Source organism: Leopardus geoffroyi, chromosome C2, assembly GCF_018350155.1.
Source record: "Leopardus geoffroyi isolate Oge1 chromosome C2, O.geoffroyi_Oge1_pat1.0, whole genome shotgun sequence".
NCBI lineage: Eukaryota > Metazoa > Chordata > Mammalia > Carnivora > Felidae > Leopardus > Leopardus geoffroyi.
Genome location: NC_059333.1, coordinates 148,018,915 through 148,143,750, shown reverse-complemented (window position 1 = coordinate 148,143,750; position 124,836 = coordinate 148,018,915). Strand labels below are relative to the sequence as shown.

General features: G+C 45.4%; 1 protein-coding gene and 2 long non-coding RNA genes across 4 annotated transcripts; 2 read left to right on the top strand and 1 right to left on the bottom strand.

Annotated features, from left to right (window-relative positions):
• Positions 1–22,548: 22,548 nt before the first annotated feature.
• Positions 22,549–80,656, bottom strand: GPD1L (glycerol-3-phosphate dehydrogenase 1 like). The gene is made up of 8 exons (XM_045436422.1): positions 80,310–80,656; positions 66,721–66,898; positions 58,609–58,749; positions 56,936–57,074; positions 43,643–43,755; positions 33,634–33,867; positions 33,240–33,346; positions 22,549–25,443 (listed from the first exon to the last, which is right to left on the bottom strand). Exons 1-8 carry the CDS (start codon positions 80,354–80,356, stop codon positions 25,347–25,349), a joined length of 1,056 nt encoding a protein of 351 aa, XP_045292378.1. The 5' UTR covers positions 80,357–80,656; the 3' UTR covers positions 22,549–25,346.
• LOC123575747 lies at positions 80,656–119,184 on the top strand. 2 transcript variants are annotated; one of them, XR_006700974.1, is made up of 4 exons: positions 80,656–82,085; positions 93,777–93,878; positions 99,356–99,393; positions 119,142–119,184. It is a non-coding gene; the product is annotated as an uncharacterized LOC123575747 (long non-coding RNA). The 2 variants fall into 2 exon arrangements; XR_006700973.1 differs by lacking the exon at positions 119,142–119,184 and having other exon boundaries at positions 99,356–99,494.
• A 46-nt stretch (positions 119,185–119,230) lies between these two features.
• Positions 119,231–120,967, top strand: LOC123575749. Its single transcript, XR_006700975.1, has 2 exons — positions 119,231–119,854; positions 120,079–120,967. It is a non-coding gene; the product is annotated as an uncharacterized LOC123575749 (long non-coding RNA).
• The last annotated feature ends 3,869 nt before the right edge of the window (positions 120,968–124,836 follow it).

The window sequence follows — 124,836 nt, the reverse complement described above, 5'->3', positions numbered from 1 at the left end:
AACTGGGGTTATTCTAGGGAAAGTAGGACATATGGTCACCCTTGTTCTGAAGGACTTTTGTGACTTCCTGGCCAATGGCCACGTTGCTCCCAGCCACACCTCATGGGTTACATTCATGGTGAGGCGTTTTCTGAGCCTCCCCCACTCTGCCCCCATTCCACCTTGCAGAGATGTCCATCAGAGACTGGTAACACTTAAGCATACTTCTGACTCTGCCCCTCAGACTGAGGGCTCCTTGAAAGCAAGGAACTCATCATTTCATCTTTATTTCCTAGGACCTTACTTGGAGCTGATACAAGAGAGACACTACCTAGCTGAATTCACACTGGCTTTCTCTGAACCTTGCCTTTCTCACCTTATGCAAAGATAATGAACTTTACTGAGTTGTTCTTAAGTATCTACTGTAATGAGATTTTTTTTTTTAATTTATTTATTTTGAGACAGAGAGAGAGAGAGAGAATGATCTGGGGAGGGGCAGAGAGAGAGGGGGGCAGAAGATCTGAAGCCGGCTCTGTGCTGACAGCAGTAAGCCTGATGTGGGGCTCAAATTCACAAACTATGAGATCATGACCTGAGCCAAAGTTGGACGCTAAACTGACTGAGCCACCCAGACACCCCTGTAATGAGATTTTATAAGTAAAAGCACTTGGTAACTGGGAAAGTGCTGGAGAAGTCCAAGGCATTGCTGTGAGTAGCTCAGAAAGGCCCAGACACCGATGGGCACAGCTGGGTCTCCTCTCAAAACCTGGTAGGGAGCAACCCAAATTTAGATCTGAAATCTGCTTGTCCACTCCTATTCCTGAGGGTCGTTCCTGTGGCTGTCTTCTTTGTCTCAGTAGTCTCAGGACCCAGGACAGAGCACAACCAAACGTGCTCAATAAGTGTTCGAAAAGAACACCTGCTTGAGTGAGTGAATTTAGCCCCGTTCTGTCTTCTTCGTGTTCAATCCTCCCAAAAGAAATTTAAGAACTGACACTCTATATGATACAGTATTGTGTAACCATTTGGAAAGAATGTTCATGAAGAGACCTATAACAAGTAAAGAGAATGAATTAGTAATTAAAAAAAAAAAAAAAAAAAACTACCCAGAAAATAGGCCCCACACCCAAATGGCTTCACTGGTAAATTCCACCAAACATTTGAAGAATGATTGCCAAATCTTCACAAACTTTTCCTAAAAAGGAAACACTAGGAGGGAACGCTTCCCAACTCATTCTGTGATGCAAGTTTTACCAAAACTAGACAAAGACATCATAAGAAAACTACAGGTCAATATCTCTTATGAATATAGATTTTTAAATCCTCAGCAAATTACTAGTATGTACAATCCAGCAATAAGAAGAATTGTACATCATGACCAAGTGGATTCCATCCCAGGAATGCGAAGTTGGCCACATATGAAAATTGATCTATGTAATGTACCACATTAATAGAATAAAAGGGAAAAAGCCACATGATCATCTCAACAGACACAGAAAAGAAATTTGAAAAAACCCTGTACCGTTCATGATAAAAGCACTCAATAAACTGAGAATAGAAAGGAATCTCCTAAACCTAATAAAAACAAAATAAAACAAACCTACAGCTAACATCATATGTAATGGTGGAAGACAAAATGATTTCTTCCTAAAATCAAGAACAAGATAAGAATGTCTGCTCTCGGGGCACCTGGGCAGCTCAATTGGTTAAGCGTCTGACTTCCGCTCAGGTCATGATCTCATGGTTCATGAGTTCGAGCCCTGCATCGGGCTCTGTGCTGACAGCTCAGAACCTGGAGTCTGCTTCGCACTTGATTTTAGTCAAAGGGCTGAGAAGCGATTGGAGTCTGCTTTGGCTTCTGTAGCTCCCTCTCTGCGCCTCCCCCACTAGAACTCTGTCTCTGTCTCTCTCTCTCCAAAATAAATAAACCTTAAAAAAAAATTTAAAAAAAGAATATCTGCTCTCACCACTTCTACTCAACATTCAACTAATCAATAAGCTATTTAGTCAAGAAACTGAAATAAAAGGCATCCAAATTGAAAAGGAAGATGTAAAACTATATGTCACCTATTTGCAGATGACATGATCATATCATTATATATATATATATAATTATAGAAGTTCCACTAAAAATTATTAAACATGGTTAAGCCTGGTACTCTTGATTGTACATCATGACCAAGTGGAATTCAGGTCATGATCTCATGGCTCATGGGTTTGAGCTTCACGTCGGGCTCTGCACTCACAGCACGGAGCCTGCTTGCAATTCTCCCTCTCTATCTCTAAATAATAAACAAACTTCAAAAAAATCACAGATGTTCAAAGGACCCAAAATAACTAAAACAATCAAAAAGGAAGAACTAAGCAAGAGGATTTCTCTATTTGAAAACTTTCTCTAAAGCTACAGTAATCGAGACAGTGTGGTATGGATATAAGGATCCATGAAATAGAATTGAGAGTCTAGAGGTGCCTGGCTCGTTCAGTTGGTACAGCATATGACTTTTTTTTTTAAGTTTATTTATTTTTTGAGACAGAGAGAGAGAGAGAGAGAGAGAGAGATAGTGAGAGACAGAAAAAGAGAGCACGGCAGAGGGGTAGAGAGACAGGGAGAGAGAGAATCCCAAGCAGGCCCCTCCCTGTCAGCTCAGAGCCCAACATAGGGCTCATACTCACAAGCCTCAAGACCATGGCCTGAGCAGAAATCGAGTTGGATGCCCAACCGACTGAGCCACCTAGGTGCCCCAAGCATCCCAGGGTCATGAGTTTGAGCCCCATGTTGGGTGTGGAGCCTATTAAAAAAAAAAATTAAGTAAAAACAAACAAATAAATAAATTAAATAATTGAAAGTGTAGGAAGAAACCCATTTATCTATGGCCAGTTTGTTTTTGACAAAGGTATTAAGACCATTCAATGGAGCAAGAAGTCTCTTTAATTAATGGTGCTGGGACAACTGGATAGCCACATGCAAAAGAATGGAGTTGACCCTTGCCTCATGCTATCGCCATATACAAAACCTAGCTCAAAATGAATCAAAGACCTAAATGCAAAACTACAAAACTTTTGTAAGGACACATAGGCTTAAATCTTCATGACTCTGGATTAGGCAATGGTTTCTTCGATATGACACCAAAAGCACAAGCAAGAAGAGAAAAAGTAGGTAAATAGGACTTAATCAGAATTTAGAATTTTGTGCTGCAAGGACACAATCAAGAAAATGAAAAGAAAATCCACTGAATGGCAGAAAATATTTGCAAATCATGTCTGACAGGGAACTTGCAACTAGACTATATAAGGAATTCTTACAACTCAGTGTGAAAAAGACAAATAATTCAACTTAAAAATGAACGTAGGATCTGATTACACATGTCTCTAAGAAGATATACAAATGGCTGATAAGTATATGAAGAAATGTTTAACATCATTAGTCATCAGGAAGTGCAAATCAAAACCATAATCAGATACCACTCATATACACTAGGATGGCTGTAATTAAAAAGACAGATAATGACAGGTGTTGGTAAGTATATGGAAAACTTGGAACATTTGTGCACTGTTGGTGGGAATGCAAAATAGCATAGCTGCTGTGGAAAACAATGTGACAGTTCCTCAAAATGTTAAATATAGAGTTACCATATGACCCAGCAATTCCAGTCCTAGGAGCAAACCCAAGAGAATTAAAAAAAAAAAAAAAGTCCACACAAAAACCTGTACATGAATATTCATAGCAGCATTTTTCATAATAACTAAAAAGTGGAAATGACCCCCCCCCATGAACTGATGAATGTGGTATAGCCATGCCATGGAATATTATTCAGCTCTAAAAAGAAATGAGGTACTGATTCATGCTACAACATGAACCTTAAAAACACCATGGTAAATGAAATAAGCCAGATACAACAGACCACATATTATAGGATTCCATTTGTATAAAATGTCCAGAGCAGGCAAATCCATACAGACAGAAAGTAGATATAAGTGGATGCCAGCAGCTGAGGGCAGGGGACAATGGGGAGTGACTGCTAATGGGTATAGAGTTTCCATATAGAGTGACCAACCTTCTCGGTTTGCCTGGGACTGAGAGATTTCCTTGGGGACGTGGTAGGATTTTCCACTATTAAAGCTGGGACAGTCTCAAGCAAACCAGGATGAACTGGTCACCCTATTCCATATCTGCAAATGAATATGTCATATTTGGTTGTCTCGGGGTTGCTTTTTAGCTCACAAATTCTTTGAGATTGTATTTCTGGGGGGAAAAAAAAAGCACAACAACACGTGCTCAAAGAGAGAAACAAGAAAAGCCTGTTTTTCTTTCCCTGTATGGTACATGATACTCCCTGGGCAAGCTTGTGTTCACACCTTAGACCTTCCCAGGGTATCACAGCCACCAGTACCAGTGTTCCCTGATTGTGGGAGAAGCGTGGGTAGCATGCACCTAAAAAATACCCCTGCTCAGTTTCTAACCCCAGACTAATTAAATCAGAACATCTAGGGATGGGACTTAAGCCATGAGTTTTGTTTTTTTTTTTTTTCAAAGCTGCCCTGGTGATTCAAATGGACAGCCAGGTGTGAGAACCAATGGTGATGTGATCTGACAGTTGCCCAGCCCCCTTGCCCCTTACTTCCAGCTGGCACCAGCCCCTCTCATGATTGGATCACCAGATGCTGAGGAATATGAGCTGAGCCAATCAGAGTCTCTCTCAGGAATTTGAACTAAGACCTTTTGGGGGAAACTTGAGAAAGGTTGGAGGGGCCATGGTAGGTCACAGGTGGAGAATTGGGGAGGGTTGGGGGAAGCATGGGGGCCAAAAGAAATTGAGGAAGACCAAGGAAAAGACAGGGGGACCCAAGCAGAAGGTCACAGACCAGCTGTGCTAGTCCTGCCCTGCTTCCATTCCAGGGTTTTCCTCATTTTAGTCCATTGTGTTTTTATAACCAATTCTCATTTCCTGGGGCACCTGGATGGCTCAGGTGGTTAAACGTCCTACTCTTGATTTCAGCTCAGGTCATGATCTCACGGTTCATGAGATCAAGCCCCGCTTTAGGGTCTGGGCTGAGAGCAGGGAACTTGGGATTCTCTGTCTCGTACTCCTCTCCCTCTCTCTCCCAAAAATAAATAAATAAACTTTTTTTTTTTAAATACTCATTTTCTTAGCAGTAGAGTGTATTGTATTGTCTATAGACAGCTACAACAATATCTCCATCCCACATGCTCTCCTCAGGGTGACCTCGCCATTCCCTCATTGGGAGATGGCTTTTAATTCCTCTCTCCTTGACTATATGCTGTAGCCAATGGAATGCAAGTAACATATGTGACTTTCAGGGCTAGGTCAGAAAAGCCATATAGCTTCCAACCTGTTTTCTTGGAATCTTCACTCAGGGAGCCCTGAGCCACCATGTAAGCAATCTGATAACTCCGAGACAGCCATTTGCATAGGTCATGTGTAAGCGGTCCACTTGACAGTCCCAGCTGAGACTTAGTCACCCAATCATCCCTACCAAAGCACCAGATAGGACCCAGACCAACCCATCCACCAGCCGAGAACCACTGAGTGACCTCCGTCAACCCCGTGAGAACGGCTCAGCCTGAGCCCTGCCTGCATTGCAGACTCACTTAATCCACGAGATAATAAAATAGTTGTGGCTTAATCAATAAGGTTGGTGTAATTTATTACCCAGCAACAGTACCTGGAACAGGTAGCCTAAGAAAATCTATATGCCTTGTCACCAAAAGAGCATGACGAACCCACGCAACTCTATCTCTCCGGGTCTGTCCCCGTTCCTCACTCACCTTCACTTAGTTTTCACCAGGCCTCAGCCACCCACCTCCCACTGGCAGCAGGTGACCTTGAATTATGGATAGGAATTGTTGATGATTTTCAGTCAGAATCGTTCCTAGTAACCCACAGCACAATTATAAACCCACAGCACTATTAAAAGTATTATGAGAAAATTTGAGCGATGTATTTTTTTAATTGTGGTAAAATGTACACAACATAAAACTTAACCATTTTAAGCATACGTTTCACTGCCATTATGTGCATTCCTGTTATACAGCCCCATCGCCACCCTCCATCTCCAGAACTTTTTCATTTCGCTACCCTGAAACCCTGTATCCATTAGACAACTCCCCATCTTCCCCGCCTCAGCCCCAGGCAACCACCATTCTCCCTTCTGTCTCTGATTTGTATTGCTCTAGGCACCTCAAGTAAGTGAAAACATACAGTATTTGCCCGTTTACGTGGGGCTCATTTCACTTAGCATAATGTCTTTAAGGTTCATCCATGTTATGGATGTGTCATGATCGCCTGACTTTCTAAGGCTGAAGAATATTCCATTGTATGCATAAACCACATTTTGTGTATCCAGCCGCCCATTGACGGATGCTTAGGTTGCTCCCACCTTTTCACTGTTGTGAATAATGCCGCTATGAACGTGGGTGTGCAAATATCTGTTTGGGTCCTTGATTTCAATTTTCTTGGGAGGTGGAATTGTTGGATCCTGTGGTAACTCTATTTTTGCCAAGGAATCACTGTATTATACAGTTTTCAAAGGCAGTTGCACTGTTTTACATTCTCAGTAGCAATGCACAAGGCCTCCAATTTCTGTACATCATCACTAACATTTGTTGTTTTCTTCTTTCTCTCTTTCTTTCTTTTTCTTTCTTTCTTTCTTTCTTCTTTCTTTCTTTCTTTCTTTCTTTCTTTCTTTCTTTCTTCTTTCTCTCTTTCTTTCTTCCTTTCTTCCATAGCCATCCTAATGGATAGAAGGTGGTATTGTGGTTTGGATTGCATTTCCCTAATGATTAGTGATGTTGAGGATCTTTTCAATAAATGTGCTTATTGACCGTTTGTATCTTTTCTTTGGAGAAGGGTCTATTCAAGTCCTTTGGCCACTTTTTAATCAGGTTGTTCGTTTTTCTGTTGTTAGTTGAAGGAGTTCTTTATACATTCTGAATATTAGCCCCTTATCAGGTACATGATTTGAAAATATTTTCTCCCGTTCTGTGGGATGTCTATAAGCAATATTAAAAGAGCTGGGGAAGGCTTTCGAAGCATGGTACCAAAACAGAATTATCAAGAAAAGAGTTGATGGATGTGACTACTTAGAAATATAAGTGCTGGCTGTAATAGAAATACCATAGAGGCGCCTGGGTGGCTCAGTAGGTTAAGCGTCCAACTTCAGTTCAGGTCATGATCTCATAGTTCATGAGTTTGAGTCAGTCATGTCAGTCTCTGTGCTGACAGCTCAGAGTCTGGACCCTGCTTCAGATTCTGTCTCCCTCTCTCTCTACCCCTCCCCCACTCACGCTCCGTCTCTGTCTCTCTCTCTCAAAAATAAATAAACATTAAGAAAACAAAATTAAAAAAAAATAATACCATAAGCCAAGTCAAAAGTCAAATGATACAAGAAATGTTGAGGGGCAATATCCGGCAATGGATTTTTAACATATACCAAATAAAACTCAATAAGCAAACAATGCACCTCAATAAAACCAGGGGTGCCTGGGTGACTCAGTTAAGCATCCGACTCTCAATTTCAGCTCAGGTCATGATCCTGGTTCTGGAATCAAGCCCTGTGTCAGCCTCTGCACTGATAGTGGGGAGCCTACTTGGGATTTTCTCTCTCTCTGTCTCTCTGCCCCTCCCCCACTTTCTCTCTAAATAAACAAACATTTTTTAAAAATGAAATAGGGCAGGGGCGCCTGGGTGGCGCAGTCGGTTAAGCGTCCGACTTCAGCCAGGTCACGATCTCGCGGTCCGTGAGTTCGAGCCCCGCGTCGGGCTCTGGGCTGATGGCTCAGAGCCTGGAGCCTGTTTCCGATTCTGTGTCTCCCTCTCTCTCTGCCCCTCCACCGTTCGTGCTCTGTCTCTCTCTGTCCCAAAAATAAATAAACGTTGAAAAAAAAAAAAAATTTTTTTTAAAAAAAAAAAAAAAAAATGAAATAGGGCAAAAGACACAAATATGCAGTTACAAAAGAAGATACACATAATCTTTTCTGCACATCCATTATACACATAGAGCCTCCATGAAGTCCCATGGTTAAGGGTCAATAAATACTTCAACCTTCTCTAATTTCAGCCTTCCAAATACATGAACATGCCTGAGCATTTCCTGTAAGTTGCTGACTGCTTAATGCAGACAACTTTATCCCTGACTTTTGCAATGCTGCTGTCTGAAGACTGGCCACAATTTTTGCAGAAATGATAGCCCCGTAAGAAAAATTGCTGCTTTTCAGTCATGAACATACCAACTGTAAATTCCATTACATTGGTAATTTCGCAGTGTTTGGCTTTAATGACCTGTTGTGTTTTCTATTTGATGAGCAGGTCCTTCTGAGTGTCTCAGATTTCTTGCAAGTAAACTTCTTTCCTTTTCTAAATGCTATTATCTCTGAGTCTTGAATTTACTGGTAATCAATGAAATGCAAATTAAAATACCAAGATGCCATTCTCACTTATTAAATGGACGGATTTGTGTTTTCAAAGATATTCTTCAGTGCCAACTAGGTGGTCCCACCTGTGTGGCAATTGGTTATATTTATTGAGAGCTTTTAAAATATACCCTTTAAACCCTATAATTCCAGTACCAGCAATCAACCAATGGATGTAATTAAGTTGTATATCCTAAAATGAAAAAAAAAAAAAAAGTAAAATATGCCATCAACTTACAAATAGGTAAATATGCTTTTAATGCCGCGGGAAAATGCTCTTGATTTAATATAAATGAGAGAAGTGGGATCCTATAGGGTGATTCAGATTTTGACAATAAAACCATATACATGGCATTAAAAAGTTTGAGGAAAAAAGAAAGCATTTTAGTTACTTCTTCTTTAATGGAAAAAAAAGAGAAGTTACTCTTTTTTGCTGCCATTTAGCAACAGAACACTAAAACTTACAAGGTTCAGTTAATTTGGAATTATATGTAATGCTCTGTATTAGGGTCAGTTAAGGCGAGTGGGACTAGATGTGGTGGTTAGAAATGAAGAAAAGAAGCAAGAGCGAGAGAGATCACACAATGTAGGGGAGGCAGGGGGAGAGACAGAAAAACCTGGAAATGTAGGCAGAATGAACAAATGAAGCACTATTGTGTGTTCTCTCTGTGTCTGTCTGTCTGTCTCTGTGTCTGTCTCTCTCTCTTTCACACACACACACACACACACACACACTGTTCAGGCTGTTGTTTGAGAAGGTTCTGTAGCAGGAACCAACAAAGAAGTCAGCCCTCTGAACTGACAAGAACACAGACTCTCCCACAGATACAAGCACCACAGTGGAAGAAAAATGGTGTTCACATCAAATCCTTGTCAGTAGAGCGCGTGCAGGCTGGAGATTGCAAAGGACATCAGAGACTTATCAGAAGTCGTGGTGGGTTGTTCTGGAAGGAAAACAAACCTTGTTCAAATTGCTCAACACCCCTCTGTGGAAATCACCAGTAAACATCGTGTACGTGCTCCCACCTCCAGGAAGCAGGAACGTCGGGCTCAGGCTACTGAATTATTTACTGGAGTTCTAATTTTAAAGAATGAAACCAGTTTTGGGGCCCCTGGGTGGCTCAGTTGGTTAAGCATTGACTTTTTTTTTTTAAGTTTATTTTCTTTTTTTAAGTTTATTTTAAGAGAGAGAGAAAGCATGGGAGGGGCAGAGAGAGACAGAGACAGAACTTCAAGCGGGCTCCACACTCAGCGCAGAGCCCCATGAGGGGCTCGACCTTACGAACCGTGACATCATGACCTGAGCCGAAATCTAGAGCACAGGCTGTTATGTACAAAGGACGTGTGCGTGCGGACACGCACGGGGCCGGCCTGTAAGGTAGTCAGAGAGGCAGCGTACCAGCAAATGCAGCAAAAGTCCTTAGCAGATTTCAAAACAGGAGTAATTGCCGATGGCAGGCAGATGCCACACCTCTGGGCCGGTTTTGCTGGCTTCCGCGGATGCAGAACTGGCCCCGTGGAAAGAGCTTTCACCTGCCGGGTCCCATAAGGTCTGTCCTCTCTCAAACCGAGCCTCGTACCTTGAATTGCCCAGGCTGGAGACCTCTCTACTGGGTGCAACCCCCCACCCCCACCCCACCCCCAAGGAGTCTGCTCTCAGTAACAGGGACTGTCCCGGAGCTGGAATCAGGAAACGCCGACAGACTCGGGAGATCTGGCACTTGGTAGCCGGAAGACAGAGCGGGGCTCCCCGGCCCAGTGTGAGAGAATGGACGAGACAAAGAGCTCAGCAGTTCAGCAACCCGTGCAGAGAACCCGGGAGGCTATTTGACGCCTGTCCGTGCTTGGCGTGGATTGCAGGAGCCTCGGGGGGGGCCTTTGATTCTCGCAGTCGCTCCGCTCGGTAAGTCAAGGTGGCACGAACGCGGAGGTGGCTGAAAAAGAGCAGAGACAGGAGATTCAGAGGTCCTCCCACGGGTGTCTGTGACTTGGACAGTGGCAGGATGTACAGGACAAACATGCCTTCCCTCCCCTCCCTCCTGTTTCCTTTAACTGGGAGAGGTGGCCTCGGCCACAGGGCTGGGGCATGGCCGTGACACGACGCGACACGGAGGTGGGGCAGGATTGTGAGCGGCCGGGAGACGCGGACAAAGCCCCAGCCGAATGGTAAAACCCTCCGTGGACGCCGGAGGTGGGGCCGCAGTGCCCGCCGTGGCCTGTGAGACGGCTGTTGTATTGTAGCTACTGCCAGGAGACCCCGATGGGTCGGCAGGGGCCAGAGACACACGTTAGGAAGCCAGTGGCGGGAGGAAAATCCCTGGGGAGGTCGGGAGAGCGGAGGCAGCTGGGTCTGCTTATTGCTTCTGGCTGCCACGGCTTCCTTTGCGAAGATAATAACATCAGGATTGGGTTTGTTCAAAAAGAGATACATCCTGGTGTCTCCCCAAGATGTTTGTTCTTTCTGTATTTGATCTGTCGGCAGGAGCAAGGGAGATGCCCTTATTGGGTAAACGCTGCCAGAAGTAGTAGCCATTCCTTGCAGAGCAAGTTCGTAAACTGAATGCTGAAAACGAGCCACGAGAAAGGCAGCGCATCGTTGGCCGCGTGCCCTTCGCAGGGGCTTCAGCTGTGCCCTGAAACAGAGCATCTTTGTCAACAGAGCTTTGAACATCCACTCAGGGAGGGAGGTCAGAGAGCAGAAGGTGGAACTGGCCGTCACGCTCCAATTCCTTAGAAAAGGGTCATGTGAACCCTTCTCAGAGAGCCGTCCAGTCAGTTTTGGTAAACAGAATTGCAGTCTTTTTCTTTTTTTAGAGAGAGAGAGAAAGAGCATGAGCAGGGGAAGGGCAGGGAGGGGGACAGAGAGAGAGAGAGAGAGAGTCCCAAGCAGGCTCCATGCTCAGGGCAGAGCTTGAAGCGGGGCTCAATCCCACAAACGTGAGATCATGACCTGAGCCGAAATCAAGAGTCAAACGCTTAACCGACTGAGCCACCCAGGCGCCCCCAGAATTGCGATCTGGATGGCTTGAAGCTTATAGAATAAATATTCCTAAATTAAAGTGGTTTACAGAAACAAGCTGGGGTTGCTCCTAAGGGGTATGTGTGGTCAGGGCTTCTCAGACCTGGCTTCTCAGTGGAATGACCCCGGGAGTCGGGACCCACTCTAGACCAGTGAAATCTGAACCTCTGCAAAGCGGGTAGGTCATTGGCATTGCTTCAGCCGCCTTCCAGGTGGTTTCCACACGGACCCAGGGGAAGAAATGGTGGTGTAGAGCAACACTTTTCAGACTTGAATGGGCAAATGAATCACCTGGGGATCCCCTTAAACCTCAGAGTTTCATTCAGGCATGTCCGGGAAGGTCTGGAGAGGACGCATTCCTACAGAGTTTCCCGCGAGGCGGTGCTGTCCGTCCAGGGGCCACACTTAGGACAACAAGGGTTCCTAGAAACTGCTTCTCGGGGCGCCTGGGTGGCGCAGTCGGTTAAGCGTCCGACTTCAGCCAGGTCACGATCTCGCGGTCTGTGAGTTCGAGCCCCGCGTCGAGCTCTGGGCTGATGGCTCGGAGCCTGGAGCCTGTTTCCGATTCTGTGTCTCCCTCTCTCTCTGCCCCTCCCCCATTCATGCTCTGTCTCTCTCTGTCCCAAAAATAAATAAACGTTGAAAAAAAAAATTTAAAAAAAGAAACTGCTTCTCTAACTAGGGGGATTGGACCAAGGATTTTCACCGATAAAGCACAGTTCAAAGTCAGTATTTTCATCGTTTTGGTCAAAAAAACTTTCCTTTGTCGTGTGTGTGAGGAGGACAGAGGAAAGCAATCAGATCAGATAAGCCGAAATCAGAAGAACAATTTGCATATTTGGTTACATTTTTCAGTAAGTGGTACTTCAGCTGAAAGATCAGTAAACAAAAGATCGTATGTTTTGGAATATTATTCGGTCATAAAAAGGAACGAAGTTCTGATATATTCTACAACATGGATCTCGAAAATATGCTAACTGAAAGAAATTAGTTATAAAAGGCCACATATTCTATATTCCGTTTACATGAAATGTCCAGAATTGGCATTTTTACAGAGACAGAAAGTAACTCTTCGGCTTACGGCTGGAGAGATGTGGAAATAAGGGGCTTAATAGCTAAAGGGCATGGGGTTCTTCCTGAGGTCATAAAAATGTCCCCAAATTGACTACTGGAAAACCATTGGATGATACACTTTAAATGCGTGAATTGTATGATATGTGAACTATATCTTATTCAAGTTGTTAAATAATTACTGAAATAAGGGGCGCCTGGTTGGCTCAGTTGGTTAAGCGTCCGACTCTTGACTTCAGCTCAAGTCATGATCTCACGGTTTGTGAGTTTGGCCCTGCATTGGGCTCTGTGCTGACAGCGCAGAGCCTGCCTGGGATTTTCTCTCTCCCCTCCTCTTTGCCCCTCCCCTGCTCACACACACACTCTCTCAAAATAAATAGATAAACTTAAAAAAAAGTTACTGAAATAAGATCTTTGCAGTTCATAAAATCAACCAAACATATAAGAATATGTCATATTCTTTACATATTACATATACAACACACATTATATTCTTTATATGCCATCTTTATATTATATAGATATATTTATGTATATTTATATGTATAACATACAAAATCATATACAAATAGACTCCTACTACTCCATCTACAAATAGACTTGTAGGAGCAAGTCTATTAAAAAAAAAAAAGGCAAACAACCCCACAGGAAAACAGAGGATATGCATAGATAACTCACAAAAGAGGAAACAGGAGAGGCCAATATACACATGGAGAGAGGCCCAGCCTCTTTGGAAATCAGGGAAACTCACATTAACATTTCAACCAGATAGGGGCACCTGACTGGCTAAGTCAGTGGAGTGTGTGACTCTTGATCTCGGGGTTGTGAGTCTGAGTCCCAGGTTGGATGTAGAGATTACTTAAAAATAAAATCTTTAAAAAAATATATCGATAAGATACCATTTCAGCCCCATCAGATTGGCAAAGAAATTACAAAAATCAGTATGACAACACTGATGCTAAATGCGGAGAAGTGAGAATTCTCCGGTATTGTAGCTGGTTGGAGAATAGATTGGTTCAAAATATTTGGAAAACGATTTAGTGATGCTTCAGCAAATTTGAAGCGTGTATACCCCGTGACTTACTAGCATATACATTTGAGAAAGTCTCACCCATGTATACAGGAGGCATGCATAGGAACATTGTCCCATTTTTTCTGTATTAGTAAAAAACTCCAAGTGACCCACATACCATCAGTAGGGAAATGGATAACTCTATTGGGGTTTATGTTTTTGTATATGGAGAATTAGACTGCAGTTGAAAATACATGAATTTGAGCTCTTCTGTGTAACAAAAATATTTAAAATATGATTCATATTGTCCCATAGAAATGAGACTAAATAGAGCAAAGGTACAGGAGAAAGTCAGGTTTACAAATACGTATATTGCTTGGGTCCGACACACCACCATTCTGCCACATTGTACTGGTGAAGCAGGTCACAAGCCCAAGCACTGATTCGGGGAGCGGGAAATAGAATCCACGTGTAAAGCCTCACGGCTGAGGGCGTGGACGCAGGGAGGGCTGCAGAACCGGAGCCATGATGGAAATCTACACATCACCGCGTGTTTATGTGACGCGTCAACATTATTGTGAGGCAGAAACCAACGGGAACAGAGCGCCCCCTAGACATCAGCTCTGGACTGCACGCCGAGGTATCCACAGCGCCTTCTGGCTCAGGGAGATAGAGTCTAGTCGGGAAGACAGAAAGCATGCGCAAAAAGATCAGTAACATTCAACCTAAGGAGAGAATTGACCTATGCACTGAAGAAAAAGTAAGACTCAGTGGCCAGTGGAGTAAGGGACACTCTGGGAAGGAGAGGAGGCTGGAAAAAAGGAGGTTCGTGGTAGCCGTGCCTCTCTGCCTTTAAACGGATCTAATGCCACGTCCCCTGAAATGACGTAAGTTATGGGAAAGTGGTTGGAACACAGTAGCTTCTGAATAAATGTTAACAGAATCTAGAAGTTTAGCTCCAACCCTGATGTCCCTCTATATCCCGCTCACTGTCTCAGCTGCTACCACACTATCCCTTTGTCTCTTACTCACTAGGCTCTCTGCCATCCCAGGGCCTTAGCACATGCTGTTTCTTTACTTAGAACACTTCTCCCTCCCCTATTTAATTGTACAGCATCCTGATACAAGTTTAAGGGTCACCTCCTTAGGGAAGCCTTCCCTGACTTCCCAGACTCAGCCAGTGCCGTCCTTACAAGCTCCCTTAGCACATTATATGCCCTCAGTTAGTGTCCCCTTGATTCAGTGATGGTTGAATAACCCTTGTGCAGGACTGCCCTCAAGTGATTACTCCGGGCATTTGCCACAACTGATTTTTAAACGGGCTCCCAATGGCTTTCAAAAAAAAAGATAAAAATAGAACTACCATATGATCCTGCAATCCCTCTTCTTGGTATATATCTGAAAGGAAATGTAATCAGTATCTTGAAGCGATATCCCAACCCCCATGTTCATTGTAGCATTATCCACAATACTGAGACGTGGAAACAACCTAATTGTCTGCCAGTGAATGGATGGACGGATGAAGAAGATGTGGTATATATACAATGGAGTATTACTCAGCCATAAAAAGAAGGAAGTCTTGCCATTGGCAGCAACATGGATGAACCGGGAAGACATTATGCCAAGTGGATTCAGCCCACAGAAAGGCAAATACTGTATGATCTCACTTATATGTGGAATCTGAAAAAGGCGAGGTCATGGAAGCAGACTGTGGAATGGTGGTTGTCAGGGCCTGAGGGGAGGGGCAAATGGGGAGATGTTGGTCAAAGTGTACAGACCTTCTGGGGCGCCTGAGTGACTCAGTTCAGCGTCTGACTTCGGCTCAGGTCACGATCTCAGGGTTTGTGAGTTCGAGCCCCGCATCAGGCTCTGCTCGGAGCCTGGAGCCTGCTTTCGATTCTGTGTCTCCCTCTCTCTCTCTCTGCCCTTCCCCCGCTCACACTCTGTGTGTGTGTGTCTCTCTCTCTCTCTCTCAAAAATAAAGAAGCATTTTTAAAAAGTGTACAGACTTTCAGTGGCAAAACGATTAAGTTCTGGGGATCAGCGGCAGGTGACTACAGTTGCTAATACTCTATTATGTAGGTGAAATTTGCTAAGAGAGTAGATCTTAGGGTCTTTCATCACCATTACTACAATAAAAAGGTAACAGCTATATGAAATCCTGAATAAGTTAACTAGCTTGATTGTGGTAATCATTTCACAATGTATTCGTACAGAGAATCACCCCATTCACACCTAAATACACACAACCATTGTTTGTCAATTATACCTCAATAAAGCTAAAAAGAAAATGAGGACGGGCCCCTGAATGAGTAAACCCTGAGTAATGGGGTGTGAGATTTGTAAATTCCTCAAAGAAATAAAGTGTGAACTTCTGTGCAGTCTTATGTTATTTAGCTATTTCTGGGCCTTGGGCCTCCCCTTCCTTCCATATCTCACAGATACCTCCTTAATCCGCTCTGACTTCATGAGTGCCTCGCCCAAACAGCACCTCTGCTCCTCATTCCCTTTTGATCCATAGTCCAGAATGTTCTCTTGCCCCCAGGCATCTCTCCACAGAAGGCCCTAAGCAATTCAAACCAAATACGGATTTGTCTTTTTCTCCCCAGATTCTTTTCCTCTTAAAGTTCTTTAATGTGCTCAGGGAACTGTGAAAAGCAAAGTACATGTGTTCTGACTTCTCCAGAGACCTGACATTATTCATAGATAAGAAAATTGAAGGCAAGGGAGGTGAAGCAACTTGTCCAAAGTCACACAGGTCCAGAAATTGAATCCCCACCTGACTCCAAAGTCTTGATATGGGAGGTGGACCCATTTTATGGGGCCAGAAGCTTTCACAACTTGGGGGGCAAGAGGTGATCTCTTTTTAGGAAGAAGCATACAGGGGCGCCTCGTGACTCGGCTAAACGTCTGACTCTTGATTTTGGCTCAGGTCATGATCTCTCGATTCATGAGTTTGAGCCCCATATCAGGCTCTGTACTGATGGGTTGGGATTCTCTCTTTTTCCTTCTCTCTCTGCCCCTTCAGCTCTCTCTCTCTCTCTCTCTCTGTCTGTCTCTCTCAAAGTAAGTAAATAAACTTAAAAAAAAAAAAGAAAGAAAAAAGAATACAAATTTAAGAAACCAAAGGCACAGGGCCATAGAAAGAACCTGTTGTACAAGTACGGGTTCTTGGTGCTTCAATTTCACTAGCTTCCTGAAAAAAATGGCCTCTAAATGAAAATTATGCCATCTCCAAAGATAACAGACAGGCAAACCAGAGGGAAGATCAGGACGCAAAGAGGTTTTTTTTCTTTATATACCGCCCTCCTTGCTGAAACTTCTTTAAAGCATGGAAGATGCATTTTTTAGAAATATTTCCCCAAGAATGTTCTTGGGGTCTTTCCTGAAAACAAAAAGCAGGAAGCAGATATTTTTGCTTTTGTCAGAATGTGGGTATCAGAACGTGAGGGAGAAGAAGACGGGAATTTTAAAAGACAGACATAAATGGGTATCCAACATCCTGGAAGGGAAAGAGATCCAGAAGCAAAAAAATCTAATCAGATGTGTAAGTGGATACAAGGCCAGGGTGTAGACAAAACTGCTGTGCATAAAAATTTGTGGTCGGTTTTGAGTTAAAAGTCGGAATGAAACATAGACACTGGACAACTGCCTAGCACAGACTCGGCTTAGTTCATAAGAAATGCATGGCCTTGGGGCACCTGGGTGGCTCAGTCAGTTAAGCGTCTGACTTAGGTCAAGATCTCACAGTTTGTGAGTTCGAGTCCCGCATCAGGCTCTGTGCTGACGGCTCAGAGCCTGGAGCCTGCTTCACATTTTGTGTCTCCCTCTCTGTCTGCCCCTTCCCTGCTCATGCTGTGTCTCTCTCTGTCTCAAAAATAAACATTAAAAAAAAAATTAAAAAAAAAAAAAAAGAAACGCATGGCCTTCCAAACACTTGACCAAAAGTCCCAAGAACAATGAACGAGGCCATTTTTTTTGGCAGGCTGCCAAATGCCTAGGAAAAGTCCTTCCCAAAGAGTGGCCTCTAGTGGACAGGAGGGTCATAGCTCCCTGGAACCCGGAATTTCCTCAGACAAGCGTCTTAACCCCTTTCAGCTTGTTTTTTCACAAGAGCGTTCCGGAGTTTAGCTTAAACAGTGAATGTGTGGTGTTTAAAAACTGTATTAATATTTCTTCTTTCAACATTGCTTGTAAATGGCTAACTTAATGGCCCATCCTGTGCCTGTATCAACCTTTGGTACCACCAACTACCACAACTGTTAGTTAAGATGGCTACTTTAATAAAATCGCTGTTTTGAACACCAAATTTTACCTTCTACAGTGAAACCGGTAGGAAGGACTTCTGAATTCTTGATAAATACAAAATTTCATGTTTTTTGGATTTATGGGTTCGCTTTAGGCCTCTATTATAAGGGAATCCCTAATGGAGGGATCTAATGGAGGTTAGAGGAGTAATTAGGAAAAGAAAGTGAGATCAGAAGCATGAACTGAAGTCACCCTTTTGAAGGTTAATTTGGCAGTGCTCGTTAAAACATAAAACACACATACCTCTGAGCCAGCAGTTCCGGTTTTAGGGCTTTATCCTTTAGATTTTACTCATATAAGTGAGCTGAGATTCATGTGTGAGGCTGTTTAGAGCAGCAATTATTGTAATAAGAGAAATAGAGGAAACCACTTAAATGTTCATTGTAATAAATTATGAAATAGTCATAAATAAAGTAGGATGCAGATATTTAAAGGATATGGGAGAGTCATATTCTTCAATATTAAGACTATAAAAGAAAGTTTTAGGGGCGCCTGCCTGGCTCAGTTGGTAGAGTGTATGACTCCTGATCTCGTACGTTTGAGCCCCACGTTGGGGTGAAGAGATTACTTAAAAATAAAATCTAAAAAAAACGTTTTAGAACAGTGTTGCGTTTTAAACTCTCATACGTGCATGAACACAGGACGTGTACGCAAGTTTGCAGAAAGACTTTTTGATTTTGCCTATGAACAGCCATTGCTCAAAAGGGGTGATGTAGGGTGTTAGGAACACAAACTCTTAAGCCAAGCTGCCTGAATTCAAATCCTGCCTTTGTCAGTGATGATCTCTGTGATTTTGCCAAGTCCTTTAGCCTCTTTGTATCTCAGTTTCCCCCTCTGTATAGGGGGATGATAAATTTCCAGGATTCAATAAACTCATATATATGAAACACTAGAAGAGTGCTAAATGTGCTTTGCTACTATTACTTTAATTTACAGTTTTCGAAACTACGTGTTGATATATTTAGGGAAATTAGGTGAAGGGGACATGGAGTCTCTCTGTACTACCTTTGCAACTTCCTGTGGATCTATAATTATTTCAAAATAAAATGTTTTTAATTTTTTAATGCTTATTTTATTTTTGAGAGAGAGAGCGCGAGAGACAGAACTTGAGTGGGGGAGGGGCAGAGAGAAAGGGAGACAGAATCCGACATGGGCTCCAGGCTCTGAGCTGTCAGCACAGAGCCTGACGCGGGGCTCGAACCCACGAACTACAAGATCATGACCTGAGCCTAAGTCGGACACTTAACCGACTGAGCCACCCAGGCCCCCCAAAATAAAAAGTTTTTTAAAACACAGTTTAAAATAAGCAACTGATGTGAAAGACTGTGAAGACAGAATGTTATACGAAAAAAGCAAGATGCAGAACAAGGTGTTTAGTAAGCCCTATTTTGCGTAGAAAAATGGAGAAGGGAATAAGAATATAGATTTGCCTATGTAAAATGAAATTCTAGAAGGGCATATTAGAAACTAGTAACAGTGGCTACTTGGGAAATGGGCAATAGACTTTATTTTTGAACTAAGTGGCTGTGATACCAATTCAAAAATATTTAAAAATAAATAAGGGCAGTAGGACCCTCTAGTGTTAAAGACGAGCATGTTGTAAATCCTGGACCGTGCTGGCATTGATTCTGGAGAAGGAGGGATGATTATGTACACCAAGTCTTGGACTGAGCTAGTTTAGTTCTGTGGAGGAGAGGAACAGACACACCCACAGGCTTACCCACCCACATTCCTGCACAGCATCTTGTGTCCAAACAAAAGATGCCCAAATGGATACTAACCATGATGCTGTAATGACCAATGGATAAATTCTCCCAAATTTCTTGATATTTCTGCAAGCTCTGGCTCTTACCTCCTCAAACGTCTTTTTAGCGACATCTTAGGGTAAGTTATGCTAGCTGCTATTAACAAATAGCTCCTAAATCTCAGGGGTGTAATACAGCAGTGAGTTTTTATCTTTATACCTGTTATAATACCATGTGGACCAACGGTGGGGGAACATTCTCCATGTAAGGATCCAGGATGAAAGACACCCTATCATCTTCCACATATAGCTTCCAAGTCATCCTGGAAATTGATAACCAATCAGCACACAAGAAGAACAAAGAATCGAACAACATAACCAACCCCCAAAAGTGGCATTTTTTTTCTTTCCTCTTGCCAGTGGCCAGAACTCAATCACCTAAAACTGTTGGGTTGCTGAGAAATATATTTTAACCGTGTACGTCACAAAATAATTAATTTAGTGAACATGTGGAATTATCTCTGTCGCAAGCAACTATTGATAGGATCATACGATTCTTCTCCTTTAATGCTAACGACTTCCTGCTTTTCGCTGACTTTTACAAGGGATCCTGAACTAGACTGCGTACATATCATTCCCACTTGCTCCAGCACCACTGGACCTTCCGTCCAAACCAAAGGTGACATGGCTCACTTCAGAAACTCGAATCACTTATAACTTCAGTAAACTGGTAGAATATTATGCTTAGGGTCTCCTAATCTAACTTATTTCCTCAAAAAAAAAAAAATAAGTTCACCATCAACTTACTTTATATACCGTCACAAAAATTTACAAAGATTATGTGGTAAAATTATAATGGCAATGCATTACGGAAAATTACACACACTTGAGGGCATACAATTAATTCTGGACACATTTCAGCCTTTATTTCTTCAAACACTGTGCCGTTCTCTTGTGAACTATCACACGTGTGCTGGGTCTTCTTATCCTCTACTTATCTCCTAAGTTCCTGAATATTTGCTTTGCTGCTCTCCGTTCACATCTTTAGGTTTGTTTTTACAGTTTGCTAATTCCGTCTCTAGTTCCTACCAAATCTACTCTTTAATCTGTCCAGTGATGCCATTTAAATTACATTCATCTCTACACATTCTAATAGGTTTGTTTTCAAGTCTGCTTAGTGGAGTTATTTTTTCCTGTAGTAATTTGTCCTTAATATTTCATTTCTCTTTTTATGTTTTTACTTTCAAAATTACCGTTCAGAGCGTCTACCATATTGCTCAATTATCTGAAACCTTGAGCATCTAATTCTTCTGTTTAAGAAAATCTATTGAATTTCACTCATAATGAGATATTTTGTAACTCTTTAAGTGCAGTCGCCATCTGTCACCAATGTTATTATAGTATTATTGACCATATTCCCTATGCTGTACTTTTAATCTTGGGGTCTTATTTTATAACTGGAAGTCTGTACATCTCAGTCCTCATCACCTATTTTGCCCACCCGCCCACCCCTCCCTCTGGCAACCAACAGTTTGTTCTCTGTGTTTAGAAGTCTGGTTTTGTTTTTTAGTCTCCATATATAACAGAAATTACATGGTACTTGTCTCTTCTTAGCATAATAACCTGTGGGTCCATCCATATACATACACATTTCTTTATCCATTCATCTACCAATGGACCTCTAGGTTGCTTCCCTATCTTGGCTCTTGTAAACAAGGCTGTAATAAACATAGGAGTGCGTGTATCTTTTCAAATTAGTGTTTTCATTTTTGGAGGGTGAATACCCAGTAGTGGAATTATTGGAACAGGTGGTGACTCTTATTTTTAATTTTTTGAGGAACCGCCATGGTTCTTCAAAAGCCCTACACCGTGGCTGCACCAATTTACCTTCCCACCAACAGTGCGTGAGGGTTCCCTTTTCTCTCCACCCAGGCCAACAGTTGTTATTATTATTTTTTTAATGTTTGTTTTTGAGAGAGAGAGAGAGAGAGAACAAGTGGGGCAGGGGCAGAGAGAGACAGAGACACCGAACTCATAGCAGGCTGACAGCACAGAGCCCGATGCAGGGCTCGAACCCATGAACTGTGAGATCACGACCTGCGTTGAAGTCAGATGCTCAACGAACTGAGCCATCCAGGCGCCCCTTGTTTTATAATTTTTAAAGTGCATATGCAGTGAGACTGATTTATGCGAAGCCTATGCGGCTGGGACCCAGAGTGGGTGTTTGTGCTGGTTTTGTATTCGGTTCTGCCACTTACCTACTGGCATTACTGGGCCCATGTTCCAATTGTTTTTCTTTTTGCTTGTGGTTTCCTGGGTATCAGAATTCAGACCCCAAACCCGTTTGTGGTGTTGGGCTCACGGTTACAAGCTTTCAGCAGAGACCTTTTCCTCCACGTGCAACACCTTCCTTGTTTGTGCCTACGCACGGGTTTTCTTAGCCAGTTTCTTCCCCTGACAGTGTAGCCCATGGAAGGCTGTAGTTCTAGCATTAAGCTTTACAACCCTAACCCTTCGATACCGGAGAGCACCCCCCCTCCTTCCCCTGGAAGCCAGAGAGCCACCTTACTGCTCTAGCTGTCCGTCCCTAATTATTTCAGCCTCCTGGGGATTTCCCTTACATTCTAGTGAGATCAGCCCTGCGTATAAAAGGGACGCTGGTTATATATTCCTAGCTTTTGTAGGTATTTGAGGTGGTGGTGGTGGGATTTCAAATTTATTAGTCCACTGCACGGCTAGAACTAGAAGGCCTCCACCCTACAATGATGATTATACAAAAATATCACCAAGCAATGGGAAGGAACAAAGGCAAATGGAAATAGATGTGTTTGAGGAGTGGGATTAGAGATGAGAACTTCGTTTTAGAAATTACCCTTTTATTATTGTTAATGCAACACAATTCAGGAAAAAAAAAAGAGCTGACCTAAATAAATAAAACTCTTAACTAAGCCAATTGTTAAAAAAAGGGCCGGCAGCACAGGTTGGGTCATTAAATGGTTTATTAAATCAAGCTTTTAAATTATATCCACCTACAGTCTGTAAACAGATACAGTACGCATGTAAGTAAAAGGCTCTTGGATTAGAAGTGGTGGAAAAACGAAAGATCCCTTTGTACTCGGGCGCCTCATCCCTCCGCGGGCCGATGCCATGGGGCCAGGTTTTAGTTACGAGCTGAATGATAAACCAGTTTAGCTGAACTCCACCTGCTAGGATGGATTTCAAGACAGATATTTGTTCCACATGATAGTAGGCTGGATTATAGCAAGGCAACAGTGTAGTTTTTACATTCACAGATTGGCTGAACAAATTAAGCTTTTCTTCTAGATGTCTCCCTCCCTACTACCATAATTAGTAAGAAATGAGAATTAAAATAAATGATGGACCACAGGTGGTTACAAAAATAGATAACTCGTAGAGTAATAAATATCTACAGTTAGCAGAGCACAAACTTATAAAATTTGTCTTTTTCCATAATGTGCAGAATATTGTAAGTATGTTCAAGAGATACAGTCAGCAGACTTCAGATCAGTGAGAGAACGTTCGTAAAGAAAAACACCATCAAGTACAAAACCCAGATTAGGAAGCCGAATGCAGATGAGAATATACGTAAGACGAAATCCTAACTCCTCACATCTAATTATCCTACTTAATAGACACCACGATTAGCTTACAGCCCTTTACGTATCTTAAAAAGTAACTCTTTGTTACCTGTGTACAAATTTTAAAAAGGAGTAATCATGAGACAAGCAATAATTGATTAACAGTGGCACTAAAATCAATAAAATTTGTAGATTTTGTGTGCTTTCATATACTTCTGTGTATAGGGATTTAAAATGCCCCCCAAAATGTTTTGGATTGAGTTTTTAAAATTCCCACAAAAATCTATCCTACGGTCATTTCAGGTATAGAAGGGAAAAAGTCCCAAACTGAAAGAAAAAGAAAAAAAAGTCAAAATCCTACAAAGTGACTGAAAATCCATGAATATGTAAGTGACATTCATATGCTCCCTTAACACTTACCAAGTGCTATGTAAGGTAACTATAATGCTATCCTGAAATCAGTCTCATTTGAGAAGATACAGTGATTCCCATTCTAATTCTAGAATTAAAAGCACTTATTTGACATAATGTGCGTTTCAGCGAGGTTGACATCTACCTGTGGTACTGACAGTGTCACCTTAAATAAAGCTTCATCCAAGAGTCACGGCAGGCCTGAACTGTAAAAGCTCGGGGCTAACACCACCACAGGTAGGTGGCTATTCATCCTAACTTTTGCAGGGAGTGAAGGGTATACTGGAGCTGTCCTCAGGTCACCCCAGCCTCGAACAGCGTTCCCTTGAAAACTCGGCAAGTTTCTTTGCCAAAAACACCTCCATAGTCTCGAATGTGTTCGAGACCTGCCGGGTTAGAGAAGTTCCGCTGACACACTGACATGCATTCTCCACCTTCAAGAGGGATGTGCACGGGCAGCTTTCCCCAAGCACACTTGACCTTGCCAGGGAACACCTGAACAACCCGCGATCCCAGGACGCTCATTTCCCGTGGAGCATGGTTTGAGAAGTGCCGATCTGGGTAGGATTTCTCAAGTAGTGGTTCTCAAATTGTAGTGAGCATCAGAAACACATGGGAGGCAGACTGAAGCATAGATACCTTACCCTGCTTCAGTGCCTGGGGTGGGGCCTGGGAACCTGCATTTCTAAGAGGCTCCAAGTGAAGCTGATGGAATGAGGACCGTGCTTTGAGTGGCATGCATCTAGACAATGCCCCACGCAAATGTCAGCGGCATTGTGCAAAGGCTTCACATGGCATCTGCCACAACCAATTAGCTGGAGGTCTTCCAGCCCGGTGATGCCTGAGGTCTGGGCACCTTGCTGGGGTGGGCGGGGGGGGGACGCTGGACTTGACTCCCAGCTCGGCCCCCACTCGCCAGGTGACCAGGGCACAGGACTGCAACTCAAAAGACGAATAACAGAAGCCCCCTCTCAGTGGATCTGTGAGGCTTAGAGGAAATGTTTGCACAAAGGTCTGCCTAACAAAAAGCATCAAACAAGGGTCATTAATCAGAAGAACGTGTCAGTCACAGCAGGAAAATCCCCGATGCATTTTCTGCCTTCCGCCATTGCTAAGCCTTTATGAAAGGAAGCACATTCTGGCAGCCAGTGAAGAGAAAAGGGGCTAAAAATGCAGAGAACTGCAGCAAGGGGGAGGTACATTAAGTGGGATCACCTCATGAGAAGTATCTAATTGTCAAAAGAAAATCAACCCACAATCGAAGTAGTTAACTATGCTGGCTTTGAGCTAGAGTTTGAGTTACAGTATGTTGATCTTTGAACACGCTCACTCCTCCATTCTACCATGTTAATGCTGGTTCGGTCTTAACATCAAGATGATGAGGAAAAAAAAAATCCCTTCACTCAAATGCATATGGATACAATGTAAAAAAATTTAGCTGAGATAGTTCCCATCTGCAAAGCTACCACGGTGGGAAATTTTCAAAAGTAATTTTTAAAAAGGACCTTTAATTTTGGTTCATAGAAACATCCGCGGCATGAGAAATGAACACAGACACGCACATTCACACATGTGTCTAGTTGTTGCCCAACACATCTTAGCCGGCGAACTGCTTCTGGCAATTAAAACACCAACCGGTAAAAATTCATACACACACTCATGATGGGATTAGGGTCAAGCGAACGTCGTATTGCCAAGTCCCAGTTTCCATTTGAACGAAAAAGACTGATCAAGAAAGGCAGCACGGTCCCCAGCACACCGCACGAGCCACTTTATACGTGCTCTGGATGGCTCTGGAGACAAGACAACATCTCTTGCACGGGTTTGCCTTCGTAGCAGATCTGATACACGGCTGTAAACAACGGGAACCTGGTTGGGAAAAAAGAATGTGAAAAGACAAATTAGGCCATCTGGTTTACCCCCCTGAACAAAGTCGTCTTCCTCTCCTGCCTAACGGATCGCAGGCAGGCGTGCTTCTCTGGACAACACAGGGAACGCCTTCCACATTCGTTACTTGGTCGGCAGAGAGCCTCTGCACTGCGGCTCTCGTCGGCACGACCCAGACCACCCTCTGCCGACTTGTTTGGAATGCACGGTCTACAGAGGAGTCATGGTCATCCTCGCAAGGGCCATGTGTGGTCATTTACATGCAGCTCAGGCTCTTGGTCAAGTCTGGAGCGAGTCCAAGTTTCTGTCACTGTGTTAGAAGGCGGGAGAATAAATTTTAACTTGCAAGGAGGTACCGCTCTCCCTTCTCCAAAGGGGATCACCCAAGGACAGAGATGAGGCAGCCCACATGTTACCAGAAATAGTTGAGGCCTGGAACACTCCTGCAAAAATCAATGTGGGCACCCACAATTAGCAAAGCACTGATCTCAAGTTGGAAGCCGCGCTGTGAACACAAATATAAAGGCAGGTTTGAAATGGCCGAGGGTATAAAGGTTTGTGCTAATAAACCACTGTGAGAAAAGACAGCATTGTCCCCAGGGTACAGCTGGCTCAGCAAGTATTTTTTAATTTATTTTTTTAATGTTTATTTTTTTATTTTTGAAAGAGAGAGAGAGAGGGAGAGAGGAATCCCAAGCAGGCTCCACACTGTCAGAGCAGAGCCCAACGCAGGACTCAATCCCACAAACCAGGAGATCATGACCTGAGCCGAAATCAAGAGTCGGATGCTTAACTGACTAAGCCACCCAGGCATACCAGTATTTTTTTTTTAAGTTTATTTATTTAAGTAATCTTTACACCCAACATGGGGCTTGAAGAGATCAACCCCGAAATCAAGAGTCGGATGCTCTTCCAACTGAGCCAGCCAGGAGCCCCTCAGCAAGGATTTTTTTTAACGGCAGATATCACTAAGGAAGTAACAGTTAATTTCAGTCAGGCTTGAAACAGTTAATTTCAATCTCACACACACACACACACACACACACGCACACACACACACGCTCACAGCCCAAAGTGAGTTTGACAGAATCAATAGAGTCTTAAAGGCCATTCTGAAAATGATCTAGCTGGAATCCTTTAATGACAACTTAATTTAAGAAGAGCAAACAGCTCTGATAGGTCATACGTCTATCACTGGCACAGAATGTTTTGTTATTTTTTTTGGAGTCAAATCTGACTCCATAGCCTATGAGCTCTAGGCAAGTTTCACAACCCCTCTCGCCCTGTTTGCAATGTAACATGGGGCCGGACCTGTTGTCTTACGGGACTTCTATTTAGTGTGTACAGTGTGCACGGTGGGTATGCAGTAAGTGACAGCTTCTACACACAGTCACAAGATGGCCACTGCGTCCTAGCAAGCTCCCAGAGGACAGAGCCCCGGTCTCTTTTGTTCATCTCTGCATCCTCAGTGCATGGTTGGTGGGGAGGGGCTACTCAGGTGCTCAGCGAGTGTTTATTGAAAGAACTGCGAACGGGAGTTAGAGCCTGCAGACTTTTGCCCCTTTTCTCTTTCCATGGCTTAGTCTTCCCGTCCCTATGATGAGAAACTGTGCGTCCCCAAAGCACGGGGGCAGGTGACGAGTGGCCACCCAAAGCCATTCCCAACCCCCTTCTCTCTTTACCAACGTTGCCAATAGCCTAGCGCTCACTTTCCCAGCCTTTCCTTCTAGAATTAGTCAATGAAGCAAGTTCTAGCGAGCAAGACACAACACGTCTGCGAAGGGCTTCTGGGGAAGGCACTCCTCTCCTCGAGAGGCACTGGAGGGAAACTCTGCTCCCCAGGACTGCATCTGCCCTGGGTCTCTGAGTGCAGCTGTGTGAGTGTGTGAGGTATGGAACTGCTGCCGCCATCTTGAGCTTTTGAGGGAAAGCCAATGGAATCACTGAGATTCTAATCTTTTTTCATTTAAATCCAAGTTAGTTAACATATAGTGTAATAATGGTTTCAGGAGTAGAACCCAGTGACTCATCCCCTACATATAACACCCAGTGAGTGCTCATCCCAACAAGTGCCCTCCTGATGCTCATCACCCATCTAGCCCATCCCCCCACCCCCATCCACCCTCAGTGTGTTCTCTGTAGTTAAGAGTCTCTCATGGTTTGTCTCCCTGTTTTTATCTTATTTTTTCCCTCCTCTCCCCTGTGTTCATCTGTTTACTGAGATTCTAATCTTAAGGCACTGTGCCAACACCAGTAACGTCCACCTCCAAAATCCTTGTTCTATGAGAAAAATAGACCTATTGTTTGAGCATTTAAAAAAAAAATTTTATGCTTGAGAGAGAGAAAGTGTGTGTGTGTGTGTGTGTGTGTGTGTGAGCAGGGGAGGGGCAGGGAGAGAGGGAGACCAGAATCCCAAGCAGGCTCCAGGCTCTGAGTTCTCAGCACAGAGCCTGATGCGAGGCTCAAACTCATGGACCGTGAGATCATGACCTGAACCAAAGACACTTAATCGCCTGTGCCACCCAGGTGCCCCATGTTCGAGGCGTTTTTAACTGGGCATTGCTCTTGCAGCCAAAAGTACCCCTGAGTTTCACAACCAGCACCTTCCAAAATGGATTATGTAGATGGGATGTTAACAAGATACATGGAGTACGGGGGAAAGAATTTCTATGGGCAAGTAACTTCTTTAATTCTCACAACCACCTTGTGAGGTGGATAATAACATTATCCCCATTCCATAGACAAGGAAACTGAGGCACAGTTTCTGACTCTGGAGCCAACATTCAACCCCTTGGCCATACTGACCATCTAAATGCTATTTTCTATAACATAAAACGCTACAAGGCCAACTAGATCCACTTGGGGAACTCTCTAAATGAGGTTAGAGGTGAAAGGAGGGCAAAAGACAATATTTCACAGAAAAATATCGACATAAGCCGATCAATCAGCCATCCCACTAATGGATACTGAGGACTTACAAAGTGTCAGGCTTCAGCCAGGTGCAGGCTGTAAGGTGTTATAAATCAGGCCCCGGGGCGCCTGGCTGGCTCCTGATCTCAGGGTCATTGAGTTCAAACCCCACACTGGGTGTAGAGATCACTTAAATAAATAAAACTTAAAATTAAGAAAAAAAAAAAAAGATGCCTAGGTGGCTGGTCGGTTAAGTGTCTAACTTCGGCTCAGGTCATGATCTCACGGTTCGCAATGTTGAGCCCCTCATCGGGCTCTCTGCTGTCAGCATGGAGCCTGCATCAGATCCTCTGTTCCTTTCTCTCTCTGCCCCTGCCCCACTTGTATTCTCTCTCTCTCAAAAATAAATAAAACATTAAAAAAATAATAATAATAAATAAGGCCCCAGCCATCAAGGAGCTTACAACACTGTTCTGGCCTGAATTGTGCTTACAGTCCCCAAGTTCATCCAACGAAGCCCCAATCCCCAGTACCTATATTTGGAGAGAGGGCCCATGAGAAGGTAATTAAGGGGTTCATAAGTGTGGGCCCTAAACCAGTATGGCTGGTGTCCTTACGAAAAAAGGAGATTAGGACTCACACATGGACAGAGGGGAGACCATGTGAAGACACAGGGGGAAGATGGCCATTTACAAGCCAAGAAGAGAGGCCTCCGAGGAAGGCAGCTGCAGACACCTTGATATTATACCTCCAGAACTGTGAGAAAACAAATTTCTGCTGTGTAAGCCTCATGGTCTGTGGGATTTTGTAACGGCAGCCCTCACAAATGAATACAAACATGTTACACTCACACATGCTCACAAAGATGCACGCACAGGAAATTTAATAAAGCCAAGCTGACAGCAAAAGAAAAACCCAGACAACTTTACTCTGTATCCAGGGGAGACTGGTTAAATAAACCGTGGTTCTCCCACACAGTGGGATGTTCTGCAGCCATTAAATGAGATGTATAGGTGTGGATGGGGCACGATCTTCAAATCATATCCTAATATGAAGAAAAGCAAGGAACAGAGCCGAACGAGGAGCACAGCACCCATTACAGAAACGGAAGCAGATACTAAAAACTCAGAGAGTGCCTGCAGCTAAGGTGGGGATCAAGAGCCATTTTTCACTGTGTGCCTTGTTCCAGAATTTGACTTTCTTTAAGTTTTATTTGAAAGAAAGAGAGAGAGAGAGAGAGAGAGAGAGAGAGAGAGAGAGCCTGCAGGGGAGGTGCAGAGGGAGAGGGAGAGAGAGAATTCTAAGCAGGCTCCAGGCTCAGCGCAGAGTTCAGTCCCACAACCCTGGGATCATGACCTGAGCTGAAATTAAGAGTCAGATGCTGTATTATGCACAGTGAAATAAGCCAGTCAGAGAAGGACAGATACCATATGTTTTCACTCATATGTGGATCTTGAGAAACTGAACAGAAGACCATGGGGGAAGGGAAAAAAATAGTTACCAACAGAGAGGGAGGGAGGCAAGTCATAGGAGACTCTTAAATACAGAGAACAAACTCAGGGTGGACAGGGGGTGGGGGAGAGGGGAAAGTGGGTGATGGGCATTGAGGAGGGCACTTGTTGGGATGAGCGCTGGGTGCTGCATGTAAGCGATGACCTACAGGAATCTACCCCAAAAACCAAGAGCACACTTTACATACTGTATGTTGGCCAATTTGACTGTGAATTATATTAAAAAAAAAAAAAAAAAAAAAAGAATTAAATCCAATGAAATAAAAAAAAAGAAAACGAGAAAAAAAAAAAGAGTCAGGTGCTTGGGGAGCCTGGGTGACTCAGTAAGTGTCTGACTCTTGGTTTCCACTCAGGTCATGACCTCACGGGGTCAGGCCCTGCATCGGCTTCCGTGCTGAGAGCGGGGAGCCTGCTTGGGATTCTGTCTCTCCCTCTCTCTCCGGCCCTCCCCGACTTGTGTGTGCACATTCTCTCTCTCCCTCTCTAAATAAATTTTTTTTTAAAAAGCATCAAATTTCTTTTTTTTAACAAGAGCATGTGCTCCCTGCCCCCCCTCCAAATCAGAAGAAAGAAAGTGAAACTGTACATTTATGTAATAAGCCCACAGCACACGAGCAGAGGTACGGTCTACACCTGGGGCCCGCGAGCCACAGCCTGAGAAGCCAGTCTGCTCTGTGGCCTGTTTTGTACTGCCCGCAAGCTAAGTACGATTCTTACATGTTTCAAAGGCCGTAAAAGGAAAAAAAAAGGATATATGACAGAGAGCTATATGCAAGCTGCAAAGACTAAATATTTATTATGTGGTTCTTTCCACAACAAGTTTGCTGGCCGCCTGTGTAAACAATATGTTCAAAGCGGGGAAAGTTATTTGTGTCTGGAGGATATGGATGAAGGCTTCTCCGAGGACAGACCCGGGCCACCCCGAGGATGGTCAGGGCTGACGTGGACGTCGAGGAGGGCCGTCCAGGCAGACCAGACAGCAGGAGGACAGACGCACACAGAAGTCCGAGAAGGAGGTGTCTGGGGCCAAGGGAGGTCTGCTTCAAGTGAAGAAGGGGGCGTAGGGTTAACAGGACGGTTAGAAAGTACAGCTGGAACACGACTGAGAGGCTGCCCCAGATGCCAACCTAAAGGACTCGCTCTGGATGTGCAGGAAGCTTGTGAATGTGAATGCTCCAGGGAGAAGGCACCATGGCAATCACAGGTCCACCAGTTCCATTCGGTGGATAATGAAAACTGGGGCACAGGACAGATAAAAATATGACCTACCCAAGACCACCTGGCTAGTAAGCCACAAGGGGGGCCTTAAATGCTGCCCTCTGGCTCACTGCTGTTTCTGTAGCCACGGAGAAGAGAAGGGAGAGGAGAAGGAAAGGGAGGAAGACCCAGGTAGTGATGGCTGGGATGAAAAAGGGAAAAAATCAAGGTAAGAGGTGATGTCGAGGGCAGAGAGCAGAAGGGAGGCTCGGCCTGAGCGGCTCTGGGAGGCGGTGTAGGGGAAGGGAGGGCCCCACAGGATCTGCACTGCGGCCTGGGGGGAGCGTGCTGTGCCCTAGAACCCGGCAGCGACCTCATTAAGCCCAGGCTCAGGCCTGTTCAGTTTCTAATCAGAAGAACGAAAATGGGACAGGACAGAGGAGGGGCATCCGCTCAGAGGTGAGTGTCGCCTGCTTGATTACACCTGCTTTTTCAAACAGGCAGGTCCTGATCCCAGAATGCCAGGTCCATTCCGCGGCCTCCCCGAGTTCCACGATGACTACGTAACCCCGGCCAACTCGTCCAATGATAGGATCCTATCGAATACACCCCATGGTAGCACACAGGTGCCACTTTAAAACCGTGACTGGGAGATAATCATCATCCACCAACAGCCAAGTATTTTCCTAAGACTTAAAAAAATTCCTGATAAATACTTAACGGTCATCAAAGTGGACCCGCCACAAACACACTACTGTGTGCAGTTAAGTACGTAAGGAAAACCCGGGCACATCAGAGGAGGGATCTTCCTTTTAGTCGCGATTTAAAGGTAATTCTCCACCTCCGGAGGCCTGTTTGTGACTTCCATCTCTGCCGGGCCGCTCTGAAAAGCCATTTCAGAGAACTAAAATGCAAATTAAAGAAGGAAGACCAATGCCCTGCCCTCCTTCATTTCCACTGGTTCGTGGGGAGCGCGAAGGCTGCTCAGTTTGCACTGGTCCAGAGAGGACAGCTGGGCGTAGGGGAGGGAACGGTGTGTGGTCGGGAACAGCAGATATCCGGACTGGATGGAGAGGATGAAGGAAACACACCAGCACGCACGTCCGTAACCACCACCGGCTCAGCGAGAAGCGTGTGCTCCAGATTGGCCACAACTGGTAGCTTCTCCACCGTTGCCCGGCCCCCTCCTCTTCCGGGCGACCAGGCCTCCCCCCTCCCTCCCGAAGAGTTCAGGATACACAGAATATGCGCATACATACGTCCATGTGCGCATTTATTAGATGGTGTCTAATATCAGCTGGCATCCTGGTTAGGGATGAAGGTTCAGCCAACCAGCAAGATAAAGGGCCGTGTGGCAGGTAGGCCACAGGGCGGCCACGGAGAGGGTGGCAGCTTTTGTGGTGCTATAGGGTTTACTCCCTCGATCGAGTGGCAAATGGAGCCGGCCCAAGCCCACCTTGAATAGTTTCGCAGCTCAGAAGGGTCACAGAGGACTCAGCGACTGCAAAGCTGCTCACTAGACCTTAACACAGGGCCCTTCTAGGGGTAGAATTCCGGAGTAACCTCCACTTTCTTCTCTTCTCAATTGTTTGACATTTTATTAACAACACTGTATCTTTTTTTTTTTTTTTAATCTTATTTATTCATTCCGAGAGAGAGAGAGGGAGGAAGAGCAGAGAGAAACGAGAATCCCAAGCAGGCTCTACACTGTGAGCACAGAGCCCAACGCGGGGCTCAGACTCACAGACCCGTAAGACCATGACCTGAGCCAACGTCAAGAGCCGGATGCTCAATGGACTGAGCCCCCCCCGGGCGCCCCTCAAGACTACAACTTTTTATAACATTTTCTTTTTAATTTAAAACCTAGGACACGGGGCTCTTGGCAAACATCCTGCAGGAATACGCAGAACCTCAAACTTCATGTTTTGTAACGAGCTTCACGGAATTGAGTTCTGCTCCCTGAGGTGGGGCCCGGGTCTGTGTCAGCGCTCCTTTCCAGGGCAGGAAGAAGTTCGCGTCACGCTAAGGACGCACTAATCCAGGGGAGTTCTGCACGCACCTGTCAAGCAGCTGTGCCCGTGCGCACCGGCCGGGCTGGTGGTCAGGAGGGAAGCAGGGGGTGGCCCCCCTCTGGTCGCAGGGACATTGCGGGGTACTTACTTGTCGATCAGCCCCTTCTGTTTCAGGATCCGGTACACTTCAGCAGAAGTCTGAGGTCCCTGGAGCTTCTGTCCGTTCAGCATGTCTTTCTCCAACTCTTCAATGGTCTTAAAAACAAGGATGCGAACGCTATGGTAAAGACTAGAGAATCCCTTCTTTCAAGAGGTGAGCTGGGGAAGGGAGCTGCGATCCCCCCCTACGAGCCAAGGAAAGAGAGACCTACAAGCTACAGGGCTAAGGCCTCAGTACTCTTAAGGGAAAGGAGACAGGCATGGGCAGGACACGCCCAGCAAACGACAAATGCTGGGCTCTATCTCCGCTGCACTGTGGCTCGCCCCAGCCCAAGAGTCTCAAGTGAGGGAGGAGGGGTGGGCGAGGGCAGGCCAGGGGCTACCTTCCCGGTTCTGGCAAATGCCTCGGCCACCCTGCGGTTCCGGCCTCCGTAGCAGGTGGTGATCAGGTCGGCCACGCCGCAGCTCTCCAGGAAGGTGGCCGTGGACACCTGGCCCTTGCAGAAGATCTTGGCGAAAGCGATCATCTCCATGAGCCCCAGGCGGATGACGGCAGCTTTGGTGTTGTCTCCGCTGTGGAGGCCATCGCAGAACCCGGCGCCCACGGCTACAATGTTCTGGAAGGAATCGGGGAAGCCCGGGCATGCCCGTCACACACCCGCCGCAGACAAGGGGGCTGGGAAGGTGGGGGAGGAGGTGGAGGCAGGGACCCCCCCGCCCGCAGTCGGAACGCTCCGCCCCAGCGTCCCCAGCATCGGCTCCTGTGCCCTGACTGTCGAAGACGAAAGGAGGGACCAGCCTTCTGTGCTCCCGTTCGCAGGACCAAGAGCCCGGGTCTGGGGTTAGTAGGAGACAGCAGCTGAGGAACATGGGCCAGAGAGCTAGAATGGTTGCTCGCAGTTTCTGGCTAAACACTGTTTGCACAAACTGACTTTTTGTCTTTTTTGTTTCCAAATGCCTTATTCAGCTTGAACGGTCATACGGGAAGGTATGCAGGTCACAAGCCCACGGCTCGATGATATGCTCCCAAACCAAACACCGCCTTGTAACCGGAACTCTGATCCAGAAACAGAACGGAACCAGTGCCCCAGAATGCCACCCTCACACCCTCTTCCAGTCGGCACCCCCAAAAGGTAGCCAGTCTCCTGGCTTCTACCAGCATAGATTTGCTTTACCTGTCTTGAAATTTTATGTGAAAAGAGGCGCACAGTATGTAACCATTTGTGTCTGTGTCTCAGTTGGACATCACGTTTGTGAGATTTAGCTGTATTTTTACCTACAGCACACTGATTTTCATTGCCGTACTGCACTCCACCGTGTGAATACAGTGCAGTTTGTTTTAAAATTTTTTAAATGTTTATTCATTTTTGAGAGAGAGAGACGGAGCATGAGTAGGGGAGGGGCAGGGAGAGAGGGAGACACAGAATCCGAAGCAGGCTCCAGGCTCCGAGCCGTCAGCACAGAGCCCGACGCGGGGCTCGAACTCACGGACGGCGAGATCATGACCTGAGCCGAAGTCAGATGCTTAACCGCCTGAGCCACCCTTGGCACTGGAGTAGTTCCCAGTTTGGGGCCACGGCAAATGGTGCTGCTGTGGCCACAACTGGCCCATATCCCTTGGTGACCACAAGCGGGCATTTCGGTTGGGTGTGTACCCAGCAGTGGAGTTGCTGGGTCTGTAGGTCTACGTATGTGCCGGTCAAGTTTCAGCCTTTTGCCTCATGCAATTATCCCTATGCAAGCGCTCGTGGGGCCCCCGCTCTTGCATGAACTGGCCACACACAAGGCAGATGAGACACAGACCTGCCTCTCCAGAAGCGGATAATCTGGTTGAGGGGTCAGTAAACGAAGGGCCATCTGCATGTTTGTGTAAATAATGTCCTACTGGAAGCCAGGCACCCTGCTTATTTGTGTACCATCTGTGGTTGCCCTGGCGCCGTTAACAACAGATTTGAGTAGTTGCGACACAGACCATAGGGGCCACAAAGCCCACAACATTTCCTGTGTGGCCCTTACAGAAAAGGTTTGCCTACCTCTGGCCTAATGGGACAACAAAATGTGCGATAATTACAACCTGGGCAGAAGGTGGTGTTCTGCAAGAGGCACTGAAAATCTGATTTTCCTTTCAACCCATGTGTATTAAGCATGCTGTGTGGGGGTGGGCCCTGGTGGCAGAGGACGTGGGGGCTGAGGGCGCCCCCAGGGAGGAGCTGCAAAGACAGAATGCGGCCCAAAGCTTGTCCTCAAAGAGTTGACGATAGGGGCACTGGCTGGCTCAGTCAGTTAAGCGTCCGACTTTGGCTCAGGTCATGATCTTGCGGCTCATCAGATCGAGCCCCTCATTGGGGTCTGTGCTGGCAGCACAGAGCCTGCTTCGGATCCTCTGTCCCCGTCTCTCTCTCAAAAATAAATAAACATTTTTTTTAAAAAGTTGACACAGGGCGCTTGGGTGGCTCAGTCCGTTAAGCGACTGACTTCAGCTTGGGTCATGATCTCACAGCCCATGAGTTCGAGCCCCATGTCAGACTCTGTGCTGACAGCTCAGAGCCTGGAACCTGCTTCAGATTCTGTGTCTCCCTCTCTCTGCCCCTCCCCTGCTCGCACTCTCTCTCTCTCTCTCTCTCTCTCTCTCTCTCTCTCAAAAATAAACAATAAAAAAAATGTTATAAAAAGATCAGAGACCCGACATGAACACGTGCAGGTTTTGGATGAATTCGCACTTTCTGTGTTCTCCCCGGGAGGTTATGAGCTGTTGGGACAGAGCAACCAAGCAGCTTCCAGGGGGGTCAGTCTCGCCCTACAGAGGCCCGACTCCATTTAGACCCTGCTTCCTACAGCTGCAGGGAGAGCTGACAAGGAATCGGGTCTTCTGCAGAGCGCTTAGGTTTTCAAAAGCTCCCGACTTCTGTCCGGACCCTGCAAAAGCCTCCCAACCCCTTCCGGCCACACAGGCAACGTGAACCGCAGGCTTCGCGAGGCCCCGACGGCGGCCATCTCTCCCCAAGTACCCACTGTGTGCGCTCACTGACGCAGGCAGTGGGCGGTTCCTGGCGTGGCACACTCTAGGGTCTGGCAGCATCCGGAAGAGAGGAGGGGACAGGCAGTGTGAGAGGAGCCCTGAGGTGCGGAGGGGCAAAACAACACCCTGACCTTTTACGTGGGGCGCTGTGCAAAGACGAGCCGGGGATGGTAAGAACACCCAGGGCTGGGTCCAGACAGACCCAGACACCCCTCCTGGCAGAGGAGCCGGACTAAGCAAGCCATGGGGAGGCACCAAAAGCACACGCACAGATACCCAGATGGTCTCTGGTTCTGACTGTGCTGTGTGACCTTGGGAAAATTACTCCACCTCTCTGAGCCTTCTTGGCCTCAGTATTAAAATTCGGGGCTTAGAGAAGATCTTTCAAGGCCTTTCTAAGGTGGTGACATCCCTCCAGGAAAGCTGGTACAGCTGTGGCCTGCCCTGGGGCTGCAGATAAGTGGGACAGTGCTGAGGCAACGAAGAGACACCTGGGGACCTGTAGGAGGACTGACCACCAGGCCGTGAGGCCAACTGCTGGGTGAGCCTGCCAAATGGTTTTATTGAAGTTACCATGGCAACATGTCAAGGATCCAGACGGTTAGACTGTTAAAATGGCTCTCCGACGCTCCCTCGACTGTCTCCTGTGCCCCCTTTGCCACGATGGGACCCATTCTGGGGGTTACTTGACAGACCAACCACAATACGAGGCTATATATCGAAGGAGAAAAAACAGCTTCCTTCCACCAGGGGGCTCCTAGACACAGAGGAGAGAGGGATTATTTACGAAGTGCCCCCCCCGTGAGGCCCCTGTGCACAGTCTCACCGGCACTCTCCGGAGAGCCCTCACACGTGTGTACCCAGCCCCCTGGCGGGCTCAGGGAGGTTCAGCGGCTTCCCAGGAAGACAGGCCCTACGTCCGGCCCCTCAGGCCCACTCTCTTCCCTGGGCCTTACTGCTTCCAGGGCGTGGCTAACGTGGCCCAGCCACTCCCACTCCACCTAGGGTCAGAGACCTTCCTGAACCCTCTGCAGCCAGTCAGGTGTCAAAGGGGAGTGCCTCTCTGGCCTTCAGGAAGGCTTAGGAAGTAAACAGGGTAGGCTTAGGAGAAGAAAAGATTTATGGAAGGAAATAACAAAAACAACACTTAATCTTATCGAACCTCTAAGTGCTTCCTGTAGTATTAACTGGTTTAATGGTCACAACATTCCTACTAGGCGGGTCCCATTATCATGCAAAGAGGAGGTGAGGAAACCCACACACAGGGGAAGGAGTTCCCCCAAGGTCACACAGTGGGTACCTGCCCGACCAGGCAGCCTGGCCCCAGAGTTCTCTCCAGGGGGTAGATCGCACTGGGCCGCTGGGGATCAGTGAATGAAAGGCACAGAGGGGCCACCTCCGATTCAAGATAAGAACTTTCTAACAGGAAGAGCTGACCTCACTAAATCTAAAAGACTTGGAGGTAAAGGAGTGAGCCCTCGGTCACTGGAAGCATCCAAGCAGGAGCTGTACTGGATGAGCCCTGAGCTCCAGAGCAATGCTTCTGACCTTTCGTGTCACTGCTCCCAGAGAAAAAGCAAATGAGGGTGTCCAAGGCCTGGGACTGCAGCCGGCCTCTTGGCCCTTCTGTGACCCCCTTCCCCGCAGGGCACACAGGTCAGGATCACCTCAGTTTCCCCCAGATGGCTGACCTCCCCACTTTAGAAGGTGGGGGAAGAGGAGCAGGAGACCACGGCAGGGTAAACTCCTCCCTTCTAAGGGGACCCTGGGGGCCGATCCAGTTTAATCGCCTTATGATGGATCTTGAAACCCTCACTCTCTCCCCTCCACCACTTATCACTGTCAAAAGAAAAATAAACACACTGAGCCAGTCAGATCGTGTTTGAATAGCATCCGAGCAGATGTCCTCTGAGATCACTCAGCTGTGAAAGTTATCATTATCCACTGTGCATTTAAATCTGCTTTAAACTATTCTGGAGCTAAAAATACCATGATTTTCAGAAGACAGGCGCGCGTAAGCCCTTCCCCATTTCCTGGGTTGTGGCAACGCTCAGAGGCAATCATTCGCCCTGAAGTGCCATCTTTGCAATTCTGAGCCAGGGCGGGTTGGATGGGACTCGATTCCTTCCACTCCTAGCCTCCCACAGAAAGAACATAAAAGTGGAGAAGCCGGCCGAGGCCGCCCGCAGGCTATGCAAACACGCTCCCCACCTAGGACGCAGGGCACCGGTGAAACGCAGGCAGCGGTCACTGTTTCCTGTACCCCCAACACTCCACCCGATTCTGCCTGAGGCCAGGTACCGGAGCTTTGGGCCTAAGGGAGAACTCTGACTGCACAGTGTGGGCCTACCCCCAGCAAGGCTGGCAGGTTAGGCTCTGCGTAGGGCAGCCTGGCTGAGGTGTCAACCCTGCACGCACGTAGCCCACCAGGCTGGGCACCCCGATGAGACACGGCCTTAGAAATTTCTGCAGTGATGTAAATGCCTTACATCTGCTCGCCCCACCGGGTAGCCACGAGCCACTGGGACTCACCAAAGACTCGTGTGGGGCCGGAGTCTTTGAAACTGAACCGTTAATTTTTTTTTTTTTTTTTAAGTTTTAACGAATTTGAATGTAAATGCAAGTGGCCACACGTGGCTAGCGGGATCCAGCAGTGGCCCCGGCACTAGGCACGAGGTGGTGCAACACAGCATGGCTTATCACAGCCAAAGCCCTGGAAGGAACCTGCACGCCCAGCAGTAGGGCTGTGTCAGGTGGCTGTGGCACAGATTATGGGTTTATCTCCCCACCTACTCTCCTCCTCCAGAGTCACAGAGTCCCTGACTTTGATGCAAATACGTGGCTAACCAGGGGACCTGACGTCCCTTGCAGCTAGGTGTAGTCACACGATGAGGTACTGCTCATTCACATGAAACCATCTGCCTCCTGCAGATGTGATGGCTAGAGCTCTGGTCACCTTGTTTGTTGTTGTTTTTTTTTAATGTTTATTTATTTTGAGAGACAGAGAGAGAACGCAAGCCGAGGAGGGGCAGAGAGAGAGAGGGAGAGAACCCCAAGCAGGCTCCACGCTGTCAGCACAGAGAGCACAGAGCCTGACACGGCGCTGGATCCCACAAACCACTAGATGATGACCTGGGCCGAAACCAAGAGTTGGACGCTTAACTGACAGAGCCACCCAGGCACCCCTCTGGTTACCATTTTAAAACATGAAGACAAGCTGGGGCGCCTGGGTGGCTCAGTGGGTTGAGCGTCCGACTTCGGCTCAGGTCATGATCTTGCGGTTTGTGGGTTCGAGCCCCACGTCGGGCTCTGTGCTGACAGCTCGGGGCCTGGAGCCTGCTTCGGATTCTGTCTCCCCCTTCCTGTCCATCCCACCCCTGCTTGTGCTCTGTCTCTGTCTTTCAAAAATGAATAAACATTAAAAAAAAATTTAAACAAAACAAAACAAAACACGAAGACAAGGGCCAATCCTTGTGAGCTGTTAGGAGCCTGGCTCCCTGAGGATTGTGTGGAAAGGAGCTTTCCTTCGGATTGAGGATGTTTACATAAGAAAGAAATTCACTTCGGGGCGCCTGGGTGGCGCAGTCGGTTAAGCGTCCGACTTCAGCCAGGTCACGATCTCGCGGTCTGTGAGTTCGAGCCCCGCGTCAGGCTCTGGGCTGATGGCTTGGAGCCTGGAGCCTGTTTCCGATTCTGTGTCTCCCTCTCTCTCTGCCCCTCCCCCGTTCATGCTGTGTCTCTCTCTGTCCCAAAAATAAATAAAACGTTGAAAAAAAAAAAAAAATTTAAAAAAGAAAGAAATTCACTTCTATGGCGTTCAGCCGCTATTATTTTGGTTCTCTGCTAATGAAACCCAATCCTGATAAAGCATCCCTGACGCCACACACAGAAGAGTAGATAACTGTACGACTCCATTATAAAAGTTCTAGAAAACATAAACAGTAATGAACAAAAGCAGAACAGCCTGGCTGGGGTGGGGACTGAAACGGCACACAGAGAATCCCTTGGGGATGATGGAAATGTTCCCTATCGTGATTTTCAGGGTTATGCACACACCTGTTAAAACCCACTGTCTTAGGAACTTAAATGGATGCAGTTTAATGTACATGAATTATGCTTAAATAAAGCTGATATTTAAAAAAGAATATCGCCTTACTGGAGATTAATATAGGTCAGAGGCAAAGGACATTCTGAAGGCAGTAAAATGTACTGCTCTAATATGATTTTGCAGAAAACCGTTACATTTTCTTTTTGGTTTTATCCTTGTAGTGAGTTGTTTTCAATTTTTATTTTTGTAGCTCAAACGTCATGTTTTTGAGCACAAAAAAGGGACAGTGTACATTTCTTTGATTGCTAGTATAGAGACTACTAAAGATTGTTAATTTAATGTGAAAGAGGCAAACGTGATACTGTTTGAACAGTAAGACCCAGTTTTTGTTTTTAAAAGCAGCCCTAGGCCTATGCTCACTAAAAAGACTGGAAGGGTATACAAAGCATCAACAGTGCGTATCTCAGGACGTAGGGGCTATCGGTGACTTTTACTTTCTTTACATCCATCTGTTGTGTGAAACAGTGAACGTGCACTACTTTTATAATCAGGAAAAAACAACAGACTATTAATGGATGTGGGGGAAAAAAAGGCAAGGGAAAAAATTAAATTTCCTGACAACCTACAGGCCACTGACAGGCCTTTGAGACAGGAAGAGTGACCTTCCTCTAGGGACTCAGCTGCCTGGATGTTGATACTTTGCTAAGGGCAAAAGGCACATCTTAGCTTAACAACATCCCGACCTCCAGGATCCTACGTCTCCTTTAACATATAAAAATGCCTTTGGGAACTTCCTTTATCTCTATCCCCCAAATATATGTTAGCAATCATCCTCCAAGCATATGGCCCCTGATACACATCTAAAGGGTCTCACGACTAAAGTTTTAGTAGGCAGGAGTAAATGACATTTTCCTAACAACAGCTGGCCCCCTCAAGGTCCTGGAAACCTTGCTTCCAAAATTCCTTGGAGACTTTCCCTATCCCTGACCCCTCCCAACTTGAAAGTAGACAGTCAGTCACCCCTCACAGCCCCAGTGCAGCTCTTTCTGCCCAGGGGTTCTGTTCCTGTGCTTTAGTGAAACCACCTTTTTGCACCGAAGAAGTCTCAAGAATTCTCTCTTGACCGTTTGCTCTGAACCCCAACATTTCCACATCATCAATTATGTAATAAAAGAAACATATGTCCATCTGTCCTGGCTTTGGCAGCCTCTGACAAGGGAGGGATTCATTCTATTCAACTGGACACAAACCAGAAAAGTCAGGCTGTACATCGTAACCAAAGAACACCAGAGTAGATTCTTGGAACCCGCTTCCACACTCCGACTGTGCCAATATTCGCTACGTTTGAGTGATTTACTCTCTCTGGATCGCCATCTCCTTATCCGTGTGACCAAATGGTTAGCCTCAATTACTGCCAAAGTGCCTGTTTCTCGGTTTTCAAAAATCCCAGCTCTGATGCAACCCGACGGGAATGATGGTAACTGATCCTGTTTCAAAGGATAGCCAGAGGAAGCATGATGAATGGTCCTCAACCCCATCTGTCTCTGCCCCCCACGAACCACTCTCTGTCCTGGTAGCAGGCACAGATCTGCTTACAGGCTTCCTGCCAACAAAAATGAAAAGCCAGTCTAAGCTCAGACACAAGACCAGCATGAGGTCCCATTAGCAGAAGCTTTTCCAGAACCCTCAATCTAGAATCTTTCTTCTCCCCCCACCCCCAAACACCCTTTGTCCCGGGCAGGATCTCACAGCTTCTCCATCCACCACCAGAAACATCCAGTCGCTTAAAAACAATTTTGGAGCAACACAGGCTGGGGCTGAGCAATTAGGCGTTCACGAGGCCCCTGTTGTCAACTGGTCATTAGTTTAATGAAGGACTATTAAAAACACATAAAAATCTCAACCAACAAAAATAAACCAAGCAGCCAAAGCCAGGGTCTTCACTGTGTAACAGGGCCCGCCAGTCGCGGGAGGGACATCCAGAAGTATGGGAGCCCCAGGCTTTATCTGGCTTTCGTTCCTAAAATCCTCACGGTGTAAGGACCTGTGACCACACACACACACACACACACACACACACACACGCGATATTAATTCTAGAAAGTGGTGTTAAATTCTAATGAGACAAAAAGGAGGTACGTTCGATCTAGAGAAAGGGCAGGAAGGCAGTCTTTGGTTTCTTGTCTCTTCAGTGTTCTTTCAGTCTTTGCCATTTTTACCTGCCTAAAGGAGGCGGATGAATGCCAGACTGCGTGACTTCCTTCCCGAGGTGCTCAAATTCCTGAAAAGTGGCTTTTGTTACAAAAGAAATGGCTCAAAAGGGACTCAGAGGGGGGGTATTCATTCACATTGAGGTCTTTTTTTTTTTTTTTTTTTTGAGAAGGCAGCTCTAGCAGCTGATTCCAGGGGGAGAAGGATCAGAAAGGCCAGCCAGCTCCTCACTGGCTGTTTCCCAGAGGCAGGCGAGAGAGGGACCCATGACCGAGACTTTTATAGGCAGAGCGGAACAAGTCAGGAGCCCCTGTGGAAACCCTTCCCTTTACCCTCCCAGGCCACTGGCCAGTAGAAGCTGCTTACGTAATTGGACCATTTCCCTTTCCGGACAAAGATAAAACCATGCTTGTGGCGCCTGGGTGGCTCAGTCGGTTACGCATCCGACTCTGGCTCAGAGCATGATCTCACGGTTCGTGGGTTCGAGCCCCGCGTCGGGCTCTGTGCTGACAGCTCAGAGCCTGGAGCCTGCTTGGGATTCTGTGTCTCCCTCTCTCTCTCCTCCTTCCCCCGCTCATGCTCTGTGTCTCTTTCTCTCTTAAAAATAAATAAACATTTAAAAAAAATCTTTTTAAACCATTCTTGGAAAAACCTTTGTCAGCAGCAGACTATTTTTCCATTAAAAAGAACAACCAACCAAACTATCAAAGCAACCGAGTAGCATAATTCAGAGGCAAGAAGTCCCTTTCCGGCTCAAGACAACATAGGAGAGAAATATACGAATTAATGGAATGCTTTGGTCTCTGGTAAAATTCTACGATCAAGAGACTTTCCACGCTTTTTAAATAGTAATGCTGCCAGTTTCCCAAAGAATAAAACACCACACTTTCCCCAGATTTCCAAGCAAAAGCAAACCCCAGTGGGAGAGGAACTTCCCACCACCCAGGAAAGGCTGGGGCAAAGCCGGAAGTGAAACACAAGGCTCTCAATTCACTATTCTTCGCTGAAGCACAGGCATGAACACAGAGCCCACTCTTCAGGCTCAGATTCAACACCGCTAACAGTGGCCGGCCGCAATCAGCTCCTCGAGCAGAAATAACGAGGCTGACTTTACCTTCAGAGCACCACAAAGTTCGACGGTGTCTGCATCATCAACCACAGTAATTCGAAAATTCGGAGTCTGCAGAAGTTCTTTGAAGAGAAGGCCATTCTCCATTATCTTGCTGCCTATGGAAAGGTTACCAAAAAAAGGCAATTGAGAGGAATGCGGAATCTCAGCTTCCCCATCTAACCCGGTTTAAAATGTTTTTCTTACTACGATATGGGTATGTATCACAGAAAATGTAGCAAATTCAGAGGAATAGAACTTGAAAATAAAAATATTCCGTAATTCTACCGCAGATGATCATTAACAATTTGGCACACATCTTTAAGTTCCTGAAATATGAATAGACATAGTTCTTCTCCGAATTGGCAACATAATATATATGTGGTTTCATAATCTGCTCTCTCCATTTTATGGCATGAATAACTTTCACTGACATAGTTTCTACATCATCTTAAATAGCAGCTTTCTCTTTTCCTGGGGAAGTGTATTCTATTTTATCTAAGTATCTTTCAATGTTTAATACCTAGCAACTTTCTGCTACCACAAACACCTATGGACCAACGTCTACGTTTACATCTGTAACAGATTTGTGTTCAAACCACCCACCCTGTCCTTTCCGCGGGGAAGAGTGCATTCCTTTCCACTAATGTTAGGCTTGACCACACGAAGTGCCTGGACTCAAAGCAAGTGGGACATATTTCCGCACCTCTTAACTTTGGGCTCGGTCATGTGATTTGCTGCGGTCAACAGGACACTAGCCGACGTGACGCAGGAGGTCTTGCAGTCGGCTTGTGCAGAAGTGGGGCTGGTTTCCTTGTACCGCTGCCTTCACTGTGAGAACATTCCCTGGCTAGCCCCTTGGGCCGAGCAGGAAGATGACGGACACACAGAGCGGAGAAACGCCCAGCTGAGAGCAGCCGACCCCAAGGGGACCCACGGGTGTCAGCTGTGCTCTAGGCCACCGAGATGCTGCGATCTTAGCATCAGGATGGCGAGAGAGAACCCATACAGACGCCAACAACTGTGTTCATGGACTAAATAGTGGAAGATGCAAATGTATTCAAAAGAGTACTTGCTTTCCCTACCGCCATGTCCGTGCCTGGAATGGGAGGGACGCTTTCTCATGTTTTGTTTAGGAACTCAGGATTAAGACTCAAACAAAACTTTACACATAAAGCCTGGTGTGAAATCTGCTCTGATGGGCGAGGGTGCGGCGTGGGGCTCAGCTCTGGGAAGGCTCTGGAAATCAGATCATAGAACTTCCCAGCCAAGTCCTGGCTCTCAAGTCACACACAGACGGCGGAAAGCTCACTGAGCACTATCCGATTTGGGCTCCGCCCGCCTCTAGGTCCACAAGCTCGTTCCCACTCGGGTCTCTGCACATTACCATCACCTGGGGACCTTTAACTGCACCGAAGCCCAGGCCGCATCCCAGGCCAATTAAATCAGTCTCCAGGGCAGGAGGCATCAGTAACTTGTGAAGCGCCCCAGGTGACTCCTGCAGACAAGTTTGCAAACTCCTGATTTAACCTCCTGCAGGCTCAACTCCCTCATGAGTGAACTGTAGGGCACTCTCAGGACTGCTGTGGGCTTAAATAAGAAGCGGGTGTGAAAACAGCCTATTAGAGCACACAGAGGTCCTATATAATGACGATGGGGATAGCTGACACATGCTTATGGCTGATTCTCCCCGCTTACAGACAGGGGGCCCAGAGAGGTTCACCAACTTGCCCAGGATCACACAGCTCAGAGGAGACAGAGCCCAATTCTACCCCAGGTGCTCTGAGTCTTTATGCTATGCTTCCTGAGTGTGGCCGGGGGTGGGGGGGGGGGGGGTGCGGGGAGGAAGACAGACCAGAAAAAAACAAAACAAACAAAAAAAAATCACAGAGCTGTATTTTTCCAATGCAGAAAAGAAGTGATTGTCAGCAATTACGAGTACATCCATAATTAATATGTGAAAAGAATCCGGGGGGAGTGGAAGGTGAGGGGCGCCTACATGGGGTTCATGACCACGTTCTGCCTCCTTCCGTTTGTTTTGTTTAAATAAATTTCCCACAATGAAATGTTTAAAATGTCTACACCCAATACTCAAAAACACATTTTCTATTCCACAAGCATTGCTATTATCTATGATTTAGCGGAGTTCTCCAAATATTAGAACTGTGTCAGTTTGAGCAAACGGTCGTCTTCCTTTTTCAAACAGTCTAGCAGACCACGCGGGTGATTCTGTGCAATCCTGTTTCATCACCTGGGTTGGGTAAACTCGCCCCCCCCCGCCCCCCCCCCCCCGCCTCCACATCATGACATCATCAGTCTTTCTCCTGTGTCCCTCACCGTGGGCCACGGCTCAGAGCCTCCAGCATGAAGGACGATCGTAAGCATCACAGACAAGCCCTTCGCTCAAGTCACTACAATCCAGCTGTCTGCAGCTGGAAGCGAGGTGCTGTTGTGAGCAATGTGACAGACAAGACAGGCAGGGAGGAAGGGTGCTCTCCACGTGCCACTGATGCAGATGGGGTCTGTCGGTTCCTCTGTGGCTGCAAATTACATACAGTGTCCCTTAGAGAAGTGGGCTTGGTTTACAGCAATCCCACCTTTTCTCAGATGTAACTCCAAGAAAATTATTATAAGTCCCAGACGGGAAAGCACTAACTATGTTATTACCAGTCCTAAGTAGTGATAAGGCAAGCAGGGACCCAGACCAGAACGGGTAATCCCAACAGCCAAGGAGAAGGGCTGCCCCAAACTCAGTAGGAACCAAAAGACAGGGATATCTCCCTTCTCTTTCATGCCGAGTTTTAGAGATAATCAGCCTGTTGATAAAGTCTCCTTCAAAACCCTCTTGCAGTCTGTGATTCCATATTTGTTTGTGTATTTGGAAGCTCCAGAAGGAGCTTATGAATCCTTGACACTTAGCAGATACTGGATACATAATAGGTTTCGAAAAATATTTGTGAGGTGACGGTAAGTCTCTAGTTTTGTGAAGCCAGTCCCAAGAATGAAGGGAACTCTCACCGCAAGGGGGCACCACAGTTCAGCGTGCTGGTTAGTATTTTTACAAGATCCTGAAAACAAGGCTGTTTTTTCCATCTTCCCCCACAGAAGATTCAAGGGGGCTAAAACTCCTGAATCTACCATAACTAAGAATGAGTTGGTTGCTAATATTATCAAGAAAGGAGATCTGGATTAACCACCTTCCTGCATCCAATGCAGGAAGTTAATGTTGATACAATTATCTAACATGCAACTCCTCTATTCCAATCTCGCCAATTACTGCAAGGTTGGCAGCCATGACATCTTTCCCCTCCCCCAACCCAGGATCCCACTGCATTTGGTAGTCACATCTCTTGAGTCACCGTTAATCCAGGACCACTCCTTAGCCTTTCATTCTTTCATGACACTGGCATTTTTGAAGAATGCAAACGAACTGTTTTGTAACACATCCTTTACTTTGGGCTTGTCTGGTTATTTCCTCGTGGTTAATTCAGGTTATATAAGATAATTTAGGCATTATCACCTTTATGTTCTCTGTTCCTTTCAGTGTTTTACTTAATTTAATTCAAGTCACTCTTGCCAACCATTATCCAATCCAGAGAGAAGGCAGAGGGCACACTGGATAAATAGAAGCCAGAGGGAAAGAGACACAACCTTGTGTGCATTTGTCTGTTTTTACAAACCAAAAGAGCCTAATGTACCCAACTAGAAGCTTTGCTACAATGACTAGGGCTTAGAGGTATGTAAAAATTCTAGCTAAAATCTATAGGTAGACACAGGTTTCAATCAAGGACCGGAGAGGACATCTCAGCCTTACAGAAGAATTATGGCGACTAGCCATTTGCAACCAACTTAATGTGGGGGACAAAGGCAAAAGAAAAAATGAACTTTCCTTACAACTTGCAGCCCATTGACAAGTCCTTGAGAGGGGCAGAGTGACCTTCCTCTAGGGACTCAGCTGCCTTGATGTTGATACTTTGCTAAGGGCAAAAGGCGATCTTAGCTTAACAGTATCCTGACTTCCAGGATCCTGTAAGTCTACTTTAACATATAAAAATTCCTTTGGGAGGCCCCTGGGTGGCTCAATTGGTTGAGTGTCTGACTCTTGGTTTTGGCTCACGTCATGATCTCGCGGTTTGTGGGTTCCAGCCCCACATCGGGCTCCGTGTGGGCAGTGCAGAGCCTGCTTGGGATTCTCTGTCTCCCTCTCTCTTCTGCTCCCCTGCTCAAGCTCTCTCTCTCTCTCTCAAAATAAATAAACACAAAAAGAAAATTTCTTTGGAAACTTCCTTTATCTCTATCCCCCCAAGATATATGTTACTAATCATCCTTCAAGCATATGGCCCAGTGCTACACATCTAAAGGGTCTCATGACTAACATTTTATTAGACAGCAGTACTAAATGATCTTTTCCATTTTTAAAAATGTTTTAAATGTTTATTTACTTTAAGAAAACCACCTATTTGCACCAAAGATGTCTCAAGAATTCTTACTTGACTGCTCCTGAACCCCAACATTTCCACATCAAACTGATTGCCAAAACTGATTGCCGATTTATTATTAGCAAACAGGACTGAGTTGGAACAAACAACTGTTTTTAAATAAAAGGAATGACATAATTTCACAGGCTACACCAAAATCACAGATGGATAAAAGAATTAATACTGAAAGAATAAAACCTACATATTGACTAATTTTTTTTTTTTTTTTTTTTCATGGAAGGATACTTAGAAACTGCTAACAGGGATTCCCTTTGGGAAGAAGGAGGAAAATCACAATTTTTTTTTTGTTTGTTTAATAGGTGCTATTGCTACCACGTTTTCAGTCTGGCAAATGCATGTGGAAATTTCATGTTTTTCCTTTTTTCATATGAACAATTCCTGTGACAAGACAGATTACCTTATTCCCTAATTTCTTACCGTTCAGTGTTGGCACAGAAAATAGGTTACATAAGTTTAATGCTTCTTGTGATAAATGTGAGGGGTTGGCCATTTGGTGATTAAGGCTGCAGGATGTTTGCACGGCAGACCTATCCTTGGCTACCTCATACTGTGTCAGACTGTATTTGATTAAAAGCGATCAATCTCGCGATTTTATATAAATGCTTCCAATCTGTTAAACTATTTGCTAAATAAATTAGATCAACCAGCAAAGTTCACAGTATCTTCCAGTAGGGCAGTGTTAGGTGGACAGCAGATTCGAGACTATTCCTTTCTGCCCAGGTGATCTTGTGTAAGTAACTCACTCTTCATCTACGAAGCATGGAATGGACTGAAGGACTCCAGAAGCTCCTTCCTGTGCTGCTAGCCTGTAACTGCCGGAGTCCCTGTGGATCTGTCTGTGAAGAGAACTGGCCCCCTTCCGTGCAGAGGAGCTCCAGAGGTGGGCCCAGAGATTAGATGAACCCTTGTATCTTCCTTCCCAGGAATGATCCTGAGTTACTGGCGAGTTAGGAACCCACTATAAAGGACACTGTTACATGTATCTAAAGAGAACGAGCTTGGAGTCAGACAGTCCCGATCCAAATCTTGGCTCAACCGATGACTAACTGTATAATCTTGGGTAAGTCGCTATAAGTCCTTAAGATTCGCTGAATGTTATTGTTTTTAACTCTCTTAAAGTTTTATTTTAATTCCAGATAGTTAACACACCGTGTTATATTAGTTTCAGGTGTACGATATAGTGATTCAGCACTTCCATACCTCACCCGGTGCTCATCACAAATGCACTCCTTAATCCCCATCACCTATATAATCCATCCCCCCACCCCTCTGGTAACCATCATCAGTTCTCTATAATTAAGAGTGTTTCTTGATCTGTCTTTCTCATTTTTTCCCTTTGCTTGTTTTCTCTTAAATTCCACATATGAGTGAAATCATATGGCATTTATCTTTCTCTGACATATTTTGCTTAGCATTATACTCTCTATATATTGTTGCAAATGGCAAGATTTCATTCTTTTTCGTGGCTGAGTAATACTGCGTTCCATTATAGATATAGATATATAGATATCTCACATCTTTGCCCACTCATCAACCAATGGACACTTGGGCTGCTTCCATATCTTGCCTACTGTAAATAATACTGCAATAAACATATGTTCTTGTATTTTTTTGGGTAAATACTTAGTAGTTGAGATTGCTGGGTCATAGGGTAGTTCTATTTTTGACTTTTTGAGGAAACTTCATACTGTTTTCCACAGTGGCTGCACCAGTTTGCATTCCCACCAATGGTGCAAGAGGGTTCCCTTCTCCACATCCTCACCAACACCTGTTGTTTCTTGTGTTGTTGATTTTAGCCATTCTAAATGTGGCTGAGGTATGAGGTGTGGCTCACTATAGTTTTGATTTGCATTTCCCTGATGATTAGTCACGTTGAGTGTCTTTTCATGTCTGTTGGCCATCTGGATGTCTTCTTTGGAGAAATGTCTGTTCAGGTCTTCTGCCCATTTTTTAATTGGATTATTTGTGTTGGAGGGGTTGAGATGTAGAAGTTCTTTACATATTTTGGATACTAACCCTTTACCAGATATGTCATTTGCAAGTATCTTCTCCCATTCAGTCGGGTGCCTTTTAGTTTTGTTGATTACTTCCTTCATCGTGCAGAAGCTTTTAATTTCGATGTAGTCCCAGTAGTTTATTTTCCCTTTTGTTTCCCTTGCCTCAGACAACATATTTAGAAAGAAGTTGCTATGGCTGATGTCAAAGAAATTACTGCCTGTGCTCTCTTCTAGGAATTCTATGGTTTTAGGTCTCACATTAAGGCTGTAATCCATTTTGAATTTATTTTTGCACCTGGTGTAAGAAAGTGGTCTAGTTTCATTCTTTTGCAGATAACTGTCCAGTTTTCCCAGCACCAGTTGTTAAAGAGACTGTCGTTTTCCCCTTGTATATTCTTTCCTCCTTTGTCAAAGACTGACCATACAATTGTGAACTTATCTCTGGGATTTCTATTCTGTTCCATTGATCTATGTGTCTATTTTTGTGCCAGTACCATAGAATTTTGGTTACTACTGCTTTGTAATAAAACTTGAAGTCTGGAAATGTGATGCCTCCAACTTTGCTTTCCTTTTCCAAGGCTGCTTTGGTTATTCAGGGTCTTTTGTGGCACTATACAAATTTTAGGGTACTTTGTTCTAGTTCTGTGAAAAATGTTGTTGGTATTTTGACAGGGATTTCATTAAATGTGTAGATTGCTCTAGGTAGGATAGACATTTTAACAATACTGTTCTTCTAATTCATGAGCATGGAATGTCTTTCTATTCGTGTCATCTTCAGTCTCTTTCATCAATGGTTTCTAGTTTCCAGAGTACAGATCTTTTACCTCTTTGGTTAGGTTTACTCCTAGGTATCTTATTTTTGATGCAATGGGATTCAATGGGATTGCTCTCTTAATTTCTCTTTCTACTACTTTATTATTGTGTACAGAAATGCAACAGATTTCTGTACATTGATTTTGTACCCTGTGACTTTAGTGAGTTCATGTGAGCTCATGGTGGAGGTTTTTGGTGGAGTATCATGTCATCTGCAAATAGTCCAAGTTTTACTTCTTCCTTACAGATCTATCTGGATTCCTTTTCTTTTTGTTGTCTGACAGCTGTGGCCAGGACTAGCAGTACTATGCTGAATAAAAGTTGTGAGAGTAGACATCCTTATCCTCGTCTTCTTCCTGACCATAGGGGAGAAGCTCTGTTTTTCCCTATTAAGGATGATGTTAGCTGCGAGTTTTTCACATATGGCCTTTATTATGTTGAGGTATGTTCCCTCTAAATTTACTTTCTTGAGGTTTCTATCATGAATGGATGTTGTACTTTGTCAAGTGCTTTTCTGTACCTGTTGAAATGGCCGTGTGGTCTTATCCTTTCTCTTACTTATGTGAAGTATCACATTGGCTGATTTGCAAATATTGACCCACCCTGGCAACCCAGGAATAAATCCCACATGATCGTGGTGAACAATCTGTTTAATGTATTGTTGAATTTGGTTTGCTAGTATTTTCTTAAGAATTTTTACATCTATGTTCATCAGGGATACTGGTCTGTAGTTCTCTCTTTTTTCAATTTTTTAAAATCGTTATTTATTTTTAAAAGAGTGAGTGCAAGCAGGGGAGGAACAGAGAGAGAGAGAGACACACACACACACACAGAATCAAAAGCAGGCTCCAGACTCCGAGTGGTCGGCACAGAGCCTGACATAGGGCTCGAACTCATGAACTGCGAGATCATGACCTGAGCTGAAGTCAGATGCTTAACTGACTGAGCCACCCAGGGACCCCTGTAATTCTTTTTTAGTGGTGTCTTTATCTGGTTTTGGTATCATGGTACTGCTTGCCTCATAGAATAAATCTGGAAGTTTTCCTTCCATTTCTATTTTTTTTTTTTTTTTTGAATAGTTTAAGAAGAACAGATATCAACTCTTCTTTAAATATTTGGTAGAATTCGCCTGAAGCCAACTGGCTTTTGTTTGTTGGGAGGTGGGTTTTGTTTTTAAATGTTTATTTACTAATTTAGAGAGAGAGAGAGAGAGAGAGAGAGGGAGAGGGCACGCACGGGGGTAGGGACAGAGAGAGAGGGAAGGAATCCCAAGTAGGGTCCATGCTGTCAGTGTGGAGCCCAACGCAGGGCCTTATCTTGTGATTGTGAGATTATGATCTGGGCAGAAATCAAGAGTCGGAGGCTTAATTGACTAAGCCACCCAAGGTGCCCCACGGGAGTTTTTTGATTACTGATTCAATTTCTTGTCTGGTTATTGGTCTGTTCAAGTTTTCTACTTATTTCTGTTTCAGTTTTGATAGTTTATAAGCATCTAGGAATTGACCCATTTCTTCCAGTTTGTCCAATTTGTCGGCATATAGTTTTTCATACTATTCTCTTCTAATTGCTTATATTTCTGTGGTGTTGACTATTATTTCTCCCCTCTCATTTGTGATTTTGTTTGTGTTCTTTCTCTTTTTGTCTTGATAAATCTGGCTAGAGGTTTATAAATTTTATTGATTTTTTCAAAGAACCAGCTCCTGGTTTCATTGATCTGTCCTACTGATTTTTTTTTAGTTTCTATATAATTTATTTCTGCTCTAATCTTTATTATCTCCTTCCTTCTGCTGGTTTTAGGTTTTGTTTACTGTTCTTCTAGCTCCTTTAGGTGTAAGTTTAGGTTGTTTGAGATTTTTCTTGCTTCCTGAGGTAGACCTATATTGCTATAAACTTCCTTCTTAGAACTGCTTTTGCTGCATTGCAGAGGTTTTGGACCTTTGTGTTTTCATTTTCATTTGCTTTCACATACTTTTTCATTTCCTGATTTCCTGGTTAACCCATTCCTTGTTTAGTACTATGTTATTTAACCTCCATGTATCTGTGGTCTTTCCAGATTTTTTTCTTCTGGTTGACTTCTAGTTTCATAGTGTTGTGGGCAGAAAAGGTACACGGTATAATATCAACCTTCTTGTATTTGCTGAGGCCCGTTTTGTGGGCTAATATGTGATCTATTCTGGAGAATGTCCTATGTGCACTTGAGAAGAATGTGTATTTTGCTCTTTTAGGATGGAATGTTCTGAATACATCTGTTAAATCAATCTGTTTCAGTGTGTCATTCAAAGCCTTGTTTCCTTGCTGATTTTCTGTTTAGATGATCTGTCCATTGATGTAAGTGGACTGATACAGCCCCCTAGTATTACTGTATTATTATCAATTAGTTGCTTCATGTTTGTTATTAGCTGTTTTATATACATGGATACTCCCATGTTGGGTACAAAAATATTTACAATTGTTATATCTTCTTGTTAGACTGTCCCCTTTATGACACATAGTGTCCTTCTTTGTGTCCTATTACAGTGTGTGTGGGTTTTTTTTGTTTTTTAATGTTTATTTAGTTTTGAGAGACAGAGAAAGACAAAGCATGAGCGGTGGAGGGGCAGAGAGAGAGGGAGACACAAAATTTGAAGCAGGCTCCAGGCTCTGAGCTGTCAGCAGAGAGCCTGACGCAGGGCTCAAACTCTGAATGGCGAGATCATGACCTGAGCCAAAGTCGGATGCTTAACCAACTGAGCCACCCAGGCGCCCCTACAGTGATTTTTTTTTAATGTTTATTTTTTGAGAGAGACAACGCAAGTGGGGGAGGGGCAGAGAGACAGGGGGACACAGGATCCAAAGCTGACTCTGCACTGACAGCAGTGAGTCTGATGCAGGGTTTGAACTCCCAAGTAGTGAGATCATGACCTGAGCTGAAGTCAGATGCTCAACTAACTGAGCCACCCAGGTACCCCTTACAGTGTTTGGTTTAAATGTTTTTTTAAATGTTTATTTATTTTTGAGAGAGAGAGAGAGAGAGAGAGAGCGCCCGCATATGCACACATGCAAGGAGGGGCAGGGCAGAGAGAGAGAGAGGGAAACACAGAATCCGAAGCAGGCTCCAGGCTCTGAGCTGTCAGCACAGAGTCTGATGCGGGGCTCAAACTCACAAACTGCAAGACCATGACCTGAGCCGAAGTCTGAAGTTCAACCAACTGAGGCACCCAGGTGCTCCTACGGGTGTTTGTTCTAAAGTCTATTTCGTCCAGTATAAGATTGCTATTTCAGCTTTCTTTTGACATCCATTTGCATGATAGATGGTTCTCCATCCCCTTATTTTGGTCTGCAGGTGTCTTTAGGTCTGCATATCGATGTAGGCAACATATATGGGTTTTGTTTTTTTATCCGTTCTGACACCCTATGTCTTTTGACTGCAGCATTTAGTCCATTTACATTCAAAGTAATTATTGATAGTTATGTATTTATTGCCATTTTATTACTTGTTTTGTGGTTGTTCCTGAAGATTTTCTCTGATCCTTTCTTGTTTTTCTCCCTTTCATGTTTTGCTAATTTTGTTTAGTAATATATTTGGATTTCTTTCTCTTTATTCTTTGCATATTTATTCGTGGGTTTTTTTTTTTTTTAATTTTTTTTTTGTCAGCGTTTATTTATTTTTGGGACAGAGAGAGACAGAGCATGAACGGGGGAGGGGCAGAGAGAGAGGGAGACACAGAATCGGAAACAGGCTCCAGGCTCTGAGCCATCAGCCCAGAGCCCGACGCGGGGCTCGAACTCGCGGAACGCGAAATCGTGACCTGGCTGAAGTCGGACGCTTAACCGACTGCGCCACCCAGGCGCCCCTATTCGTGGTTTTGATATATGGTTACCATTAGGTTTGTATATAGCATCTGCATATGGCAGTCTATATTAAGTTTATGGTCATTTAAGTTTGAACCCATTCTTCTCTCCTCTCCTCCCTGTTTTAGGTATATGTTATTATATTTCATATCCTTTTTTTGTGAGTTCTTTGTCTGATTATCCCTATTTTCCACAATGTCTATGCACTTAAAAAGAAAAAGGAAAAGAAGTAACAATGTCCTAAGTTGCAGACATCTATAAAAATCTGGTTCCAAAGGCAAGGGAATTAAAAGCAAAAACGAACTATTGGGACCTCATGAAGAGAAAAAGCTTCTGCACTGCAAAGGAAACAAATCAACAAAACTAAAAGGCAACCGACGGAATGGGAAAAGATATTTGCAAATGACACATCAGACAAAGGGCTAGTATCCAAAATCTATAAAGAGCTCACCAAACTCCACACCCCAAAAACAAATAATCCAATGAAGAAGTGGGCAGAAAACATGAATAGACACTTCTCTAAAGAAGACATCCAGATGGCCGACAGGCACATGAGAAGATGCTCAACATCACTCCTCATCAGGGAAATACAAATCAAAACCACACTCACACACCACCTCACGCCGGTCAGAGTGGCTAAAAGGAACAAATCAGGAGACTATAGATGCTGGAGGGGCTGTGGAGAAACGGGAACCCTCTTGCACTGTTGGTGGGAATGCAAACTGGTGCAGCTGCTCTGGAAAACAGTGTGGAGGTTCCTCAAAAAATTAAAAATAGATCTACCTTATAACCCAGCAATAGCACTGCTAGGAATTTACCCAAGGGATACAGGAGTGCTGATGCATAGGGGCACTTGTACCCCAATGTTTACAGCAGCACTTTCAACAGTAGCCAAATTATGGAAAGAGCCTAAATGTCCATCAACAGATGAATAGATAAAGAAATTGTGGTTTATATACACAATGGAATACTACTTGGCAATGAGAAAGAATGAAATATGGCCTTTTGTAGCAACGTGGATGGAACTGGAGAGTGTTATGCTAAGTGAAATAAGTCATACAGAGAAAGACAGATACCATATGTTTTCACTCTTATGTGGATCCTGAGAAACTTAACAGAAGACCATGGGGAAGGGGAAGGAAAAGGAAAAAAAAAAAAAAAAGTTAGAGAGGGAGAAAGCCAAACCATAAGAGACTCTTAAAAACTGAGAATAAGTTGAGGGTTGATGGGGGATGGGAGGTGGGGGGGTGATCGGCATTGAGGAGGGCACCTGTTGGGACGAGCACTGGGTGTCGTGTGGAAACCAATTTGACAATAAATTTCATATTAAAAAAAAAAGAATCTGGAGCTATCTTTTCCCATGCCTGATCTCTCTCAGAGCTTCCTTTTACAAAGCTGCACGGAGAAATCATTCACATTGCTGGTATGTCTGACAAGGGTTGAATTAAGTTCTGGAGTGGTAGATAAGCTTAAACTTGCGCAAGGCATCTGCAAATCCGGTGCTGTTACTTTTCTACGAGTCCTTTAACATGGTACGTGGGCACCTGAGAATTCCAAAGCCCTTTTTAAAAGAAGTGAAAATCTTCACAACCCCAATGCTGTAGAAGAGTAGAAAGAGCTTTCTATTTTAGGAAACAGGACGGCCAAATTCATGCCTGGGTTCTCTACTGGTTATGTGACCATGGGGCAGGTAACTTATTCACTGAGCTTTGGACTATTCACCTGAAAACAGGGATTCTCCCCACCAATTTTTATCATTCCAATTTTTGGTATATGGGTTGTCGAACTGAGCACTGGAATCCAATGAGGATCCAGATACTGGCATTTGTGAATTTTAAAAATCTGGGTTTTCTAATGCCAGGACAGCCCCACCATGGATGTAATCACCTGTTTGTCTGTGTAAGCAACTTTGCATTTTTGGATCATGGCAGGTCAGAATGGTCTCCTGGCTTTCCTTCATTCTGGAGGCTGGTGAAACATTTTTGTACCCCAGAATGGCCTCCCTGTATAAAACCCCCACCCCACTGAATATTCACTCCAGGAATGTTATGGGGGCAAGGAAGAGTCCGCTACAAAAAATAACGGAAATCGAAAATGTATGTTTTAAAACACCGAATGTCTGGGCTCCCAGCCCCTCCCCGCCCTGCAGCCAACCTCACCGATGGTGGTCTCACAGAACTTCTCTGCAGCCACCTCGCTGGCAATGTTGGCTCCCATGAGCACGCTGACGTCAATGCCCATCTTCTCCCGGATGATGTCGGAGATGAGCTTCAGCCCCTCAGGACCTTCGTCTATGCCCTGTAAGGATGCCAACAAGTTAGGGGAAAACAAATGACCGAATGAAAGAGGCATGACACAGTCACTTTTGTAAGTAACAGATTCAGGCAACCAATGGCGTATGCGATGTGAAAAAAAAAACAACGCTTACGAGAGTAACATACACACCATGTATACAGTGTTAAAAGAGTAACAATAAAACGCAAAGAAAATAAACACACGTAACCACCCGGAACATGACCTACACCACTGAAGCCTTGTGTGTCCCTTCCCAAGTTCATCCTCCTTCTCACTACTGGTCCTCACCCCTACTATCCTGAAGGCTGTGAACTCTGCTCCCTTCTGTTCTTGACCATTCTGCCACATAAAGCTATCCCTAAATATGTGAGGCCATTATGCCTGCTTTTTAAAGGCTGTAAGTGCAATTGTACCTTTGGTCTGTGATGTGCTCTTTGGTGCTACATTATTAGTTTAGAGATTCATCCATGTGGTTACATGAATGCTCTGGTTTGTTCCCATTTACCACCACGTAGTATTACCGCTATTCATTTATCCATTCTGTTGATGACGGACGTGTGAGTTATTCCAGTTTGCTTTCATGAACATTCATCCACGAACCCCTCTAAAACACAGTCTCTCTAGAGGTTCCTAACCTTTTTACCATGTGGCCCCCGCATCGTTTTATGGACTCATTCTCAGAATCTGATATGCATAAAGCAAAATGCAGGAGATTACCCAGGAAGCCAATTACGTTGAAATTTAGTTATCAAAGTGCTAAAAAAACAAAACCAAATTTGTGACAAAGTAATATACATGCTGTTTTATTAATGCAATTAGAAAGATGATGCGGCAGGTTTAACAATTACCGTAATTTCAAGGTAGTGATCAGCATAAATGACACCCGGAGATAGCTCAAGCCATTGTACAGTGGTAGGAAAATACCCGTGACCTCTACTGAGAGCAGGGCCACAGGCACTGCTTAATGCCACTGTGACCGAAAACCTGGCTTTGTGGCTGGCATTCAAAACCAAAAGAAATGCCCATTTTAGTCACAGGTTAAAATGAATAAAAACGTAATTTTTCTCCCCACATGAATTCTGTCTGTGGACCTCTGGGGGTGGTTTATGGACTTCTAGTTAAAAACTCCCTCTTTGGGGAATATATCCAGGAGTGGAAACAAATGAGGATTAATTTCCCAGCAACACAAACCACCAGTGATTTCTAGAACACAGCAGAGACCCACGTCCTGGACAGGAAGGTTCATCAGGAGGAGCCCACCCTCACATCACTGCCACCGCTAAGACCCGCTGTGATCGAGAGCGCCCCCCCCCCCCCACCCCCAACGCTGAGCTCAGCTAGCCTCCTGGGATGTGTTATTGATTCCCTTCCAGGCATCTCTAAAACAAAAACACAAGAAAACAAAAAACTGCCATAACCTCCCTTTCAGATCCTATTTCCAACAGATGGAGGTGAGAGGATGTGAAATTGCCCTGTAACCGACGTCCGGCCCCACTTCCCAGCCCTGCTTCCCTGCCTGGGGTCAGAGACATGTTACCTTGATGAGGGTGATTCCCAGGGCTTTCTTGGGCACTCTCCCGGTGATCTCATCACAGATTCTGTGAATGAACTGGTGGGGAATGACAAACACCAGCAGGTCTGCATCCTGCACGGCCTCGCTGAGGTTTGGGACAGCAATCTGCAGCGGTGAGGAGGAAACAGTTACTCCCACACCAAAATAGGCCTCGCCCAATGATTTCATCCACTGACCGTTTATCAGATGCCTACTGTGCGCAGAGAGCCGCGCAGACAGACGGGAAAGGCACGCGGGCCTGCGCTCTGCCTTCTCCTTCAGGACACCCATCTGAAGCTGGGGGGGTGCTCCCTCTGTTGCTTAGCAGGTGGGCAAGTGACTTACCTTCTCCATGTCTCAATTTCCTTACCTATAAAAGGGAGTCATAATAATGCTGTACGGGCTGCTTCCCCCAGTCCATTTTCTGCCTTTCTTTGCCCTGCTCTGTTCCCCAGGGGGCTGCTTTTTTTTTTTTTTTTTTTTTAATTTCAAAGAGAGAGGGCATGAGCGGGGGAGGGGAATAGGGAGAGAGAGAGAGAGAGAAAGAGAGAGAGAGAGAGAGAGAGAGAGAGAGAGAGAAAATCCCAAGCAGGCTCCACGCTCAGTGCAGAGCTCAACCTGGGGCTCAATCCCACAGCCCTGGGATCACGACCTGAGCCGAAATCGAGAGTCAGATGCTCAACCGACTGAGCCACCCAGGCACCCCACCCCCACCCCAGGAGGCTGCTTTCTGTGGACTGTTTTCCCCGGAGGCCCTTGCTCTCTGCCTTCCACTTGGCCTCAGCCAAAGTGGGGCACCGTCAGGAGATCTAAGGTTGGGAGGAGAGACACGTCAGGGTATTTATCAGCCTCCCGGGGCTACTCCTGCCCTGGCTTCATTCTAGTTAAACCTCCTGGCAGGCAGTCCCTCTTCCATGTCCCTAAGCTCTGGCCAGGCTGGTTTGGTGAGAGCGCTCCGCCCCCTGGCCCGTTCAGAGGTGGTTATGACTGCCTGCTCTCGCTAAACTCTGAGCGCTCCAGCAAGACCTTTTGGTTTCCTCGACCCTGACCGTAGCTCTATAAACAGTCCCGCACCAGAGTCTCCTAGGTGAGGCACTTTGAGAGTGCTGTGGTGAATAGTAAGTGGTTTCGATCGTGTTTGGCGCTTGGTACCCACTCCATCCCCGTCTGCTATTACGGCGATTGCTTCCCTTCAGATGACTCTGAAGATGGATTTTAGAATCGGACACAGGCAGAGAAACACACATGCACGCGCCCGCACACGCACACGCACACGCGAGCGGAAGTAAAGGCGACCGGCGGGGACGCGGGGCCACGTGATCCCTAGCAGACTGCTTACTGCTCCCCGATGTCTGATCTCCCCTTCTTCCTCAGCACAAGAAGCCTGAGTTTGGAGCCAGGCTCATAAATGCCCAGAGAGGTTACATTCCTCAGCTTCCCTTGCAGCTAGGTGCCCCGTGTGATCAGGTTCTGACCAACGGGGTGTCAGTGGAAGCGTTGTGACTTCTGGGAAATCCCTGTTGTCAGGGGGGAACGTGAAGAGATGGCCGGACAATGAGGAAGAAACCAAATGCTGCGATGGCAGAACAGGAGCATCACAAGAGTCCCTGACGCCATTACCACATCACTAATACGATAAACATCTCTTACACGAGACGGGAAAAAGCAAGTATTTACTTTCCTTGGGTCACTGCTATGATAGGTCTTCTGTCCCATGTACCTGAACCGGACTGTAACTGATACTCCCATTAAGCATTGCTGGTTCCCCAAACGAAGCGACTGGAGGAAGATTCTTCTCTGAGGACGCGCTATGGGCCACAGGAGCGTCATTCGGGATGGCTAAGCCTCCTGGGAAATCTAGTTTGGGCGTTGTGATGGAGACCGCCAGCTCCTCACCAAAATTCCTTCTTGCCTTCCTCCATAATCACAGAGCTGGAAGCTGGTCACTAGTCACCTTGCTAGAGACCACATTTCCCAGCAGCCCCTGCAGTTACACAGGCCAAAGACCAAGCTCCCTTGCATTTGGAGATTCTGCCTCCTCCAAAAGAGCAATTTCTTGGTCAATCCCATTAGCCTCCGAATGCCAATTCCCAGCTGCTTTGTCCTTGACTGACAAAGCACTTTATGCTCGTACATTTATTTGCCTGTGGTCCCACCCAGTGCCCTCCCAGCCTTTGTGAAAACTCTGCTCCTTCACTCCGCCTAGGGTTGCCGGCCTTTCTTAGGAGGGGGTTTTCAATCTGTACGCCCTCACGCAGCGCCTGACAGCCTGAATTTTAGTTAAAATCTTTTTTCTTCTCTAGACCTCTTGATCCTCCTCTTCCCCATCCATCCTCAACATACACACACACGCACACACACATGCACACGCATACATGTGCACACACCTCCGTGCCTGCCATTTCAGGGCATTTTCCAACATGGTGAAATGGAAAAGACACCAGAACCAAAGAGAAAATATGGAAAAGATGTACATTTGAGTCCCATTATCTGCAAATGATCAGCTGTGTGACCTTGGACAAGTGACGTATCTTCACTGACCTTAATCACCCCATATACGAAGGGGTATAAAAATCACTTTTCCGGGGCGCCTGGGTGGCGCAGTCGGTTAAGCGTCCGACTTCAGCCAGGTCACGATCTCGCGGTCCGGGAGTTCGAGCCCCGCGTCGGGCTCTGGGCTGATGGCTCAGAGCCTGGAGCCTGTTTCCGATTCTGTGTCTCCCTCTCTCTCTGCCCCTCCCCCGTTCATGCTCTGTCTCTCTCTGTCCCAAAAATAAATAAACGTTGAAAAAAAAAAAAAATCACTTTTCCTACCCAGATACTTCACAGAGACCTTTCAAATTAAGTAATATAAACGACAGCACTTCAAAATGATATGAAAGAGATTGTTTATCAAAAAATCTACCCGCTTTAAAAAAAAAAAAAAGAAAAATCTACCTGCTCCCCACAAATTCTTACCTTATTTCTTTTTTAATTTTAGAGAGAGAGAGAGAGTAGGAGAGAAGGGCAGAGGGAGAAACAGAGAGAGAGAGAGAGAGAGAGAGAGAAAGAATCTTTTTTTTTTTTTTAATGTTTATTTATCTTAGAGAGAGACAGAGACAGAGACAGAGCATGAGCAGGGGAGGGGCAGGGAGAGAGGGAGACACAGAATCCAAAGCAGGCTCCAGGCTCCCAGCTGTCAGCACAGCCCCACACAGGGCTCGAACTCACAAGCTGTGCAATCATGACCTGAGCTGACGTCGGACGCTCAACTGACTGAGCCACCCAGGTGCCCCAAGAAAGAGAGAATCTTTTTTTTTAATTAATTAATTAACTTTTTCAATATATGAAGTTTATTGTCAAATTGGTTTCCATACAACACCCAGTGCTCATCCCAAAAGGTGCCCTCCTCAATACCCATCACCCACCCGCCCCTCCCTCCCACCCCCCATCAGCCCTCAGTTTGTTCTCAGTTTTTAAGAGTCTCTTATGCTTTGGCTCTCTTCCACTCTAACCTCTTTTTTTTTTCCTTCCCCTCCCCCATGGGTTTCTGTTAAGTTTCTCAGGATCCACATAAGAGTGAAACCATATGGTATCTATCTTTCTCTGTATGGTTTATTATTTCACTTAGCATGACACTCTCCAGTTCCATCCACGTTGCTACAAAGGGCCCTATTTCATTCTTTCTCATTGCCACGTAGTACTCCATTGTGTATATAAACCACAATTTCTTTATCCGTTCATCAGTTGATGGACATTTAGGCTCAAGAAAGAGAGAATCTTAAGCAGGCTCCACACTCAGCGCAGAGCCCAATGCAGGGCTTGATCCCACAATCCTGGGATTGCGACCTGACCCAAAATCAAGAGTCGGATGCTCAACCGACTGAGCCACCCAGATGCCCCAAATTCTTACCTTTTAAGGACTCCACCCATCCCTGTGTCTCTTGTTAAAAGACATGCAAGGAAGCTGCCAGCTGGTCTGGATTTCTTTCTGTCTCTTACATTTCCTTCTTGAATAAATCAAACAACTTGTAGTTGGCTGGGAATGCGATGGGTCTCTAGAGCAATGGGACTGGGGGCTCACTTAGCACGTACAGACAGTCCTTCACTCTCCTCAGTGGAGTGCTGAGGGTTTAGCCCACAGAAGCAATGTGTAATACAAGTTATATTTGTATGGTTCACATGGTCCATTCACAGAACACTATTCCTCGTGCACAGTATCAAAAGAGCTCTCCTCTTTGGGATGAGCACTGGGTGTTGTCTGGAAACCAATTTGACAATAAATTTCATATATTAGAAAAAAAAAAAAAAAGAGCTCTCCTCAACTAGCCCAGTAACTGGAATACCTTCTTGCAGAATAAAACCTTTAGCTAAGACTTTGCCTATCTTTTACTCTCAACAAAATCAAGACACTTTTAGAAATGCTGACCTAGTTCACAGGCTTTCTGTCAAAATCTTTCCGAGGGTGTCCACCATTAAAGATCCTGAAATACATTCAGAAAGACAACTCAGAACAAAAGGGCTTGCCTTACCTAGGTAAGGAGGAAAAATAATCAAATCAGAACCAAGGCATCATGGTTGGTCCACTTAATGTTCAGACTTTCAGGGATCCAGGGCTCTTGGTCCAAGCTTTTATACACACACACACACACACACACACATATATATATCTCATATCTCATATATATATATAAAATCATTTAAGACTGAGCTGGTAAAATGTATGTGGAGAAGCCTAAAGGTTCTCTTGTATCCCCCCGGATTAGTTATCACTGTAAGTATATGGACACCCTGGCCTAGCTTGATCTCTGGTCAGCTAACTGGACACCCACAGGGAACCCACCTACATTCTTGAGGGAGCGAATATTTAGGTTAAACACAACAGCATGTGAGTAACACACATAGCGAAGTCGTAGCTGGCACACAGCAGAGGTTCAAAAATATTATGGTTCCCTCCTGTTCTTCTAATCTGCATTTTGGCCAAGATCGTAAGTGAAATTTACGTCCTTGGCTCTACATTCAGAAAAATGATCCTCAGATACAGACAACCTTATCTGAAGAGTGTTACATAAATATGCCACTGCTGGTAAGTAAGGTTGCTTCTAGAGAAACACAGCTGTTAACCGCCTGGATTCCCCAGTACTACACCAGTAAATACGAACTTATTATGTAGACTGGTGGTGCCCAAAGGGTGGTTCCTGAAGCAACAGATCACCACCACCTGGGAACTTGTCAAAACTGCAGATGTATGAGGGGCACCCGGGTGGCTCAGGAGGTTAAGCATCTGACTTTGGCTCAGGTCATGATCTCACAGTTTATGGGTTGGAGCCCTTCGTCGGGCTCTGTGCTGACAGCTCAGAGCCTGGAGGCTGCTTCGGATTCTGTGTCTCCCTCTCTCTCTGCCCCTCCCCCGCTTGCACTCACACGCACTCTCTCTCTCAAAATAAATAAACAAACATTCTTTTAAAATGTGAATCCTCAAACATGCTGGGGGGAGTCCAGACTGGTACAACTACTTTGGAAACCAGTGGTGTGATGTGGTGAAATTATAGTTGTGTGTTCCCAGTGACCCTGCGACGCCACCCCTACGAACGCGGGCCATGACAGCAAAGCGCTGGAAACCACGCCAATGTCCATACCAGAGAACGGATACATTCACTTTCACGAACTTACAGGGCTTCAGATATCAACAGAGTCCTGGGAGCAGCTGGTACTTCCTTTCCTCCCTCTGTCCACACACAGGCACATGGGTGGGTGGTGGAGTCAGTCAGTGTGGGGGTCGGGCTCTGAGTGGCAATGGCTGTTGACTCCTCTAGGTTACTTCCTTCCCCTCCTCCTCCCTCCTGGCTCCCATGCTCCCAGGTAAGGGCTTCAGCTTCACAGACCTACTTGGCAGCTTCCCCTCCCCAGCACTCCTTGAGCACTGCACCAGGAACTGCGGAAAAACAGAAAACTAGAAAGTCAGGTTCATGCACTCAGGAGTGAACAGGTACATAAGGGCCTGGCACAAAGCACAGTGGACGGAACGTACTAATAAAGCATGTGGTTTACAGAAGGGAAGGAACCATTGATCTGACAAGAATGAGAAATGAAACTCGGGAATTTCCTCCTCCAAGCATGGGTCAGAGATGACCTCAGAGGCCTTTCACGGCAGTGGGAACAGAGGCTCCCTTTGTTCTTCCCCTTGGATATTTGGACAACTTAACTTCTGAGCTCAGAACCGTAGGGATCCTTTCTCTCCCTGCCAACAACACCAATAACTGCCCGGCCCCAGCGTAGTGATACGGAGCAGAAAGTTCTCATTGTCCAAAAGACAATGGATCCAACAGGATGCGTCCACCAGGAATCAAACCCTAGCCTCTAGCCATGTGACCCTGGGCAGGTTCATTAACTTCTCTGAGCCTCAGTCTCTTCCGCCATAAAATCAACATCATTGTTCTAATAGGAAAACTGATAGTATCAACCTAAGAGGGTTACTGAGAGCATTAAATGAGACAAGATATATAAACTACTTAGCACAGTGCTTAATAGCAGTGTACCCTGTAACCAAAAGCCAAACATCAAGGGCGCCTGGGTGGCTCGGTCGGTTAAGCATCTGAGTCTTGATTTCGGCTCAGGTCATGATCTCACGGTTCGTGAGATGGAGCCCCACGTTGGGCTCTGCGCTAATAGCCCAGAGCCTGGTTGGGACTCTCTCTCTCTCTCTCTCTCTTTCTCTCTCTCTCTCCCCCTCTTTCTCTACCCCTCCCCCACTCATGCTTGAGCTCCTGCACTCTCTCTCTCTCTCAAAATAAACAAACATTTGGGAAAAAAAAAAAACCAAAAAAACAACAAGCCAAACAACAGTCTTTAGTGAGCAAGGTCTTTGCATCTCCAAACTTCCTGGCATGTGTCAGTTTACAAATCTGTCCCCCTGCTGGGCTCCTTGAGGAAAGCTGCGGTTGGTCGGTCATCTTCTCCCCCTTCCTGTCTCTGACAACTGTCACTGTGCTTTGCAAGAGCTGTACATGCGCATAAATGTTGATAAGTATACGTAGGGATGAGTATTTCATTAACAAAGTAGAGTTTTTCCCGGTTAACCGGAGAATCAGGCAGATAGGAATCGGGCAGTCACAATGGTCTGCTTTTCAGACTACTGCAGAAAACCACCAAGGGGCGAATCTGGCAACAGAAGTTCACAGATTCCATGCATCTCAGGCTAGCAGGACAGTTCACGCTTTTCGTTCCTCTTGCTCATTTCTTCCTCCCCCCATTTCCTCCAAGTCCCTGGAATGAGGCCAGGCAATTAACCTGTATTTCTCCCTCTCAGCCTAATAAGCCTGAATTTTAAACTGTCAGTCTTACAATTTTCTATTTTCTCCAATCTCCTTCTGTAATTTAGGCCTTGACCCTAATTTTAATTACAGACCATTGCATTAGCTGTCCTCACAAGGAGACAAGTCTATGTACTTAGAAAGGGAATATCAGGACAGGGGCATCACAAGTGGCAGAAGGCAAAGGTTGTTAGTTCCATCTTTGATGGGACCGACACTTTGAATGCCAAGAGAGTAGCCTGCGATGGGCTGAACTGTGCCCCCTCCCCCCAAAAGTCGTATGTTGAATTACTAACCTTAGTAGCTCGGAATATGACTATATTTAAAGACAGAGTCATTGCAGAGGTGATTACATCAAGATGAGTTCACTAGAGTGGGCCCTAATACAACATGACTCGTGTCCTCGTAAGAAGGGGAGGTTAGGACACAGACACACAGAAGGAAGGCCATGTGAAGGTGCAGGAAGAAGGCGGCCATCTCCAAGTCAAAGAGAGCCTCAAAAGAAACCAGCCTGGCGACACCCTCATCTTGGACTTGAACCCTCCAGAACTGTGAGGAAATAAATTTCTGTTGTTTAAGCCACCTTTCCTATTGTACTTTCTTACGGCAGCCTTAGCAAACGAATAGAAAGCCCATCTTCAGAGTCAGGCAAACCAAAACTGACCAAGCCAAGAAGCTGGTGGTAGAAAGGAACAAAGGAGGAAGGGAGGAAATAGTTTTCCCACTCCCCCAAGCCCCAAGTGCGAACTCAGCCAAGCGTAACTTTCAGAATTGACCCAAAGTACTGTCTATCCCAAAGTCTTACCACATTTTCTGGCAGCTTGTGTCCTGGGAGATATTTCACATTTTCATGGTCATTATTTATAATGTCTGTCAGTTTTCTCCCATTAACGGTTTCTTCAAAGACCCACATCTTGACTGTGGAGGCAAACTTCTTAAGTTTCTTGACATTATTACCAATTATTTTTGCAACAGCTGAACCCCTACAAAAGAAACAGTGAAGAAGAAAGAAATTAAACTCACTTGGGCAGAAGACAAAAAGCATTCAATTATAATTGAGAAGAATCCTGTTCTGACTCTGATTCAAGCACTGGGTTTATAACTTAACAGGTGATGTCCTATCAGCCACAAGCCATTGGAAGCATAGTTGTTTTCACCTGGAAGGAACACCCTCCCCACCCCCCGTGATCAGAAAAGCCCCCAGCATTTGGTACAAGGTCAAAAACAGCACCCCTTTAAACTAGTAAGCATCAGCCTATCTTGGAAGACAGTATCACAGGCAGAAGAGAAACCCACCTAGAAGACGACATAAAAATAAACCTGGAGTGTACCCCAAGCCTCCGAGGCAACTAGGCTGTTTCACATCCATCATGAGATTAAAATGTAGCTACCGTACTGGTGAAGTGCAAAGGCCTAAGTTACAGTCGTAATGGAAAGACAAGGACCTGAGTGACTTCCAGAAAAGGGCGCGAGGCTCAGATGCCTGGGTATTTGGTCCCCCCAGCAGACGTCCACCCAGCCGGCCTCTCGCCCAACAGACTCCCGGTTTATCCTGCATCTCTGTTCCCCAAGCACATTCTGGTAACTAATTGGCATCCCACAGGCTTTGCCACAGGGGAAGAGAAGGCACTCCAACTAGTTGACATGGGTCGTCTGGACAAGGGACACGGGTCTGGGGCTGGTGGCCACCGCAGCAGCTCTGTTCCTGGTCAGCCCAGGCATCTCTGCGCCCATCTCACGACGCTGAGTGCACAGTGGGCCACGGGCGGCTGACTCGGCCGGGATGACTGTGAACGGAGAAAGTCACTTTCCTGGTGCGGGAAGCAAGTCCTTCTACCTCGTTCACGTCTCTGAGTGGGTGGTAAGCTTTTGAGAGCAGAGAACACATCACCTTTTCTCTACTGAATCACTGCCATCTAGCCCAATGTGTTGTACACAGTAGGTGCCCAGTAAATATGTGATAACGGGGATGAATGAGTGCATGGGTGATTGGATGAAGTTACTGGCGAGACCAGGGAGGAGGCAGAACAAGATTCCTGGATGACCTCGCGTGTAATGTAACTGCAGTTTCCCTACTTATTTTTCTCATGTCATTTTCAGCACCAATGAACCCCAAAGGATGTACAGACATGGTCTGATGGGCTTAGTGCTTAACAGTTGCAACAGTCATTTGAATTTTCGGAACTAACTCATTCCAGCAGATGCTACAGGTTTGCCTTTGGCTGCAGATGCTTGGTTTCCCCAAGAGGAGTTTGTAAAGACAGGAGCAAATGTATTCCAGTAAGATCACACGGAGGGATCTAGTGGTTCTGGCTTATTTTCCTGCCGCATTTACTACATTTGGATTCCTAGTGCCCAATGCCCCGTGTCAGTTTGCTCACTTGCCAGAATCACACTTGCTCTCTGTGACCTTGTGGGAGTTACTCAATGCCCAGGAACGCCTCTGTGAGCCTGAGCTGTGACCGCCACGGGAGTTCATGAGCAGCTGTTTCCCAGATTAGCATTAGGGTGATGGTGATCGTGGGGAGAATCTTGGCCTCTCTTCTACAAAGCGTCAGGAGAATCGGATTAATAGGTATTTAGCTAACAAACTGTCCTGCTGGCTTCAAGTAAGAATTTCACAGGTAAAGCTACAGAGCCTTGATTTCTTTTGTGAGGGAGGGCAGCACCAAAGTCCAGGGCCTGTGGTGCAGAGCAGTAGTTCTCCAGGCTGGCCCTGTGGTGCTTTAAAAACAGGTCAGTCCCTGTGGTGCTTTAAAAACTACTGAGGCCTGATCTGACTCCGGAAGTACAGGTTTCATTGGTCTGGGGTGTGGCCGGGGACTCCGGATTTCTAAAGCTCCCAGGTAATCTAATTTACAGCCAAAGTTGAGAACAACTAGCTTGGTTTATCCATTTATCTTAGGAAAGGGAAGGTGATCGGGATCGTGGGAAGAAGCATGGAGTTTAATTCAAGGACAAATGTAGCAAGGAGAAGAACAGAAACATTCTGGTGTCTGTAAGGCCTCGTCTTGTTCTTTCTGATTAACTTACACAATAATCTGCTTTTGTTTTTAAGATCAGTACTTAAAACACGGTATTTTATTGTTTCAAGCTCTTTTATAACCTAGTAAAATCTCCACATTGAACCAAATATTTTGTTTGCTATCCAGCCTTCTTTTCCTTTTCTTTCAACATTTATTCATTTTTGAGAGACAGAGCGCAAGCAGGGGAGGGGCAGAGAGAGAGACAGACAGACAGACAGAATCCGAAGCAGGCTCCAGGCTGAGCTGTCAGCACCGAACCCGACATGGGGCTCAAACTCATGAGCCATGAGATCATGACCTGCGCTTACGTCAGAAGCTTAACTGACTGAGCCACCCAGGTGCCCCTGCTGTCCACCTGTCTTCAGCATTGTTTACAAAACCACCAAAAGCATAATCCGCCTTGACATAACAAAAGCCATATATGACGAACCCTCAGCTGACATCATACTGAGTGTTCTCACCACCAAAAATGTGGAAAGGGGGCAGTCAGAAGCTTTTTATTTTAGGAAGTAAATGTTTATGATTTGTTTTTATTTTCTATTTTGTAATTTTCACTTTTATCCAACATACTTATCACCTTGATTTGTGGTGGTTTCACAGGTATGTCCGTATCTCCAAACCCATCAAACTGCACACAGTATGTCCAGTGATTTTTATGTATCAATTACACTTCAAAAAAGCTGTTTTTTTAAAAAAGGAAGTATGTATAATCTACACCCCAAACTCCTTTGTGACTCTGAAAGGATACTAGCTGTGTTCATTCCATAGGTATTATCACTACTTTTTTTTTTTAATGTTTATTTGTTTCAGAAGAGAGAGAGAGAGAGACTGAGAGAGAGAGAATGAGCAGGGGAGGGGCAGAGACAGAAGCCCAAGCAGGCTCTGCACCGTCAGCACAGAGCCTGACGCAGGGCTTGAACCCACGAATCGTGAGATCATGACCTGAGCAGAAGTCGAGTCACAGGCTTAACCGACTGAGCCACCCAGGCGCCCCCTACTTCTCACCAACATGAAGGAACAGGATCAAATAGAGCAAACGAAGTGCTCTGGAGGAACCTGAGTGTTTGGAAGGGACTGGAGGCTATTGCAAGTGATGTACCCTGTTCTAAAAAAAACACACAACAAACCACACAAAAAAACAAAACAACAAACAAAAAGGGGGCTGGCCTGCAGAGAGCCGGTCCAAAAACACTCACAGATACTAGAACTGAGCTTAAACTAAGAGTACTGGCTATACTCCACGAAGGCAGTTCGTACGTGGCTTGCTTGTGGTTGGAGCCGGGCTTCCCCGGCCACGCTGGCGGAGCTCTCCATGTTTCAGTGTTGTGCCACGGCACAAGCATAGCCAGGCACGGATCTCACACTGCAGGGGTCAAGGGCGCAGGCAGCCATTTCCACACCTGGCCCGGCTCATTCATCTCCTAAACGACAGGTGGGACAGTGACCTTTCAGGTCCTTTCCGGGTCTATGACTGCGCCCAGTGTTTTCCCAGGTGAGGAACAGGTGTACCCCCGGTTGGCTGAGTGCTACTCCCACACATGCCACCAAAGGACACTGACTCACTTGTGCCCTTTCAACTCCTATGGCCCTCTGAGAGAGTGGAGAATGTCTCATTTAAGTGCTGCTGTGTTGTCCCCACCTCTCTAGCATATGCTAGTTTCCCTTCTTCACAAAGTCGCCAAGTGCCTCAGACTCTGAGCCTTGGCAGGGGGCAAGTAGTATTTGGCAATAGCTCTGTAACACTGTTCTGTTTTCGTTCTACTGGTTGTTGTCACCCCCTACATGTGATATTTACAGTAGCGACAGAAGGTTTTCCTTTAAGGTCAACTTTTAAACAAAGTGTAATAAGCAAATAACGCAGGGGTGAAGCAGAGCCAAAGCCATAAGGGTGGAGCCTGCAAGATAGAAGTTTAATCCTGTCCAAACTTTTGACCTTGAAGATTAAGACAGGGAGGATCGGAGTCACTCTGACCTTCTATCATGCAACCAGGTACTGGCAGAACCAGAAGAGGGACTCAGGTCTGCTTGCGGCCAGTCCTGAGTCTTTACCTAGATGTATAAAGTCACATTTCCCGCGAAACTGTGCGGACTAGGGGCGCCTGGGTGGCTCAGTCAGTTAAGCCACCGACTTCAGCTCAACTCATGATCTCGTGGTTCACGGATTTTGAGCCCCACGTCGGGCTCTGTGCTGACAGCTCGGAGCCTGGAGCCTGCTTCGGATTCTGTGTCTCCTCTCTCTGTCCCTCCCCCGCTCTCAAAAATAAATAAACAGAAAGAAGGAAAGAGAGGAAAGAGAGGAAAGAAAGAAAGAAAGAAAGAAAGAAAGAAAGAAAGAAAGAAAGAAAGAAAGAAAGAAAGAAAGAGAAAGAAAAAAGAAAGAAAGATAGATCACGGAGACTGATTTGCAACTTCTACAATGCTATGCAAATGAGTTTAGAAGGGACACGCATGAGGAGGGATGTTCCAGTGCCAGCTACCTACTGGGACTTAAGATCTCCCTCTAATCTTTACTGCAGCCCCAAGAGAGGTCCTCATTATCCCCTTTAATTTTACAGGTGAATAAGCTGAGGATCAGACGATAAGTTACCCAAAGGTTATGCTGCCCATCTAGAGCCAGCAGTTCTGATCCAGATCTGTCTCCAAAGCCCACGCCTTCCGCCATTTTATATCTGCCTTGGTGCAGAGCCATCCTTTGTTGAAAATGCATGGTGCACACCTAACAAGTGTAGACACTGCTAGGCGAGTCCGCACCCTCATGGAGTTTGGACAGTGGTGAATGGAAACTGGCGTCGCTGCGGCACGCGCACAAAGAAGAGTAACTGTGCCATGGTGACCAAAGTGGCTAAGCAGATGACGCGGTGACACATCAGAGAGGTCAGGGAGAGCTGGGAGGAAGCACAACTAGGGCTGAACTCTGCGGCGGGGAGAGGGCTTCACCTTGGGGAGGTGCGGAGCCTTCCAGGCCCTGGAGCAAAGGTGCAGGAACAGGTGGGGCCCAGAGATTATCTTCTGCTTTTTACACTAGTAGGCACAGGAGGAGGAGGGGGGAGGAGGAAAGAGCGGGAGAGGGGGAAGGGGAGAGGTCAAGGAAGGAAAGGGAGAGACAGGGGAGGAGCCAGTGGGGGAGAAAGGGAGGGAGAGGATGGCACTGCAGGGGAGGGAGGAGAAGGTGCAGAGGGCAGGGGTGGGGGCCAGCCCAGAAAGGGGTAGGCCTACCAGATGTCAGGCACTGGTTTTTGTTGCCGTTTTTATTGAAGTATCATTGACATATAACATTGTGTAAGTTTAAGATGTACAACTTGTTGATTTGATACATTTATATACTGCAATAAGATTACCACCAAAGCACTACTTTAAACATCTTACCCATATTATGTTTCATTCCTCAGCAACCCTTTGAGGAAGTTGATATTATCATCATATATAATGATTATTACATAGTATATGTATTACATATATTACAATATCCATCTATTATTATCCCCATTTTTTACATGAAGAAACTGAAGCCCAGAGACCACCCAGGTAGACCAAGAGTCACGCTCCAAGCCATGTCTTCAACACGCTGCTCTCCCTCCCTGGGTCCCATCTGGATACACACCCACCTGCTGGAGGTCCTAACCTCCAGCTTGGCATGCCCACCTGACCCCTTGGCATTCACTCTCTTGCCTTCTGGCCCCTTCTTCTCTAAAGGGCTGAGGATTTTCAGCAGGCTGGGGATGTGCTCCATCAGCCAAGGAATGGCCACCTATCAAGTTAGGAGCAAACTTGACAGAATTCTTCACAGAGTGCAAAATCCTTCTTGGCCAGAAAGGACCCTCCAGTCCCTCCTTCTTTTTACTAAGGAAACTGAGGCCCAGCGAGAAGAATTAACAAGGGTTCAGCCAGATTTTCCACATTCCATGCCCCACTCTCTTCTAGAGCTGATCCTAACTATGGAACCAACAGAAAAGGGTGGTCAATTTTGTTTTAAATAACATCTGCTTTTATACTCATAAAAGCAATACATGAAAGATGAAAAGACAATTATGAATAATCTCACCACCCAGGGAGAACTACTGTTAACATTTTGTGTAATTCTTTGCGTTCAAGGGCTTTTTAAAGTACAATCAAATGCCACAGTATTAGATGCAAATGTGAAAAATGAAGTATTTTAAAAACTGATTCAACTTGGTGAATGTTCATTTGATCTCTAGATAGGGAAGCTTTCTAAGCTTAAAATCAAAGGAAGAAACCACAGAGGGAAAAAGATCAATGTGAACAACTTCACAAAGAAAAGGAGGGGGGAAACATGAAAAAAGCCTTTCCATGTATCAAAATTCAAAAGGGCCGAAGAAAAAGCTTAAGGTAGAATGTTACATTTAACCAAAAAAAAAAAAAGAATGCAAAATTGTACACTCCACATGACGGGCAATTAACAAAATACATACCACCTCGCACCCATTAAGATGGTTACTACAGGGGAAAAAAAAACCCAAACAAACCCAGAAAATAACGAATGTTAGTGAACGCGTGTGGAAATTGGAACCCTTGTGCACTGCTGGCGGGAATGTAAAACAGGGCAATTGTTATGGAAAGCAACACAGTGGTTGGCCAAAAAACCAAAAATAGAATTACTGTATTATCCAACAATTCCACCTCACGGTGTGTACCCAAGAGTACTGAAAGCAGGCACTCAGATGTTTGCACACCCATATTCAGAGCAGCATTACAGTGGTCCCCCTCATCTGCCCTTTCCATTCTGTGGTTTCACTTACCCTCCACCCCCACCCCCCTGGGTGCCAGGTCCCTGGTGTGGGCAGATAGCCGGCCATCTCTCATCACCACAAGAAAGGCGACGACAGGACACTTAGGTATTTTGAGAGTGATGAACCACATTCACGTAACTTTTATTACAGTCTCTTGTTATAATTGTCCTATTTTATTCGTTATTATCGTTAATCTCTTACTGTGCCTAATTTATACATTAAACTTTGTCATTGGTACATACGTAGAGGAAAGACAACAGTATTTACATGATTCTGTACTATCTGCTGAGGGTGGAAGAAACCCAAGTGTCCACTAATGGATGAGTGAATAAACAAAATGTCCTACATAAACACAGTGAAATATTTTTTCAGCCTTAAAAGGGAAACACATTCTGACATGCTACACCAGGAATGAGCCTTGAGGACATTATGCTAAGTGAAGCAAGCCAGCTACAAGAAAGACAAATACTGTATGGTCCCACTTACACGAGGTACCAGAATTATAGGAACTCCCTCTTGCTGCTGGTGGAATCTAACCACCAAATAGAGAAGTCCGAACTAGCCTGCTGACGAATGAGAGACACACAGCCCAGTCACTCCTGTCAGCTGGCAGGAGCCTGCTCCCTGCCAGACACACAACGGACGTCACCTAGGACCAAGAATCCCAGGCAACCCATCACTGGACTGCAGCCTTATGAGTGAGACCAGGCTAGACCAGCAGAAAAGTTCCCAGCTTAGTTCGGATTGTTGATCCCAAGAATCACGAATGTCTCTCAAAAAATAAATAAACGTTTAAAAAAATAAAAAAAAAAAATGGATTGAGTTCCCAGCTCCCAAATGTGGAAGGGACTGAGCCCCAAAAGACAATGATGGCAACCGAAATTTAAGAAAAGAGAGTGGGTTCACCAAGGCAATGCTCAGAGATTAAGGAGTGAAAGTTGGAAGTGACAGATTTTTCACTCAGATGTAAGGTTTTTCTAACAATTTGCTAGATTAATTTTAGGAAGATGAGTTGCCTTAAAAATAGTAAACTATGATCATCTGCCATGTGTACAAGAGGGGGAGTGCCTGCTCTGGAGGGAAACAATGATTTTCAAGGCGTCCTTTCAATCTGTTCATTCTTTCTTTTTTGAAGATTTTATTTTTAAGTAATCTCTCCACCCAGCGTGGAGCTCAAACCCACAACGCCGAGATCAAGAGTTCTGTGCTCCACCAACTGAGCCAGCCAGGTGCCCCACAATTTGATTTTTCTTTTTTTTTCCGTTTTTTAAGTAGGCCTCACACCCAGTGTGGAGCTTGAGCTCACAACCGTGAGATCATGACCCAAGCTGAATTCAAGAGTCAGACGCTCAACCGACTGAACCACCCAGGCACCCCCAATTTGATTTCTCTTGATTGGAATACTGTTATATTAACTTTTGTTGGGAGGGTCAGATAGGAGATAGTCAATATTTCTACGACAGTGACGTCTGTCCTCAGGTACACGAATGCTTCTCGCTGAAAAGGACAAGAATTTATGGAAACACAGCCATTAAGCATCGAAGCTTCAACTCCACCTTATGAACAACTGACCTCAAATGGTCTTCTCTCGACCTCCATTTTGTCACCTAAAATAGGGGTAATATAGTACTGCGCAGACTTGTTAGGAGGCTTAAATGAAGAAATGCACACACCTGACATACAGAAAATGACCTCCCAGGGAGGGAAGGAAGCGGAATACAATAAGGCTGGCAGAGGTGAAAGGTCAGAGAGAACTGAGGGCTTCTAACACACCCCTAACAAGCAGCCATGATTTTTTTATACCGATCTTCTTCAGCTGATGATGGAGTTATGTCCCAATAGATCCGCTGTAAGTTTAAAATATCCTAAAATACCTGGTATCCCTAACCTCTCAAACACCATAGCTTCAACAAGCCCCCAACACTTCCATTAGCATATGGTTGGGCAAAAATATCGAACACAAGAAGCGTTGACTAGCTCAAGTAAATGACTGAACCCCGCACGGAACGTGACAAACGGAATGGCCGTGTGGATACAGAAGGGCTGTCCACGTACTGCTTGTTCACCCTCGTGACCGGTGGCTGGCCGGGGGCTGTAGCCGCTGCCTGGCACCATGCCAGGGGATCCACTGCATGGCGCCAGCCCTGGAGAAGAGCCAAATTCACAATTCAAAGGATGGTATCTACTGAATACTCATACATATTTTTTTTTAATGTTTATTTACTTCTGAGAGGGAGGGAGAGAGAGACAGAGCATGAGCAGGGAAGGGGCAGAGACAGACGGGGAGACACAGATGTCGAAGCAGGCTCCAGGCTCCGAGCTGTCAGCACAGGGCCTGACGCGGGGCTAGAACCCACGAGCCGTGAGATCATGACCTGAGCCGAAGTCGGATGCTTAACCAACGGAGCCACCCAGGTGCCCCTCTGCTGAATACTTACAAAGCATAAAGTTGAAAAAGTGTAAGTCAAACCATCAAACGTTGGGGACCTTCTGTAGTGAACAGGGTTCAGTTAAGAGGTGATGGAAATGGGACATTAAGTATCAGGGCTTTCTCTTTTTTAGCTGTACAAACTTCTTACTCTGGTTCACAGAGGAACTCCGGATCTTTTCTCAGTTCAACTCCCACCCAGCCTGTCACTAAACTGTTCCTCCAGCTTCCAAAGCAGAGAGGTACATCAGTGCCACCTGTGGACAGGGAAGGGCTTATTTCTGACCCCAGAGGAGCTAATTTACAGCCACTCAGATGGCCTCTGCGTGGGCATGTAGCAAAACTCAGCACAGAAACGGAGTAACACAGACCAAAGAGTGACAGAAGGGGGCTAAGGGCCACAGAGCTACATTCCAGATGGTTCCAGCAGACCAAAAAAAGATAGAGTCACACACATTCAGCTTCAGTCTTCAGTCCAAAGTAGGCCAAAGCTCTCCCTGACCTTCAGTCAAGCTGTGGGGTGATGGTGAAAACAAGGGCAAGAGATAACTCATCAAATTCCTCCAGCTGCGTATCAGTTACGCTCGCTGTCTTTTACCCTCTCTCCCTTCTCTGCCTCTGCTTCTTGGTCAGAGTCCAACTGGATCATTTGGTGACCTAATGATGGTACCAATAAACACAGTGTTGATCCAATAAACACAGTGATAACAGTAGCTGACGTCTACTGAGTGCCAGTCTCTTTGTACTCTTCCTGAGTCATGCCATTTAATCCTGACCAAAATCCTAGATAGCAGGTACCAATATCATAACCAAGGATTCTTGAAGACACAGTTTGCTCAAGACCTTACAGCTGCCAAGTAGGGGACCAGGACTGAAACCCAAGGAGTGGGAATCCCAAGCCCCTCCTTAGACCACTCATTGTACCACACTGCCTCCAAAGGAGGTTTGGGACTTGGACATATGCTCCCTACCACCCAGAGGTTTGGGTGTAAATACAGCCCTGAGGTTTTAGTTCTAGCACTGAATCTTGCCCTGTGTCTGGGTCATTTTCCCAACCTTCTGGTAAAGAAACTTTGTTTCATCTTTGGAGGAACTTACTAAGCTTTAGGGTTTGTTTTGTTTTGTTTTGTTGTTGTTTTTCTGAGTTACCAGGGCCATGCAAAGTCATGCAGGTCAGGAAGCGCCGCCCTGCATCTGCCTCTGGCCTCCTGTCTCTGACCTGTCTACAGGAAAGGAGGTGCCAAAGGACAGGACAGGAGCATGTTATACAACCCCTTTATGTGACTCCCATGTCATTCCTGGCTGAAGCTCCCGGTCAAGTCAGCTAGATTCAGTCTTCCGTTGTCTGTATTGCAATTAATGATCGTTTACGTGGGGGAGGCACTCGAATGTGAGGATGACAGCTATGGGTTTAGATGTGACAACACCTTTACTTACTTAAGCTCTCTCAGCTACTGCCAAGTCCCAAGTTTAAACACTGCTTAAGCCACTTCACATTCTGCAAGTAAGGATCAAATCTGGAAGGGCAGGTCCACCTTCTAGATAATATTTTAAAATTCGCAAAAGGCTAAAGTCCTGTAAGGAAAGAAAATCTGTCCCCACCGCAGGGAATATGAGTCATCAAGGGTAGGTAGTAGCCTCGGTGATAATTCTGATGCAATGGTCTTTGGACCACATTTTTTTTATTTTTTTAATTTTTGTTTTTTTTTTTTTTCAACGTTTATTTATTTTTGGGACAGAGAGAGACAGAGCATGAACGGGGGAGGGGCAGAGAGAGAGGGAGACACAGAATCGGAAACAAGCTCCAGGCTCTGAGCCATCAGCGCAGAGCCCGACGCGGGGCTCGAACTCACCGACCGCGAGATCGTGACCTGGCTGAAGTCGGACGCCTAACCGACTGCGCCACCCAGGCGCCCCAATCTTTGGACCACATTTTAAGAAACACTATTTAAAATGTAACATCTAATCTTGTGACAGATATTTCATTCCACTTTACGTTTCTTTTGAATTTATCTTCCAACTTATCTCAGCCCTGAAGGTAAATTCCTTTCAGGCAGGGATTACGTGCAATTGTGGAAAGGCCACAGGACCTACATGGGGCAAACACATGCCTACTGACCAGAGAGAGCTGAATGCCCCATGGGCCCTATGGAGCCTCCGCAAGCTGTTTTCAGTTCCTGAATTTCTGAATCTCTCCGGGGAGGTCGCGATCCTCTCTCTAGGACTGGAGTGGCTCCGCACCCAGGGCAGTGGCAGGGAAGCAACAATGTTCCTGTCTGATCCCATAATTAATGGAGCTGGGCAGCCGGCCTAAACCATCAGGATGGCACATTTCTCAATTGCTGTGCTCTAAGGTCACCAGCCAAGTTCTACTCCATTTCCTTGGGCTGAAGTGGGCCAAGAAAACAGTCAAGTACATCAGTGTGAAGTCGTGGGAAGGTAGCCAAATCCCACTGGAGGAGGCAGGAGGTTTGCTTCACTCCTCCAGCTCCAGGCCCAAACACAGCATGCAAAGCTGTGCGACTTCGGCACCTTGCAAATTAGGAAAAGGCTCTGTCATCCGCGGTTCTGTGTCCTCTTACAGAAGAGGAAACCAGTGTCAAAAGAACACGTGCTAACAGTGCTTTTCCAGTCCCATGGCCAACAGGGCCGCTGTAATCTCATTCAAGTGACCTTGGGATCTAAACTGGCAAAGCCAACCTGCAAGTCCAAATGAAGCTTTGCAGTGGATAGGTACCAACTCCAATAAATGTTGCGTAGAACCCTGTGGTTGGTCGAAAAAGGGAGTTTACAGAAAAAGTCATAATACCCTAGTATTTGCAGGGCAGAGAAGGAAAGGGCTATATGTAAGCATTCACTTGCATCTGATAGGGTCTCTTCACAAAGGCCAGAAGCAACTGATAATACTGATTTTCCTCCAGGAGATAACCTGGGAAACAAGTCTGAGTGTAAGATATTTCACTGGGTTTTTTTTGCGGGGTGTTTGGTAACTTCTGGTTTTTGAATGTGAATATATTACATAATCAATATAATTACATTTTTAAAAATTAGTTTTCAAACATTCGTTTAATTTTTATTTAGCATATGCCGGGCACCAGGGTAGATGCTGTCCTCAAGAGCTGGATAGGGAGGGGTGGAAACAGATAATGAAATAAATCATTACTATGGGTGATGGGGGGCGGGGGGGGGGTGGTGGCACCGAGAGGCCACTGGCCTTGCCGATGGAAAAGTGGAGAACCAGATAAGGTTTACTTCAAGGACTGAAAGGGCACAACTCTGTACTATTTATTCTATACCAGTCCCTCGGATGTACGGGGAAAAAACAAGTGCACAACAATGGGAAAGTAACTGAAAATATCAGAGGCTGTATTACGTTCCTCTTCCTCCCTCCCACCTGGCCCCACTTTCCTCTACACTCACCCAACATACGAGAGAAGCAAAGTTTGATAAAGGGAACTAAAAGGGCTGACATTTACAAAGTGCTTAGAAGAGCGCCTGTCACAAAGTGCTGGTATAAATGTGAAAAGTCAAATAGAGCCTAACGGAGACGTGAAGCTTCGCAAATATGCCTCCCGAGAATTCCCAACGCCGCTGGATTACTCCGGGAGCCAGGCCTGTTGGAACTTGGATTTTCTTATCTGCACAACCTTACTAAAATACAGGACGCATCAGAAGCGGTGGGCGAGACCCGCACTTGGAAGGGCAACGCTGGTCGCGCCCACGACCTGGGTGGCAAGCGCCCTTTAGCCCTCCCTCCTCTGCCTTGGTTTCCTCAACAACGAAACTACAGTAAAAATGCTCGAGTCTCCACCAATTCCTCCACCCCGGCGATCCGCCGAGGAGAATGGAGAACGCTCTCAGAATGGTGCGCAAGACACCCGGGCGTGGCGAGCAGGTGGCCTCCGTGCGCCCGCCGCGCGGTGACGAGAGCGCAGACAGGTGCCCGCCGACGCGCAGTGCCCTCTCGCCGCGCTGCCCCCCGCGGGCACGCGGGCCCAGGGCCTCCCGGGCCAGTGCCTCGGCGCGGCCTCCCCGGGCGCGCGGTGCCCAGCCCGGCCGCGAGGCCGCCCGCCCCGCCTCCCTGCGCGCGGTGCCCGGTGCCCACGCTGCGGCGGGGACGCGCGGCCCTAGCCCGCCCCGGAGAGGGGCTTCCTGGAGGCGGAGCCCGCGCCGCCGGCCCGCCGCCGCTCACCAGTTCCCCGAGCCCACGATGCACACTTTCAGGGGAGCCGCTGCCATCGCCAGGCTGGAACGCAGCAGCCCGGCCCGTGCCTCCCCAGCCGGCCGCCCGCCTGCCTCCGCGCCCACGGCTTTGCCCACAGCGGCTCGCGAGGGCCCCGCCCCTCCCGCCTCTCCGCCAATGGCCGCGACCACCGCCGCCCGGGCGCCCCGGGCCACAGCTGACAGCCTGGGAGGGCCCGCCCAGCCACTCCCGAGAACCACTGCGCACGCCTGAGCCTGGCCGGCCTCCGGGCTCGGCTCCGGCGCCGACCCGCCCCTGCCCGAGGCATGCCGGGACTTGTAGTCCACGCCCCGCCGCCCTCCTCAGCCGCGTGCCCCCGGACAGCGGCCGCCGCCGCGCCACGTGCAGACGTGGGTGGTTGCGCCGCTGCTGTCTCGCAGCGCCAGGGGCTGCAGCTTCGTCCCCGCAGAGCAAACCCTTCCGGACCCGGCGTGGTGCCCACCCCGGCTCGCGTTCTTCTCCCCACGCGGGAAGAGCGGCTAGGCTGCAGCTTGGAACCGAGAGGATCCCAGGGTGACTCTAGAGTCGACCGACCTGGACCAGAGCGCGAAGTACCCACACCTGCCTCTTGAGGCTCTGCCTCGTTTGTGGAGACAGGAAACAGCCTGGCACCCCTTGAACTGCTTAGTGAATTTGTGTTTTCTGGGGTCTTCTGGACGTAGCTGGACTGTACCTGAGCTTCAGGATGGACACTTTTTGGGTAGTCAAGAGAGAGAGAGGCCTGGGCACCTGCGGCATCGCACTCCCCCACTTGCTTGGCAGGACGTGCCTCCTTGTTATCATTGCCCCAGGATTCCTGGAGAGCTTGTGGGTCTGAGGCTACTCCTTCCGAACAAATAGAACATTCTTTATTCATTCTGAGTGTCACTTTCCCCCAGGCACCGTGCTAGACGCTGGGTTACACAAGTGGCTCTCTGGAGCTTTGAAAAATCGCCGTGCCCGGGCACCACCCCAAATCATCAGAATCTCCCGGGACGGGACACAAGCATCAGAATTCTTTCCAGTTCAAGATGATTGCAAAAGGCAGTAAAGATGAGAACCAAAGAGCTTAAAAATCAGTGAGACTGGCTGAAGAAACGAATGCTCTAATCCCTAGAAAAGTACTAGGCCCATTATGTTTGATGCCCAGAGGATTAACAATTATTTTTGTTTTCATTTTTGCATCGTATGAAAGATTTATGTTTATTACTTACGCTGTTTATTTAAGGGAATACTCAAAGGAGTGGGTGAGACAGATTTTCTCCATTCCTTCACTGATGATTTGCTCTCAATTATTTGAGCTAATGGAAAGACATCTAGGCAGGGATGATATGAAAAATAGACTTTTCAAGCTTTATTAGTTTTTTCTTGCATTTTTGTTAGGAGATGAGGTTGTCAAATAATGAATTTATGGACTTGGGGAGTATCCATGCATTGCAAAAATTCATACCAAGTGATCCATTTTTCGCCTTTGCCTGAACGTTTTATACCTCATCTGGAAACTCCTGTTCTCTAATGTCGCAATGACACCTGCATGGTAATGAGCTGCCGGCTATTCTGTGGGTACATCCTTCAAAGCCTTGTCACCCAGTGTTTACTGAGGACCCGATATGCACCACACATTGTGCCAGAACATAGTGAGTCCTTATTTATTTCTACAGACCGGTTACAAAGACTAAGACAAAAACTAAATAGGTGAAACCCGTGAACATAATGTTGAGAGAATAAAGCAAGTCAGAAGAGAAGGTAAGCGATGTGATTCCATTTCTATTATTATAGAAACAGGCAAAATTACACGTATCAGCAGGGATACATACATGCGTCGTAAAACTGTAAAGGAAGACGAGGAAAAGACGAACACGAAATGCAGGATTGCGGTTATGGTGGAGGGGAGGGTTGGTTATTCTTTGTAACTTCTGCATATATTATAAACACTTTTTAATACATGTGTAATAAACGTCATGGGGGCGGGGAGAAGATACAGTGTAGAAGAGTAACGAAAGCCAATTTTGACATAGCTGGTTTTCTGACATGCTTGTGGTCATCGGAGGTGGCGATGCGGACATTGATTGGCCTTCTGTGTATCACCTGCCCCAAGAGGTTCCAGAAGCCTGGAAGATGAGTTAGCCAGTCTCATCGTGCCAGGGCTGACTCTTCCAGGAACTGGAGAAGCCTGGAGCACATTTACGATGTGGTGCATGGAGAAGGTGTCTCTGACAGCTGCCGTGCGCGTGTTATCATGGTAACAACTGGCTCGGCAGCTAGAAGAAGCCAGGCAGCACTTTGGAAACTCAGCCCAGGAAACTCTACAGCCAGGTCACTGATTTCATGAAGTACACTTTTTATTTTCTGCATTACAGGAGTCGGTGACCACAGTATTGTTTTTAATGTAACTAGACCTTCCATTCCTCTGGCTCCAGAGCACATTTTTCGCAGTTGTGTTAAGGCCTTCCCACCAACCTCCTACACAGGCGCTAACACCCTCCTCTAGGCCCTTCTGACTTCCACTGGCTGCTGCGTCCCAGAGCCAATGCTGCACATTACATGACAGCAGCCTCCCATTTGCGGGTAGTACGATCTGTTCTGGTTATCGCTTGCTGCGTAACAAACCACCCCCAGACTTAGGTCTTAAAAAAACAACCACATTCAATTATTTAGTCCCTGAACCTGCGGTGTAGGCCAGGCTCGGAGGGGAAGGGTCATTCCACCGTGGGGACGGACGGGCAAATAGGACTGGAGGGTCCATCTCCGGGAGGGCTTGTTCCCACGGCTGGCTGGATGGTGTTGGCTGCTGGCTTGGGGCTCAGCCTCCACTGCGGGCTGCAGTCCTGTGGGCCTGAGTCTTTGTGTGGACCTCTCCGGAAGAAGCGTCCCCGTGTCAAAGTGCCTGGGCTCCACCAGCAAGCATCCAGAGAGAACTGAAATGGAAGTTGCCAGTTTCTTAAGACCTAAACCCCCAAATTGTCACAGCCTCACTTCTGATTTTTTGGTCAAGAAATCACAGAGCCCAAATTCTAGGGAAAGGGACATATAACGAATCCTTCCAATTAAAGTAAGCCAGATTAAAAAAAGAAGTTATTAAAATTATAAGGAAAAGAAAATACATGTACAGTACTCTACTGTGTTTATTGAAACATAAAGTCATGGGTTTGAACTGAGCAGGTCCACTTATAGGCAGATTTTTTTCAATAAATGTGCATACAGTACTGTAAATGCTATTTTCTGTTCCTTACAATTTTCTTAATAACATCTTCTTTTATTTTGTTGTAAGAATATAGTGTATAATATACATAACATACAAAATATGTGTTAATTGACTGTTTATGTTGTCAGTAAGCCTTCCGGTCAACAGTAAGCTATTATTAGTAGTTGAGTTTGGGGGGAGTCAAAAGTTATATAGGGATTTTCAACTGGCGGGGGCGGGGAGGGGGGTTCGTCAGCACCGCTAACGCCTTGCCTTGTTCAAGGATCAACTGTGTATTTTCATACCTCAAGTGAGGAAATTGAGGCACAGACTCCAAAAAGACTTTCTAAACTTCCTGTGGGGAGTCAGGGCCAGCCTTTTTGTTGTTGTTGTTGTTGTTGTTGTTAATTTTTTTTTTTAACGTTTATTTATTTTTGAGACAGAGAGAGACAGAGCATGAACAGGGGAGGGTCAGAGAGAGAGGGAAACACAGAATCCGAAGCAGGCTCCAGGCTCTGAGCCATCAGCCCAGAGCCCAACGCGGGGCTCGAACTCACAGACCGCGAGATTGTGACCTGAGTTGAAGTTGGACACTCAACCGACTGAGCCACCCAGGCGCCCCAGGGCCAGCCTTTTTGGATTCCATATCCTATCTATACTCATCTAACTATGCATTCATTCAATACATGTTCACTGAGCACCTACTATGTGCCAGTCACTGTACTGCGTCCCAGGGATTAAATATTAGACAAGAGAGGTGGGGTCCCTTCCCGCTTAGAAACTTAAATTTAGAGGGAGATAGAGGCCAATTAAGAAATAATTACCCTATGGTGTGGTAAATGCTACTGGTTTACTATGGCAGCCCAGGGAGAAAAAAACAAAAAAAAACCACGCCGGTCCCAGACTTTGGGTTTCTGGAAAGCCTTCTCAAATAAAGTAAGATTTCTGCTGAAGCCTGAAGGGAAAGGTGGTGTCAGCAACGTGAGGGGGCGGGAGTGCACAAGTGAGCCCTTCCAGGCGGAGGGAACAGCATAGGCAAAGATTCAGAGACTAGAGAGAGAATGACATATTCAGGAACTGAGAGGAGGTCAGTGTGGATGGAGGGAAGGACAAATCACCAGCTTGTGTCATGGGAAGAGTCCTCTGGATGAATTAATTCGTGGGAGGAGGGCCAGGAGGCAGAGGCCAGGGAAGAGCCTGCTGTGGTATTCTCTATGAGTAATGACAGTGGCTTAGACTAGGGTGGAGAGACCCATGTGGTGGGGATGGTGATGGGGAGGAGTCAGTGAAACTGAGACGTACCTAGGAAGCAGAAAAATAAGACTGACTACTTTCTTGAGTGGAGAGAGGAAGGAATCTAGCGGGCTTGGGCAAATGAACGAATATCACTTGCTAAAACAGGGAAAGGGGAATGGATCTGGAGAGAAGGATGGTGAGCTCTGGACAAGTTAAGCTTAAGGAGGGGTGCCTGGCTGGCTCAGTCATTTGAACGTGCACCTCTTGATATCGAGGTTGTGAGTTTGAACCCCACCTTGGGTGTAGAGATTACTTAAAAAATAACATCTTTACAAAAAAGAAAAAAGGTAAGCTTGAGGAGCCCATTTGGTATTCAAGTTCAGATTTCAAGGAGGCATTTGGTCTGAGATAGACTCGTTTGCAATTCATTAGCATATCAGTGGAAAGTTCAATGGTAGGTGCCTAGAACAATGCCAGGCACAGAGTGGATGCTCAGTAAATGTTTGTTGAACAAAAGTGATTGAGATCACTCAAATGGGCCAAGTAACAAAGCAAGACGAACCAGGACAGGATTCTGAAATGGACTAAATCGTGCAAAGAAAGTCTAAAGCAGAGGAGTCTGAGGAGATAAGGAGCTGCAAGAACGTAAAGTATGGTATTGCAGTTGCCAAAGGAAGACAGCATTTCAAGAAGGAGGGATGGTCCTAAGGAGGTTTGAGAGTGGTAAGGTAAGATACAGCTGGAGAAAGACGGCTGCTGGCAGAGCCCCTGGGTACGGTTGTGCGGGTAGTGCACTGCACCATGCCAGTGAGCACAATGGACATTGTGGATATGGCAGATTGGTATGCTTAAGATGACCATTTTCTGACAGATGGAGGCAAGTGCCTTGACGGAGGGGCACCTTTCCTAGTCCACACAAAGGTATTTTATGGGTTAGCTACCACCCTGGTTGCTGGTGACCCTGGTGAGAATAGTTTCTCTTCAGTTTGTGCACAGAGTATCAACCCAGCTTGCAGTGAGTGGAAGTATAAATGGAAGGCAAAGAAGTGGAACTCGAGGGGTGCTTGGGTGACTCAGTCGGTTAAGCATCCAACTCTTGGTTTAAACTCAGTTCATGATCTCATGGTGTGTGAGTTTGAGCCCTGCATCAGGCTCTGTGCTGACAGTGCAGAGACTGCGTGGGATTCTCTCTCTCTCTCTCTCTGCCCCTCATGTGCTCCCTCTCTTCTCTCTCTCTCAAAAAAAAAAAAAAAAAAAAAAAAAAAAAAAAAAAGTGGAGCTTGAAATTGTGCAGACAATGTATTCTAGAAATTTGGCGGACAATAGAAGATAAGGGATAGGGACATATGGGAAGAGAAAGGCAAAACTAAAGAGAAATAGGAAGAAATCTTAGGATGTGGGAGCTTTGTTGTTGGTTTTGGTTTTGGTTTGGTTTTATGTGTAAAGGCTAGAACAGTTTATATGGAAGAGGTTAGAACATGTTGAATACTCTAGGTAGAAGTGACTAGAGAGGGAGAGATTGAAAATACAGGACAGAGAATGAGAGGGAGAGTGAGAAAGTGAGAGAGGGATTAGCCTTAAGTTAGATGAGACTCTTTGAGGAGGGCATACCTGAGTGAATTAAAGAAGCCAGTCATGGGAAGATGGATAGAAAAGCATTGCAGAAAGAGAGAATAGCCAGTGCAAAGGCCCTGAGGCAGTAAACTGCCTGTGTTTTTGAGGAACAGAAAACTATAATACAGTAAACAAATGTAAGAGGAGAAAATTTCAATCATAAAAGGTAGTCAGGCCATATTAAACTGTAGGGCTCCGTGGACCATGGTATAAAAAAAGGGGGGGGGGGTATTTTCTGCCAACCAAATCTGGGCCAACACAAGCATCAAAATAAATGATAACAGTAATAAACTTAAACACTTTGGGTTTTTTTGTTTGTTTGTTTTGAGAGCGACAGAGCAGGAGCCGGGGAGGGGCAAAGAGAGGGAGACACAAAATCAAAGCAGGCTCCAGGCTCTGTGCTGAGCCCTGGGCTTGGAGCCTGTTTGGGATTCTCTCTCTCTCTCTCTCTCTCTCTCTCTCTGTCTCTCTGTCTCTCTCTCTCTCTCTCTTCCTCTGCCCCTCTCCTCTGCTCTCTCATGCACTCTCTCTCAAAAAAAAAAAAAATTGATATTCTTACTTATTTTGAAGTCTGACACAGAATTGCCATTTTTTTTTAAATTTTTTTTTAACATTTATTTATTTTTGAGACAGAGAGAGACAGAGCATGAACGGGGGAGGGGCAGAGAGAGAGGGAGACACAGAATCGGAAGTGTGCTCCAGGCTCTGAGCCATCAGCCCACAGCCCGATGCGGGGCTCGAACCCACGGACTGTGAGATCGTGACCTGAGCTGAAGTCAGACACTCAACCGACTGAGCCACCCAGGCGCCCCAGAATTGCCATTTTTGAAATTTTTCCAAATAAGCACATAAACTGTTGCCCTGTACTATGCCATTTCATTTCCTCTTAGCATATTTATTTTAACAACCTCAGTCCTATTATTTTAATTTAATCAATACCTTTTTTGAAGCATTAATGAATTCATATGGTTCAAAACCCAGAAGGATTGGAACAGTAAGTATGTAGTGAAATTGTTTCCCTGCCTTTTCCAGAGGTGCCCCAGTTCCCTCTGTTACTTGCCTTTCTACTTAACATTATTTCACATTAAAAACATCAGTCAGGGTGCCTGGGTGGCTCAGTTGGTTGAGTGTCTCACTCTTGATTTTGGCTCAGGTCACAGCATCAAGCCCCACATCGGGCTCTATTCTGAGCCTGTAGCTTGCTTGAGATCTTGGGATCTCTCTGCCTCCCTCTCTCTGTCTCTGCCCCCCTCCCACTCACGTGCTCCTGCTTTCTCTCTCTCTCAAGATAAATACATAAACATTTTAAAAAGTCAGTCAATGTCAAACAATTGGCTGTATGTAATGAAAACTTGAAATTGAAAATGGAAAGCAGAAATGTAGCTGTTTAGAAAATTCTCTCTGGGGCGCCTGGGTGGCGCAGTCGGTTAAGCGTCCGACTTCAGCCAGGTCACGATCTCGCGGTCCGTGAGTTCGAGCCCCGCGTCAGGCTCTGGGCTGATGGCTCAGAGCCTGGAGCCTGTTTCCGATTCTGTGTCTCCCTCTCTCTCTGCCCCTCCCCCGTTCATGCTCTGTCTCTCTCTGTCCCAAAAATAAATTAAAAAAAAAAAAAAAAAAAAACGTTGGAAAAAAAAAAAAAAAAAGAAAATTCTCTCTGAAGTCTCTGTTTTTTCTCGTTACTTTATTTATTTATTTTTTTTTTCAACGTTTATTTATTTTTGGGACAGAGAGAGACAGAGCATGAACGGGGGGGAGGGGGGGTGCAGAGAGAGAGGGAGACACAGAATCGGAAACAGGCTCCAGGCTCTGAGCCATCAGCCCAGAGCCTGACGCGGGGCTCGAACTCCCGGACCGCGAGATCGTGACCTGGCTAAAGTCGGACGCTTAACCGACTGCACCACCCAGGTGCCCCTTTCTCGTTACTTTAAAGCACTGCAAACTTTTTCACAGGTATTGGTTAAATTCATTCTTCTAATTCCAGGGAGGACTTCTACTTGGTCTGCCCTGGAGACACATTTCATCCACTCCGTCCTCCCAGTACACATCCCCCACCACTTTGCTTCCTAATGATACGACGTACAATCCCCGATGGTGACATTGGTTCTTGGTACAACTGGCTTGAAATGAAATTGCCCATCTATCAGATTGCTACTGAAAGTCTAATGAGAAATTACAGATTTTTAGCTCAAACAGTGCCTCATTCTGGAAACTTATATGGGCTTTTATCTCACTTACTTGGGGAATAGAGACATAACAGATAAAAGGCAGTCTTGGCTGCTTGCAAGAACCAAACAGAGCCCCAGACGCTGAGCATTAACGTGTTCGTATCAGTTGTAATGTGCTCACATCAAGGTTTTTTTTAGTTATCAAAGGGGTCTGGGCACCAGGTTTTATTGACCGACTGCATCTTTTCACCAGTCCCTTAGATTGGGACAGTGTAAGGATCTGTCCCTTCTTTTAAACATCGCACCGCTATAACCTGCCTTTACCTTAGGACCCAGTTCTTGGCCAAGCGCTGGGTGTTACCATTGATTATATCTGGGGAACCGGCTAGCTTGGATCCCTTAGAGAACGTAGGAGTTTTAAAGATGAACTTTCTAGACTTAGTATTGTACCTTACCAGAGAAAAGCAGGGATATCTACTCCATTTCTGTTTGGGTGAAAATCAAATACCAGCTAGCATTTGTTTCTAGAGTTGAGCCTTGTTCATTGGCTGATTCTACAGGTATTTCCTGAACTCCTGCCATGTGCCAGAACTGACAATACAATGTTGACTAAAAGAAACAAAGTTCACAGTCCAAAAGGAAGGTTAGATAAAGAAACAAGTATCTTCTATGGAGTCCAGCCCCATATTGTTCTGATAAGAGACAGGGGGCTCTGGGAACAGATGGGAGCCATGCCAAGCTGGACCCAGGGCACCAGTAAGACTTTCTGGAAGAAAGATTGCTGAAGTGAAGGTTGAGTACAAATTAAATGGGAGAAAGAGTTTTTGAGGTAGAATAGCATACATGGAAGCTTGAAGGCAGAAGAAAAATCGCCATCGGTTCCTCTGAGGACCTGAAAATTCAGTAAACAGAGGACAGACCAACAGGTAAAGACAGATGAGGCCAACCAGTGGACAGGGGCCAGGTAATGTAGGGTTTTGTTATAGGGGTTTGGGTTTTATTTTGGAGGCAATGGGAGAATGTTGAAGTGTTTAGGCTGAGTGATGTAGTCACATATGTCTTTTATTTTTTATTTATTTTTTAATGTTTATTTATTTTTGAGAGAGAGAGCGAGCGAGCACATGTGCGGGTGGAGGAGGGGCCGAGAGAGAATCCCAAGCAGACTCCGTGCTGTCAGCACAGAGCCTGATCGATACAGGGTTCGATCCCACAAACAGTGAGATCATGACCTGAGCCGAAATCGAGAATCGGACGCTTCGCCGACTGAACCACCCCAGCATCCCAGTCATATTTGTCTTGTAAAAGATCACTCTGGTTGTAGCAAAGAGAATGTTTTAAAAAAGCCAGTGTAGGGGCACCTGGGTGGCTCAGTCGGTTAAGCGTCCGACTTTAGCTCAGGTCATGGTCTTGCGGTTCGTGAGTTCAAGCCCCGAGTCGGGCTCTGTGCTGACAGCTCAGAGCCTGGAGCCTGTTTTGGATTCTGTGTCTCCCTCTCTCTCTGGCCCTCCCCCGTTCATGCTCTGTCTCTCTCTCTGTCTCAAAAAATAAATAAACGTTAAAAAAAATTAAAGAAAAAAAAAGCAATGTAATACACATAGTTTTTAAATGATATTGTACTAAATGATCCTAAATGGAAAGTGATAACCCTTCTCCCAGATTTTACGCCCTGGAAATAACCACTTTCAATTACTTTGCTACTTCATCCATTGATTTCCATATTTCTAAATAATGTTCCTATATTACTATTTCTTTTTTCAACGTTTATTTATTTTTGGGACAGAGAGAGACAGAGCATGAATGGGGGAGGGTCAGAGAGAGGGAGACACAGAATCGGAAACAGGCTCCAGGCTCTGAGCCATCAGCCCAGAGCCCGACGTGGGGCTCGAACTCACGGACCGTGAGATCGTGACCTGGCTGAAGTCGGACGCTTAACCGACTGCGCCACCCAGGCGCCCCTATTACTATTTCTTTTTTAACGGAAGTGTTGTGTCTAAATAAGTACTGCTTTCATATGGTTCTAGAATAAAACACACAGAAAGTTACATAGTAACGAGTACCTCTCCTACGCCCTCCTCCCAGCCTTCTAGCTCCTACCTAACTCCGCTTTTCTCAGGCGACTGACCACGGTCATTAGTTCTCCGTGCACGTCTACACACAAGAAAATAACAAGATATGTTTACTTGCTCTGCCTTTCCTTTTTTTTTTTCCACACAAAACGTGGGAGAGTATCTTGTGTCAGTCGTGATAGATAAAGTAGGACGTGTTGCAGTAATAAACAGCCCAAACGTCGAAGCGGTTTCTTTCTCACTCATGGTCCATGGCCATCCTAGGTGCTGTCACATTGTCCCCACCCGCACTGGCCACCCAACAGAGCCTCTGTCATCGGGAGCAGCATGTTTGCAATGCTAAGGGGCAGGGAAGAGGACAAATTTCTCACTGGCCCCTACAGCCTTCCTCCCAGAGGTGACCACTCTCATTTCCGCTCCCATTCATTGACCAGAGCATGTCACAGACCTGGCAGTTTCAAGGGGGCAGGAACGTGCAAACTTACCACCGCCCAGGAATCAGAGTTCCCAGACACGCTGGCGAGCAGCCCTGACGGTGACCTTTTTTACGTACCGTTCTGCAAATTGCTCTTTTCAGCTAAGAAATACCTGCATCATCTCATACCCAAATCAACTCTGATGTTTTGCAATTACATTATAAAATGAGGGGTGCCTGGCTGGCTCAGTTGGCAGAGTGTGTGACTCTTGATCTCTAGGTCGTGAGTTCGAGCCCCACCTTGGGCACGGAGCCTACCTAAAAAACAACAACACAACTAAAAATAAATAAATAGGGGCTCCTGGGTGACTCGGTTAATCTTCCGACTCAGGCCTCAGGTCATGATCTCACAGATCAGGAGTTCAAGCCCCGCGCTGGGCTCTGTGCTGACAGCTGGCGCCTGGAGCCTGCTTCTCCCTCTTTCTCTGCCCCTCCCCTGCTCGTGCTCTGTCTGTCTTTCTCAAAAATAAATAAACATTAAAATTACATAAAAAAGAAATATTTCATTAATTATGCCACTTGCGTATCCAGAGCATCTTTGCTCTTTTTTTAAAGCGGATGGACATTTGCATTATTTCTAGTATTTCCTTTACCAAAAATGCTACAGTGAATATTCCCATGTTGTCTTGCGTGCATATAAAGATACCTCCAGGATAATTTCCTATAAGCGGCAGTGCTGGCTCAAAGAGTGGACAGACACCTTTGTGGTTTTGAGAGGTCAGGCCAGTTCACACTGTTCCCAGCAACGTGTGACAACACGTACGTCCCCACGGCCTTGCCAACGTGTGCCAAAAGCCACCCTTGGGGGAATTCACCAGTCTGACAGGTGAACACATTCTCATTGTACTTTTGCCTTGCGTTTCTCTGTGAATGAGGTTTCCCGCAACTTCTTGATTTTTTAGAATTCAGATGTCTTCTTTTTTTTTTTTTTAATTTTTTATTACATTTATTTAGTTTTGACAGACAGAGACAGCACAAGCCGGGGAGGGACAGAGAGAGAAGGAGACACAGAATCCGAAGCAGGCTCCAGGCTCCGAGCCGTCAGCACAGAGCCCTTCTCGGGGCTCGAACTCACAAACCACGAGATCATGACCTGAGCCAAAGTTGGACACTCAGCCGACTGAGCCACTCAGGCGCCCCAGAATTCAGACGTCTTCTAATAATAAACGAGGATTCACTTCATCAATACTATCCCCCCACCTCTTGAGCACACACATACTTCCTCCCCCACACCCTCTGTGTTCCGTAGTTACATCACGGTTTGGGGTCAATTCAGTAATCAGTTTGCCTTATTATGACAGGTGAGCACAATTAGCTATCCTCCAAGAAGTGTATTATAATCAGATATCCTCTTATATACTCTTTTCCCCCATCCCTGAACTTAATAATTGTTTAAAAAAAAATTTTTTTTAATATTTATTTGTTTTTGAGCGAGAGAGACAGAGAACTTGAGTGAAGGAGGGACAGAGAGAGACACACACAGAATCTAAAGCAGGCTTCAGGCTCCGAGCTCTGCACGGAGCCCAGCCCTGGGCTGGAACTCACAAACCATGAGATCATGACCTGAGCCGAAGTCAGACACTTAGACTGAGCCACCCAGGCGCCCCAGTAATTGCTTCTTTCTTTTAACACATATTTTTTTCTACTAATTCTTAAAGTTTTTCTCATTTGCTTCATTAGATTGAGTATGTTCCCATCAGTAGTTTTTCCCAAAGAGCAAATGTAATAAATAATTTATTGATTCCATTTTTTCCCCTGGCAATTTCTTTCCCAAAGCCATATGTCTTTTTTTTTTTTTTTTAATTTTTTAAATGTTTGATTTTATATTTGAGAGAGAGACAGAGCATGGACAGGGGAGGAGGCAGAATCCAAAGCAGGCTCCAGGCTTCGAGCCGTCAGCACAGAGCCTGATGCAGGACTCGAACTCAGGAGCAGTGAGAGCATGACCTGAGCCGAAGTCAGACGCTTAACTGACCGAGTCACCCACGTGCCCCTCCAAAGCCACGTGTCTTTTATGCCATCTGGCGCCATTTGCTCTTTAAGGCCGTCCTTGGATTCCAAGTCCTCCTGTTTCTTGGATTACTCTTTATTTAAGTAGAGCATATCAGTTAGTAACTCCCAGAAAATTGTTTTTCTCTCTTTATTTTTTTAAATGTTTATTTATTTATTTTGGGGGGGGGGAGGGAAGAGAGAGAAGCAGAGAGAGAATCCCAAGCAGTCTCCAATGCTGTCAGGACAGAGCCCGACTCATGGCTCAATCTCACGAACTGAGATCATGACCTGAGCTGAAATCAAGAGTCGCTGTTTAACTGACTGAGCCACCCAGGCGCCCCTGTTTTTCTCTCTTTAATGCCTTTCTTCTGACCTTAGCTTTGATATAGAACTAGTGTGCCATTCTTGCATAAAGATCATTTTCTTTCCAAATTATGAAGACACTGCCCCATCAGTGATTGGTATCCAGTGATGTTCTGAAGAAATAACGGTTCAACTCTGAATCTGATTGGTGAAGAGTTTTCTGTACTCCAGGGCCCATTCCTCCTTTTTCCTTTAGTAAAGTCACGTCTAACTTTTAGCCTCCCTGGAGATTACACTTCCTAGCCTTCCTTATGGTGCTTTCTAGACAGGGGACCAGGTTCTGGACAGGGGACCAGGCTCTGGCCACTACAGTGTGAGTTGAAACTGTGTTTTCCATTTCAGGTTGTGACCTGGGAAGAATCAGCCTACTTTCACTTTTCCTTCTTCCCTGTGCTGGGGTGTGGACATAATGGCCCCCTTGAACTCAGAATTGGAAACTAGATAGTGAGGATTCCTGAGCTGGCCTTCCAGCCCTGGACTCAACCTCCGAACTATGACGTTAGTTAGCAATTCATTTCTACTTTGATTATCCACTCCATCTGTTTATCTGTTTCAGATCCTTCCCCCAAACACTGTTCCTTTCTATATGACCTGTTTTTTCCCTCACTCTGAAAGTTTTAGGATTCATTTTATCCCCCGTGTCCTGAAATGGCATGATTATAACCCCGTCATGGGCCTTTCTAAGTTCAGTGATGCATTTTCAATCAGAATTACTGTATTTTTCAGTTCTGTGATTTTTTTTGTCTCATTTCTTCAACAAGTAGCTCTTTCCCATTTTCTCTGTGGTTTCTCTCTGAAACTTTGCTCATGTAGCATATGTCATTCCTCGTTTCTGTTTGCCTGTCCCACGCTCACTTTCTGGATTTTATCTTTCAACTCTTTTTGTTTTGTTTTGTTTTAATTTTTTTAATGTTTATTTATTTTTGAGAGAGTGAGAGAGAGACAGAGCACGAGCAGGGGAGGGTCAGAGAGAGGGAGACACAGAATCTGAAGCAGGCTCCAGGCTCCGAGCTGTCAGCACAGAGCTGACATGGGGCTCGAGCTCACAGTCTGCAAGATCATGACCTGAGCTGAAGTCGGATGCTTAACTGACTGAGCCACCCAGGCGCCCCAGTTTTTGTTTTTGTTTCTTAAGGCTATGTTGTTTTCAGCTTCCAAGAGTTCTTTCTCATTATTCTTTTTAACTCTTTGAAAATATTAAATGTAGGGTGTTGTCTTTCAATGTGTTGTTGTTTTTACTTTATCTTACTTGCGCTGTCTCTCATGTTGGAAGCTTTTTCCGATGTTGGATGGTGTGTGCTATGTGGTTCATATTTAAGAGTGAGGTGTCTCCAGAGGTGCCTGGGTGGCTCAGTCAGTTAAGTGTCCAACTCCTGACCTCGGCTCAGGTCATGATCTCCCAGTTTGTGAGTTTAAGCCCCACACTGGGTTTTGCAATAACAGCTTGGAACCTGCTTGGGATTCTGTCTCTCCCTCTCTCTGCCCTTCCTCTGCTCTCTCGCTCTCTGTCTCTCTCTCTTAAAATAAAAAAAAAAAAAAAAAGAGTGAAGCAGCTCTAGATACGTTGGCAGGGCTTGTCAACAGAGGGTGACTGGGTGGAAAACAGGTTCTTTTGGCAGGCACACCCAAATGTCCGTTTCCTGATGACTTTTCTCCAGAGCACACTAATTTCTCAAGAGGAGGGTTCTATAGTTTCTTGGTTGGGGGTGGGGGAGGGGGGACATATATCTCACCCTCAAACTTGTGGAAAGGAGGAATATCACCCCTACACTCCAAACCAGCTTTCATTTGTAAAAGTGTTATTGATTCACTTTAGCAAGTCACAGATTATGACGTATGCATGTTCTAATACACGTGTTTGTTTATTCATTTAACCAATATTTATAAAGAGTCCTCCACTCTGTGTATGTGTATGTGTTTGAGAGAGAGAGAGAGAGATTCGGGGAGAGAGGGAAAGAGATACTGGGAAGACAAAATTTCTGTCTTGGCTTGTAGCCGATGTGATCACAATGTATGTCCAGGTAATGACTGTGGTAATCAGGACGGCGTAGAGGCACCGGGGCAGTGCTAGGCAGGGAGGTCATCTGCGGGAAGGAGTCCAGTGGGGAGGGACTCTACTCCTTTCTGCTTATTTCACAGATACCGAGTTTTCTTTCCTGCTTGCCCCGATGATATATTATAGACTAATATGCTTTGATAAAACCTTTGACATGTCAAGACCCCTATCGGTCATTCATATCTTGGTATTGATTCCATTAACCAGGTAATCACTTACACTTAACTAAACTGTGGAATGTCAAATGGTAAGAAACAAAGATCTCTAAACGCCGATGTATCTGCGAAAGCTGAATATATCCGCTCGCCTGGAAAGAGCTATGTTGTCCAGGTCTGATGTCCCAGAGCGGACACCAAAAGGACTAGATACAAACAAAAAAGGAGCAAGCAACAACTAAGGCAGTCTTGTGAGCTCATGTCTCTGGGCGGTGCACAGGAGGATTGTAAATTCTTCCTTGGGAACGGTCACCTTCCTTCCAGGCACCGCATCACTGAGTCTGGGAAGCTTGGATTCAAATAGGTCCAGGAGGGTTTCTGTAAGATTCTGGTGGGCCCAGAACAGGATTCAGCAGACAGGATTGTTTGAAGATGATCGAAACTTAGCAGGGTTTTCTTGTTGTTTGGTTTTGTTTTTAAACAGGGACCACGTGCTTACAGAAATGTGGAGTGGGCCAGGCAATTTTGCAGGCAGGTGGAGGTTCTCCAGGCGGGACATTCCTGAGTTAGGTAGAGCACTAAGGGGGCTTGGAATAAAGGAAGTGGCCTCTGGCAGTGTGAGAGGGATGTAGGGAAGGAAAGCATGCCTGTTTGGAAGAGGAACTTAACAAACTTTGCGGCTTTATCTAGATTCTTAGGGACACCCTCCTCCCCCACTTCTAAAAATCTTCTTTGGGTGATCTTGGCTCCCTTCCATGCAGTAAAGAGCAAGTTGAAAAACTGATGACCACTTAGATGAATCAGAAGGAACTCACCCAGTCCTTTTGGGCAGGTGTACCCATTCAGACACCTTCTTTCTCTCTAGATGGTCTCTTTCCATTGCCTTTCTCTGCCTTGGGTCTTGGTTCTCATTTTCCTATTCCACATTCTCTCTCCCTACTTATTCCCACGTTTTAATTTCCCTGTGCTGCCCAGGATCCACCCCTGTGGACATTTCCTGAGCTGTACGTTTCCTCTATTACGGTAAGGTCAAGATCCTTCACCTCTGTTACCTTTGAACTTCAGGAAATTGTACCAAATGTGGAACAGATTGATGAATGTCTTCATAGATAAAGATCTCTGATAACTTAGTAGAGAGAAAACTGAATATCTTAGCAGAAACATGAGCACGGGATATGAAAAGATCATTTGTAGCAGCAGAAACACAAATGACCAGTAAACATGAAGAAATGTTAAGGATCAGCGGTAGTTCAAACATCGCAAGAGGAAGTAACACTACGGTTCAACTTCTTGGCTAGTAGTTGACATAGATGTTAAAAACTTACAGTATGCTAATACCCAATGTTCACGAAGATGGGAGGGAAGGAGCCCTGTCATACTCTACAGATGGGAATACAGAAGTGGCATCATTTCCTGAGACAATAAATTGGCTTTATTCCACTTCTATTGAAACATCTTAAAGGTGGGCAAAGAGAGATAATAGTGTACTACACATATGTTTAATTATGTGTGTAAATAATAAATTAATATCAGTATGTAATCTCGTAAAATTAGCAACAACCTAAGTGTCGAACAGTAGGTTATATTATAGAGTTTAATGCCATCTAACCATTAAAATGATGTTATGGAAAATAATGATATTAGAATAATCAAGATACATCAAATGAAAAAGTTTGTAAAATTATGTGTATATGTATAGGTAGGTATCACCAAATGACAAAACTAAAACAATTTAATAATGAGTTTGATGTCTTTTAGTCAGGAGAAAACAATTCATGGGCTGGGGGAGTACAGTACCTCACAAGGAGTGGAGTTCTCTTCCTGAGGGATCTGAGCAAGTTTTCTAGAACAGTAGAAGAGGCAATGTGGAAACAGAGCAAGAGTGGCTCAGAGACTGTGGATTTCCTTGTAAGGCTAACAAGTGCTGTTTTCTAGGATAAGGTAAGCTAAGCTAACGCTGAGTCAGAGGATTGTGATTGGTATGCGTTGGGTTTCTTTGGTAGGTGTTTCCTGTTTTCCCTAAGTGCTGACTTAGGTTTACATTTGTGATGTGGACCAGGCCACTGGAGTGGCCTCCATTTTGTGGGTCCCAGTATACAAATTACCTTCATCAGTATACACGCACACGCCACACACACGCATACACACACACACACACACACACACACACACACACACACCTGCACGTTAATGGAAAAACAAATGATTGAATACCAAATTATTCAAAATATTAACAGTGGCTATATGTAGGTGATAGAAAACAGATGACCTTTTAAAATTTATCAATGTCTTTTAACTTTGGTATAATGATATGCATTATTTCCATAGCAAATCAACAACAATAAAATATTTTCAAGCCAACTAGAATTCAAGTTTCCCTTGGTTCATCCTAGGTGAAGAGTGAGGCAATTATAAGTGGAACAATCACTTACATTTGAAGAGAGGTCCCCAGACCTTAACACAAAGGAAGGAACAAACATTTTTCTTCTGGTTTCATATGATACAGAAGCTCTGTTCCCAAGGGGCAGAAGATACAGAATGACTCTTCCCAAAAGATGGTGAGAATTCCTGATTCTGTTTGAAGAACATAGGATTTCCTTTTTTTTTTTTTAATGTTTATTTATTTTGAGAGAGAAAGAGAGCATGGGCAGGGAAGGGGCAGAGAGAGAGGGAGACACAGAATCCGAAGCAGGCTCCAGGCTCTGAGTTGTCAGCACAGAGCCCAACATGGCAGCTCGAACTCACCAGCCATGAGATCATGATCTGAGCCGAAGTCAGCTGCTCAACCAATTGAGCCACCCAGGTGCCCCAGGACGTAAGAATTCTGAGCCTCTGCCATTTTAGACCATGCTTTATGGGCTGCCATCAGATAAAGCTGATAAGGACTCAGGGCTGATGGTCTCTTGGTTTCTGGAAGAGAGTCTGGGTGAATTTCCAGAGACAGGACTATAATTTTTGTGGAGAAATCACAAGAGAGCTGGGCAGAGATAGAACAGGCTCCCGCAGAAGGGTAGAGATAGATTCTATGTTTCTATTGATCAGTGCTGCCTCCGGAATAGCACCACCACAACCAATTGAAAAGATAATGCTTAGGGGGCCTGGCTGGTTGAGTCCAAGGAGCATGAGACTCTTGATCTCGGGGTTGTGAGTCTGAGCCCCACCTTGGGTATAGAGATTACTTAATTAAATAAATAATTAAACTTAACAAAAAAAAAAGATAACTGAGTTTATCGCTGACTGTACATTACCTGCCCAGAGAGCTTTGGCAGTGGCTGGAAGGAGGAAAGTAAGGTTGAAACTGATTTAAGATTGGGACTTTGGCTCATGGTGGTTCTTTCACTGCAAGTGACGTGGTGAGGATTGGTTTAGGATCAGGATACAACCATCTAGGATTGGTGAGGATTTTGAGGTGAAGGATTCAAAGAAGCTTAAGGTGCCAAAGTGTCTGTTGATGTTTCCCCTGAAGAGTTGATGGGTCTCTCAGGAAGTTCCTGTCATGAACAATCCATCCATTTGTCTGAGCAGAGTCTTCTGGAATAAAAAGGCGTGCTAAAGAGGGCAGTGGGATGCTAACGTTAAATTATTGCGGGGAGTTTCAGTCCTCAGCTCCAAAGTTCTGTGTGGGGGATGGTTTCCACTCTCGAATTTAATGCTGAGAATAAGAGAAGAGTTCTCATTTTTATATATTTTTGCTCATCTTGCTTTCCCAGGTTGGCTGCCTTACTGGGAAGAGAATACATTGACTGCAGTAAGTACATTCACCTGCCATTTGGATTCCTTTTTTTAAATTTTTTTTTAATGTTTATTTATTTTTGAGACAGAGACAGCATGAACGGGGGAGGGTCAGAGAGAGAGGGAGACACAGAATCTGAAGCAGTCTCCAGGCTCTGAGCACAGGCTCTGAGCCTCAGCACAGAGCCCGCCGTGGGGCTCGAACTCACGGACCGTGAGATCATGACCTGAGCTGAAGTCGGACGCTTAACCGACTGAGCCACCCAGGCTCCCCCATTTGGATTCCTTATATTAGGTGAGCTCTTATACCAATCAGCCCTGTGTTGTTTTTAATATTTACCGTTTCCTGGCATTTCCTGGATGCTGTGCCTTTGGCCAGTCCCAAGCTCTTTACGTAAACCATTTAATCAACAGATTTTCATTAAACATTTACCACGAGTCAGGTTCTGTGCTAAGCATTCTATATTCACCATTCATTTATTCACTCATTCAACAATTTTTCAACGAATACCTATTCGGTGTCACGCAGAATGCCAGGTGTCCAATAAACAATCATGAACAGGGCACAGCTCCTGTTTGCTGGTAGTTTACGCACCATGAATCTAATCTGCAAAGAAATCCCAAGGGATCTATTGTGTTAATGTTCTTTATGGAGGGGGCTGACTTCCCCGTCTTCCCTGTAGCGTGCCGTGAGCTGGCAGGCGCCGTGCTCAATCTGACTCAGAGGACCCTGCCCTCAGCCTCTGGTGTTTGTTCACCCTGGGCCCAGTCCCTTTGTTGGTTTATGCTCAGGCCCCAAGTTCCAGAGCTGTGGAGCTGAGAGCCTGAACTTAGACCCAGTGCCCTTCCTGGTCTTCGACACGTGGTTCTCAACCCCTTGCTCCTTGGCCGGCCTCCTGTCCCACTGCAGAACTAAATGGGGAACTGCCCCCCCCCCTTCCTGGTGCTAAGAAGAGTCAGCAGCTGCCTCTTCCCTCAAGAAGCAGATCAGTTGTCACTCCTAACTTCCTTCGGAGGGAATGCAGTGTCCCGTCACTCTGCTCTTGAAGCACGCCCACTGAGAGGCAGACTTGAATGTAAAAAGTAGAAATGATTCAGGGCTGCAGTTCAGCTTTCGTTACATCCCACTGCAAGGTGTTTGAAAGATTGCTATTGTGCTCATCAAGACCAGGGAATACATAAATATTTTTAGTACATAAACTGCGGTGAATTGAGGTTATCCGAGATACATGACTAACATCAGGACTTGTGCTCTGGCAGTGTATTCAGGCAAAAAATACAGGGAGAAGGAAGTCTTTTTATTTGAAAGGCTTGATTATTTCGCATACTTCTGAAACAGCTTGTATAAAGAGAATGGATGGCCTTTGTTTTTACATTTCAAATATTTGCAAAACATGCTGAGGAATAAAAACAGGGGATTAAGGAATTGAGAATTGACAAACCCTATCGTCCTGTCCCGCCTGGAAGTCCATAATACGTCTGCACGTCTTTTGTGGAAGCATGGACGAAAGTGGAAATACTGGCCTGTTGGCCACATGAGTGCTAAGTCCTGGTCTGTGCAGGGAGCCCACACCCCAGCCTTTGCTCTCCCCTTCTGAGCTGTGTATCCTTGGGCAGGTTTCCATGTAGCTTTTGTCAGAGCTTTTGTCTGGCCCAGTGTGAAAAAACTTTCTAAAGCCTAAAGACACTTTATATTATACAAATAGCAATTGTGATTGAAAACACAACCAAAATCCCATAGGGAGATTAGTACTAGATAAGAACATACCTGAGATTAGAGAGCCTTATAAGAAAGAAACTATTTACCCAAGGTGAGGATTGCTAAATGCTTAGTAAAGATCGTTAACAGGAGAGGGTTTAATTCTCCCAAGTGTTCTTTCATTTTGTCTTTGGAGGGAAGTGTTGCCATTGAACAACTGCTTTCACAAAAGTTCTGAGCTGTTAGTAAGCATAGGCTACATTAAACCCTTCGTCCTGCAAATGGGAAAACCAAGAGCCAGGGAGCCTAAGTGGTTCGACTAAGGAGGCCACACTGTAAATTCGTGTCAGGGCTGAATCAAGAATCCAGGCCTCCAGGGGCACCTGGGTGGCTCAGTCAGTTGAGCGTCCAACTTCGGCTCAGGTCACGAACTCGTGGTTCATGGGTTCGAGCCCCGCATCGGGCTCTCTGCTGTCAGCCTGTCAGTGCAGAGCCTGCTTTGGATCCTCTGCCCCCCCCACCCCTCCCCCACTTATGTTGTCTCTCTAAAACTAAATTTAAAAAAAGAGAATCCAGGCCTCCAGAGTAGGCCAGGGTTCTTTGTGTGCAGCTCATTTGGTCTTTGCCTCCCTCCATGTTTACACTTTGGGGTGTCAGGAGCACCCAGGTTCCTGCCCTGATTCTCCTTAGCTTATTATGAGTTTCCTCCTGGCTCTCTCCCGCTCACTTCCCTCTTTCTTGTTCCAGCACTACCCTTGTTCTCCCCTCTGCTGCTCCAAATCGGGGCCCAGCCAGGCATGTGTGAGGCACACAATTTTGACTCTCCTTCTCCTCTACTTTCTCCTATCTCTCTTGACTAGAAATCATTCATCTTGTTTGTCAACAAACAAAACAAAACACAACTACCTGCCTACTCTCTCTCTCTAAGTAGGCTCATTAACTCTCTAGGTTGCTAAACCCAGCAACCTATACAAGACCTGTGCCTTCCTTTGATATAGAAGGGCAAAATTTGGCAATTGAGGGGAGAGTACATTCATTCAAAGGGCTTTAGGCCGTACAGGACCTCAAGGTTTTCCTCCAAGGACTTCGCGTGGGTAGTGCCCACAAAGCACCACCCTACGGTGGATAATTTAAAAGGCATTTGTCCAGGGGCATCTGGGTGGCTCAGTTGGTTGAGCACCTGACTTCGGCTCAGGTCGTGATCTCACCATTTGTGAGTTCGAGTGCTACTGCTTAAGCTCACTGCTGTCAGCCAAGAGCCCACTTTGGATCCTCTGTCCCCCCTCTCTCTGCCCCTTCCCCATTTGTGCCATCTCAAAAATAAATAAACATTTAAATAAATAAGTAAATAAATAAATAAATAGCATTTGTTCATCCCATCACCCATTTGTGATTTCACTTACATAACGTGTTCATTGCACTCCTGATGCGTGCCAGGCCTGGGGCTGCATCCTGGGAATACAGTGGTTCAAGGGCAGACGCCATCCTTGCACCCCCAGTCCTTACGGTTTATCTGGAAAACAGATATTAAGTAATTACAATAAGGTCTGATGAGTGACGGTTCTGAGAGGGGACGTACGGGTGCGCAGGGGACAGAGCAGGAGGACCTAACTCAGCATAGGTGTCCACAAAGCCCTTCTCGAAGGGGTGCCTGAGGGATTTGCAGGACCTGGTGAAAAGGAAAGAGGAGATGGCCGGGGGAGGTCTTAGCGGGAAACTCAGGACAGATTAAGTCCTGAGAGAAGGACAGATTAAGAGCAGGAGAATGCTTGCTCCCAGGTGAAGGAAAGAGGGGAGCACGGCCTCGGACTCCATGCCAAAAAGTTTGGGCTTTGTCCCAAGGTCAGGAGGAGACCATTGCAGTGTTATTTAAGCTGGGAAAGATAGTCAAATTTGCCTTTTTGACCATTAATTCCGGGTGCAATTGGAAAGAATGATGGGGGACAATGGGATACAAGAAGTGGGGCTATCATTACTGCAGGAGAATAATGATGTCCTTGACTAGGGTAGAGGTGGAAAGCCCTGGGTGGATTTGAGATGCATATAAATGGCAAAACCTACATGCTTTTGGTAGATGAGCGTGTGTGCACGCTAAGAAAGGGGGAGGAATTGAGAATATAGTGTCCACTGTGAGGCAAAGGTTGTGAGACAAAGATGATGAGCTTGTTGGAATCCTATTGGATTAACCTATATCCATGCAGGAAGGGGAACAGGGAGGTGCTAACTGGTGCAGAGAAGGCCAGATCTTGCCTGCATTTACTTATTTGGGGAATTTGCCAGCATTTACTTATGTAATTTGTTTTTTTTTTTTTAATTCAATCATCAATGTTATAATTTATACATAATATATAATTGACTTCTTAGTTATTTTTAATTTTTTAATGTTTATTTATTTTTGAGAGAGGGACAGAGACAGAGACAGAGTACGAGTGGGGGAGGGGCAGAGAGAGAGAGAGAGAGAGACACAGAATAGGAAGCAGGCTCCAGGCTCTGAGCTGTTAGCACAGAGCCCGACGCAGGGCTCAAACTCACGAACCGCGAGATCATGACCTGAGCCGAGGTCAGATGCTTAACTGATTGAGCCGCCCAGGCGCCCCGACTTCTTAGTTTTTAAATTGTTTTAGGACATACATATTTGGATATCATCCCCTATTAGCATATATAAAGCTCTCATTACTTTGTGCGTGTAAGTTTTATTGGCGTCGAAGGCACATACAGAAAAGCACACGTAATGGAAATATAGATACAGCTCATTGGGTTTTCACAAAGGTAATTTTACATCTGTGCACCCACCACCTAGTTTACAGACGTCACCAGATCCTCCCCGCGCCGAATTCCCACATGCACCTTCCAGTCACTACCCACTGTCTTGGCCTATAGAACCCTACGTTAATTTGCCCTGTTTTTAAAATTGATATGCATGGAACATATATATGCATGCAATTTTTTGTGTTGGCTCATCCTTTTAAATGTGTGCTATTTCATCGTATGGCTGCACCATAATTTATTGAACGAGTCCCCTCCAGATGGTATTTATGTTGTATCCATCATTTGTCACCACAGACAAGTGCAGCAATGAACGCTTCATAATAGCCTCAAAATAGTACCAGTAGATCAGGGATGTTTTCCAGCTGCAAGTAACATAAGAACCAACTAAAAGCTGCCTGAACAGTAAGGACATTTATTATCTCACTTAGAAGTCTGGAAGGAAGTGGTTCCAGCCCTGATTAAGGTAATGGTCCAGAGCTCTTATTAGGCCGTTTCTTCTCCTCTTTCTCCTCTGCTGCCCACGGGGTGCTGGCTTTTTCCTCTGGGCTGCCTCCCCTCATGGCCCCAGGGTCGCTGCCTTTTGTATTCCTTGTCCTGTGAAATTTCTGTTCATATGTATTTTGCCCATTTTTCCATCAGGCGTTGGGTTTCCTTGGAATTTAATTACTTAAGCTGTTTCATGATTGACTTTGTGTTTTCAACATTCATAGGCTTTTCAAGTCATTTCCTCGTCATTTCATCACATCTGCTACACTTTAAGCTCAGTAGCTGTTGTAATCAGACCAGTGATCATTTTAATGGCTCACCTGCATTTTTATGTCCTTAATTTACCGTGACTTGTCGTTTGCCTTCACTGCAGAAATGTCTCTCTTTCCGGTCTTCCTTTAACATCCTGAACTCTGAGGGCTTGTACGTTTTTTTTTGTTTTTGTTTTTTTTTAACGTTTATTTATTTTTGAGACAGAGAGAGACAGAGCATGAACAGGGGAGGGTCAGAGAGAGGGAGACACAGAATCCGAAACAGGCTCCAGGCTCTGAGCTGTCAGCACAGAGCCCCATGCGGGGCTCGAACTCACAGACCGCGAGATCATGACCTGAGCGGAAGTCGGCCACTCAACCGACTGAGCCACCCAGGCGCCCCTAAGGGCTTGTACGTTTTTAAAGGTGCCAAGCGAGGGTATCCACCTGAGCAGATATCATGTTACCTGAGGTGGAAACTGTATGTCTAGAATATAATGTTATAATCAAACTACCCAAAAAGTTTGTTTGATGCATGCTTACTAATTTGGAATCCATTAAAATTCAGGGAACACCCGGGTGGCTCAGTCGGTTAAGCCTCCGACTTTGGCTCAGGTCACGATCTCGTGGTTCATAAGTCCGAGCCCCGCATCAGGTTCTGTGCTGGCATCTGGCAGCCTGCCTGGGATTCTCTGTCTCCCTCTCTCTCTGCCCCTTCCCTGCTCACACACTCTCTCTCCCTCTCTCTCTCTCTCAAAAATAAATAAAGAAACATTAAAAAAAGTAGTCAGAACATACAAAAAATACACCCTTAGGGAAAAAAAAGACTTTTTCTATGGTCAAAACACAAAGTGTTTTACTGTCCATTTGTTAGTTATCTATAATCATATTCACACTAATATTTGTGTCTCAACATTTTGTTATGAAAATTTGCAAACATTGAGAAAGGTTGAAAGAATTATATAAAGAACACCCATGTATCCACAGACTAGATTCTGTAGTTGATAGCATTTTGCTAAATGCTAGATTTGTTTTGTCACAAAACAATCATCAATTTATCTTTTTTGTTTGTTTGTTTTGAGAGAAAGAGAGTTGGTGGGAGGGTGGGGCAAGGGTGTGGGAAGGGAAAGAGAGAATCCCAAGCAGGTTCCATGGCCAGTACGGAGCCCGGCTCAGGGCTCGAGACCATGAGATCATGACCTGAACCGAAATCAAAAGTCTGACGCTTAACCAACTGAGCCACCAGGCGCCCCAATTTATCTTATTTGTTTTAATGGATTTTCAACTTACAGCCCTCAGAACGCCTCATCCTTGAGCACGTCCACATGCACATCATTAAAAGAGTCCAACTTTGCTTACAGATTTTATTTTTAGGTAAAATTGATACGCAGCGTGATGCACACATCTTGAGAGTACTATGAGATCGTTTTGAATGTCAATGGTTTTCATTTCCTGATGGCAGCATTGATTATCAGTTGTTTTAATTATCCTTACCATTACACCCACATCAATCCATGCAGTGAAAGATCGGTGTCATTGTTGCCCCAGACTGGTTCCTTCACATAGGTTACCCTTCCTTAGGCTCCAGAGCTCAGTATGGGGGTGCCTAGAAGGTCTGAGATGATACACAGTATAGAGTGGATGGTGCCGATCCCAAGAGCAAGGGAATGCTTGCTGGGCAGTGGGATGGGGTTCAGGGGGGTGGAGAAAAGAGCCAGGCTACGGCCATGGTGTCCAAGAGGGAAGGAGTGCATAAGAATGAGTGGATCCTTGAAGTATTGACCATTTGGAGCAGAGAGATGGGAGGTGGAATTTCTGGGACCAAGGAAAAGGGAAGGAAAGGAAGGAAAATCGACAGGAGCTGTCCAGTGCCGTAGTGAGAGGAGCAGACTCAGGGTCAGACTGCTTCTGTCCAGGTCCCTGTTCAGCAACTCCTGAGCTGTGCATCTGTTGTCACTGAATCTCTGTGCCTCAGTTTCCTCACCTGTAAAATGGAGAGGCTAACGGCATTTACGCCCTAATTAGATCTTGTGAGGCACACATGAAATCATGTAAAAGGAGTGAATACTCTTTTTTCCTGGTTGATGTGTGGCCAAGGTTTGCTGAACGGATGGATGGGTGGTTGACTGGTTCAACTTTGGGGCCAGTCTTCGACGTTTACAATTTACAAGAACGACCTCTTGTTTCTCTCTCTGTCTCCGCCCCCCACCCCCCACCCCCCACCCCAAGCCTCATCACTTTCCCATCTGCCTGCTGTGGCAGAAACACTATTTTAATATGAAACTGAGTCACTCATTTTCCAAAAAAGAGAGAGGGAGAGAGTTTAAATTGCAGATGCCTCGGAGAGTTATTATATTAGAGTAAATGGATTTCATTTACAGTTCGATGTGAACTCTGACCTTTCTTGTTTTGATAAGGAAGGGTAGAGAGGACTGGCAGGTGAAAGGTAAGAAATCAAAGCCACTAGGGGAGGGGGATGCACAAAAGATGAGTACACCCAACACAGACGTGGCTGAGTGTCAAATTTTTAAAGCAAGCAGTATTTTTTTTAATGTTTATTTATTTATTTGTTGGGGGGGGGGCATGTATGAGTGGTGGAGGGGCAGAGAGAGAGAATCCTAAGCAGGATCCGATTGTCGGCCCAGAGCCCGACATGGGGCTCGGTCCCACAAATTGTAAGATGATGACCTGAGCTGAAATCAAGAGTCAGACTCTCAACCAACCACCTGAGCCACCCAGGTGCCCCAACAAGCAGTATTTTTATACATGGAGGACCCCGTTTTTGCAATGCAAAAATATTCTATACCATAACTACGAAATAAAAAGACAGCAGGAAAGTGGGTTCAGGACAAACAGTAAAGCTAAGTTTCTGCTTTTTAAAAAATGTTGAATAACCACATCCATGTATTCTTAGACTTCATCTGTTCGCACCTGGTACACACCCAGACGAATCCCTCCCTGCAAGAAGGAGGAGGAGGAGGCTTGGTTTCACTTTGTTAGCCAGCCCTCACAAGTGTCATTTCTAGAAGACTCTATGAGAAATCTGTTTTCTTTTCTTCTTTTTTTTAGTGTTTATTTATTTGAGAGAGAGAGACAGACAGACAGAGTGCAAGCCAGGGAAGGAAGAGAGAGAGGGAGACACAGAATGTGAAGCGGGCTCCAGGCTCCGAGCTGTCAGCACACAGCCAGACTCGGGGCTCGAACTCATGGACCGTGAGATCATGCCCTGAGCTGAAGTCAGACGCTTAACCGACTGAGCCACCCAGGCGCCCCTATGAGAAACCTGTTTTCAAGTTGGCAGGGGCGGTGGGTGGGGGAGGGACAGTACCACCTTTAAAACTGCTTGTCAGTTTGGACTTCGGGCTAAATGCTGTCAGTTTGGAACTCCCTCGGGAGGAAAGCCAAGCTTCTGGTCATCCCGTTATTGATCTCGTCTGTATTTCCTGATGACTATTGCTATGTCCACAGAGCTTTGCCTTTTTCACCCTCTTTCCCAACAGTCCTTGCAGTGTTTTTGCAGATTGATCTGTTAGCATAAACTCAATTATCAGTTTACTCTGATGACAATCACCATTACAGCTACTATAAAATTTACTTTTATAATAGACGTTAGTGTCATCTGGCTCCTAGTGGCTCACGAGTGCTTCCTTGCATCTGTGAGAAGCCCAGTCGAGGCAGCATTCAAAGGGGGTCGGAATGTTCTCTGGCAGAATGCCTGTGCCATATGGAAACTATACTCTGAACTGCCTTTTAAAAAACCAGTCTGGGGGCGCCTGGTTGGCTCAGTTGGTCGAGCGACCGACTTCGGCTCAGGTCATGATCTCATGGTTTGTGAGTTTGATCCCCGCGTGGGGCTCTGTGCTGACAGCTCAGAGCCAGGAGCCTGCTTCGGATTCTGTGTCTCCCTCTCTCTGCCCCTTCCCCACTCATGCTCTGTCTCTCCCTGTCTCTCAAAAATGAATAAACATTAAAAAAAAATTAAAAAACAAACAAACAAACAAAAACCACTCTGGGGGCACCTGGGTGGCTCAGTCAGTTAAGCATCCAGCCCTTGGTTTTAGCTCAGGTCATGATCTCATGGTTTGTGAGTTTAAGCCCCTCGTTGGGCTCTGTGCTGACAGCGTGGAGCCTGTTTGGGATTCTTTCTCTCCCTCTCTCCTCCTCTTTCTCTCTCTCTCTCAAAATAAATAAATAAACTTAAAAAAATAAAAATAAAAAAGCCGCTCTGTGCCCTATCCAGACTGCTGAGAAGCTCATGGCCCCACCCACTATATCAGCTTTTATTTTGAAAACTTGCAACAAACAAAATGCAGGCTCAGTGACGTGAATTATAGTCGGCTATCTGCCACTACAAATTGATTTCAGGAGGAAGACACAGTCGAGTTACTCTGGAGCCTCTCAAAGCAGGGGGATCACATTAAGGTGGGCCTAGTTTGTCTCCTAAAATGAGGTTCCCTCCCCTGAGAACTTCAGGGAGAGGCTGCGTTGAATCACTATTTCGTGTTAAGTTGAGGAATAAGATCCTTTCAGCAAATAACTTTTCCGTTCCGACTATGCGCAGGGCTCCCCACTAACCGCGGCACGAACCACATGCTGGCCTTGCGCAAGGGAGCAAGATATTGTAACCGAGATATTGTAGCAGTCTGACCAGGCTATCGGTTCTGACCCTGGAGCTGAGTGGGGACTCCCTCCTCAGAGTAGGGAGGACGCTTTTGCTGGGCCATTAACAATGAACAGGACTCTGACCCCTCAGAATGGAGAAGGGTACATTCCACTTACTAGTACGTCACCATAAACTGCCCTGAGACTTAACAACCATTTCACTAAGCTCACAGTTGCTACGGGTCAAGAATTCAGCACGACTATAAAGGGGACACCTTGTCTCTCCACCACCATATCTGGGTCCTCTACTAGGAAGGCCTCTAGGCCGGGGGGAGGGACCCCACAACTTGGAGCTGGAGTTATCTGGAAGCATCTCCACTCACATGGCTGGCAGTCGATACTGGCTCTTGGATCTGACCTCGGCTGGGGCTACCAGCAGAAGCACCTAACTGAGGCCTCGTCCCTGTGGCCTGGTCTCCCTCACAGTATGGCAGCCTCAGGACGGTTGGGTTTGTAACTCAGCAGCCCAGAGCTCCAGAAGCGAGCGGTTCCCAGACAACCAGGCACAGGCCGCATGGTATTTTCTGACCTGGCTTCTTCGGAAGTTATGACGTATCACTTCCATCAAACTCTCTTGGTTACAACAGGGACACCAAGGTTCACTAGCTCAGATGCAACAGGAGGGGACCCAGACTCTCACCTCTTTATGGAAGGCACGTGGCCAGTTAAAAAATGTCACGGGCATGCTAAGAAAGCATGGGAGCACGTGGGGTGTGTGCAGCTTTGGGTGGGTAGTCTAATGCTGCTAGAATTTTAGGTGTGGGGTGGGAAGTGGCAGAAAGTGGGGCTATAAATGTAGACTGGGGCCATCATGGGAAAAACCTTTACTGCCTTTGTGGCAGGCACCCTATCTTAAGCCACACACGATGGGAGAAATAAAACCTTGGTTTTTTTACGAGTCAATCCACTTTTTCTTTTGAGAAATTACATCAGGGTGTGAGAAGATCTGAGTCCTGGGTAAATCTCTGCCACTCGGCCTTGCCTGAGCTCGGTCCTGGGACCTCCTTTCTCTGGGGCATCTGCAGTGGCGGGGGGGAGCTGGGTCCCTGTTCCTTTCTGTCCAAGCTGGCATCTGCTCAGGTGTGCCTGCACCCGTTTTGTCCTGAGATGGTGATTCGAGCAGGGTACCACTGTACTGTCCTTTGGTACAGGGCTTCTAGAAGTCTGCTGGATTTCAGCTAAACTGTCCCCTTCACAGGCACACAGGGAAAATGTGGCTGCTCTCCTGCCCTTCTGTGGGGCTGCAGAGACTTCTGGGAGGTTGTCTGGGATCTCCTCGGTCTACCTACTGTGTTTCACGTCTCTGCCAGGCCAGCTGCACAGAGACATTTCTAAGGCTGGAGACCTTGGGGGCCTCCCCACGGGCTGTGACAATCAGTCCCCTTCCCCTCTAGAACCTCCAAATCTAGCAGTTCTCCCTCACTCCCTTTTGCCCTAAAAACCAGATTCCCTTCCCTGCAATGTACAAGCTGCACTGAATTACTTTCTAAAAAAATTTTTTAACATTTTTATTTATTTTTGAGAGAGAGAGACAGCACGTGAGCAGGGGAGGGGCAGAGAGAAAGGGAGACACAGAATCCAAAGCAGGCTCCAGGCTCTGAGCTGTCAACACAGAGCCCAATGCGGGGCTGGAACCCACGAACTGGGAGATCATGACCTGAGCTGAAATCGGACTCTTTTTTTTTTTTTTTTTTTTTTTTTAATTTTTTTTTCAACGTTTATTTATTTTTGGGACAGAGAGAGACAGAGCATGAACGGGGGAGGGGCAGAGAGAGAGGGAGACACAGAATCGGAAACAGGCTCCAGGCTCTGAGCCATCAGCCCAGAGCCTGACGCGGGGCTGGAACTCACGGACCGCGAGATCGTGACCTGGCTGAAGTCGGACGCTTAACCGACTGCGCCACCCAGGCGCCCCTGAAATCGGACTCTTAACTGACTGAACCACCCAGGCATCCCTTGCATTACCCTTTTAAATAAAATTGAGAAATACCATTCTTTCAGCGAACAATTTTACCATTCTCCCTCTCTCCTTTTCCGCCAGGCTCAGGATTCCTTAAGATCTAACCCAAAAGTGGTTCCGTACCAGGCTGTCTCAATTGTTTACTGTCAATGTATCGCGTGATGGTCTAAACCTGACTTACGCGGTCATTTAGCCTTGTCTGGCTCAGTGGTCAGTGTGATGTCAACAACCTCTCGGTAAACATGTCCTTTGGTTTCCCCGAGACGGAGACCTCTTGCGCTTATCTTGGTGATTTGCAGTCTAGAGATGAAGCTTATCCTGTGTGACTGAGCAAGGACTCTGGAAGGTGTACTTGGATGCCTTTGGATGCCTTGGACCCTCCTGATGCATTCTTTCTCTTGCTGTATTGTATTCCTTGTCTTCATTTAAGCTTGATGTCTGCATGCTTTAAAAAAAAAAAAAAGTCTAACCCAAAAGTTAACCCCAGAGGCTGAGAATGTGAGGGTATCTTTTGTATTTGTGACAGGAGGGCCTCCCTTTTGGAAACTCAAAGATAAAGACTGGAGTCTTTTGAATCTTCCCTTCTCCGAAGCAGCGAGGATGGGTGGGAAAAGGTCCCCGGGGTCAGAGTGAATAAGGAGAGGGGTAATCTTCTTATATATTGAAGGCATTACTATCACAAACCCGGGGGGCAGACACAGAGGTGCCCTCAGACCCCCCTCCAGGGAAAGGCTGACCGCCTGGCTCGGAGAAGTATGGTTGAGTTGTCTGATAGTTTCCTGTCTCCAGCCTTTTCAGAATCTGGCTCAGCATTTTTTTTTTAACTGTGGCAAAATACACAGGACATAGAATTTCCCGTCAGTGACAGAACCCTTAGAGCAGTCCTAAGTACATTCACGGTATTCACCACTACCTAGTTCCAGAACATTTTCGTCCGCGCAAAAGGAAGCCCCATCTCCATTAAGCAATTGATCCCTTTTTGCCCCTTCTCCCCAGCCCCAGCAACCTCCAGTCCACTTTCCGTCTGTATGAATTGGACTACTCCGGACGTTTCGTATAAATGGGATGTGTGTCCTTTTGTGTCTGGTTTTCCTTCACTCAACATGTTTTCAGGGCTCTTTCCTTGGCCCTTGTAAAATAGTGCTGCTGTGAATATTGGTGTGCAAGTTTTTCTCTGAACACCTGTTTTCAAACCTTTTGAGTATATTCATTTGGGAGCAGAATTGCTGAGTCGTATGGTAATTTTATGCGTAACGTATTGGGAAACCACCACACTGTTTTCTACGCTGGCTGTATCATTCTGCATCTCTACCAGCAATGTATAAGGGTGCCAGTGTTTCCGTATCTTCACCGGTACTTATTATCCAATGTTTTAACATTTATTTATTTATTTATTTATTGGTAATCTCTACACCCCATGTAGGGCCGGAACTCAGGACCCAGAATCGAGAGGCGTGCTCTTCTGACTGAGCCAGCCAGACACCCCTCCAATGTTTTGACTACAGCCACCCAATAAGTGTGGAGTGGTATCTCATTTGCATTTTTTTTTTTTTTTTTTTTTTTTTTGGAGAGAGCATGCCTATGAATGGGGAGAAGGGCAGGCAGAGAGAGAGGGAAAGAGAGAGAGAATCTCAACCAGGCTTCATGCTCAGCACAGAGCCCAATGTGGGGCTTGATCCCATGACCCTGGGTTCATGATCTGAGTCAAGCGCTCAACCCACTGAGCCACCCAAGAACCCCTGATTTGCATTTCTATAATGAATGATGCTGTCCATCTTTTCATTTCCACTGGCCATTTGTGTCTCTTTGGAGAAATGTCTATTCAAGTCCTTTGACCATTTTTAAACTGGACAGTCTTTTGTTGTTGACTCGTAGGAGTTCTTTATATATTCGGGATAATTGCCTCAGCGCTTAAGTTGAGATCCCTGCTTCAGGGGCATTCCCCCGGCCAATGACTGGGTAGGAAAGTGGTAGGAGTTCCTGGCCATTTCTACCCTATGCAGGTCTGCTCTAAAGGCAACCTTTGCTCGGGGTGCCTGGGTGGCTCAGTTGGTTAAGCATCTGACACTCGATTTTGACTCAGGTCATGATCTCATGGTTCGTGAGACTGAGCCCTGCATTAGGGCTCTGTCAGCCCAGACCCTGTTTAGGATTCTCTGTCTCCCTCTCTCTCTGCCCTTCCCCTGCACTCATTGTCTCTTTCTCAAAAATAAATAAATTAAAATTAAAAAAAAAATAATAAGGGCAGTCTGTGCTCCAAAGGTCCTTGTTGGGCTGGCAGAAATTTGTTAGGTATGTGTCACAGTCAGTGTGAGAGACCTCCCCCTGCCCGATCCTGCTTCTTCCCCTGTTTTCTTTTGCCAGTGTCACTCCCCAGGAAATTTTTTGGATGCCTATCCATCTCAGCATCTGTTTCCCCTAAAAGACAACCTGTGACAGCCTGGCAGAGAAGTTGGCATTTATTCCAGAAGCAAAGTGTTGGTTAAAAGCGTTCACGAAGTAGGAGGACACAATGTGCTTTTTAAATTTTTTTTTTTTTTCAACGTTTATTTATTTTTGGGACAGAGAGAGACAGAGCATGAACGGGGGAGGGGCAGAGAGAGAGGAAGACACAGAATCGGAAACAGGCTCCAGGCTCTGAGCCATCAGCCCAGAGCCCGACGCGGGGCTCGAACTCACGGAGCGCGAGATCGTGACCTGGCTGAAGTCGGACGCTTAACCGACTGCGCCACCCAGGCGCCCCTCACAATGTGCTTTTTAAAAGGTTGCCATCAGGGGCACCTGGGTGGCTCAGTCAGTTAAGCATCCGACTTCAGCTCAGGTCACGATCTCGTGGTCCGTGAGTTCGAACCCCGTGTCAGGCTCTGGGCTGACAGCTCGGAGCCTGGAGGCTGCTTCCGATTCTGCGTCTCCCTCTCTCTCTGCCCCTCCCCCATTCATGCTTTGTCTCTCTCTGTCTCAAAATAAATAAACGTTAAAAAAAATTTTTTTAAAGGTTGCCTTCAGAGTGTGGGCAGAAAGATAGAAGAGAACCTTATTAGTCAGGGTTGCAAACATTGGGGTGAGAGATGATGATGGGGGGCAGTTGAATTGGGAGATGGAAAATGGTGGGGGTGGAGTCACAGGATCCCTGCCCCTCAAACACACAGCTGGCCCATGTCCTTACTTGGCCAAGATCCATTGTTCTTTTACTGTCCTCCTGAATTTGATCTGCTAGAGTTTTATTTAGGATTTCCCCATTGATATCTGTAAGTGATACCAATGGTCTGTGGTTCTTTTGTGTGCACTCTTTGTTTGGTAAAAGGATTATGTCATCTTCATAAATTGGGCAGTTTCCCATTTTCTTCCATACTCTGAAGCAGTATGTATCATGGAAATGACCCGTTTCTCCAAAGTTAAAAAATAGCTAATATGAATATAAGATCATTTTTAATTGTAAACTTTAAATATTTTCAGTTGTCCTTTTTTTGTGGTTTCTTCTTAAAACAATCTGGGTAATTCTCTCTCCCTCTGCCTCTGTCCCCAACTCAAAACAGTCTGGGTAATTTATGTTTTCTAGAAGATCGTCCATTTCATTGAAATTTTCAAATTCATTACCTTTTAAACATGCACACAGATAATACTTTATAATCAAAATTGTGTTATTGTAAGAAATTTGGAAAAGAGGAGAAAATGAGAACCACTTACAATCAACTGAGAGAGAGAGAATCAATGTTAACATTAAGGGAAGGTGTTCCTTCTGTTTTTCTTTCTTTCTTTCTTTCTTTCTTTCTTTCTTTCTTTCTTTCTTTCTTTCTTTCTTTCCTTCTTTTAGAGAGAGAAAAAGTGCATGATTGGGGGAGAAGGGGAAAGATAAAGACAGAGAGAGAAAATCGTAAGCAGGCTCCACTCTTAGTGTGGAGCCTGATGTGGGGCTTGATCCCAAGACCTGGGATCATGACCTGAGCCCATACCAAGAGTCAGATGCTCAACCAACTGAGCCACCCACACGCCCCTATTTTCTTTTAAATTAAAAAAAAAAAAAAAAAAAACCTACATATTTGTTGTCATATCTCTGTTAAAAACAAGATAACAGGGGGCGTCTGGGTGGCTCGGTCAGTTAAGCATCTGACTTTGGCTCAGGTCATGATCTCACGGTTCGTGAGTTTGAGCCCCGCATCGGGTTCTGTGCTGACAGCTCAGAGCCTGGAGCCTGCTTCAGATGCTGTGTCTCCTTCTCTCTCCCTGACCCTTCCCTGCTCACACTCTGTCTCTGTCTCTCAAAAATATAAATAAGTAAATAAATAAATAAATAAAACAAGATAACAGGCCCCAAATGCTTATGCTAAGCCCCACGTCACCAAACCAAGACTTAATACTTTCAGCACTTCCAGAAATGGAATCTTAACCCAGTCGATCAGGAGTCACAGATTGGTACTAGTTCTAGTCATCTGCTGGATAGACCCCTGCCCGCCCCTAAAGGAAAGTGACTTTGCCACAGTTGACCCGCTTTTTGGCCTAGTATATCTCCCTTCTGGCTATAGAAGTCTTGCGTTTTGTTCAAGTCCTTGGAGCATCTTTCTATCTGCTGCATTGGATGCTGCCCAATACAAATAAATTTTTGCTCAAACTCTTAAATATTGTAATATGCCTCCATGTATCTTTTAACATCTCCTTTAGAATTTCTATTTGCTTCTCTCCCTTTTTAAAATTACATTTCTGGGGCGCCTCGGTGGCTCAGTTGGTTAAGCGGCCGACTTCGGCTCAGGTCATGATCTCGCGGTCTGTGAGTTCGAGCCCTGCGTCGGGCTCTGTGCTGACAGCTCAGAGCCTGGAGCCTGTTTCAGATTCTGTGTCTCCCTCTCTCTGACCCTCCCCCATTCATGCTCTGTCTCTCTCTGTCTCAAAAATAAATAAATGTTAAAAAAATAAAATAAAAAATAAAATTACATTTCTTCAGGGGCTCCTGGGTGGCTCAGTCCATTGAGCATCCAACTCTTTTTTTTTTTTTTTTTAATGTTTTATTTATTCTTGAGGGAGAGAGAGATAGAGCATGAGCGGGGACGGGGCACAGAGAGAGGGAGACACAGAATCCAAAGCAGGCTCCAGGCTCTGAGCTGTCAGCACAGAGCCTGACGCGGGGCTCGAACCCACGAACCGTGAGATCATGACCTGAGCCGAAGTCGGATGCTCAACCAACTGAGCCACCCAGGCGCCCCAGAGCATCCAACTCTTAATGTCGGCTCAGGTCCTGATCTCGGAGTTCATGAGTTCGAGCCCCACATTGGGCTGACAGCGCTTGAAACCTGCTTGGAATTTCTCTGTCCTCTCTGCCCCTGCTCCTGCCCCTGCTCATCCTCGTGTGTGTGCTTTCTCTCTCTCTCAAAGTGAACTTAATTAAAAAAAAATTTAAGGGGCACCTGGGTGGCTCAATCAGTTAAGTGTCCGACTTCAGCTCAGGTCATGATCTCACAGTCTGTGAGTGCGAGCCCTGCGTCGGGCTCTGTGCTGACAGCTCAGAGCCTGGAGCCTGCTTCAGATTCTGTGTCTCCCTCTCTCTCTGCCCCTCCCCTGCTCACGCTCTGTCTCTCTCTGTCTCAAAAATAAAAATGAAAACATTAAAAAAAAAATTTAATTACATTTTCAAAAGCTTATCTCTTTATAATTTCTTCAATAGCTCCTAAAATTTTTATTTTAACCTTACTGTTTTCCAGTGTGTTGATTAATAATCTCTTATTTTGTCTTTGTATTCCTCTTGCAATGGTCTTTTACTGCATCTTAACATCCAGATAAGGCATTCTGTCCATTTATTCTGTTTTTCTTGCCTAAGATTTGTGTTGTTGGACAGCTGTATTGAGTTATGATTTAGCTACTGTAACATTCATCCATGGTTATGTGGGCAATTCAATGATTTTCAGTAAATGCCAGGAGTTGTGCAAACCTCACCACAATCCACACATTTCTATCATCTAAAAAGACCTCCTCATAAGTAAAGCAAACTAAAAAGAAAATAAATAAATGAGTTCATTAATTAAAAGACACCCCTCCCCCCATGCCTATTTACATTCAACCTTCAGTCTCCCCTCCAGGCAACCACTGGTCTGCTTTCTGTGCCAAAAGATTTGTTTTTTTCTAGACATATCATGTGATAGAATCACATACTATGTGGGCTTTTATGCCTGACCTCTTCCACAGAGCATAATGTTTTGGAGGGCCATCCACAAGTCAGTACTTCCGATGTTTTAGCCACGTTCACCTACTCCTTTCTGCTGGTTTCTCCCTAGATTCTGGCGGCTCCCTCTTGTACGCATGGAGACCCACACCTTGCCAGACTAGAGAGGACCATTTGCAAATCTCTGGACCTCTCTCTCAGTGCGACTCTCTTATCTCGGGCACATCACTCCGTAAATATTAGATGTTTTACAGACAATTTTTCTGGCACTTCTATAAAAACATTGACCCAGCAGTGTTTTTTCTCTGAGTCCTCGGGACAATGCTTCCTTTCCTTTAGAAGCTGCAGAACCTTTCTCTAGGGTCTATAAATCTTCTCTGTGAATGAGGAGAGATCTGTTAAAGCCTGGAGATGGTCACTGGGCAGGTGACTAGGCTGTTCTAACCCTCCTTCACTGGGGGCAGGAACAGGGCCAAAAGGGATGGAGAGTTAGTGTTTCATGGGCACAGTTTCTGTTTTGGAAGATGAGGAAAGTTCTGGAAGTGGATGGTGGTGATGATCACACAACAATGTGGATATTCTTTTTTTTTTTTTTTTAATTTTTTTTTTTTCAACGTTTTTATTTATTTTTGGGACAGAGAGAGACAGAGCATGAACGGGGGAGGGGCAGAGAGAGAGGGAGACACAGAATCGGAAACAGGCTCCAGGCTCCGAGCCATCAGCCCAGAGCCTGACGCGGGGCTCGAACTCCCGGACCGCGAGATCGTGACCTGGCTGAAGTCGGATGCTTAACCGACTGCGCCACCCAGGCGCCCCAACAATGTGGATATTCTTAATGCCACAGGGCTGTATGCTTAAAAATGGTAAGTTTTATAACATAAAATTTTAACCTCCATTCTACTTTCTGTCTCTATGACTTTACCTTTAATTTTTTGCTTTTTAAATCTGTGATGATAGTATAAGTACTTTCCTGCCAGAAGGTTGGGGGATATGGATGGATATTCTCTCTCTCTGCTTTTTTTTTTTTGGGGGGGGCGGGGGGAGGAGATGGATATTCTCTTAAGGTCTCTTCCAAACATTATTTTTCTCAATATTTTTATTAAAAAAGCACATCGGTATCTGATCCCTGTTTTACAGATGACAGTCTGATTCCTTCAGAGTCGTGAGATTTTGTTTTAACATATTTTTGTCTAGAAAACACCTTTATGGTATATCCCCACTTTTCCATCTCCAAACTCTCTCTGGTGTGGCAAGCTGTATTTCTGAAGAGACTGCCTGTGTAGATGCTGCAGCTCTCATGAAACAAGTTCAGTAATAGTTATGAGAAAACCCAGTGGTCAAGTACTAAAATTCTTCCTGGGGGCACCTGGGTGGCTCAGTAGGTGAAGCATCCAACGCTTGATTTTGGCCCAGGTCATGATCTCATGGTTCATGAGTTCGAGCCCCCCGTCTGGCTGTGTGCTGACAGTGCAGAGCCTGCTTGGGATTCTCTGTCTCAAATAAATAAATAAGCCTCAGAAAATAAGGAAATAAAATTCTTCCTTGTTTCCAGCATTATCACTCTGTGAGTATATATGTATACAATGACTTCTTCTTCTTAGACTTTGAAATAACTGTATAGCCTATATTTGTTTTGATGTATTTTGATGAAGACTGATTCTCATAACAAGTCTCTGACACTGACACGGTGTGGATAAATGTAAGATCAGCGATACGGAATTCACAAACTGACATTGTTACTATTTCTAAAATTTCCTTTTTTAATGTTTATTTATTTTTGACACAGAGAGAGACAGAGCATGAGCTGGGAAGGGGCAGAGAGAGAGGGAGACACAGAATCCGAAGCAGGCTCCAGGCTCTGAGCTGTCAGCACAGAGCCCGACGCGGGGCTCGAACCCACAGACCGCGAGATCATGACCTGAGCCGTAGTCGGACGCTCAACAGACTGAGCCACCCAGGCGCCCCATGACGCTGTTACTATTGGCAAAAACGGTATCTTGACTGAGGCTGACTGAATGACTGCTGGGTATTGGGTACTGTGTTGGAGACAAGTAAGACTCTCCTACAGTGTGGATGGACCCAGAGGAGTGAAGTTTTCTCAGAAAGCACTGTAATGATCATCATCCTCTGCCAGTTGAGAAATCTTGGTGTTGATTCTTCTTTCGTTCCAGAGTTTGTAATTGACTGGACTCTTTAATTATTAGATACTTTTCTGTGAGGAAACCTTTGAACTTTTGGAGAGGAAGACTTTTATGTTTGATAGGAATTCTTAAGTTCTTTTTTTTTCAATAAAGACAGAGTAAGAAAATCCAGTAACAGTGGCTTCCTGCCTTACTGTCTTGAGGACAGCCAGTCTTCTCACTCAGGGCTAAATGTCCTGTGAAACTGATCATAAATGGTATGAATAGCTTTAATGGAATCTTGTCTCTTTCTTACACTATCTACAGAAGTTGGTGTCATTTACAGCTGACAATGAAATGAGAATCTGAATATTCTTAGGTATTTTTTTTTTTTCAACGTTTATTTATTTTTGGGACAGAGAGAGACAGAGCATGAACGGGGGAGGGGCAGAGAGAGAGGGAGACACAGAATCGGAAACAGGCTCCAGGCTCTGAGCCATCAGCCCAGAGCCCGACGCGGGGCTCGAACTCACGGACCGCGAGATCGTGACCTGGCTGAAGTCGGACGCTTAACCGACTGCGCCACCCAGGCGCCCCTCTTAGGTATTTTCTAATAGAGTGCTCGCTGGCTGCAATTCAGAATTATATCACCCTTTTATTAGCAAGGAGGTGTTCCCCCACCCTATTCACTCCTTCGACAAGTATTCACCAAGTGCCTTTTAGGTGCCAGATACTTATAATTAAATTCTTAACCTTAGGGCTTCGTGTCGATGGTTTGCCAGATTTTAAATTCTACTGCATCATGTAAGTTCAAGTTAATTAATTTTAGGTACCAAGAAATGAGACTTCCTGTTAAGATGAAAATTAACCTTATGAGATTAATACAGATATTTGAAAGCCTTCTTGTAATTGAAACAGTTTTTAAGATCTTCAAATTTTGATAAGTTGGGCCAAAATGACTCTATGAATAAATAAACAAACAAACATAAACAAAAAAAACCAACTGAACTTTTATATACATTTCAAATTGTTTTAGGGTATTGGAAATAATAGGGGAAATATTCAGTAACACACAATGTGTAAAATCTCAGTACATATTTTAAGAAATCCATAAATTGTGAGTTGATAAGCCCCTAAATACGACTGTTGGCCACAGGCATCAATGATTCAGGTGACTGTTTTTTATGGGATTACTAGAAGTTACATGGGCTATTTTTGAGTGAAGACATGAATTTTCCTTCAATGAACCTCCAGCAACAACAAATCTTATTTTATAAAATTCCGTGTTAATGGAGAGTCCATTTGGGAGTGTGCCAGAGGCAATGTTTCCTGTTGGTTTTCCTGTTCTATGAATAAGAATCTGAAACATGTATCTATTAAGTTGAAGGCTAACATGTAATTCTCTGCTCCAGAGACATTGAAGAAATGCGAATTATCAATGTTAACTCAACTTGAGTCAGCTGTTTAGTAGAATTAAAAATTGGAGATACAGGAAATCTTGTGTTCTTGTTTCTTTTTGTATTCACCAAAGAAATTGTCCTGTTTGGATGGCATTTCCATTTAAAGAAACTAAAATTTAATGATTCTATTTTTCCTGCTTTTCTTTGTGTGTGTGTGGTGGGGAAGGAAAGAATATCATGCAAGAAAGAACTTCTTTCACACACAGAAAATGGATTGCCTTAAGATTTTAGAGGAGTAATTCTTAAAATGATGTCTCTTGCCCTTGTATCTGCAGTAGATTCTGAAATATTCTAAGATTCCAGATTCATTTTTCTGCTGCATTTATATTTCCTAATTCTCACTGTTTGTCTTATTAACGGGGAATGCAATTCCTGTATCAGTTTGTTCCCCTTGAGCTCGTGTCTAAATATTCCATTAAACTTACTAACATCAGGGATGCCTGGCTGGCTCAGTCAGTAGAGCATGCAACTCATGATCTTGGGGTTGTGAGTTCAAGCCTCACATTGGGTGTGCAGCCTACTTTGAAAAAAGTTACTAACTTCAGAATTGGGAGGATTCTTTCAGTATATTCAAAGGCTTTCAGATTAAATAATTGAAGACCACCTAAAATATTTTAACAAGAATTAGGCTTCTACAAACTACATCTTTTTTTTTTTTTTTTAAGTTTATTATTTATTTTGAGAGTGAGTGTGTGAGCAGGGGAGGGACAGGGAGAGAAGGAGAGAGAGAATCCCAAGCAGGCTCCGTGCTGTCAGCGCAAAGCCCAGCACAGGGCTTGAATTCACAAACTGTGAGATCATGACCTGAGCCAAGATTAAGATTTGGACTCTCAACCAACTGATCCACCCAGGCACCCTTGGCCCAAACTATATTTTCAAATAATTATATACAGAGGCACCTGGGTGGCTCAGTCATTTGAGCGTCCAACTCTTGATTTTGGCTCAGGTCACGATCCCAGGGTCATGGGATGGAGCCCAACATCAGACCCTGTGTTGAGTGTGGAGGCTGCTTAAGATTCTCTCTCTCTCTCTAACCTTCTTCTCCTCTCCCCCACTCACTCACTCTCTGTCTCTCTCTCTCTAAAATTAAAATATATTTATATCCACTACATGAAAATGTAAAAGTTCTGGGGTGCCAACCCTTGATTTCAGCTCAGGTCATGATCTCACAGTTTGTGAGTTCAAACCCCACATTGGGCTCTGCACTCTGTCAGCACGGAGACTGCTTGGAATTCTCTTTCCCTCTGTCTCTCTGCCCCTACCCCACTCTCCCTCTCTCTCTCTCTAAGTAAATAAACTTTAAAAACATTATAAAAAAAAAATAGAAAAGTTCTAAATACCAGCAGTCTTCTCTTCATCAATGAGCTAAAGATACATTCAGATAGGACAAACCCACTTACTTTCCCTGAAATTATAAAATTGTGAAGAATTTTGCTTCTTTTTTTGGCCTTTTTTTTTGGTAGGTGAAGTTCACTTTAGTTCTCAGTTGTTTTCAATTTTTCTATTTCCCCGTTAAAATGTTTTCATATTATCTCATCACTCTCCTGAGATAAGGAATTGCCATTGGAAAAACAAATTGCTGTTGGACAAAATGTGATTCTGACCCGAGAAAATTTTATATAACTTAAGGGTTGTGCTTAGTAAAATTTTATCACTTGCTTCTTTAAGAAAATTTAGATACTATAAATTTAGCCTCTAACCTTCTTTGACATAATCCTCATTCTCATTTTATGGCATCGTCTCTTCTGTTTTATTTAACGGTTTAATAGAGTCATGTTTGAAACTGGCTGGAAAGCAATTTCAAGAAATGGTTTACAGGCTACTTTTAATGGGCAGTGTTACAGTATTTCTTGCCCTCGGATATAGCGTTATTAATATTATTAAAAATCATTTGTTGATTGCTGGAGGCTGCACTTGGAGCTATGTGAGACATAAAGACACCGTAATCGCTGCCCTATGCCCTGTATCTGGCAAATAAAAACGATATGTTTCTATATGGTTTCTCTGGCTTCTCCCTCCGATGTTTTCCCCTTTAAGGAATGGACATTGTTGAAAGTGAGGTGATGCCTTTTCACCTTATTTTTTATTGGCTCTCTTCCCATGAGTCTTAGGTTCCTTGGCAGTCAAGTTGAACTTTCTAAGAGGAAACTACTCCCTATGAGCAGTGAGTTATACAAGTGACCTCTGCAGACACATTACGGTGATTCATGATCCCAGGACCTGCATTACATTCCATTGCTCATGTTTGCAAGCGAGTGTTGGAAATAACCTTGGAGTTTCGAGCCATTCAAGACTCACTGGAAGAGAAATTTCCCCACAGGAAGGAGACAAAGGGATTTCTTCCGGAACGTTGGCAAGGACACTTGACAAACTCCGTGCCCAAGCAAAGGAGCGTTGCCTTTTGTCAGCTCGCTCATGCCCACTGTACCCTTCTGTTCTCTTCAGGCCAGTTTACTGGACCATCCAAAGGCAGGTTCCATGGCTAGTGTTCTCTGTGCCAAAGGTCTTGCCCCTTTTGTACCCAATTCCAGTTGAAAGCACAGTTAGTAGAGATAGTTTTCCTGCTCCTGAGGAATAAAGGGAGGAAGAATGAAGGAAAGGAAGAAGGGAAGGAAGGAAGGAAGGAAGGAAGGAAGGAAGGAAGGAAAGAAGGAAGGAAGGAAGGAAGGAAAGAAGGAAGGAAGAAAGGAAGGAGGAAGGAAGGAAGGAAGGAAGGAAGGAAGGAAGGAAGGAAGGAAAGAAGGAAGGAAGGAAGAAAGGAAAGAAGGAAGGAAGGAAGGAAGGAAAGAAGGAAGGAAGGAAGGAGGAAGGAAGGAAGGAAAGAAAGAAAAAGAAGGAAGGAAATTACAGTTAGGCAGTCACTCAAAAGACTTTTTTCTAAAGGACTGTGCTGGGCTCTCGTGGTGGGACGGGTGGGGGTAGGAACACAGGTAAAATATAGAAGGAACCTTCCCCAACCAGAGTATGGACAATTAGAGAGGATGAAACATGTGTTTCAATAACTGAAACACAAGGTCAAAAGTGTTAAGTGCCATAGATGGAGTGCTGTGGAAATCCACAGGGAAGAACCGACGTCTTGTGGGCCCTCACACCAACCAGACGTCCAGGGAAACAAACTAAAGACACCATATTTTCCACATTCTCTCTTTTCTCCTACTTTCCATCAATTATTTATCACAACAGGAGCAGATTCTTAGCAGTAGAAAAGGAAAGGCAAGAGAATGAAGAGGGTACCAAACATTTAAAAATATAAAAAAAGGAGAGAAAGAATCTGTGAGCTCCAGATGTTTCCAAGCTCCTTAAAGGGGATAAAATATAAAAACCCTCTTTGTAGCGTTCTCCTCCTTCAGAGAAAAGGCGATAAAAACATTTTATATTGCAATTCAGCGTCCATATCACATGTGTGGGTGTGTATACACATGTCCAAAACACAAGTCTTACAGACAGTACTTGTGATGCATGTATTCTCTATTATCTATTCTGTAACTGATGGCTGGAATATAGAGGATAGGGGAAGAGAGCCAAGATGACTTATGGTCTTTGGTTTAAGCAACTGGGTTGAATGATGGTACCATTGACTGAGATGGAGAAAATGGGGGAGGAAATTTTTTAGAACTTCAGAGAAAAAAAAAAAATCAATGAAATAAAGATTTCTGATTTGGCCATGTTGTGTTTGAATTGCTTGGTATAGTGGCTCTCAATAAAAGTGTCTTTTTGATTAGAACCCACAGTTAGAAATACATTTGACATCAAGACCTCCCATATTTACATATGCACGTGTAAAAGAGAGTGTGTCTGGGGAGTCTGGGTGGTTCAGTCGGTTAAGCGTCCGACGTCAGCTCAGGTCATGATCTCACGGTCTGTGAGTTCGAGCCCCGCATCGGGCTCTGTGCTGTCAGCT

What these genes read in the sequence shown, in the direction of transcription:
- GPD1L (XM_045436422.1), bottom strand. Translation starts at nt 80,356, where the DNA reads ATGGCAGCGGCTCCCCTGAAAGTGTGCATCGTGGGCTCGGGGAACTG. An exon ending in ATCGTGGGCTCGGGGAACTG is followed by an intron (nt 66,899 to 80,309) that starts GTGAGCGGCGGC and finishes TTTCTTTTGTAG; the next exon opens with GGGTTCAGCTGTTGCAAAAA. An exon ending in ACAAGCTGCCAGAAAATGTG is followed by an intron (nt 58,750 to 66,720) that starts GTAAGACTTTGG and finishes TCACCGCTGCAG; the next exon opens with ATTGCTGTCCCAAACCTCAG.